The sequence below is a fragment of the Schistocerca americana genome, chromosome 6 (genome assembly GCF_021461395.2).
Source record: "Schistocerca americana isolate TAMUIC-IGC-003095 chromosome 6, iqSchAmer2.1, whole genome shotgun sequence".
NCBI classification, from domain to species: Eukaryota; Metazoa; Arthropoda; class Insecta; order Orthoptera; family Acrididae; genus Schistocerca; species Schistocerca americana.
In genome coordinates, this window is record NC_060124.1 from 281,354,616 (window position 1) to 281,498,794 (window position 144,179).

Sequence of the window (144,179 nt, forward strand, 5' to 3'; positions counted from 1 at the left end):
TCATGGCCAACGAAGGCTGTAATTTCCACGCCAGTATCGCGACTGGATGCCCATTGACTGGCGACAGGTGGCCTTTTCAAATGAATCACGTTTTATGCTCCATCTGCGAGATGGCCACTGGTGCGCACAGCTTGATACGTCTGAAAGCAAACGAAGAAGGAGGGTTATGATCTGAGGTACGTTTTCCTGGAATTCACTCGGTGATTTCGTTGTTGTGGAAGGCAGAATGGGTCAAGGCAAGTATGCAAGTATCCTAGGGGATCATGTGACGATGTCCGATGAAGCAAGCTAGGTGCGATGGCTACCAAAAAGACAATGCAACGTGTCACACAGCTCGTAGTGGCCGTGCACTGATCGGAGAGAATCCAGGATGGGTTTACTTTACTCCCCTAACCACCAGTCTCTCTGGATTTAATCCCAATCGAGAATCTGTGGGAGCACCTCTGTAAGTAGGCTGCTTAGTTTTTTATGTTGGTAACGCCACGTAGCGCTCTGTATGAAAATCACTGACTCTGCTGTGTGAAGTCTGTGGCTGGTTGGCATTGTTGGAATATTCGCTATTGTAGTGTTGGGCAGTTGGATGTGAACATCGCGTAGCGTTGCGCAGTTGGAGGTGAGCCGCCAGTAGGGGTGGATGTGGGGAGTGAGATGCCAGAGTTTTGAGAGCGGATGATCTGGACGTGTGTCTATCAGAGAGAGTAAATTTCTAAGACTGGATGTAATGAACACACACACACACACACACACACACACACACACACATATATATATATATATATATATATATATATATATATATATATATATATATAATGACTTTTCAACCCTATTAAGGTGTAAATACATTGTTTGTTCTCTATCAAAATCTTTCATTTGTTAACTATGCCTATCAGTAGTTAGTGCCTTCAGTAGTTAGAATCTATTATTTAGCTGGCAGTATTGGCGCTCGCTGTATTGCATTAGTTCGACTAACGAAGATTTTTGTGAGGTAACTGATTCATGAAAGGAATAGGTTATTGTTATTCAGGGCCATTCTTTTGTAGGGATTATTGAAAGTCAGATTGCGTTGCGCTAAGAATATTGTGTGTCAGTTTAGTGATGATCAGCATAAGTAAAGAGAGAAATGTCTGAGTACGTTCAGTTTTGCTGAACTGTTTGAAAATCAAATAACGTAATGGGTTTACCAGCACAGTAATTCATTAATTTTTCTAAGGGGATGTTTCACCTCGAACATGCCATTAATCCTCCACCGAGAAACCTATCGCAGCTGGCCACAATATTGTTGTCCGCATGATTGCACCTCCTTGCCGGTACCTTCCAGAACTTTGCTATCCTGCAGCGGATCACGCTGCAAAAGGTGTTACTCAGGTTGTGACGGCACAAATTGCATAACGGGAGGTCTGTCTATGTCTCTCTTTAGGTAACAATACCCAGGCACCAGTGCGGAAGGTGGCAGCAGGCGCCGCTTCCCATCGCACCATTTCTCTCTCTGCGTGCATGTCTCGCAGTCGATCGAACTGCAAAAGGTGTTATTCAGGTTTTGACAGGTGGTTGCATAAATGGGATTGGACAGTGTATAAAGGGAGATCTGTCAATGGCTCCTCTCTAGAGAACACAAAACCCATGTAGTGCCGTCACCAGTAGGACAGAGAGCACAAGCGTCGCTTCGCCTCGCTTCACGTCATTCTTCTCTCAGCGGCAGTCAACATGCTGTACTTCCCGTCCCATCAGACAGCGAGAAGGGTCTTCTTATCGTGAACATGACGTAATCAACAATGTTCTCGGCGGAGTTGCCACTGAGAATTTTAAAAAAGGTAAAATACTGAAGATGTGGTTATCCGAAAAGCGCGACATCCTCGGAGAAGTTAGAAGGAGAGCTGCATCCAGCAGTGTACGTCAGAGAGCTGATGATGATGGGAGTGATGACGACGGTGAGGCGATCGTTAGGCGTGGCTCCAGAGTGTAGTCTAGTGAAGGCAGCAATGCTAGAGATGCAGCCTGTCACATAATCCTACTAAGCTTTGTCCCGAAAATGCAACGTACTGCGCCGTGTTCAAGATTTCCGACCCTTCAGCCTTCTGAACACGGACCACAAAATTACGAAATGTTTATCGTAATGAAGATGGGTGAAGACATTAGTCCCTACCAAACACGTAGAGTCGTCGCAAGATTTTCCATGTAGCGTCTGTACGTAGAGATATAGTAGCACAAATAATGCAGTCCATAGACTATCGGTGGGCACGGTGTCGACAGATTTTGCTAACGCTTTCGGCCGTATAAGCCGCACGTACCTGCTACGTGTGACGGAAAAAAGATAATACAAAACCTACTCACGGGAGCAAGATCTGTAGTGACGATAAATGAATGGGAAACTCAACCTACCCCTACCCTCAGATCAGTTAGACGAGGTTGTCCTATGTTTATGTTCTTTTACCCCACTGCCATAGATCCTCTTCTCACGACAATAGATCGGTCGGCAAGACGGGTACAAACGTACAACACTGCTTTCAAATGCATAGCATATGCAGACGATGTGGGGGCTTTCATAATGCCGCCAAAGACTCGATTTGCACCTCTGTCCACCAGTACAAACTCACATCTGCAGTAGTGACCAACAAGCGCAAAACTGTGCTATTACACCTCGGTCTGCTCGGCACCGATGTCGGTTAACCATGTTAATGCGTTGTGCAGGACCGCAAGATGTTGGGCCTAGATGTAACTGCGTGCCCGCAGGAAATGCAGGCACGAAACTCGAGGAGGATTCTCAATTCCATCAAGGACCTCTGCGGAAGCTATAACAGCTCGGCGCTTAAACCTTCACCAAAAAGTGACCGTTGTCAACTCCTTGATTCTCTCCAAGGTCTGGTATCTCGCCGAGCACTTAAGTGCGCCGAAGCTCCTGTGCAGATAAATTTCACAGGCCATTTATTGGCTTCTGTGGAGGGACGATATATTTATAGTGTGCACAAGAACCTGTGTCTTAGATAGGACACTGGAGGGCCTCTGACTCGTTGAATTTCCCCGCAAGTCCTCGGTACTGGTAGTTCATCGCACAGCCTCCTTACAGGTCAGGAAACCGAGTGGAACAACAGAAGCACTGCTTGCACTATATCGTCCAACGGTCATGATTGTGGAAATTCCTTTCCTCTTATCATACCTCATAGACTATTTCCTCAACAGGAATCACCTAGTAGGGTCTGTCACTGAAAAATACAGGTCGGTCAATCTCTATATGGCCTTGCTAGGACGACATCCAGTGCCCTAACTCGAGTTTCAGCTATCTTTAGAATTGTGGCCCAGCGTTAACAACCCTATATTACCATCAGATGTGAACGTACTTAATAAACAATACGATACCAACAAAACAACATCTGATTGAAGTCACCCTCCTAGATTTAGCAAACTGTAGTGCGTGCAATAGATCTTAGACCGATACCACCGCTTCCTATGCCCCAACATGACAGCAGTCTGGGAAACATGTCGGGTAATGGTGGCATTCATCAGTGGGACCACACCTGCATCCTGTAACCTCATTTCAGACCGTTTCCGAGGCCGAGGCACAACTCGATGGTATGGCTTTAAGGCCACACGGCATTTGCTTTAATAGACCAAAAACTTAGCAACGCTGTTTCATAACTCTCTTATTTATGGGTACAACACCATACAATAAGACCACTAAATAACGATAGGATTTTATTCGAAAACTATCTGACAACGGCTCTAGAACAAGGATATAGCACGGTACTCCAACATTGACATAAAACTCCACCTTTTACGTAAAAGATCTCTGAACTGAAAAGTACCAACAGGGAATTCTCTGATAAGGTTCGCCCATCACGACTGATTCTATTCAGACCACACGTTTGATTTCGCAACCGTAAGCTGCTCCTAGTATATACATTACCTTGATGGGGACACGTTTCACAATCGGCTTTGTCCTAATAGTGGTGGATACAAAAAGATAAGACGAAAAAAAAAGAAAAATGATACGAGGACGTTAGACACCAGTTGAAAATCGTATCAAGGGTACCCAATCTGTCAATGACTCATACGCGCACATTCTCATCTGGACAGAGTTACCTTTACACAACTTACTTTCGTATCATGCCTTTATTTTTTATAATGTTGTTGCCTACTTGAATAACATGAGAGACTTTCTGTTTCACTTCTATCAGTATTCAAGTCTTCCACTTTAAAGTGCTTAGTCTGACTCAAGTAGACATATTTCAAGTAAAAAAATAATAAAACCTGGGAACTGTTTTATTTTAAAATTACGTAACAGAAGAACAGGAACTGTTTTATTTTAAAATTATATAACCGGAAAAATCCAGCTATGCATGGACTGAGTCTCAGGCGTCGTGATCTGCTGATCACCACCCGGTTGATGCCCATGTCTATAATTTTCATACATACTGCATTCTTTAAACAATGTGCTGGAAGTGGTTGGTTCCATGAGGAGAAGTACATCAATAGCATTATTCGACGGGCATTTTTAATGCTTACATCTCAGGATGTCACGATTCCGAAGCTTCGAAAAGCGCACGGTAAGTTAAAGCAATCTCCACCGTAACCCACAAATTCTAAGTCACGCTCCAAAGTATTGTCATAGAGACGACTTAGTGTGTAAAAGTTTGAAAGTAACACCTTACCATAATACGAGAAAAGGAAATGAGAACGTGTTAGGCGTACAGGAATGATGTACAGCGCAAACATGTACACCGCAATCAAATCACCATCTATAATTCACAGGGCATCATGGGACATCCAGTGATTGTAAAATGGCATGCAAAAGTTTAGGTAGCCTACATTACTTGTTACCTACAAAAGAAGCGTCAGTATTAGCATAGAAATTAAAGCGTAATTCTATTTTCTGTTTGATTTAACAGGAAAACATACCGTTTCCGTATACATCTTCCAATGCACACCTTCGCCCACTGGGTCTCCTCTACACGTTCTGTAAGTAAATAATAAGATTGCTGTACAGCTTGTACAAGGGTGGGACAAACATATGGAAATCCTGAGGCAAATGCATGCTTGAACTTTAATCCACACGCCAGCCCAGCCTGTAAGTTGCGCTGTTGTATATGTGAGGCACATGTGCAACGGTCTCAGCGTTACGCTGTGTCAGCTGTGGTCGCAAGAGTGTTCTGTGTCGTTGTGACTGCATTATGACGGAGCTAAGTGAATTCGACTGTGGGCAAAATGTAGGTGCTCCCATGATAGGCGGTTCCGCAACCAACGTAGCCAAAGTGTTTGGTATTTAAAAAAGTGGCACTGTATCCAACAGTTACACTGCCTAGAGGAAAAGAGGAAAAAACATCGTATACCAAGTCACAAGGCGGGCGAGAGTATGTTGCGTGATGGCGATGGCTGAAAAAATTACTGCAGAACTGAATACCGTACTATGTCAGCACCAAACAGCACAACGGGAGCTTCTTATGCAGGGAACTGCAGGGGGATATGGAATTTCAAACCATTCAGTAGTCACGCTAATGGCCGTAACAAGACAACTGCAACGCAATCGTCGTACTGGTTAAAGTTATAACTCAATCTGGTACTAAGATTACCGTCACTTGTCATGTCCTACAACTCCTGCATGCTACCATCTGTAGCAATGGCTAAACAATTTCGTGTGTTCCACGAAATTACAGGCCCCTGCGAGTTACTGCTGGGGTATAAATTATTTCTAGCAGGTGGTTTTACCCAATCCTTAAAAATTTGAACGCAACGAATAACCTAATTTTTTTTTGGAAGCACTGCAGGAGGCACCTATGAATGGCTTAATAGGGAGCATAGAGCCATTATTTACTTTCATGATCCAGCATTGAACTGTGGTACTGATTTTCACCTATTCTTTATGATGAAGGGAGGAAATAATCAGTTATAGGGTATAAGGTAAATGACATTTATTCAATACCGATGGCATTTCAATAACTAGCCGTGTGTCTGTTGGAATATACATCATCACAGCTGTTCTCTCTAGTTAACATGATTCAGTTTCGCCACATAATTATGGAAAGGGAGAGGGGAGCACAGACCTGGCTTCAATGTAATTTTATGCAGGCACACAATTATACTTAACCCATGCTTATTACAATCAATTACTAAAGGTCACGCAGAACAAGTTCAGAAAAGACACTACAAGCGAGCTCGGTTAGAGCGGAAAAGTATTTTTGTTAAAACTTATGCTGAAGAATCGGTAGCAAGTGATGGACTTAACTATGAATGAATCTTGCGTTGAGAAACAACAGCACGTTACTGATCTCGGAGGAAGAACATTTACTATCATGAGGCGGGAAAATTATGCAAGTATTTATTCCATCAATAGGCATTAAAATCTGAACTTTTCTGGATACCAGAGCTTAACCCATATACACTCCTGGAAATGGAAAAAAGGACACATTGACACCGGTGTGTCAAACCCACCATACTTGCTCCGGACACTGCGAGAGGGCTGTACAAGCAATGATCACACGCACGGCACAGCGGACACACCAGGACCCGCGGTGTTGGCCGTCGAATGGCGCTAGCTGCGCAGCATTTGTGCACCACCGCCGTCAGTGTCACCCAGTTTGCCGCGGCATACGGAGCTCCATCGCAGTCTTTAACACTGGTAGCATTCCGCGACAGCGTGGACGTGAACCGTATGTGCAGTTGACGGACTTTGAGCGAGGGCGTATAGTGGGCATGCGGGAGGCCGGGTGGACGTACCGCCGAATTGCTCAACAGGTGGGGCGTGAGGTCTCCACAGTACATCGATGTTGTCGCCAGTGGTCGGCGGAAGGTGCACGTGCCCGTCGACCAGGGACCGGACCGCAGCGACGCACGGATGCACGCCAAGACCGTAGGATCCTACGCAGTGCCGTAGGGGACCGCACCGCCACTTCCCAGCAAATTAGGGACACTGTTGCTCCTGGGGTATCGGCGAGGACCATTCGCAACCGTCTCCATGAAGCTGGGCTACGGTCCCGCACACCGTTAGGCCGTCTTCCGCTCACGCCCCAACATCGTGCAGCCCGCCTCCAGTGGTGTCGCGACAGGCGTGAATGGAGGGACGAATGGAGACGTGTCGTCTTCAGCGATGAGAGTCGCTTCTGCCTTGGTGCTAATGATGGTCGTATGCGTGTTTGGCGCCGTGCAGGTGAGCGCCACAATCAGGACTGCATACGACCGAGGCACACAGGGCCAACACCCGGCATCATGGTGTGGGGAGCAATCTCCTACACTGGCCGTACACCACTGGTGATAGTCGAGGGGACACTGAATAGTGCACGGTACATCCAAACCGTCATCGAACCCATCGTTCTACCATTCCTAGACCGGCAAGGGAACTTGCTGTTCCAACACGACAATGCACGTCCGCATGTATCCCGTGCCACCCAACGTGCTCTAGATGGTGTAAGTCAACTACCCTGGCCAGCAAGATCTCCGGATCAGTCCCCCATTGAGCATGTTTGGGACTGGATGAAGCGTCATCTCACGCGGTCTGCACGTCCAGCACGAACGCTGGTCCAACTGAGGCGCCAGGTGGAAATGGCATGGCAAGCCGTTCCACAGGACTACATCCAGCATCTCTACGATCGTCTCCATGGGAGAATAGCAGCCTGCATTGCTGCGAAAGGTGGATATACACTGTACTAGTGCATGCTCTGTTGCCTGTGTCTATGTGCCTGTGGTTCTGTCAGTGTGATCATGTGATGTATCTGACCCCAAGAATGTGTCAATAAAGTTTCCCCTTCCTGGGACAATGAATTCACGGTGCTCTTATTTCAATTTCCAGGAGTGTATTTTCTGTAACGCGCCAAATTTCCAGAAAATCAAATCAAATAGTTATGAAGGGCACAAGAAACATTAACTAATTATCACATTAATACTATTCCACACACGTGGCCAAGTTGCGTTAGCCAACAGAAATGTTAAAAATACGGACACACAAGATTATTCCTTCCTTATCATACACTCGCCCACTACCGTATGGTTATGCACTCGTCTACTGTGCATTTTCAGACCGAAACTACACTTTACCAACGTGGCGATTGCTCCAAGGAATCACGTGGCGTGAAAGCAAGTACACAAAGGAAAGAAATGAGAAATAAATAAAAATCTCGCAAATATTACTGTAAAAGGAAGACCACAATAAAATACATTAAATGAGTGAACGTCTATCAAACACCGACAGCGTGAGCTTAAGGCCATGGTGCGTGTCCTAACCAAGTCACAAACGCAAAGTTCTTACTGAAATTTGACAAAATTATGAAATTTAACCCCCTTGTAGGGGTTTGGTGGTAATCTCACAACTGGTTTCAACATCTGGACTTTATTGTTAGCAGTTTTGAGACATTCTGATACCTTGGTTAACATTACCAAAATCGAGAACTGCACCTCCAGGTCTGTCCAGCGCCGCTACCCAGGAACAAGTGAGCCAGCGAAACCTCGCCTAACCGTTGTCCGTTCAAAAGGTGGTGGAGGGAATGGTTCGCCAACCTGACAGAGCCAATCCTCGTGCCTTCACGACCTCTCTGACCTGACTTGCATACTATCTTTGCCAAACTTGTTTCGCGTTTAGGGTTTGGTACTCTCCTACCGCAGAACCACTCTACTCATGCAGTACTACGACCTCTGACCAAAGATTTCTGCTACTTCACATAATATCTTATTCATACAGTCCACGGTCGTATAAGGTAAAGGATGCAAGGAAGCGTGGCACACAGGAAATAAAAAATCAATAAATAAATAAATAAACACCGCTTCGTCCATTCTCTTCTGCTTGTTAATCGCGGACTTACTTCTGCAGAATAAAAACACTCTCGCGATAATTCTCCTGTACCAGAATTTATTGAGAAAAATATGGAACGGGACATGAAGTTTCGTTTCACAACGTAGTGGCGAAACCATAACATTCATACTATATAGCAGTGAAAGAACGTCATTTGACCGGACGTGCCATGTTCCACACTGTTCCAACTTCTGGTCGAGCTTACGTCGGAAGAGCGAAACATTTCTGGGTTCGGTGGTGATATTCCGAGCCACATCATGGCATTCCACGCACACCATGGGTATTCTGCAAGGTTCTATTAATGCTGACGATAATGTGAGCATTTTGGTTGATTAGGCCCAAGCCATGGTACAATGTTGGTTTCTCAATGCTGATGCTCAGTTCCAAGACGACAGGGCTCCTGATCAGACAGTTCAAATCGTCCAAGACAAGTTTTGTGAACTTTGTCGAATCTGCTGTGGTCATCGTAGTCACCGAATATTATTATTGAGACTTTGGGTTCTGGTTTTGAGACAAGTGTACCTGTTCCCTATTCACATGCATCATTGTTACCCGAATTGTCAGTATTTTGTTGGAATAATGGGATAGATTCCCTTGACAGCCATGCGGGACCACTATTTTTTTTTTTTTAAATTCTGTTACGACTGGAAGCTGCTTTGAATGTGAGCGGCTTTCTTACATCGACATAGGCATGGTAAAGTATTTTCTTGTCCACGCCGTGTGTATGCGATAAATGCCTAGGCGCCACTGAAGTCGCAACATGCAGCGCCGGGACGTCAGGTCTCTCCCACAACCACAGAACAACCAAACAACACGAGTACCTCCACCAAAAGCTCGCACATTTAAATATCCTCGGATGCCGCTAATACCTGGAAGAAGATTCCTTTGAACTTTTCTTCTTATCGCACGTACTGCGCCGCAACTTCAAGAACAGACCGCAACGGCCTGAAAGCTTACTCATCGAACACTCGGCAAGGCGTGAGTAGCCGGGAGCATTAGCGACGATTGGCGGGGGCGTGGCAGGGAGGCGGCACCGCTGTTTTTATTAGGGCGGGCGCCGACAGACAGCCCGCACCGCAGCAGGTGATTGATGCTCCGAGGCGCTCACTTACGTGATTGCGGACGCAGCCTACAAAGGCGCAGGGGTGCGTCAGGCGTCAACTGCGGCGCGGTCGCCCGTTCTGCACTCCGCCCGCCTCCCAGTGTTAGCGCCACTGGTCTGTTACCGTAACGAACACTGCGTCTAACAAGGAATTTTGTTACGCAGTGTTCTCGGCTACCTCTCACGAATCCACAAGGAAATGGGTGGAACATGAGCGAGGTGTGTATGGTGTTTCAAAAGCTGGAGGAGACATAATTTTTTACTGCTGCTACATTAAGTCAACATCTGTGCGGTTGTCCAGAGTCTGCTAAAGAGTTACAGAGGGCCAACGGTAATTACAATGAAACTGATTCAATATTCCAACCCCCAAAAAAAAAGAAGAAGGTCAGTACACAATGAAATACCTAGAAAACGTAGAATAATCTCCACAAAGTGGAAACATAGGAAAAATAGTCTTTGCGCGATACTCATCCTTCCACAAGCTGCGACATGGTCGCGAATGGAACAGTGATCCAGAAAGTGTACGTTTGTGACTACTACACTGCAGGCTGCTTTGAGCAGTGGCGCTGTTGACAAGCTCAAATACGAGGGTAATCCCAAAAGTAAGGTCTGCTATTTTTTATAAGTACATAGATCTGTTTATTTCTACAATGGTTTACATCAGTTTAGAGCTTGAACATTTAACTATTTTTCGACATAATCACCATTTCTGTCGATGAATTTTTGCAGACGCTGTGCCAGTTTTTGTATGCCTATGTCATACCAGCTCGCCATCATGCTGTTCAGAAAGTTATGAACCTCTTCTTTCACCTCGCCGCCGGAGCTGAATCGCTTTCCGGCCAAATGTTCTTTTAACCTAGGGAACAGGCGATAGTCACTGCGTGCCAGGTCACGACTATAGGGTGGGAGGGTGATTATGTTCCACTGAAACTTTTACAGGAGAGCAAAGGTTTACCGAGCGATGTGTGGGCGAGTTTTGTCATGGAGAATGTGTACGCACTTGCTCAACATTCCTCTTCTCCGGTTCTGAATTGTCCGTTTGAGTTTTTTCAGGATCTCACAGTACCTGTCAGTGTTAATTGTGGTCCCAGTGGGCATGAACTTGACCAACAACACACCTTTCCGATCCCAAAAAACGGTTCCGTGACTTTACCTGCAGACTGTGTTTGTTTGAATTTCCGCGGCTTTGGCGAAGAAGGGTGCCGCCACTGGCGTGACTGTTGGTTGGTCTCACATGTAAAGTGGTATGCCTAGGTTTCGTCAGCAGTGTCGGTTGAGTCCAGAAAGTTGTCCTGTTCGGCTGCAAGGTGGTGAAGAAATGCGCGGAAAGCATCAGCTCGTTGCAGCATGTGCTCCTCAGTCAGCATTTGTGGCACCCATCTTGCGCATACCCTCCGGTAGTTCAATGTTTCCGTTAAAATCATGCTTTGCTCAAACTGTCTCCTCATAAATTGACGCTCTCGCGCTCCATTGCTCGTCGTGAATTTCGGTCCGACCAGCTGCAAACTCTCTACACTGCTTAAGAACATTTTTGACATCCATGCACGGCTCACCAAAGACTGCCGTCAATTGGCGACGGTTTTCAATCGGCGCAATGCCCTTTGCGTTCAAAAACCGAATAACTGCGCGCAATTCGCACTTGGCGGTAACATCCAACGGAAGCTCCATTTGCAACGGGTGCCAAGATTAGATTAGATTAGATTAATACTTGTTCCATAGATCACGAATACGACACTTCGTTATGATGTGGAACGTGTCAGGTTAATAAAAGATGTCTGTACAAGATATTACATTACACAAAATATTGCATGACACTAATGTTTCAGTTGTTTTTTTTTCCGTAAATTATACCTAAAAATTCAGCCAATGAGTAGAAGGAGTTGTCATCTAGAAATTCTTTTAATTTATTTTTAAATATTAGTTGGGTATCTGTCAGGCTTTTGATGCTGTCTGGTAGGTGACCAAAGACTTTTGTGGCAGCATAATTTACCCCTTTCTGTGCCAAAGCCAGATTTAACCCTGCATAGTGAAGATCATCCTTTCTCCTGGTGTTATAGCTATGCACACTGCTATTACTTTTGAACTGGGTTGGATTATTAACAACAAATTTCATAAGTGAATATATATATACTTTGAGGTTACTGTGAGGATCCCTAGATTCTTAAATAGATGTCTGCAGGATGACTGTGGGTGGGCTCCAGCAATTATTCTGATTACACGTCTTTGAGCAATGAATACTTTTCTACTCAACGATGTATTACCCCAGAATATGATGCCGTATGAAAGCAGTGAATGAAAGTAAGCATAGTAAGCTGATTTACTGAGATTCTTATCACCAAAATTCGCAACAACCCTTATAGCATACGTAGCTGAACTCAGACGTTTCAGCAGACCATAAATGTGTTGCTTCCAGTTTAGCCTCTCATCAATGGACACACCTAAAAATTTAGAAAATTCTACCTTAGCTACAGACATCTGTTCTAAGTCTATATTTATTACTGGAGTTGTGGCACTTACTGTACGGAACTGTATATACTGTGTTTTATCAAAATTTAAAGAGAGTCCGTTTGCTGAGAACCACTTAATAATTTTGTGAAAAACATCATTTACAATCACATCACTTAGTTCTTGGTTTTTGGATGTTATTACTATACTTGTATCAGCAGAAAAAAAGAACTAACTTTGCATCTTCATCAATGAGGAATGGTAAGTCATTAATGTATATATCAAGAACATTAAAGGACCTAAGACCAAACCCTGTGGGACCCCGTACTTGATAGCCCCCCCACTTTGAGGAATAAGCTGTTGTTTCAACATTACATGAGCCACTTATTTCAACTTTCTGCAATCTTCCAGTTAAGTATGAATTAAACTATTTGTGCACTGGCCCCTCAAACCATAATGATTTAGCTTATCTAAAAGAATTCCATGATTTACACAATCAAAGGCCTTTGAGAGATCACAAAAAATACCAATGAGTGATGTCCGGTTATTCAGAGCATTTAATATTTGATCAGTGAAAGCGTATATAGCATTTTCCCTCAAAAATTTTCGATAGAGCTGTCAGAAGAGAGATTGGGCGGTAGTTGTTGACATCCGACGTATCCCCCTTTTTAAGCAGTGGTTTTACAATGGCATATTTCAGTCTATCAGGGAAAACACCCTGCTCCAAAGAGCTATCACATACGTGGCTGAGAATCCTACTTATCTGTGGGGAACAAGCTTTAAGTACCTTTCTGGAAATGCCATTAATTCCATAAGAGCTTTTACTTTTCAGTAAGTTTATTATTTTACTGATTTCAGAGGGAGAGGTTGGTGGAATTACAGTTGTTTCAAACTGCACAGGTATGGTCTCTTCTATTAGTAGCTTTGCCTCTTCTAGTGAAGATCTAGATCCTATTTTCTCCACAACATTTAAAAAATGATTATTGAAAATATTTTCAATTTCTGATTGTTTGTTAGTACACTTGTCATTTAGTTTTATGGCACTAAAGTCTTCCTGTGCTCTTGGTTGCCCTATTTCCCTTTCAATAATATTCCAAATTGCTTTAATTTGATTATCAGAGTTACTGATCTCAGACATGATACACATGCTTCTGGACTTTCTAATGACTTTTGTTAGTACCGCACAATAGTTTTTATAATATTGAGCTATTTCAGGGTCAGCACACCCTTTTGCTGTTAGATACAGTTCTCTTTTACTGTTGCAAGATATACTTATTCCCTTAGTTAGCCAAGGATTTTTATATGTTTTCTTGGAATTATGTTTAACTATTTTCTGGGGAAAACAATTTTCAAATACCCTTAAAATGTATCGTGAAATAAGTTATATATCAAGTTTGCATCGGGTTCCTTATACACTTCATCCCATTCTAGCTGCTGTAGGCTATCCCTGAAGTTTGCAATATTTATATTATTAATTGAACGCAATGCTTTGAAAGTTTGATTTGATATACTGCATGGAGCTATGTCATATACTGTAACTAGCTGTGCACCATGATCAGAAAGAGTATTCTCAACAGGATAAGCATTTATGTCCTTAAACTTATCTTGGTCTATAAAAAAGTTATCTATCAATGTACTGCTGTTCTTTGTTATCCGAGTAGGAAAATCAGTGACGGAGCTCAAATTGAAAGAACTGAGTAATACTGCAAGGTCATTCTTCCTATTATACTCTTTCAGGGAATCAACATTGAAATCCTCACAAATAATAATTTGCTTCCCCCTATCTGACAGATAGCACAACAAAGCATCCAAGTTTTCTAGAAATAGCGGAAAATTTCCCTGAGGGGGCCTATACACTGTTACAATTATGAAAATGCCATCATTTAGTTAAGCCAAGACTGAGCCCCTCAGAGCGGCGTGCGCATGTTTATACATAGCGTGTGACGCATTCTTCATAACAGTGTGACCAACTGCCACACAGAGTTCTGTACTTATAAAAAAATAGGAGATCTTACTTTTGGGATTAGCCTCGTATAAGGCATATTTCATATATGTGTGACGATGCTGGCGCTGATTTTGTATTTATCATTTGACGATGCCACTATGGCTCCATTATATTAGGACATGTATTTAAAACAGATCTGAAGATGGTCATTGCTCACCGAAACCGGTTGCCTGAGGACCTAACGAGTTTGAGATCATATACAAAAGTAAAGAAATTTATACCCTTTCTTGTTGAAACCATCGGAGGGGGAGGGGGGGGGGGGGGAGGAGCGAGACCAGGAGGGGGAGATGATAATTTAACGTTTTAGACTGCCTGAAAATTTATTTTCCCCTCTCCTTATGGGAACTTCGGTTTTTTGTCAGACAGCATAACTGATGGAGTCTTTGTCAAGTAGTAGTGGTTAGCAGCAAACATTCTACACGCAGTAAGGGTATTAGTGCATTATAACAAGCAATGTCATCCCCACTGGAAGGAAATGAAATTTAGTTAGGGGAAAGTAACTAATTAGTTATATGATTTATTTTCTTAAGACCACAATTATTAAAAAATAGAGATGCAGTAACAGGTTTCGACTGGACGGTGATAATGAATGGACTCTCGCAAGTAATAAGAGACAAAAAAATACGGTTATAATATACGGCAGCTATTTTTGTAGTGTAGGAAGTAGAATTGATTTTTATCTGTTTTTTACAATGCGTAGATTATTACAGGGCCAAATTTATTGATTTTGTTATGATCAAGGGGGCTCCCTTCTTGGGAGTATGTGGGTGGCAACTACACGGGCCCTTAGCTATGTCTGGCATTGCTTCCACTTACTTGTGTTAGACTTTTGCTTTCTTCCTTCCTGTCGGCCTCTCTTGGTGAACTCTTACTGCTTCGGCCCCGACGGTATTGGGTTGCGAGGCCCGAGGGTGTCTTTCATTTAGATTTTCTTTTAAAACACATGGCTGTTAACTGAATGGCTCCTGGTATTAGGAGACCAAACCTACCAAGCGCCAGCGGCCAGTAAGGGGAGGAGAGCAGGTAAGGAAGGGGCACCCCCTTGCCCCAGGGATGTGAAATTGTCCCTAAACGGAGGAACCATTAACATGGTCAACGGCAGGAGGATGCAGAAGGTGTAAGTAGGCTGTTTATGTTTTCTTATTGGCAACGTTACGAAGCAGTCTGTGGCTGCTTTGCATTGTTGTAATACTCGCCATTGTAGTGTTAGGCAGCTGGATGTGAACAGCGCGTAGCGTTGCGCAGTTGGAGGTGAGCCGCCAGCAGTGGTGGATGTGGGGAGAGAGATGGCGGAGTTTTGTAATTTGTCATTAACTGCTATATATATTATGACTATTAAGGTAAATACATTGTTTGCTCTCTATTAAAATCTTTCATTTGCTAACTATGTCTATCAGTAGTTAGTTCCTTCCGTAGTTTGAATCTTTTATTTAGCTGGCAGTAGTGGCGCTCGCTGTATTGCAGTAGTTCGAGTAACCAAGATTTTTGTGAGGTAAGTGATTTGTGAAACGTATAGGTTAATGTTAGTCAGGGCCATTCTTTTGTAGGGATTTCTAAAAGTCAGATTGCGTTGCGCTAAAAATATTGTGTGTCAGTTTTAAGCACAGTCTTGTATAATTGTTCAAAGGGGACGTTTCATATGTCGACCCTTAGCCGAGGATACCTCACTGGAATCTTCTGATTTTTTTCTTATAGTTTGTGTAATTAGTGTAGCTTTTGTTTATTGCTAGCGCGTAATTATAGAGAGAGTTTCCACTGTAGTTGTAGTTTTTCATTGTTGTACAGTAAAACAGTTGTGGCATGCATGTCGATTTGCACCAAGTATTTCGCAGCTGCGCTTGGAATTAAGTAGATATTATTTCCATTGCTATGTTATTTTATTTTTCTCTTCAAATTGTGTTTTTCTGTGTTGTCGTGTGAAATATTGTGACAATAATGGCGTGTGAAAAACGTAATACTAGGCTTCAAAGTAAACTGAGAAATGACAGTGAAAACGAAAGCAGTGTGTTAGCGTCACCGAGTAATGAATTAACTGATGTTCAAAGTAGTAATTTGGTAATTGTGCATAGGGAAATGGAGCGGGCTGCAAACAATGGTGTACACAGTGAAACAATTAGTGAACAGGGAAGCATTATCGATCGATCGGTCGGCAACAGCTCGCATCAGGAATCCGAAATGACAGGAAACAATCTCGCAAATACTGTAGATTCAGGTTTTGGGTACTCACCGTTTTCTCAAATAAGTCAAGACACATTTCCTGTTTGTCAAAATTTGAATGATGCCGGTGCAAATGCACTGCCGAAAAGCATAGAGGAACGGATTCCAGACACTAATACATTATTATTGCAATTAATGCAACAAATGAAACAAAATCAGAGACAAACACAGCTACAGTTAGACACAATGGAACAATATCTTCAAAAGTTAGACATAATGGAACAAAATCTTCAAAAGTTAGACACAATGGAACAAAATCAGAGACAAACACAGCAAAAGCTTCAAAAGTTAGACACAATGGAACAAAATCTTAAAAAGTTAGACACCACGCTTGAACAAACACGTGAAGATTTAACTACTGAGTTACATAACATCGAATCGAAGTGTCTAAAAGTCTGTAATGACGTAAAAACACAAATTTGTGAGCATTTCCAACCTACTTTTTCGCGTCATGAAAATGCATTACAGAATCACGAAGCAGCCATAAAAGAACTGCAAACTATTGTTCATGAAAATCACGACACCTTGCAAGCTAAAATTGACTCAGTTGCATCTACCGATTCGGTTACGCAACTTGCAAAAACTCAAGAAAACTTAAAGGACACAGTAGATTCGATTTCAACACAAATGGACACTCTGAAACTTGGTTCAGAAAAACACACTGAGGAAATGTGTTCACTATCGGAGAAAGTAGCCGAACTTTCGGATCAGGTCACTAATTTATCTACGAAGGTAGATGATAATTAGGAAATTAGGAAATTTAAACAAAATCAGAATCAAATTAATACGCAACACAAAAGAGAAATCCGGGAAGTACATGATCAGTTGGCACAAGTAATACAAAAATTTCAAATTTCAGAGGACACTCGCGCTCCAACACGGGAAGAGGGACTTAGAAATACGGAAAAGCCGCAAAATAATAACACAGGGCATTTCGGAAGTTATGAAAGAAATTGGCAAGGTGCACCGAATTTAGAAATGGAACCGCCGAAACGACGTAACAATGACCGATATGCGACTCGCCGACATGATGACTTTGACTATAAGCTGTTCATTACTACACGTAAATTCAAAACATTTAAGAATTCTGGCAACGACATTCATCCACAAGCGTGGCTCCATCAATTCTCTCATTGTTTTCCTCCCAACTGGTCATTAGAGCACAGATTAGAATTTATGTGTGGCTACTTAGAGAATGAACCAGCTGTAAGAATGCGATCGGTCATTCACGATTGCCACAGTGAAGGAGAGTTTTACCATGCCTTCCTCTCAGCATATTGGTCTCAAGCTACACAAGACCGAGTAAAACATAGCATCATGATGATGAAACACTTTGAACAATCTGAATTTTCCAGTCTTGTCAAATATTTTGAAGACATGTTGCATAAGAATCAATATCTTTCAAACCCATACAGCCCTTCAGAACTCATCCGCATTTGCTTAATCAAATTACCTGAACATTTACGACATATTATTTTGGCAGGACGTTGCAAAGACGACATTGAAGCTTTTCAGGGACTCTTACAAAAATTAGAAATTGACACAGACAGTCGCGGGATGCGAAAACAGGAACACAACAATTATAGGTCACATCCGTCACAATCCTGCGATGACAGAAATAATAACTGGACACGACAAGCCTATCCTTACAATGTAAATCGTGACCAAAATAGACACTACCCGTACGACAACCGTTGGCAGAGTAGTAATAATTACAGGGAAAGATCACCTCTCCGCGGTAATGACTATCACAGAGACAATCAGAGAAACAGACAATATGGGAACCAAAATAATTATTATTACGGGAGACAGAATAACTTTAGACGCAATGGTCCAGCTCGCAGTTACGATTCAGGGAGAAATTCTCCACCACGTGACCGACAAGAAAGAAACTATGGAATCTACCGACATGACGACAGACGGTATGATCGTAATGACAGACCTGAACTGCATCAGAACTGGCGGGATTTAAACAGGGCAGGGCCCTCTCGTCACGGTGAATTTGTAGAAGTTAGGTCTCCAAATCCCAATAACGGCGCGCGCCAACACAGAGACAGACAATGACTCGCACAGCAGGCAGTCGCGTGCGCCCGCTGGCCCCGAGAAAAATAACATAAGACGCTAGCCTTGAGAAAAATTTTAGCATTCTTTACCGATGTATACAATATGATAATTGCTTTGAAGTTGAAACTCTGTGCACTAGGAAGAGTAAAGGTTTACACCACATTTCACATGTAAAAGCGTTTATTGAAAGATAATCTGCTTTTTAACTTTGTCTTTGCCATAAAACTTTTCACTTCACATTTCTAATATGCTTTGTCAGACTTAAGAAACTGTTAACATGCAACAATGTTTGCAGTTAAATATCCAGTCTAGAACCTAGGGAACATTTTTAAACAGAAATTACGAATGCATTGTTATTGTGAACAGACGACACAGTGTTATTGTGTGTGTACATTCTTGCTTGTTAGTTGCACGTTTACGTAATGACTATAAGGCTCACATACTTAGAACATTTACCAGTACTGCTAATGAGATTTTAATGCAACATTTCGGTTTACTTGCAAATACATTGTGGATTCAAGGTGCTTTCTGAGAGATACCAGGTGACACAGTGGTTAGTTTATTTGACAGCTACACGATTTTCTCACGACGCTACTAATGAGTGACAATTTACAATGTTGCTTTTGCGGTGTATCTGTTTTATATCTGCACAGTTTTTCTGTTTTATTCTGGAAAGTAAAACATGTTTTAGTAGTAACTTTTGTGGTACAGAAACAATGAGACAGCCTTTTTCATGGCACAACAATACGTTACTGTACAGTAATTTCTTCATCACGCCAATAAACATAATAACTACGATATCTATTTGCAAAGCATTTCACTTTCGTTTATGATGAGGTAAGTACATTGACTTCAGCAGAACTTTGCTTACAGAGGACGATAACTACGACACTTCCACAGAATTATCTTACAGCAAGACGCACATTTAGCGCTGCAGGACATGCATTTGAGTGATCAATTTTGTACTTAAACCATTTATTTTTCAAGATTTTTGAATTACAAAGAAAGTTTTCCGTGATACATTTCATTCCATTGCTGTAATCTGTAACACTTGAGGATATAATTACATTTATCCTCAGGGGGGTACACGCTTACTTTGTGTACCATGTGTTTGGCAAGCACAAGGAGCCCTAGCTAATATGGTATTTGCTTATACAACTTTACACATCGGTACCATATTTCTCTAACACGTAAATTACACAGCTATCTGATTATTTAACAGAGAAACAAACATTTCTTCACTACATCAGTGACAGATGTTTACGTAATTACACAGTTGGGTAACTTCACACTTACGAAATTGTATTTTGTCTGTACTTTATGAACTGTTCATATTTTTTCAGAACCATTGTGATACTATGAGAGCTTTGAATGTCGTATTTCTTATGGGATCATGATTTTTAAAGTACGTTTGAGGTAGATGACACTATTGAAATGAGCAGAGAATTTTTTTAGGTTTTGAAAATATTGGAGGAAGCTACGACGATTTTGAGAGTTGACTGAGGTGTTATGATGTCATTATCACGATGACTATGTGTATTATGCTGTTGCGGTATGTTTATGATCAGTAAGCTGATGCTATAGGAGTTATCTGATTATGCTACATATCTGTAATGATGAAATATTGAAGAAGTGTCGACGAATAAGGTAAGGAATAATGAGTAGTGGTTAGGGACTCTGGTTTGTGAAAAAGGTTGTTGGAAACCAAGAATCGTACTTTAAGAGTTATGAAATGTGTGTAAATGCATGAATGTACCACAATGCAGGCGAAAATTTTTTGCACACTGTTACATTCATAGGATTTTGTTTCTACACATTTGCAACGCAAATTCTCGACCGGTGAAATTTTTTTATATGAGACTGTCACTGTAATCCAAACTGGTGTCGTAAATATTTCGGTAAGAAAGTTAAGTGACCACCTGCACCTAATGCGTCGTGGGCACCCAGCTGGGTGACAGTCGCCTTGAAAAAAGCCATTAGCGTGTGCCTTCCAGAGGCACAGGTGGAAAAAAAAGGGAGGCCATTATCCTCGCTATTGACGTTCCTTTGTAGAAAGCATCGGAAAAACGACACGGTCGAACTTGATAACATATGATTACACTGCGGAGGTCTTAATTTATGATTTACTGAAATGGCTAATGAAATGACGAGAAATATTTTTATGTCTATACACCTGATTATGACTACTGTCTCTCTAGTTGAGAGATTTTTCTACTAACTTATGAAATGCCTAATGACTACTGAATGATGTTCTTATGCTTTACTTTGTACATAGTTGCTTATTTCATTTGATATCTAGTTTCTAGCTGCACTGCAGCATTGATTAAAATAAAGTTTTATAGATGTATTAATATAAATATTTTCTGTCTACAGATGCCAGGCATAGTGGTACTGAATTTTAATTTGTGTTACTCTGCTAAGCCAGTTTACTACCGATTTATTTTTGTTGTTTGTTGCTCATTGCCTCATATTAGTTGTAATATGGCAATTGCTCTGCTAATTTATGCTGCTTGCTTTGGCATTTGTATTTTTGTCATTGCTGTTTGTGTTAATTGTTTTGTGCTGCTGCATTGCCTCGTCCCTTAGTTTAGTATCTTAGCTCAGTAGATTTAAGTTAGCTTAAGAGGGGGTAGACTATATAAGAGAATGAGTTGCGATGAATTGGAAGAAATGCATTGAGAATATATAAGAAACAGATTTGGTAAAAATGAGTATTGTGCACTGAGAAATAATTATTTTGAAAGAAATATGAATAGAATACAGAAAACAGGTATAGATAGGACTTTTTGGGGATAATGATGAATGAAGGGAGATCTCCAAGAAGTAAAGAAAGATTTGTTTGCAAAATACTGCAGTAAAACAAACCCTGTCCTTTCCTTTTGTATTATTACGCTATGTATTCGTGTACCCTTGTGTATTTCTTTTCTTCCTGTCTCTGTGTACTGTTTCATAGAAATTTTTTTCTGTTCTAGTACTAAGCTACATTCACTATGATGAGGAATACTGTTATCCTCAAATATAATTTGCATTTATAATATGTTATTTTCTTTGTAAAGATGTTTAGACATTATTTATTCTGGTCTGTTTTAATGCTCATGTGTGAAGTTGATGTTTCAAAAGTTATTCTGATCTTTTATGTATTTACTTATGTCATAATTCCTGTAACACTGATGTATATATCTATTTCTATTCTTTTGTAAAGCCTGTATTACTACAAATGTTATCTGTATTATTATGTCTTTAATGATGTATTTTGTACCTTTGTTATTGTATTTTTATGTTAGCAAATTGTAATTGTTACCAGTTCTTCAAATTAAGTATCATTTCACTGCACACGTTTCTGTTGGTCATAGTATACGCACAGTATGTCAGAAGTTGGGACTGTTAGTGCTTGCACGTGTGTTAATAATTCAGCAAGGGACTGGATAACAGCATTGCAGGTTCTAAGGACATTTCAAACAAATTTTTTGTGAGTGGACAAGTGGTGGTTTATGGACTTGCTCTATTCTCCGCAAGACTCTTCAATGGTGATTGTGCACCTGCACAGTCGCAACAGATGGCTGCTGGCCATTTCTACAAGGACTACAGTGGGTCTACACCTTTGCTGACTCACCAGTACCATTATTTCTACAAGGACTGCAGTGGGTCTGCGCCTCTGGTGGCCCACCAATATCGTAATCTCTACCAGGACTACTGTGGATCTGCTCTGTGATGACCTACCAATATTCTTCAACTTCGATTGACACTGCTGTGGGTTTACTCTGTTGTGGCCCATTACCTGTCCGCATGTCGAGAGTCAGCACTGTCTTTCCATTGGAAGGACAACACTACTTCTTCAAGACTGCATGGAAATCCACTACTTCCGTGTGCATTTTCTTTTACTGCTCAAACTTTGTGCATAAAATTGAAATTAATACTGTGATCAATGATCAGGACTGTCTTTATGGACTGTGAGAAAATTTTAGCTTTTGACCAACATTGTATCAATAAGTGTGTGCATTTGATATCTTTATTATTGTAATTATGAAAAATTTTATCAAATCATTATTGGCCACTGCCCAAAACAATTTGTAAAATTTTTTGTGGGGAGCATGGGGGCCATGTAAGTAGGCTGTTTATGTTTTCTTATTGGCAACGTTACGTAGCAGTCTGTGGCTGCTTTGCATTGTTGTAATACTCGCCATTGTAGTGTTGGGCAGCTGGATGTGAACAGCGTGTAGTGTTGCGCAGTTGGAGATGAGCCGCCAGCAGTGGTGGATGTGGGGAGAGAGATGGCGGAGTTTTGTAATTTGTCATGAACTGCTATATATATTATGACTATTAAGGTAAATACATTGTTTGTTCTCTATTAAAATCTTTCATTTGCTAACTATGCCTATCAGTAGTTAGTGCCTTCCATAGTTTGAATCTTTTATTTAGCTGGCAGTAGTGGCGCTCGCTGTATTGCAGTAGTTCGAGTAACCAAGATTTTTGTGAGGTAAGTGATTTGTGAAACGTATAGGTTAATGTTAGTCAGGGCCATTCTTTTGTAGGGATTTCTGAAAGTCAGATTGCGTTGCGCTAAAAATATTGTGTGTCAGTTTTAAGCACAGTCATGTATAATTTTTCTAAGGGGACGTTTCAAAGGCAACGGGAAACCACTGCATTAACGATCCCATACAGGAATCCCAAACAGAAATATGGCTAAATCCAATTCAAAATTTTTCCAAGTTTCAATTCCCCCATTCGGATCTCCGGGGGAGAATGCCTTGGGAAAGGCTGTAAGGAGTAAAGGAATAAAAGAACAGATGAGAATTGGAACATGGAATGTCAGAACCCTATTAAAAGCTGAGAAACTAGAAGCGTTTAAGATGCTGATGGAAAAGTCACAGCTGGACATATTAAGAATCTGTGAAACTAGATGGGGCGGTAACGGTGATTTTATGTCAGGGGATTTCAGGATCATTCACAATGGTAGAGCTCGAACAGGAAGACATGGCGTCGCTATTCGCCGGTCGCAGGTTCGAATCCTGCCTCGGGCATGGATTTGTGTTATGTCCTTTGGTTAGTTAGATTTAAGTACATCTATGTTCTAGGGGACTGATGACCTCAGAAGTTAAGTCCCATAGTGCTCAGATCATTTTGAACATTTGTTTAGCTACAGTTTGCACCCTCCACAGATCCCTCTACTACCATGGAAGCAATTTCCTGATGTCTTAACAGATGTTCTATCATCCTGTTCCTTCTCTTTGTCAGTGTTTTCCACATATTCAGGCGTAAAACCTCCTCATTCATTACCTTATCATCCTATCTAATTGTCAACATTCGTCTGTAGCACCACATCTCAAATGTTTTGATTCTCTTCCAATTTTCCACGAAGCTAATGTTCTACTACCATGCAGTGCTGTCCACTAAACGTGCATTCTCAGAAATTTCTCCCTTAAATGAAGACCTATGTTTGATATTAATTGACCTTTTGGCCAGCAATGCCCTTTTGGCTGGTGTTAGTCTGCTTCTTACGTCCTGCTTCCTCCATCCGTCGCGGTTCATATTACTGTCTAGGTAGTGGAATTCCTTAACTTCATCAAATTCGTGATCATCAGTCCTGATGTTAAGCTTCTCGTTGCTCTCATTTCTGCTACTTCTCATTACTTTCGTCTTCCTTCGATTTGCTCTCAATCCATATTCTATACTCATTAGACTGTTCATTCCATTCAGAAGTTCATGTAATTCTTCTTCATTTTCACTGAGGATAGCAATGTCAGCAGCAGATTTTATCACAGATATCGTTTGACATTCAATTTTAATTCCATTGTTTAACCTTTCTTTTATCTTCGTTATTGATCTTCGATGTATAGCTTGAAAAGTAAGGGCGAAAGACTACATCCCTGTCTTACATCCTCTGTAATACGCTAACTTGGTTGTTAATCTTCCACTCTTGTTGTTCCCTCGTGGCTCTTGTACATATTCGGCATTACCCTTTTTTCCCTACAGATTTATCCCGATTTTTCTCAAAATTTCGAATATTTTGTTCCATTTTACAGTGTGGAAAACTTATTCCAGGTCGACAAATCCTATAAACGTGTCTTGATTTTTCTTTAAACCTGCTTCCATCATCAATCGCAGTGTTACAACTGACTCTCTGGTACCTTTTGCCTTTCGTAAAGCCAAAGTGATCTTCATCCAACCCATTCTCGATTTTCTTATCCATTCTTCTGTATACTATTCGTGTCAGCAACTTGGATGAATGAGCTATCAAGCCGATTGTGCGATGTCTCTTGCACTTGTCAGTTCTTGAAATCTTCGAGTTTGTGTGGATGATGTCTTTGCGAAAGACAAAAAATGGCTCTGAGCACTATGGGACTCAACTGCGTAGGTCATTAGTCCCCTAGAACTTAGAACTAGTTAAACCGAATTAACCTAAGGACATCACAAACATCCATGCCCGAGGCAGAATTCGAACCTGCGACCGTAGCGGTCTTGCGGTTCAAGACTGCAGCGCCTTTAACCGCACGGCCACTTCGGCCGGCTGCGAAAGACAGATGGTGTATATACAGATCCATGTACTCTACACACCAATCTGGGTAGTCGTTTTGTTGCCGCTTCCTCTAACGATTTTGTAAACTGATGGGATGTTGTCTGTCACTTCTATCACTTCTGCCTAATTTAATCTTAAGACTTCCAATGCTCTTTTAAATTGTGGTGCTTATACTGGATCCCCTGCGTCTTCTTCTGTCAGGTCATCAGAAAAGTCTTCCCCCTCAAGCAGACCTTTAGCGTACTCTTTCCACTTACCCTTTCTCTCCTCTGCGTTTAACAGCGAAATTCCCAAAGCACTCTTAACATTGCCTCTCTTGCTTTTAATTTCAAAGAAGTCGGTTTTGAATTCTCTGTATGCTGACTCAGTCCTTTCAACAATCATTTCTGTTTCGCTCACATTTTACTTTAGTTTCAATGAAGTACCGAAATATTTCATTCCTAAGTGACTTTTTCTATATATTTCTGAACTTCTCTGAATATTTCCTTTTTTCATCCATCATCTGAAGTATTTCTTCTGTTATCCATGGTTTCTTCGCAGTTGTCTTCTTTGTAAATAATTTTTTCTTTTCGACTTATGTGATTGCCCTTTTAAGAGATGTCCAATCCTTTTCAACGAATTGCTTACTGAGCTTTTCCTTATTGAAGCGTCTCTAGTCTCAGAGAACGTCAAACGTGTCTCTTCTATCCTTACTTCTCTGCACACAGATTGTTTCTGATTAGTCTCACAAATTTCAGCCTATTCCTCATCACAACTAAATTTTGATCTGTGCCTAAATCTGCTATTAGGTATACATTACAATTCAGTATCTTATTTCGAAATCTCTGCATGACCATAATGTAATTTAACTGTAATCTTCCTTCATTTCTCGGTCTTTTCCAAGACTACCTTGTCTTCTAGTGATTCTTGAACCGAGTATTCGCTGTTACTAGCTGAAATTTATTGCAGTACTCAATTATTCGTTATCCTCTCTCATTCCTTGTTGTGTTGTTGTGGTCTTCAGTCCTGAGACTGGTTTGATGCAGCTCTCCACGCTACTCTATCCGGTGCAAGCTTCTTCATCTCCCAGTACGTACTGCACCCTACATCCCTCTGAATCTGCTTAGTGTATTCATCTCTTGGTCTCCCTCTACGATTTTTACCCTCCACGCTGCCCTCCAATACTAAATTGGCGAGCCCTTGATGCCTCAGAACATGTCCTACCAACCGATCCCTTCTTCTAGTCAAGTTGTGCCATAAACTCCTCTTCTCCGCAATCCTATTCAGAACCTCCTCATTAGTTAAGTGATCTACCCATCTAATCTTCAGCATTCTTCTGTAGCACCACATTTCAAAAGCTTCTATTCTCTTCTTCTCCAAACTAGTTATCGTCCATGTTTCACATCCATACATGGCTACACTCCCTACATATACTTTAAGAAACGACTTCCTGCCACTTAAATCTATACTCGATGTTAACAAATTTCTCTTCTTCAGAAACGCTTTCCTTGCTATTGCCAGTCTACATTTTATATCCTCTCTACTTCGAACATCATCAGTTATTTTGCTCCCCAAATAGCAAAACTCCTTTACTCCTTGTACCAAGCACATTTTCTCACGTAACCCTTTATTCTACTCATTCCCTTACAACCGTATTCCAATCCCCCATCACTATTAGATTTTATCACCCTTTATGTACTGATTTACAAGTTCAATATTCTCATATACGTTCTCTATCTCTTCAGCTACCGACATCGGCAGATATACCTCAACCAACGTTGTTGTTGATTTTCTGTCGTTTCTGATGAGAAGAACAATATCACTGAACTGCTCACAGTAACTCACTCTCTGTCTACCATCCTATTGATAGCGATTCCTACTCCCGTTATACCATTTTCTGTTATTCTTAATATTAATCAATACTCATCTGACTAGAAATCCTTATCTTCTTTCCATTTCATTTCACTAGCCCCCACTATATGTAGATCGAGTCTTCGCACCTCCCTTTTTAGATTTTCTGGCTTCACTAACTTCTGACCTATCATGCCCCGACTTGCAGGACGTTATTCTTTCGTCAATCCTTGACAGTCCTCTCCCGGAGGTCCGAATGGGGAGGTCTATTACGTAATCTTTTACTAACGACGACATCATCATGACACTTTTCTCAGTTACAGGCCACATGTCCTGTCGGTACATATTTTGTGTCTTTAATGTAGTGGTTTCCTTTGTCTTCTGCATCCTTGTGGCGTAGAGCATTGCTGGTTCTTCAGCATTCAGGTGCAGTTTCTCCGCCAAAGGGCAAGAGAGTGCTCTGAACCTCTGTCTGGTCCTCTGCCCTGTTTAACAAGGCCTTGGCAGAACGAGGGTAACTTGTTATTCCCGAGGTCTTCGGCGGCAAATGCTGACAATTTTTTCTCAAATTAAGCGTTGTCGGGGCTCGAATCCTGAACTGAGGATGCTTCGATTACTAACAGAAATCGTTGCTGCTACACCAGCGGTGATAACCCTCGATAACTGGAAGCCGTTCTGTAAACAATAGTTTAAAGAAGACCGATCAGAATTTCAAGAGCATGCGACAAAGATACAGGAGATAACGACAAAGGGATACAGGAAAAAAGTTATATGGACTTGTTGAAGGCCGAAATGTATTATTTCAACATTTCTCAAAGCTATTTAGCGCTGTCTTGTTAGTAGGGAACTCCCTGCTTAATTTAAAGAAGGGTTCATCACAGCGAAGCAAGGACTACTGCGCAAATTATCAATCTATCACAGTTCTCATTTTTACGTCGAGGCTTTAGGGTAAGATCGTTAAAACTGGAATTGAGAGATAAATTGAGGAAGTAGAACTGATTCTAAGCAGGCAGACTCTGTGTTGATAATATCTGTAGCTTTAGACAAGTGACTGACAAAAGAGAGAGACATTACTTTGAGTCAAACCCTCTTTCTCAGATATGTGAAGCATTGAAAAACCACAACATTAATTAATGTTATGTAGAAACATAGTATCACAGAAACTCAAGATTAGCGAAGGTCTTAGACAATGACGCAGTGTAGCACCTACCCTCTTTAAAATGTTTTTGAATGAAACAATGAAAATAGGAAAAGGAAGTGCAAAAACCATGGGAACTAGAATGCGTGATTATATCCTGTGCTCTCTAATTTCCGTTGGCGATCAGGTAATTTTCGCCAAGGGAGAAGATGTGTATGTTACGAATGGTTGAGAAAAAATATTAGCAGTGGGATACGCAAATAAACTTTTCGAAGACCGAAAACTTGGTTGTCAGAGACATAGGAAGTAATCTTGCTCTGTGTGAAGGATCTTCAGTAACAGGTAGTCGATCACATAAATAATTACGGACAATAATTTCGGATAACGGTGGTTGCAACGAGCGAATAAAGCAAAATAAAAGCGCAGGGAGACGTAGCAATTTTGCAGGTAAACTTGATGATCTGAAACAAAAAGACAAAAATTTTGAAAAGGTGAATATACAGAAACATAGCGGCGACGTTGCTCTGTATGCTGCAGAACTGTTGAAAGTTTCCGAGATCAATGAGAAGAAATTAAAAGCAATTGAAATGGAGCCTTGGATGCAAGAAGAAGAGGTAAAATAAGAAATGAAATCTTACGAAAATAAATGGGAATAACAAAGGATAAAGTAAACAAAGTTCTAAAGGATTTCAGAGAAAAGATGGTCTTCTTAAATGTGGGGTTAGGTTCCCCCATGACACAGAAAAAGCGGCTGAGGGTACAATGGAAAGATGGGACGAGGCTTATGATGCAGGACAGAGCTATGAAAGAAGAGGGCTGACGAAAAAGAAGAAGATGGAAACACGGATGCGAGACACTCTGCATGGTGTAGAAAACGCTCTGGAAGAAACGAGAAAGGAGGTCCATGTCCCTTTCTTGTAAGTACTTTTCACTATTAATTGTTCCATAGCATTATTTGCAAAATTTCGTTCACAATCATCACAGGCATCAAGTAAGTGGAGAATGCACACATAGAAGAGGTACACTTAACCCTTTGAGTACCTGTGCTGAAACCACATTTTAGCAATTTTTTAAAGTGGCACTGCCTTTCGCATGAAACCACCGATGCTATTACAAGACACAGACGTCTAGTGGTACAATGAGGTACTTCTACGAATGTAGTTCATTGTAGCAATCAGTTACAGCGTTCAGATCAACAGTCGACGCGGAGATTGTGATACGTGGTTTTCTTTTTATTTAAGTTTAGTGCTCAGATTCAGGAGATTATTGACAGTGAAAGTAAGTGTATCTAAGCTACTGTTACGTAAATGTTAGTTTGTAGTACGGTTTTGAGAATATTATCAAAATGAGACCATTCGTGAAATATGGAGTTTTGATACGAAATTTATTAAACTTTATACACATTTTTGCTTGTTATGTTGGACCATAACCTACTTAAGGCGTTATGAGTTCATGGAAGTTTCGAGATATGGTATTTTCGTCCAGCAAAAATGCGAATCTCCTTTTTAATGTATCACATGAAATGACGGATAGTTCAAAGTGAAGCCACTTCCTTAAAATAACTCAATGTTTGCGTTTTGCCACTTTATTCTTATATTTGCTGCTTGCAATGGTAGTAAAGATTATGTTTTTAAGGAATTTTGCTATTATATTTCAAAGTGCTACCCCCTACTTTAAAGACTTGATTGTTTACATTTGCAAATTTCTTCTCGTATTCGTTTCTGCTATGATTACGAAGGTTAATTATGTGAAAAAATTTAAAACAAAATTTTTTAATGTTGTTGCGATTGAAAGAGTTAAAACAAAGCCTCTAGTAGAAATAAACTTTATCGATGCAGACATGCTACTGGTACAGTACGATGACAGCAGCAGCCAGCAGAGGGAATTATTAGGTTGGTGTACATGTTAGTAGCGTTTTTGTTTGCATGTTGGTATTCTAGTTTCTGTGGGTTTACTTATAGATTGTTCATTGATAGTACTTGAGTTCACATACTGTCATTTGGAGCTGGCCGGAGTTGCCGAGCGGTTCTAGGCGCTACAGTCTGGAACCGCGGGACCTCTACGGTCGCAGGTTCGAATCCTGCCTCGGGCATGGATGTGTGTGATGTCCTTAGGTTAGTTAGGTTTAAGTAGTTCTACGTTCTAGGAGACTGATGACCTCAGAAGTGAAGTCCCATAGTGCACAGAGCCATTTGAACCATTTGTCATATGGAGATGGCGGGTGGAAATGTAGATGCTAGAAAACAGAGTGGCAAGTGTAGAAATCGGAACATTCGGAACATGTTCCTCTGTTTGGGTTCAGTAGAGAGGTGACAGCAGCGGAGGTAGACATAAACATTTTCGCTACGTATGGGGATAATGGCACTGGACGTAGCTGGGCAATACAATGTATTGCAGTATTATGAAGGATCATTTTGAAGTTATCGACTCTCCGCGTTGAGGAAGACAATCCGGTATTGATTAAGACCTTTCAGATGCATTAATCCACAATGATACAAGTCATCGAACTCTGGCAACTGTGATGAAATGTGATCAGTTCACCATCGTGCTACATTTGCATGTAATGGGAAATGTTAAAAGATCGGGTGTATGTGTACCTCAAGCTCTGAGCCAAAATGACAAAATTCAGCGGATTTCCATCTGTGCATCTCTGCTTGCCCGTAATCGATTGGCTCTTGAACATCACCGACGATTCCTATCCCGTACTGGTGGCGATAAACGATGTCTTTATGCTAACATTAGGAAATGAGTGTTACGGTAGAGACCAAACGAAGCAGCAACTCCCCGTACGAAGGCCTGTGCGCACCCATAAAAGGTCTGCGTCTGATGGAGCAGCGATGGTGTGGGGCACTAGGAACTGCTTCATCGAGGAGTAACAGTGGCTGCTGAAACTTATTGTCAACAACTGAGAGGTCTTGCAGAAGCAGTTCTAGAACAACGATCCGGAAGGTGACACTCACCCGCATTCTACAAGACTGATAAATACAATATACAGGAGTAGCGTCAGGAAGTCATTTAGCACCCACCTTATTCGCCTGAGCTTGAGCCCTCAGATTTTCATCTTTTCGGCTCTCTATCGAACATGTTTCAAGGAACGTATCTTCCGGATGGAACTGGGCTCCGGGACTCTACATGATATTCTCCTCAGAATGACGTAATTTCTACAGTTACGGAACCGGAAACCTACCCCACAGTTGGCAGACGGTTGTAAACAGTGAAGAAGAGTATGTTATCAGTGGTTAGAGTTTATTTTATGTGTATCTAGGTAAACACGTGTTAAAGCTAATATCGCACAAATATTTCTTTGTTTACTACACCCTGTTTCGACAGACTTTTCTGTCATCTTCACATCTTCAAAATTTTTTGTTACAAAAGGTGTTCAGTTAGAGTTTGAGATACCAATGTTATAAAACGTGTCCATTTTGAGTTGAGATATGGCACGGAGCTCCCGATGTTAGTGGATTAATTGTATCGCATTGTAGCAAGTAGGACAAAACGACTCTTCTGATATCTCAACATGACAAAATTCAATATTGTATCTCTGGCCCAAATGCCTCTAAGTACTATGGGACTTAACATCTGAGGTCATCAGTCCCATAGACTTAGAACTACTAAAACCTAGCTAACCTAAGGGCATAACACACATCCATGCCCGAGGCAGGAGCCGGCCGCGGTGGTCTAGCGGTTCTAGGCGCTCAGTCCGGAACCGCGCGGTTGCTACGATCGCTGGTTCGAATCCTGCCTCGGGCATGGATATGTGTGATGTCCTTAGGTTAGTTAGGTTTAAGTAGTTCTAAGTTCTAGGGGACTGACGAGCACAGATGTTAAGTCGCATAGTGCTCAGAGCCATTTGAACCATTTGAACTGAGGCAGGATTCGAATCTGCGACCGTAGCAGCAGAGCGGTTCCGGACTGAAGCGCCTAGAACCACTCGGCCACAGCGGCCGGCAATGTGTGTCTGTTATGTTTATTGAACGTGTGGAAAAACGTTGCGCAACAACCTAATATGATTATAAAAGTTAAATATGTGGAAAACTTAAGTAATATTTTTTTTTTCTATGTTGCTGGGCTCAACCTTCTAGCAAGAGAAGTCTTGATCAAGTCATCGATGCTACTACTGCAGCACGGTGAAAACAGCAGCCAGGAGAGGGAATTACAATTGCTGGCACGAGAGGTGTAGAGTCCCAATCGCCGTCTGTCAGTTCAGGAGTCAGCACCTGTCAACAAGTTTCTCGTGCTTTCAATGGCCCCAGCTCGCCAACCTTCGCGAACCTCTGGCAAAGAGACCGCATTAGCGCCGATGAACAGTCCGCCACGTCTATCGGTAGCAAACAGGCGGTGCGGCGGAGTGGTGAGGGGGGAGGGATGAGGGTGGGGGTGGAGGCACAATAACAGCGGATCGCGCAGGCCGGGCCCTTTGCCATGGAGATGCGCCGGCTGTTGATCAGCGGGCACGTGCACAGATACGGCCCGCCCACGGCCACACACGTGCCGAGTGTTTGCGCGGCTCCGGAGGCGGTGTTTGTGCGCCGGCAGGGCGGCGGACCCCCCAAAATGACGGACGTCACTGCCGCTTCTTCGGCGGGGCCGGACGAGGGACGAACCAAAAGCGGCCGACCGCGTGTTTGGCGATACCGAAAGCCGCGCCGCTCAAAGGGCGGAGGGAGCCGGCCGGCCGCGCCTGATGACGCCACGTCATCTGCCGGCGCTATCGCAGCCATCAGCAGGGCGGTTGCCAAACAGGGCGCGTCGATATTAGCTTGCTGCCGGCACTGGCTGGCCAGCCGTGCGGAGGTAGCGCCGGCCTGGCGCTTCGTCCAACACTGCATGCGCGGGGGGCAGTCCCGAAGCTGTAACTATCACAGCGGAAAAATAAAGTTGACCTTTAAGATTTTCAGATTGATAACATTGTATTCATCCGTAATTTAAGAGTGTTAAAAACTGAAACAGCTCTTCCAGACGTAGTCAGTGTATTCTTAAGTATATTAATGTTAACACTGTAAACTCTCAGAATGATCAAAGGAAAATGTTAGGCAGAATATACGATTTTGAGGAAAAAAAGTATGTGGTGCTGAATAAGAAAACCAGAAATCTAAAGATTTCCGATAATATATAACAGAATGTCACAATTTGAAGTTAAAAGTGTCAACTTGATCAGATATTGGCTACAACCGGCGTCCTTACGAAAATTGAAGCCGCTAGACATTAGACTCAAAATGCTGAAAATACTATGTAGCCTCAGTTTACGTAAAAACATTAAATGTCACCAGTAAGCTATCACAATTGGTTTTCAAGTTATTTACTGAAAACTAAATGTGGAATGAAAACATCTTCATTCACGGAAAGTTAAGTATAATTTGTATTTGTAATAGAAAGCTCTAACTGCAGCGCTCGATTACGTTCATGACATAGCATAGCTGTAGTAAGCTTCAAGAGACACCTGCCAAGATAGCCGAGAGCGCTAACGCGCTGCATCCTGGAGTCGGGTAGGCGCGCCGGCTCTGGATTGCATCCACTCGGCGGATTAACGACGACAGCCGGTGTGCCGGTCAGCCTGGATGTGGTTTTTAGGCGGTTTTCCACATCCTACTAGGTGAATACCGGGCTGGTCCCCACGTCCTGCCTCAGTTACACGACTCGCAGACATTTGAAACACATTCGCACTCTTTCACGATTTACACTAGACGCATACAGTTGGGGTACACTAATTCCATCCTGGGGGTGGTATGGGGTGGTGGCTGGAAGGGTATCCGGCCACCCCTGCCGACCCTGCGCACACTGCGGGATAAAGGAAGTGGCAAAAGAAAATAAGTAAGCTTCAAGTGCGTATAGTAATTCACAATGATTACAAATAATCTTAAAATTCAGAGGTCATGGTCTACTGTCAGCTCTGTTCTGAGATTTCTAGCCGGCAAAATTTAAATGCAATCGAGCTACATCTTTGTCAGTAACTAAAGCAAACTTAGCTCTAGTTATATAAAAATCAAGAAGATTATAAATTGTTAAATGACAGCACTATAAATTAACACATGTCTGAGAAAGGGGCCATTTGGGTATTGTACATGCGCCTAGGGCGGTTGAGAGCAGATGTTCAGTTTAGCGGTCACCTGGGCCCATGTATAAATACAGACAGAGCGGAAATGCAAACAGACACTTCGCACGGAGATATCAAGATTTCCGTGTCAGTCAAACGCCCGTGTGAGCTGTGCCTCGGATGACGTCAGAGCTGGGCAGACTTCAACGTCTTTTCGGTAAAACTTGGTAGTGAACTCGCGAGGACTGTGCGAGCTTAGAGTTCACGGAAGCAGCTGTCCGTGTGCCGCCTATAATATTGAAAAATCGCGTGGCAAGTGGTGAGATCATTTTCGCTTTAAAGGCGAGCAGCTAACTTCTGGTGATTAGAGGCCAGGGCGATAGATTGTTTTACTTGGGAGTTCCCACCGAAGTCCCCACTGAAATGGCAATAGTACTGATTCCGGTAGGGATATTAGTTACATTACTAAGACTTACATGTTGCATGTGTGAACTCTTACAGAATATATCAATCAGTTGAAACTGTGAACTTTTATTTATAGTCATAGTTCTTGATCGTCCTGACTAAGTAACAAGTAGGAACATTACTTATTACTGAGCACAAAGAGTAATGTGAACCTGCAGACTGGAAACTGTGGTCAGTATATTCTCCATCGCTTTCTTGCTCACTGCAAAAATACTTTTCAGGCTCTTGTAGATGGTGAAGGTAGGTGGAACGCAGCATAAACAATTCATGTGTCTTTTCACCACGACGTAACTATGTAACGACCGATTGATTATTACCCGCCGCCCCAGTACCCGACGCTGTTTGTAAGGTTTGCCTCTAATTTTACATTACCTTGGAAGATGACGTCTGAATGTGGAAAATCTTAACAAAATTTCACGCATTATAATAAACAGAGGTAGGAATCAGTTCGAAGAAATAATTAGTGATCAAGCTGTATGTAAAATATGTTGCTTATCACGTACCATTGAAACCCCTTGGGTACAAAACGTTATTTGGATCCAGCAGCTTTCGGTTCTGTCAAAAAACTGTCTTTGTTTGGGTGAAAAGTTTTTTGGAGGAAGTCGAATTGATGAAATTTCTTTATTAATTCAGTAACTCTACATGCTAAATGCTTTACTGGGGCCTAAATGGCACATTATGTTCGCAAGGTTGCTGTCAATAATTAAAGGTTCGTCACACCTACATTCAATGATGAAAAGTGAGAAGAACTAGAAAACCTACAATTGAACACCAGTCTTCTTTGGAACGTAAGTCTACTTCTTTATCCCAAAATTCTTTCAGGTGAGTATGAGTTTAGTTTCATGAACAGCATAATTCGACTTATCAGGCAAGATATTTTTATGTTTTGGTTACCGCACAGTTTCAATACTGTTTGTCGGGAGCCAAAGAAAGTCATCTGAAGTCAGCATATGTGATTAGAATCTTGAATCAGAAACTCCTGAATGGTTTGAAGATGGTCTTTTCGATCATAAAAGTAACGGTAATTCAGACATTGATGGTCCTCAGGGTAAGGAATCCTTGTCTTCTAGCACCCCGAGTGAAGACATACTACAGAGGTGCTGATTTCTTTATTGTTCGCGAAAGAACTCAGTGGTATTCATCACCGTCACAAAGTGACAATTCGAAAACAAAATATCATGAAATTTCTCACCGAAATAATAACAGATTGTGCGACTGACACTCTAAGGTTGCATGAAACTATTTTGTCTCTTAAGGAATATATGGAAGAAGTATGCACATTGCTCTATAAAGGAAAAAAAAAGAACTGGCAGGAAATTATATCTGAAAAAGTGAATGACTCTTTCGACGCTGACCAGTAAAAACATCACTATAACAGCACTAACAAAAACATTGGCAGGAACCTCAACAAATATTACAGTGGGTAATTTTTCCACAAGTGTTCCGTTATGTCAAGAATTCTAGCAGCAAAAGTTTATAGCAGTGGGAATTTAGACTCATAACAGCAAGGAAATTCCACCAGAAATGAAGGCCTCCAAGTACAGAGACGTTTTATCCTCACCATATGGCTGAGAAGAAAATTTGGCAGCTGTAGGTTATGAGCCTTAAAAGAAAGGAAGTGTCATACTGCTCAGTCCTCTGAACACTGGCACAGTAGAGAACGGACATAAAAAGAAGCCAGACATGGTTTTATTCAATAATAAAACTAAATTAGGCTTTGGTGCTTTTGTCCCAAAGGCGCATACGTATAAATGAGGGAGACAGTCAAGAAAATAGTCTTTTAACTTATGGTCAAATGTATTCATGACGCACCGCTAAATATGCAGCCTTTATTTTTACAGCGACATACCAAATGACAGTAAGACACATCTGATAAAAAGAGTATCTTCGGCAACTGATTAGGGAAAATAATAATACATCCTCATATCGAGAGAAGAGTCAACAACCCATGCCTCCAAAAACATGTTCTAAAACCCATGGCATATTGTGGAGCCACTCGCCTACACCTGAAGGATTTGAGAATTGGAAGATCGTCAAAAGAAAGTTTTTTGTCCCACAGAAATTAAACAGAAAGAAATTTCCGAACATCTAGCAGATGTGCAAAAATATCTTCAAAAAGATAGCGTAATTACTTCTAAAGTGAGTATTTTTCATAATAAGAACTTCTACATCAAGCCTAGAAAAATTGGAAGGTTGTTGTTTAACCTCAGAAAAACTATGACCCAGATATTATATTGTATTTCATGTACTAAAATGACTGTCAAAATATCATAATAATCAAATTATGTCACCAATCACGCCATAATACGGTACCGATAGTTTTGTTTTAATAACTAGTTTATTGTATTTTTCATAAGATAGGGGTGGTATAGGCCGCTCTCATGCATTTTCGAGTGTCCAGCTGCTCGTGCATCCAAGTCTTAATATGTACATTGACTTAATTTTTCTAAATGGACTCGTGAAATAAACAGAGAAACTAAGAAAGCGAATAAAGAATAAGTGAATGTACTTATGTTGGCAGATTATATCTTCATTGTGCAAAGGAATGAAGATGACTGCAAAAGATCGTTATACCAGTTGAGCGAAATATGGAAGAAATTCAGCTAAAAAGTTTTACACAAACTGTAGATAGGGCAATCACCACTGAAATGATTGACGGAGTTTGAACTGACACAAGACGTGATAAGCAAATTAGAATTAAACTGAATGAGAATCCATATGAAGTCATTAGCTGCTCCATTCGAAGACCCATAACCGATTTCATACATTAAAGGTGCAATCTCAGGTGCCGTTTTGTATAAAACAACTAAAATCTTCGTGTAATAAAAAGTAAAAAATATAATTTTTTACAAAATCTTATAAAATTTTCATCGTTTAGGTACGGTTAAACGCCGTTGTGTTAAATAACCTTTAAAAACTTTTGCCACGAATTCAATATTATATGGTGGTGTTGATGGCCAGTTTCCATATTCATTACTTACAAGTATTCACTCCTGTCTGCAGAGAATTAATATGTTCGAAGGTGCAGCAACAAACGAAAGTGAGTAATCCCTCAACGGTTGTCACACGATACTAAAGGGCTATTAAACACCGATGGTGGCCGACCTAAATAAATTCTGTAACCTAAGAAAATGTGGGTGTTGAAGTTTCTATAATGAAACAATGCAAAAAGGTCCAGAAAAAGGGGTCGTTTATGAAAGTAATTCAATAAGTAGTCAAATAAATCGCATAGAGGTCAGTTGTTAGAGGGTAAGAATGTAAGAATAATAAAACGAAAATAGGTTTCAGGGAATGGATAAAACAGCAATACCTTCAAACAATAACCTTACCACCGCTTTCGGTCTAATACTATCGTCTCATACGAAATATTAGCCAATAAAAATTACATATCCTTCATGGAGAAACATAAATTACATTACCCACCAAGCTCATGAACAATAGCAAGGTAGACAATGATTTTCCTGCTTCATCAGTTATCTTCATATGGAACTCGAAGTTAGTTCTTTTTGTTTATGACGACAAATGCTAATGTGGGAATTCATCTTCATCCTTCTTATTATGAAAAGGTTTTAATTACTGCTACCACTCATAAAATTTATTTAGCGACATCTTTCGAGGTGTTACCTCATCATCAGGTCACATTTAAAGTGCAAACACATTTATCGTAAGTGTATACAGATATTAAAATTGCTTTATATGACTGCTGTGATCGTCCTGTGGAGAGAGAGAAGAATAAAGTAATAAGAGGTGATGAGACTTGATATACTGGTCTGCTGACTCACGAAATTTTTTATGAAACAATCACTCATTTAGTTCTTGTGGTCTGGCAGTCTTCCTGTGATGTGCTGAGGTATCGCTGTTTCCTTGGCCCTTTTGGATTTCTTCACCGTTGTTCTCAAACTTCACAAGGGTAAATTTAAAGCACCATAACAGAAGAAAAATCAGCACTGCAGAAAACAAGATGACTGTCAAAAGAAGGCTAGTTTCGATTTGTCTTTAACATTTGTATACGCTTATGTTAAATGATTCTGGAAAGCTTCTATAACCTGATGACGATGTATCACCTCGAAATGGGTCACTGAATAAATACAATTAGTAGTCAACAAATTTTGGCTGGTAGTGTGATATGAAAACCTTTTCATTATTTTTGAAGTAGTCATCGTCGATTAACGGTCAATATGGCTTCAAATTAACTTCCTTATTACTCATGAGCGTCATAGGTCATATGATTTTATGTTTCTACAGGAGCGAAATCTGACATACAGTAGCGAATTTCTTGTACCAGACTATGATCTTGGATCGAAACTGCGAGTAAGTGTGCAGAGGGGTCATAATCCGTAGGCCAATGAGGCGGAATCGCCGTGAGCATTGAGGCAACCATCGCACTGAAATCACCAGGTTGAAGATACCCGTTTCGTAAAACACCGTTTCCTGCTTCCTGAAGAAGTATGTAACTGCCTGCTACACATCCACCGATAGGAGGCCTTTTTTAAACGACCAAAGGCGTGATAATCGCGTGGAGGTCTATAGCGAGGGTGCTCGTATGTCGCCCACTTGAAATGGCGAAACTTCTGGGTAACAATATTAGCGATATGGAGACGTGCGTTGTCATGAAGCAGCAGCCTATGTTGTCGGTAGTTTCCGACGGGCACGCTGCCCCATACACATTCTTCATTCTCCCATTGATGTGTGCCTGTGTTTGTCCTTTGGCAGCCAAGAAAGCTATAAGAGCTCGTTGGTCCTGTGTTTGGACGCATTTGGTAATAACGTCGCCATAGTTCACGTTTCCGTATTTACAGAACGCACGCGATAGGTCACGAATGCCACACTAATGCTTCGCCTACAAGCCGGTGCTTATACACCCGCTTCGGAGTGTCGCCATGTTGCATACACTCTGCAGCAACGCCGTCAAACGGAAACTTAGATCTATCTTTTACAATTTTTAATCCTCGGAATGTATATAAAATTTTTTGATCTTTAAAAAATGCAAGTATTACCTTCTAATGGCACTGCTTCACAACCTACCATTTGTTACATTAGGACTCTTCTGGTTTTGGATTCATATTTGGCAGTTTTGTATTTTAAATGCTTTACCTTTTAAGTTCACTGTTCACGACGTGTCATTTGTTATGTTTGGCTTTTCTGCTACTAGATGTAGACATTGGCAATTTTAAAAGTCTTGCCTTTTAATTTCACTGGTTTCCAACACGTTATTTGTTATGGTTGGACTTCTCTGCTGTTACATGCAGATTTTAGCAGTTGTATGTGTTTCGTCCTTTTGATTATACTGTTAGTTATACAGTTATGTTAGCTTTCGATGCCATTTGCGTGTTGCTTTTTTGCACTGATTAGTCATGCTGATTTTTCTATTTGTTTGTGAAGGCGGACATCTCTCGTAATAGACCGCCATTACTCTTAGTTATTAGCTATACTGTTTCTGCATTTCCTTGTCAGTTCTGTCTCTATGCTGATCATGTTTTGAACACAGCCTACGATCAGCTTAGAGACAGAAGTGATGACACTTTCTGGCGGACTTGACCATCATTTTGCATAGCAATGCTCAAGCACGTACAGTGCAAGATGTTACTGATTTGTTTGACTGATTGGGCTGCTAAGTGCTATACCACCTACTGCACTCACCTGACTTAGACCCCCTGGTGAGTTCAACTCGATTTCTAAATGAAGGTAACATCACAGCATTGGCTTCAGAACTGTTAAAAATTCGGCCGGAAATAAGACTGCGCCATTCGAACTGTCAACACAACTGGCACTGCTAAGAGTATCCTACGACTTCCACATCGCTCGCAACGGGTTACACACAATGCTGGTGACTACTTTGAAGATCAGTAAAACTTTGAAACACGTATCTATTTTGTACGGGCTGTAAATAAATAGTTGCCACTATTACAGTTCCAACCCTCGTATATTACAGATGGCTAATTTAGGTGAAGAGAAATTTTTCCAGGCCACTATTAGAAGTTGGAGCTTTTTGCGGTTTGTGGTGTTGTTTGACAGTCCACCTACTGTAGATGTTTGATTATTAGTTATTAGGGCACTGACATAGCGCCTTACTACTGCTAGGTAGGCTATTGTTCAATCATTTGTCCGTATTTCAGCTTCTAAGCGTCAATTTTTAATTTTTTTAATTCTTGGAAGTTTTTTAACTGCTTAAAAGAGTAGGATACAGTTGTTGTTTTACTTCAGATTTCAGATATACCTGATAATGGAGGCAAAGACCGAGAAACCGTGGTAGTGTTTAGCGACTTCTTTCGTGCAAAATTTCGGTCAATAAAGTATTTTACAGCTGTGGCGGATTTGTCTACCATGAAAATGTTGTAGAACCGTTGTTGGTGTGCCACAAATAAAAATTTAAACTTGTTAATCACCGTTTACAAAATCTTGTAATCTAGCTCTGTGTCATGACTTACCTGAAACATGTGTCCACCGCTTGTAATAGCCCGAAGAATGTATTTAGACGAAAGTAATGACATTTCGGGTAAAATATCAAGTGAGATTTAAAACTGTTTTAGATAATTTAATTTTAGAACAAGTCTCTCAAGTCTCTCAATGTTGTACTGTAAGTTTCTAATTTGGCACTGCTACTGAAAATAAAATACGCAAATTATAATCTACATATTGTAGCGTTAGAATAACATTGAGCCATTAAGGTAAGAAGCAGACAGTCACGAGATTCCGTAAACTTATGGTGGTTCTTCGCTTTTTGTTTCATAATTATGTATCTGCAGTCTTGGTACATACTGAAACTTCCACAATACGGCACCGCCAGAGGAGCCAAAACAACATGGGGCAGACCACTGATAAAGAAAGATACGAATATAAATACAGAGACCTGCAGCCAGTCACTTTTTTGAAATATTATTTTACTCCGTTAACTAGTTTCGAATTCTTTCAGCCTCATCTTCTAATCGAGCAAATGGGAATTACTTGTTTATGTCCACAGCTGATGTTGTGTTCTGACTCTACGACAACAAGATAGATAAAAAGATGTTGATGTACCGCCTTTTAACTAAATATCTACGTATCAAAATATAAAAAAGTTTCAAACAATTCTTCAGAAAATGTTGCACAGATGGTGAACCATAGACTGTGTTTTAGTGGAGGACCACTTGAAAGTGCAACAGATTTACTAAAGAAACTGTGTGTACTGTACTTGTTCGTCCTCTTCTGGATACTGCTGCGTGGTATTGGGTAATTACCTGATATTGACAAAGACATCAAAACTGTTCAAAGAAGGGGAGACTGTTTGATATTGCTATGAAGTAGGAAATCGAGTATTACAGATATAATAAAGGAGTTCGGGCGACCATAATTAATATCAAGTACTTTTCTTTTTCACGAAATTTCAATAAAAATTCCCACCTACCCCCACACCACCTCCACAGAATGAAAAAATATGTTGCGGTCCGCTACCGACGTACTGAGAAATGACAGCCATGATAAAATAGGAGAATTCAGAGCTCCCACGTGATGATTTAGGTGCTCTATAGTCTCAAGTTTTATTTGAAAGTAGAAAAGTACAGAAATAGTACGAAAGTGGCTCCGTGCACTGCTTTCCACATACTTAACTGTGAATTGCGTTGTAATAAGGTGTATGTAGATGAATCACCTGAATGATATTAAGCTTTAATTTGTGTGTCAGACTGAAAAATACACAGCGTAGAGCTAACCTCTAAGCCAGCTAAAACAGTGCGAAGATTTCTAGAAACGTTGAATGATCTGGATGCAGGAATAGGAACTACAGATTTCAGCGATAGACAGAAGTGATTCCCTGGCGTAAAAAATACGCATTAATAATGATTTCTAAGAAAAGTACACTGTGTAAAATATCTCTGAATCCAGATTGTGAAAGTAAAGTGGACACACGTGTCAATTAATGAGGAAACTCATTCCAGTATTATTTTTTGTTTTGAAGGTTCCCTTAAACGAAAACAGTTTCCTTCCTGATTTACAACAGTTACGCTTCCGTATGTCCCATGGAATATATTCTGGGCAGCCTAGCGAAAAAGAAAAAAAATATTTACTAAATTCGATAAAGAAGAATGTTGAATGTGGATCTTGAAAACTGTTCTTCATGGGTCTTGCAAGCCTTACGTTTGCTTCCCAATGTATTTAGTCGACAATGGTGTTAGTCCCTCATAATTAAGACAGTTTAGGATGAATTATAATCCATATAACCATGTCACAATACACAGATAAAACTTCCAAGTACTTTCGGCATCTTTGTGCTCTATTGTCGAATTCTGTAACGTAATACAACGATAAGTAAGGAGCTATGGTCAGATATTTAACGTAATTTCTACAACAGAAAATAAAGGATGCATCTCACAGCTCACATCTTTCCTCACAAAAATATTACGTAATTCAATTTCGTTTATTACTAACTGATTTCAGCAGTATGATAGATAATAATATTCACTTAAATTAGCCCCAATGGCTACATAAATTAGACAACTAATATACATCGAATACCAGTGCAGTAATGTAAAATTTATGCAAGAATTGATAGTTAAACAGGAACAAAATGAAAATAGCTATGAAAGCAGAATCTTTTAGGTTTATTACTTTTATGTACATTTACAGTCTGGATATGTATTATAGTTAAATAATGCGCTCGAAGTTAATGTCTAAATTTCTATTAATGTGTATCTGGATTCGTTCCTCGTCTCTTTATCAGGACTGCGATAAATGAATAAAGAGCAATTTGATGTACAAACAACGTTATGGAAGCTACATTCTTGTTTTAAGCAAATGCAGCAATTTTCTCATAGATGGAGCCAGAAAAGCGAAGAGAGTGTACCTGTTAGACAAATTCAAGAATTTACTATATGGCGATTACGATGAAGATCTTTATGGTGATAGAAAAGTCTGCAGTTTCCATTCTAAATGGCAAGGCTCGATGTTATTCTAAAAGTTAAATATGTGAGGTGAACGTATAGAATGTTATGTTTCCATTCACTCTATGCATTTTTTTAAAACTTTCTTCTTTATATCACTGATGAATAGTAGAGGTAGGAGATGTAGTCTTATCTTTATACAATAGAAAAATGTAAAACACATGTGTACGAGGGCTGTTCTGGAAGTAAGGTCTGATAGGTCTTGACATGGAAATCATTGTGGAAATCAAAAATGTTTTATTTAGATACACCTTCCAACTACTTCTCTATATAGTCGCCACTCCAAGTTAGACTTATATATCAGCGTTTTAGCGAATTTCGAGCACCCTTGTCATAGAAGGCAGCCGTCTGTAATTTCCACAAATTCTCTACACTTGTCTACAGCTTGTTGCCCATGACCAAATATTGTCTTCATATCCAGCGGTTCATGTGTGCAAAGATGAAACTCAGATGGAGCTAGTTATGGGCTGTATTGTGGGAGATCAGACATATCCCATCGGGAATGCTGCAAGAGCATCTTCATTGCCTCTGCAGAGTACAGCCGAGAATTTTCATGAAGATAGAAACGGATAACAGTTATGTTATGTGGACTGCATAACACCAGGCGAATTCTCTGAGCAGGTCCTCGTACTTGGCGGGAGATACTATTTGTTTAGGCTACTTTATGTGCTCACTGTGCACTCAGAACTGAAAAGAGCAACGTGACGTGACCGACGGGCGTAGTAAAGACACTGCCCAACACATCTGAGGAAAGCTTCATCATATTTTCTCTGTGGTTTCCATTTCGCGCCCTTTCGGGCCTTTCTTTCCGAACAGCCCTTGTAGTTTCTATAAACTATTAACTAGGATTTAATTTGTTCTGAAGCTGTGTTGTCATGTGGAAAGTTGGCGTAATTCTCCAGCACAGTGGGATTTCAACTTAGAGTTAAGTACCAAAGAGCAAACTGAAGTCTGACGCGATTTCAGCTGCTACCGCTGTATTTAGTGGTAACACTTTTGTAATGACAGCGCTGATAGTGCCACCTTTAGTCCTCGATACTGTCTGGACCACTGCAGCGTAGCGTCGCTGAACGATCTTTTCTAAGATGGCTTCCTACTCTAAAATCGTTTTTCAGGACACCTTTTACAACCCCTCAACATCTGTCACTGTATTTTTGCTACACCCTATACAGGACGTTCCAAAGATTTTCATGAACCGTCTAGAGATTATAGACCACGCTATGGGTAAGAACATTTAGTAAAGACAAAATGTTTCATGATGTTCCCCAGTGACGTTAAGCGTTTTTTTTGTTGACATGGCCGGCCATGGGACGGCGAGATTTCACCGAACTAGCAGTGTCTTCCGACCGGGCGTACTGCACACTACCTACACCAAGAAATTGACAATTTTAACAAGAAAACCTTGAGAATGAATGTCTCTAAACGGAGAAAGGTACCTTAGAAGCGAATCAGAAACTATAATTATGCTCGACCTACGTCTTTTCGTGAGGAGCAAATAACTGAATCGTAGGCAGGACACCGTATATGCACTTCAAAGAGTGCCTACTAACTGCCTCCACTCAGCGGCATAACCAATAACAAAAGATGCCTAGCAGAGGCGGGAAAAATCAGCCAAAATTTTCTGTATAACAAAAGCTTTCTCCCATGATGTCGTTTATTACCCCTAGACGGTTGATTCAAACACCTCGTATACAAGAAATGATAGAAAGTTACTAATACTCAAAATACTCGCAAGTAAGAAGAGAACTGTATTTCTGTTCACCTGCACATTGTCCGAAGAAAAACTTCTAGTCACCTAGAAACATAATGTTCCAGGAATTACTGCACGGAGTAGGCTTTCTTCAAACCTGCGATGAAGCTTTTGTCAGGGTGAGAAATATGTTGAGTAGGTCCGTGTGAGAAAGTAGCGTAGAGAACCGCAATAGATTAAAATTTATCCTAGCTCGTAAATATTGTTGGCGGTCTTGCTGCATTTTCAGATGAATAGAAATTCTGAGGATTATTAGAATAATCATGTTGTATTTCCTAATACAGAGGCGTCAGAGACAAACTCGGCAATCGAAAGAGATTACATTTCACAGAAGGAAAATGTGGAAAGGAGTACCAGAAACCTGAGTTACATCAAGCTAATATTAATGTTCAGAAAAATGGTCAAGTGCGGGTATGACTCACGCACTGATTGTTCCGTACAAACTAAAAAAAATTTATGTTTATGGTTCATCCACCCTGAGAATCTCAACGAATCTTGCCTGGTGTCGATATCGATACTGCCAAGATATTGGTCCTAGGAGTCCCAAGGCCGTATCAGAATATCTACAGCAGTTTCTCAGACTACCATGGACATACTAAAAAAAGTGATCAAGGACTTCGGTTTATATACATAGAGACAGAAGACCTAATAAAACGTTTTTTTATCTATTTACTAAAACATGAGTGCAACTTATATTTTATGTTCGCATGCAGCAGTGGACGTCAATTATTCTTTTCATGGAGGATGAATACTTGTGTGATCAAATGGCAAAAAGTGTTTGTCATGAGATATAATAACAGTTTAACTAGTATTAGGATTTTTACTTTACTTGTAACATTAAACCTTGCTTCCCTTTAGAATTTCATGATTGTAGGTCAACGTGAAATAGCATATATGTTTTTATAAGCGAGTCTGTATGAAAAACTGTGACATAAATGACAGAAGCATTTGATTTCATTGACTTAGAAGCTTATATTTCTTACACCGCCAAGGGACCAATGCGTTTAAAGAAACTTATATTTCTTACACCGCTAAGGGACCAACGCGTTTAGTACGTGACATAAATCTGAACTTGATACGCCAGCCGGTTCCAGAGAAAAAGTGTTCTCAACAGATGGACAGGAAAACAGATGTATAAAAAATGACATATTGATATTTTTTTGGTGTGACTTAATAACATATCAACAATCTTCCGATTTGTTTCCTTTAACTGTACTTATGACTCACTTCTTGATGAATTTCATGATTCTGTGTGAATGGAAAGTATCCTGTAGGTTTTGTTGAGTGAGTTTGCTAGTTTCAAAATATGTGACATAAATGTCCGAATCTTTTCCCCGCATTGATGCAGAAGCTTAAATTTCTTATACCGCCAAGAAACCACAGATCTTAGTAAGTGACATTAATTTGAAAGTGATATACCAAACACTTCTAGAGAAAAGGATTCTTAACAGACGAACAGGTAGATGGATAAAAAACGAAAATGAATTTTTTTTTTCATATGATATAATTATGTTTTAACAATTTTTGGAATTCTTTGTTTACTTCTCGTGTGAAACCTTCCTTCTTACCAAATGTTGTGATGCTAAGGCAACGGGAACCACCATGTACCTTTTGATGAGAGTTCCACTGTCAAAATATATGACTACGTGGCCTTGTCCTTTGATCACAATGGCTTTGAAGCTTAAAATCCTTACAGCGACACAGGACTGTAGACTTTAATATTCAAAGTAAATTTGCAGGTGACGTTTACCAGTTCGTGAGAAAAGGATTTCATAACAATCGGACACACAGACAGACAGACAGACAAAGAAGACAATCAGACAACAAACCGTTTCTATAAGGGTTCTAGTTTTACGGACTGAGGGGCGGAACACTAGAAACACTGAAGCAGTCACAGTTTGTTGTGCCTACACGAAGAGTCTGCCTCCGTTTTCAAGGGCAAGTAACTTGGTATAGTATTTGAGGTCTGCGTGTGTGATGTTCTGCTTCTCTTGACTTTCAGCCGGTCGTCATTTTATGTTTTACCTGCAAGGGGGAAATATAAATCTTGAACTTCCTTTGACTCTAAAGTAAAACGTAAGGTTTCGTGTGTATCTAACTACAGGGATTATGGTTCCTTAACTGAACAGGAATTCACAAACCATCAACCACTTTGCTTCCTTGTGTGATATCGAAATATGGTTCAAAGATATTACGTCAATATTACAGTGAAGAATATATTGATGGATTCATTACAGTTACTATGTATATGAGGAAAATTACAAGAAAATAATCGATTCGTTATCTAACTTGTCATATAATACAGCTGTAAAAAATTACTGATTTCTCATTTTAATCCACTGTACATGTTTTCTGAAAATAAGAGTGAGTAGATTATGAGTGTTGAAGCTGATGTATCCAGTGAGTCCACTACTTAAACTCCTGCTACTCAGTACTATGTAACAAATTCATCAAATTTTGCAAATGATATATAATACTATTTAATATTACAATAACATTATTTGTTTTATTATTTAATATGTGAACTAATTTTTGCTGTCTCTGACAGAATTACAATGTCATCGGTGAACCTCAAAGTTTTTATTCCTTCTCCATGGATTTAAAAAACTACTCCGAACTTTTCTTTTGTTTCCTTTATTGCTTGCTCAATATACAGATTGAATAACATCGGGGATAGGCTACCACCCTGTCTCACTCCCTTCCCAACCACTGTTTCCCTTTCATACCCCTCGACTCTTATAACTGCAATCTTCTTTCTGTACAAATTGTAAATAGACTTTCGCTCTGTGTATTTTACCCCTGCCACCTTCAGAATTTGATAGAGAGTATTCCAGTCAACATTGTCAAAAGCTTTCTCAAAGTCTACAAATGCTAGAAACGTAGGTTTGCTTTCCTTAATCTATTTTCTAAGATAAGTCGTGGGGTCAGTATTGCCTCACGTGTTCCAACATTTCTACGGAATCCAAACTGATCTTCCCCGAGTTCAGGTTCTATCAGTTTTTCCACTCGTCTGTAATGAATTCGCGTTAGTGTTTTGCAGCTGTAACTTATTATACTGATAGTTCGGTAATTTTCACATCTTTCAACACCTGCTTTCTTTGGGATTGGGGTTATTATATTCTTCTTGAAGTCTGACGGTATTTCGCCTGTCTCATATATCGTGCTCACCAGATGGTAGAGTTCTGTCGGGACTGGCTCTCTCAAGGCTGTCAGTAGTTCTAATGGAATGTTGTCTACTCCGGGGGCCATGTTTCGACTCAGGTCTCTCAGTGCTCTGAGAACTTATATATTTAATATAATTCCTTTCAAGTACTGATAACTATAATTGTTTTCTTTTTTAACTGTCCTTTGACTTTTGATATGGAACTGTTGAGTTGGATCTTTGTTCAGCTGCTTTATGCGTTAAATGTAAGAGAAGTTATGTACTATTAGTCTTCCATAATCTCTATTGGTTGGACCTTATAAAATGGTTCAAATGGCTCTGAGCACTATGGGACTTAAAATCTGAGGTCATCAGTCCCATAGACGTTAGAACTACTTAATCCTACCTAACCTAAGGACATCACACACATCCATGCCCGACGCAGGATTCGAACCTGCGACCGTAGTGGTCGCGCGGTTCCAGACTGAAAAGCCTAGAACCGCTCAGCTACTGCAGCCTGCTTGGACCATATACGCTGCCTGATTTTCTCTTAGTTGTTTGTTTATACTGGTTATCGTTTACAAATCATTTTAAACGTGCCTACTGGTCTCTTCACATTTCTATAGTACCTTCTGTAGGAGTCTGTTTAATTTGTGATCTATGGCAGATTTTTCATTGCTTTTAAATTTTTCCAGTGCCTTTTGCGTTTCTCTTGCCACTATGAGACATTTCAGCGTGTTGCCTGATACGTTCTTCTGTGCTTTGTATTTCAGATCCTGTCTAACCGGCTTATCTATTTCTCACTGAACTCTACACGTTTCCAAGAACTTTACTGTGCAATTTGTGTCATATTTTAACATTGTTTCTTTACGAAGGTTGCTTAGATTTTTGAATGGTCAGTTTTGTGTGCCTGTTTTACAGAGCTTACAGTACTCTTTACAAACTAATGCATGAGTTTTGTCGCATGTGAGGTTGACTGTTTGCAAATGCATGCCAGAAAGTTGCCTGATTAAAATATCTTTCTTCTTACATAACGGCTTTGTTACTATATTTAACCAGATTACTGCTGCGTCGTATTTCATAGTCGTTGTACAATGGCTTCTGTGTTCTATTTTACTAATATTATTAGGAACTGGACCTAACTGCCCCCTACCTTATCGAATTTTATGTGTGGAATCGTTCTGAAAACTTTCATTTTTGTGTTTCTGAATTTGTATGTTACTTTCATAGCCTGACTATGCGTTATTACCATACTTTCGTTCACAATTTCCTATGTTCTTACGCTTTCTACTGTGTCGTTACTTATTTAAAGAATAAAGCACTGCACCTGTTACATATTTTTCTCGCACAGCGTGACGCATGTCGCTAATTTATTCCTAATATCTGGTGAAACTGTCAACTCTGTATGCCGAACCGACAAGTATGTTGTTCTGTTTCCCTTGCCCTCACTGTGCGACCGTTTCTTCCAGTCTGTGCTATAACTGACATAAAACCGGAATGAGAACGTTAAATCAAGTTGGAATAAATGATTCTCAACGGGTAAATGAAATATGAATCAGTAACAGTGACTGCCAGTACTGAACTACATAAATTACAGTTTCCTATATTGAATTAAATGTAGGGCATACATCTAATTAAGAAGCCTCTATGAAAGCAGGTCGCACTGGGCTGTAAGCTAGTGGATGTGTTGTGGTTTATGAAACTGGCCTCGATTAGACAGCGCAGAAAGCCCATAAGGACACGTGCAAGGGACAGTGCCGGGAAATGGGTCTGGATAGCGCTTTCAAAGAAGCAGCTTTGGTGCTGGACGCCCCAAAGTCACAATGTAAATAATATTTACAGCTGCACAGGCTATATGAGGACAGTGGGGGCTGTTTAAGTGAGTTGTGGACGCCTGCCATTTTTGGTAGATTCCGAGAAGTGCAGCTATTGTGAACAGAACTGCAGGCAGTCACAATTCAACGAAGTACATTGTCTATTACGATAACTCGTTGAAAGAAGAATGGAAACTGCAAAGCGTAGGTCACCTTCCAAGATTGTGAAACACTGCCACTGCGCTCAGATCCCGTAAAACCTGAATGTTTCATGACCTGTAAAAACAGCTACCACTGGCTAACCTAAATAATTTAGAAGTGGGAGTAATAAACACGTCTGTGATTACAGAGGAACACCATTACGGCCAGCACATGGATGTAAACAGAGAGAGGGAGTGACCTTGCATAACGATTTTGTAACTGGTAAGCCAATGAAAAGGTTCATGACGCCAGAGAAAGGCAGACTTCGTAGGCAGATTTCAGAATCTTCATAGAGAGGCTTCTCAGAGTGAGTTGAACTCAGGTGCAGACAGGCCGTAAGAGAGCGTCGCATGTCTGAAGTAACGTCCATCCATTCAGTCCCCTGTCTGAGAAGCCTGTCTACGCAGTTGCTGAAGTCCGAAGTCTGCCGGAAACGAAACTATCCACAGAGCGCTTGTGACAAGGTATGATAAATATAGCGAGTGTCGATTAGTAAGAAGGAGTTCTGGAAGTTGCTGATCTGCATCACTTACTTTCTTTTAATGTGGTTAAGCAGTTAAAAATTTCGTTGTGGTTGAATCTCACCATATTCACAATCTGCAGGTGGCATCTGAAGTCGCTGCAGAATCATTCATTGACTCTCTACCAACACGTCTGTGCATCCAAGTTGTTGTTACAGAACCATCGAATGATTTCGCAGCGACTTCAGTTGCCATCTGCAGATTATGAGTACAGTGAGATTCAGCCACATCACTAAGTAAATTGTAGGGAATGTCGAGTTATTTTCAGCGATATTTAGTAGTTTCCATGTTCATTCTGAATACTTGTGTGTGGTCAGAGACTGAACATGCTATCAACTCCAGCCATAAATGCAAATGCTTACCCTTATGTAGTATATTCTGGCTTTATATACAAACCTTCGGAAATCACATTACGACTTAAGTGAATAATATTACTTTTTATCCAGATTCGTGTTCATTTGACTCAGATTCCAGACACTTTGTGCAGATCTGCCATTGCGTTACATTATTATTGCCAGTGAGTGTCAAACCACTTCTTTCCCAATTATTTTTAATAAGCTGAATCAACTGAAATCCCCCTTACTTTCTTAGTAGAATGTAATCCTTTAACGTGGCCTTGATGGGAAGCGTTTTACTTATTTCATGGCCACGCTGATGTCTTCAATCGAACGTTCTAAAGCAGCTCCCACCCAGCGATAGTTAACACACTGCAGTCGTGTTTTCATGGGTTTAATGTAACGGGATAATGGTAAAATAAAAATTTAGAGTTTTTCTAGAAGGTAAGGTAAATAACTTTCTTACGACTCTGCTTGCGGACCTGCTGCTCATTCATTGTACACAAATCCACACATACATACAAACCATTATTCACAATGTTCGTTTACGTGCAATCAAAATATGGTCAATAGGTATTACGACAGTATTGCTTCCCAAGGAATATGGATACTGTCAGAGGTCTTCCATTTAGGCTGATTACAGTACTTGCATCGAACTGAAACTAGTTGTATCAGTAAAATCGATTATGGATAACGAAATTAAGGTCACTGTAGTGTATTGGCGGTTGCTGTTACCGATAGACTGCCAGTAAAATGTTGGCTACAAATAATGAACATTTACTTATCGCTGGCAGAACCGTCCCAGCAAACCAGCGGTCTCTTTCTCCTTCGAATTTTTATGACTTACTTTGCGCTCTGTGTTGCTTTTTAGTGAACACAGGAGCGAGGAACAGTTGTCTATGATGAAAAGAGCATTGAGATATTAATTTATTATACATCTAATATCAAATAAAATAAATAATACATAACTTTCTTACTGTATATGTAGCGTCAGTTGCCAACACTCGATTTGAATGTACACTACTGTCCATCAAAGTCGCTACACTACGAAGATGACGTGCTACAGACGCAAAATTTAATCGATAAGAAGAAGATGCTGTGATATGCAAATGATTAGCTTTTCAGAGCATTCACAAAAGGTTGGCGCCGGTGGCGACACCTACTTAATGCTGACACGAGGAAAGTTTCCAACCGATTTCTCATACACAAACAGCAGTTGACCGGCGTTGCGTGGTGAAACGTTGTTGTGATGCCACGTGTAAGGAGGAGAAATGCGTACCATCACGTTTTCGACTTTGATAGAGGTCGGATTGTAGCCTATCGCGATTGCGGTTTATCGTATCACGAATTTGTTGCTCGCGTTGTTCGAGATCCAATGACTGTTAGCAGAATATGGAATCGGTGTGTTCAGGAGGGTAATACGGAACGCCGTCTGGATCCCAACGGCCTCGTATCACTAGCAGTCGAGATGACAGGCATCTTATCCGCATGGCTGTAACGGATCGTGCAGCCATGTCTCGGTCCCTGAGTCAATAGTTGGGGACGTTTGCAAGCCAACAACTACCAACACGAACAGTTCGACAACGTTTGCAGCAGCATGGACTATCAGCTCGGAGACCATGGCTGCGGTTACCCTGGACGCTGCATCACATACAGGAGCGCCTGCGATGGTGTACTCAACGACGAACCTGGGTGCGCGAATGGCAAAACGTCATTTTTTCGGATGAATCCAGGTTCTGTTTATAACATCATGATGGTCGCATCCGTGTTTGGCGACATCGCGGTGAACGCACATTGGAAGCGTGTATTCGTCATCGCCATACTGGCGTATCACCCGGCGTGATGGTATGGGGTGCCATTGGTTACACGTCTCGGTCACCTCTTGTTCGCATTGACGGCACTTTGAATAGTGGACGTTACATTTCAGATGTGTTACGACCCGTGGCTCTATCCTTCATTCGATCCCTGCGAAACCCTACATTTCAGCAGGATAATTAATGCACGCCCGCGAGTTGGAGGTCCTATACGGGCCTTTCTGGATACAGAAAATGTTCGACTGCTGCCCTGGCGAGCACATTCTCCAGATATCGCACCAATTGAAAACGTCTGTTCAATGGTGGCCGAGCAACTGTCTCGTCACAATACGCCAGTCACTACTCTTGATGAACTGTGGTATCGTGTTGAAGCTGCATGGGCAGCTGTACCTGTACACGCCATCCAAGCTCTGTTTGACTCAATGTCCAGGCGTATCAAGGCCGTTATTACGGCCAGAGGTGGTTGTTCTGGGTACTAATTTCTCAGGATCTATGCACCCAAACTGCGTGAAAATGTAATCACATGTCAGTTCTAGTATAATATATTTGTCCAATGAATACCAGTTTATCATCTCCATTTCTTCTTGGTGTAGCAATTATAATGGCCAGTAGTGTAACAATATACATATATACCACAGAAGTGGATATCTGTTACTCTCCAATACAATGTCTATTCTGAAGATGTCGAGCCGTAGCCACACTATGAAAGCCTGTAAATGTTACTCAGCTGAAAAAACACAGCAAATGGGCGCAGCGCACGAATGTTCGAACTTAAACACGCCCACCGCTAGAGCTCCGGACAGGGGTCGCTTGCACCTCATTGGCACAGGCATAGTCGTTTATGGTTGCGCCCTCCTGTCGCTGCTGCCGCTGTAGGAAACGCGGCGCCGTAGCTGGCGGATCGAGTATTTGAAAGTGCCGCCGACAGGAGACAGAACTCTGCACGTTCTAATGACGTCTGGTATTGCTTGTTACATGAGACTTGGATCGTAAGACTATAAACAGACTTAAACGAGGAGTGAGCAGGTTAAGGCCTCCGAAGTAATTTGCTCAATGAAGGTATAAACGCCTTCACGAGTTCCTTCTGATTTACAAATATGTTTCTAGACTGATGTTGGACAAGGATTCTCAGAATTTAGTAACATTCTACGTGTATTGAAACTCATCATTGCAGCACCTCCTCGTGCAATTTCCTGATCATTTATGACTTTTAAATAAAAACGTGACTAATCGTGCAAGTATTCTTTGAATACTTCGAAATTCATCCGATAATCCAAATTGGTGAGGACCTTACAACGAGGAACATAATTCAATTTTGATTGAACGAGGTGTCAATAACCGGTTTTTTCTGTAGTACTTCATATAACTCTGGAGCATTAGTAGTAGTAGTAGTAGTAGTAGATGGTTCTTTGGGAGCACGACAGCAAGATCTTCATCGCCCGCTCAGTATCAGATTGAGACAGGTGTAAAGAAAATAGTCAGAACAGTAACGTAAATCAGGACGTAAAACACAGGTAACAAGGTTTGAAAAATATGTGCCTATCCACATCGAAAAGTGGGACGAACCATGTCGTCAGCAGTAAAACATGGACAACAGCTCGAAGAAAGCGGTTGAGGGAGCTAAAACAATATAGCAGATGGAAGTGGCTGGCTGACCGCAAGGAAAAAAGGGACGACCCAGCCACTCTGCAATACACTAAATCCTCCAGCCTAAAAGTTTAGGCCACAGTCCATACACATCACAAAGATCCTCCGTTTTGTGATGATTGTGGTGTGCACATCTCTGTCCGGCACATTTTAACAGATTGAATTTTATACCATGATGCAAGGGCAGAAGCACATGTTGATGGGGACCTGCCTTGTGTCTTAGCTAACGAAGAGACGTGTGTGTCTAGCGTTTTAAAGTTTTGTGATGTGGAAGCATTAGAATAATACTAAGTCTGACCTCTATTTACCCGCAGACGGATTTATGAAGTCCTTCTACCTCAAAACTCTGCAGAAAAATGATTCCAGACACATGATGATTGCAACGGAAATTAGTGATACATCACAGATCGCTTAGTAAAACGTTAATGAATCGTTTCTTCTATTTAACTTAATTTCTGTTTACAAGGAAATGCCAATCTCTGAATCATCAGTAAGTCTCCATGTCTTAGGAAGTTTCTTCTAATGATTTTATTATCCGCCAGTTTGGCAGCCACCACGGATGCCCATGCACTTATATTACTTTCTTTATCACTGCGTGGAAAGCTTAGATACAAACAAGTTTTGTCTAGAGCAACATATAGAAGCATGTACCTGTCAACTTAAACTGAAGGATGGCTCTTTTATAATTATAACAGTATACAGGTCCCCTTCAGGAAACTTTCATTTATTCCTGGAAAACTTGGATGCCTTTTTTCCCCTTGGATAGGGGAAAGCAAATTATTATTTGTGGGGACTTCAATGTTGATTCACTGAAAGAGTGTAATAGGAAGAATGAACTGGAAGTATTGCTCCGTTCTTTCAATTTGCCATCTGTCGTTGATTTTTCCTACTCGGGTAGTAAAGGACAGCAGCACATTGATAGATAACACTTTTATAGACCAAGATAAGTTTAAAAACATAAATTCTTGTCCTGTTGTGAATAGCCTTTCTGATCATGATGCTCAGCTAGTTACAGTATATGACATAGCTCCATTCAGTAATTCAAAACTGCCCTCCAAAGTTGTGCGTTCAATTAGTGACTCAACTATTAGAAATTTCAGAGAAAATCTTCAGCAGTTAGACTGGGATGAGGTGTACAAGGAACCCGATGCTAATTTAAAATATAACTTATTTCATGATACACTTGTGAGAGAATTTGAAAACTGTTTCCCCAAGAAAGTTGTTAAATCTAATTATAAGAAACCATACAAAAAACTTTGGCTTACTGAAGGAATAAAAATATCTTGTAATCACAAAAGGGATCTGTATCTAACAACAAGAAAGGGTAACGACCCAGAAAAAGCCAAATATTATAAAAACTACTGTGCTACATTAAGAAAGGCTATTAAAAAGTCCAGAATCACGAGCATCATGTCTGAGATTAATACCTCTGATAACAAAATCAAAACAATTTGGAATATTATTTATTACAAGGGAGACAGGGCAACAAGAGTACAGGATGACGGCATCACGACCAAAGCGAATGGAAACTTGATAAACAACAAGCTGGAAGTCGAAAACATTTTGAATAATCATTTTTTAAATGTTGTAGAGAAAATAGGATCTAAATGTTCATTAGAAGAAGCAAGGCAGTTAATGGAAGAGGCCTGACCCACACCAATTGATACAATTGAAATTCCACCCACCTCTCCTTCTGAAATTAGGAACATAATAAACTGTCTCAAGAATAAAGGCTCACATGGAATTGATGGCATTTCCAGCAGGATAATAAAAGCTTTTTCCCAATAAATAAGTGGGATTCTTAGCCACATATGTAGTAACTCTCTGAAGCAAGGTATTTTTCCAGATAGACTGAAGTATGCCATTGTTAAACTACTGCATATAAAAGGGGATACGTCTGATGTCAACAACTACCACCCAATCTCTCTTCTGACTGCCTTATCCAGAATTCCAGAAGAAATAATGTATTGTAGAGTAGCTTCACACCTTTGTAAAAATAATGTGTTAATAAAATGTCAGTTTTAACAAAATGCTATATATACTTTCACTAATGAAATATTAAATGCTCTGAGTGACCGGAAGTCACACGTTTCGATTTTTTGTGATCTCTCAAATGATTGTGTAAATCATGGAATACTTCTAGATAAGCTCAATTACTGTGGTATGAATGGGACAGTGCTCAAATGGATTGAATCATACCTAAAGGAAGAGTGCAGAAAGTTGAAATAAGCAGTTCACATAATATGCAAAAAACTGGTGATTTCTCAAACTGTGGAACAATCAAGAATGGGGTGCCACAAGGTTCGGTCTTGGGTCCTCTGCCGTTGTTAATATATATTAATGACTTGCCATTCTGTATTCACGAAGATGCAAAGCTGATAATTTTTGCCGATGATACAAATATAGCTATCACACCCAAAAGACAAGAATTAACTGGTGACATTGTAAACGATGTTTTTCAGAAAATCATTAAGTGGTTCTCTGGAAATGGGTTCACATTAAACTTTGACAAAACACTGTATATACAGTTCCATACAGTAAATGGAATGAAACTTTTAATAAATATAGACTTCGATCAAAAATCGGTAGCTGAGGTAAAATATTCAAAATATCTAGGTGTATACATTGATGAGGGGTTGAACTGGAAAAAACACACTGATAATCTGCTGAAACGTTTTAATTCAGCTACTTATGCTATTAGGGTCATTGCAAATTTTGGCTACATATATCTGAGTAAATTAGCTTACCACGCCTATTTTCATTCTCTGCTTTCGTATGGCATCATATTCTGGGGTAACTCATCATTGAGTAAAAGAGTGTTCATTGCACAAAAGCGTGTAATCAGAATAATTACTGGAGCTCATCCAAGATCATCCTGCAGACACTTATTTAAAGAGCTGGAAGTCTTCACTGTAGCCCCACAATATATATATTCACTTATGAAAATTGTTACTAACAATCCGAACGAATTCAAAAGTAATAGCAGTGTACATGGCTACAACACTAGGAAAAATGTTGATCTTCACTACTCGAGGTTAAGTCTAACTTTGGCTCAGAAGGGGGTAAATTATGCTGCCACAAAAGTCTTTGGTCACTTACCTAATAGCATCAAAAGTCTAACAGATAGCCATATACCATTTAAAAGGAAATTAAAAGAATTCATTAATGGCAACTCCTTCTACTCATTAGATGAATTTTTGGATATAGTAAGTGGGTAATTTCCCCAACCTCCAGAAAAATAATTTAAAATATTAACTATCATGTAATATTTTGTGTAATGTAATATATTGTATATACACCTTTTGTTAACTTGACGCGTTCCACATCATTACGAAGTATCGTATTCATGATCTATGGAAGAAGTACTAACGAATCTCTACGTTTCATAAGTTGAAACAAACTATTACAGATAGAACGCACGATACATCGTATTTCCACGGCTGTAACTTATTGCTCCTCATTTATACAACGTACACTTCATCTTATCCAGTGAAATTTCGAAAGTAAAACATTGTCGACGGCCTGTAAATGGAATACAAATTTCGTTGAGAATATAGAAAGTATAAACGAAGGCCAGAATTGGAAAGGAAAATAATTTGACATCGTTGGAATCATCGGAGAGCATGAGAAAGTTAAATTTAAATCAACACTAAGATTATTATTTTCGCTCGAAGAACTAAGTGTAATAAAAACGATGTGATTAAACTGTACGAAAGACAGTAATTTTTTTATTTACTTTAGAAATATCGTCCTTCCGTTTTATCTCGGCAGTGAAGCAGATTGTCCAGCTGCCCTGATGTTTCGAATTCCACGATCTCCGCGTTCGCGGAGGGTGACGTGAGAAACTCAGCCAGCTGCCCACACACCGGAAGTGCAGACTGGAAAAATCAACGAGGGAGTCGCCACTCTAAGTGAGTTACTCTTGTTTAAAGCTCTGCGAGTTTTACACGGGCAGCGTTAGTAGCGCCGATTGAAGAAATCTTGCGCGCCGTGTCGAGAGGGAACGGCCGTCCGCGAGCGTCGGCGGATAAAAGACAAGAGTTCTCTGGCACACGACGTAGAGGGGAGAGAAAAAGAGGAGGGGATGCAGTAACGGGTTGTGCGTGTGTGTCAGAGGCGGCGGAAAAATGAACAGGCGGGCGGCGAGCGGTTAGAGACGGCGAGGGCAAATATTTGAGAGCGCACGGCGCCAGGACGACAGAGCTCCTGCACTGCAGGTGGGGGTGGCGTCAGTGGGGAGGGGGAAGAGGGGGTGAGGGTAGTAGGCGGACACAGCACCCCCACCCCTCACCCCCACTCTGTCCAAGCAGAGAGAAAGTAAGCGCCAACGGCAAGCTCACGGACAGACCTGCAATACTTTAGCAGTGCTCTTAGTAACCATCCATCTCCCATCTCAACAGCATAGCCTGATGCGCAAGAAAATGAGAATGATCTTCTTGATAATTATCTACTTACACTGCTGGTCACTAAACTTGCAGCACCTTGTACCTGGCACGCAACAAAGGTCAAATTCATCATGTCCGATTTCATGGGAATGATTGTGCCACACGACCGTGATATATTCTGGGACACAAGGAAGGTCGGCATCAGTCGTAATGTCATCTGTCTTTTTTACAGCATTCCAGTTCTAGATTTCAAGATATACAGATACTGGAGCTGTCATCAGATCAGCACATAGAGAAAATACTAGAATCAGACATAGAAACACCACATTTATCAAACGTCATGTGGTAGTTGCTCACAGTTACCATCCCACAATTGCATACCATTGTAAGTAGCCATGTAGAATGAACGTAGTTATCACTCATATTCCAGTCTAAGTCAGGCATGTAAAAGTATTAGTCCAATTGAGGCCATTATTTACAATTCCACACAGCTAAACTTGCTTTAGGTCGTACTGAACAGCCAACGACCTCTATTTATTACCCATATGTAAAATAATGGATCATGCTAAAAGAAATTGCATATAAGAATACAGAGATTTCAAATTGTAATTACAATAAATGCCATTCTGTATTTGTGTTGTATTCACCGTAATTAATTTTTGAATTTCCTGTATTTTTATGTATAAAAACGTTTTGTAATTAATTTTTTATCTTATTTATTGCAATTTTTAAGTAATTCAGGTATAAAAAATTTTATACACATAAATACAGGGATTTCAGAAAATGACTTTAATAAATACAGTGTTGTTTGTGTGTGGTATTTGATACAATTACTGTTTGAAGTCCTTGTATTTTTAGGTGTGAGAAGTTTTTAGCTTGACCCATTCTTTTACTTATGGGCAACAAATCAGGGTGTTGGCTGTCCAGCATGACGTAAAGTGATGTTACCTTGTGGATTTGTAAACAGCAGCTTCATTCGAACTAATGCTCATATATACCTGAGTTAGACTGGAATGTTTGCCATTATCATTACGTTCAGTCTACATGACTACTTATAACGGTACATATTTGTGGAAAGTGGCCACCGTTATGTGAGTGGTCAGCGCGACAGAATGTCAATTCTAAGGGCTCGGGTTCGATTCCCGGCTGGGTCGGAGATTTTCTCCGCTCCGGGAGTGGGTGTTGTGTTGTCCTAATCAGCATCATTTCTTCCCCATCGACGCACAAGTCGCCGAAGTGGCGTCAAATCGAAACACTTGATCGAAAGACTTGCATCTGGCGAACGGTCTACCCTACGGGAGGCCCTAGTCACATTGTCATTGTAATTGTGTACAACTACGAAATGGCGTCTGATGGAGCTGCTATTTCTATTTCTGATTCTTTTATAGTCTGTATTTATAGCACTGAAGATAACTGGATTGTCAGTTGAAATCTAGATGTGCAATGCAATAAAATAGACGGATGACATTACTACCGATGCTGACTTTATTTGTGTCGTAACCGCCAGAGCGGCGTGAGGTGTCTCTCATGTTTGGATATGTAAATGCTTAGTATTGCAGTGCAATCGTACAAAGCAGTTAGGAGTAGCACCATCTACATTCTGTGTATATGGACATATTACACTGTGGTGTGCATTCTGTAAGACCTTCAGTACACACACCATAAGATTATTTGACTTGTCGCTCTAACGAAGTAGGCGAGTGTCAGCAATATGTCTCGTGGTCTTATCGTCGCACGTTTATCTTCTCCCGTTAGATCAGATGATAGAAATGCCACCTGCACGCTTAGAGTAGCAGATTGACGGTGACCAACTTTTAACGAATCTTGATTAATTTTCACACACATTTATTAAAATAATAAAAAGCATAGACATTACGTAACTTGATTCTGGATGCCATTTACAAATGACAGTGTGAAGTTCCTTTGGTCTTGGTATGTTAATCTTACTCTCACATATCTCTGATACTTGGCAAAGTGTCTATACATTTATCTTCATGGCTATGTACAGGAATATGATAATTTTCTTAGGTGCAGACTGAAACTTGACTACAGACTAATGCAGACTGGTACAGACTGGTGCAGACAAATGCAGGCTGACTAATTGGAAGTCTGTACACTCGTTATAATACCTTGCGCACTCACGTATCACTGCACAAGTGTGATCCGTGAGGAGAAAAGATTCTGCGTTAGCAGAATTTGGTCCGTCTCTAAGGCAGCGCCATCTCGTAGTGCGGAAACAGATGATCGCTGCGCCTGCAATGTTGTGCTTAGTGGGGCGTGCTCTAGTGGCAAAGTTGTGTATGCGCTGACTACGCGGAACTATATACACAACATACACAAAATGTTTCTCATTCACAGATCGCTTTTCAATGAAGTTTGTGAGCAGATCGTACTACACCTTGTGCTAACAACAGTTACATTTACCAGCATGTGTCGGAATTCAACCATCGCAGAATCTTGGCCTTGGCCCTGCGGTTTCTTTTTGATTCGCGTTATTTTGCTCGCCTTAATCGTGATCACACGACTTACATGTGAGTGTGGAATTGATGGCTCTTAGAGCCATGTTCTACGTCAAGCAGTATTCAGTGGACCCACGCAACTAGTGGCTGAAAGCATAGATCTGAAGAACTCGGCTGTAAGGAATGGTAAGCGACACTCTATGGGGAAACTGAGTTACTGAATGTAGCACATAATAAGTAATTTGCTTTAGTGCTACTAGTTGGAAGTTACACTCTAACCAGTGGAATAGTAGGTCTGTCTCGAAACCTAGATGCTAGCTAAATGCGTCTTTGGCATGGTATGATGTTGTTATTGTGGTCTTCAGTCTTGAGACAGGTTTGATGCAGCTCTCCATGCTACTCTATCCTGTGCAAGTTTCTTCATCTCCCAGTACCTACTGCAACCTACATCCTTCTGAATCTGTTTAGTGTATTCGTCTCTTGGTCTCCCTCTACAATTTTTACCCTCCACACTGTCCTCCAATACTAAACTGATGATCCCTTGATGCCTCAGAAAATGTCCTACCAACCGATCCCTTCTTCTAGTCAAGTTGTGCGACAAACTTCTCTTCTCCCCAATCCTATTCAACATTTCCTCATTAGTCATGTGATCTACCCATCTAATCTTCAGCATTCTTCTGTAGCACCACATTTCGAAAGATTCTACTCTCTTCTTGTCCAAAATATTTATCGTCCATGTTTCACTTCCATACATGGCTACACTCCATACAAATACTTTCAGAAACGACTTCCTGACACCTAAATCTATACTCGATGTTAACAAATTTCTCTTCTTCACAACTGCTATCCTTGCCATTGCCAGTCTTCATTTTGAATCCTCTCTACTTCGACCATCATCAGGTTATTTTGCTCCTTAAATAGCAAAACCCCTTTACTACTTTAAGTGTCTCATTTCCTAATCTAATTCCCTCAGGAACACCGGAATTAATTCGACTACATTCCGTTATTCTCCTTTTGCTTTTGTTGATGTTCATCTTATATCCTCCTTTCAAGACACTATCCATTCCGTTCAACTGCTCTTCCAAGTCCTTTGCTGTCTCTGACAGAATTACAATGTCATCGGCGAACCTCAAAGTTTTTATTCCTTCTCCATGGATTTTGATACCTACTCCGAATTTTTCTTTTGTTTCCTTCACTGTTTGCTCAATATACAGATTGAATAACATCGGGGAGAGGCTAAAGCCCTGCCTCACTCCCTTCCCAACCACTACTTCCCTTTCATGTCCCTCGACTCTTATAACTGCAATGTGGTTTCTGTACAAGTTGTAAATAGCTTTTCGCTCCCTGTATTTTACCCCTGCCACCTTGAGAATTTGAAAGAGAGTATTCCAATCAACATTGTTAAAACCTTTTTCTAAGTCTACAAATGCTAGAAACGTAGATTTGCCTTTCCTTAATCTAGCTTCTAAGATAAATCGTAGGGTCAGTATTGCCTCACGTGTTCCGATATTTCTACGGAACCCAAACTGATCTTCCCCGAGGTCGGCTTGTACTAGTTTTTCCATTCGTCTGTAAAGAATTCGCATTAGTGTTTTGCAGCCGTGATTTATTAAACTGATAGTTCGGTAATTTTCACATCTGCCAACACCTCTCTTCTTTGGGATTGGAAATATTATATTCTTCTGGAAGTCTGAGGGTATTTCGCCTGTCTCATACATCTTGCTCACCAGATGGTAGAGTTTTGTTAGCACTGGCTCTCCCACGGCTGTCAGTAGTTGTAATGGAATGTTGTCTACTCCCGGGGCTTTGTTTTGACTCAGCACTTTCAGTGCTCTGTCGAACTCTTCACGCAGTATCGCAACTCCCATTTCATCTTCATCTACACCCTCTTCCATTTCCAAAATATTGTCCTCAAGTACATCGGCCTTGTATAGACCCTCTATATACACCTTCCACCGTTCTCCTTTCCCTTCTTTCCTTAGAGCTGGGTTTCCATCTGAGCTCTGGATATTCATACAAGTGATTCTCTTTTCTTCAAAGGTCTCTTTAAGGTTCCTGTAGGCAGTATCTATCTGACCCCTAGTGAGATAAGCCGCTAAATCCTTTCATTTGTCCTCTAGCCATCCCTGCTTAGCCATTTTGCACTTCGTGCCGATCTCATTTTTGAGACGTTTGTATTCGTTTTTGCCTTTTTCATTTACTGCATTTTTATATTTTCTCCTTTCATCAATTAAATTCAATATTTCTTCTGTTACCCAAGGATTTCTACTAGCCCTCGTCTTTTTTCCTACTTGATCCTCCGCTGCCTTCACTACTCCATCCCTCAAAGCTACCCATTCTTCATCTACTGTATTTCTTTCCCCCATTCTTGTCAATTGTTCCCTTTTACTCTCCCTGAAACTCTGTACAACCTCTGGTTCTTTCAGTTTATCCAGGTCCCATCTCCTTAAATTCCCACCTTTTTGCAGATTCTTCAGTTTTAATCTACAGTTCATAACCAATAGATTGTGGTCAGAGTCCACATCTGCCCCTGGAAATGTCTTACAATTTAAAACCTGGTTCCTAAATCTCTGTCTTACCATTATATGATCTATCTGAAACCTGTCAGTATCTCCAGGCTTCTTCCATGTATACAGTCTTCTTTTATGATTCTTGAACAAAGTGTTGGCTATGATTAAGTTGTGCTCTGCGCAAAATTCTGCCAGGCGGCTTCCTCTTTCGTTTCTCACCCCCAATCCATATTCACCTACTACGTTTTCTTCTCTCCCTTTTCCTACTGACGAATTTCTGTCACCCATGACTATTAATTTTTCGTCTCCCTTCACTATCTGAATAATGTCTTTTATTTCATCATACATTTCTTCGTCATCTGCAAAGCTAGTTGTCATATAAACTTGTACTACTGTGGTAGGCGTGGGCTTCGTATCTATCTTGGCCACAATAATGCGTTCACTATGCTGTTTGTGGTAGCTTACCCGCATTCCTATTTTCCTATTCATTATTAAACCTACTCCTGCATTACCCCTATTTGATTTTGTGTTTATAACACTGTAGTCACCTGACCAGAAGTCTTGTACCTCCTGCCACCGAACTTCACTAATTCCCGCTATGTATTACTTTAACCTGTCCAATTCCCTTTTTAAATTTTCTAACCTACCTGCCCGATTAAGGGATCTGACATTCCACGCTCCGATCCGTAGAACGCCAGTTTTCTTTCGTCTGATAACGACATCTGCTTGAGTAGTCCCCGCCCGGAGATCCGAATGGGGGACTATTTTACCTCCTGAATATTTTACCCAAGAAGACGCCATCATCATTTAACCATGATATGATATCCGTGTCTAAACAGAGGCTGAGAGAGATCCATCACATTTCTCTCGTACATATGCCACAATTCTGTATCTGGTGCTTGTGTGCTACTAGCCTCTCGGAAGGAAGTGGGTCTTTTACATGGATCTGTCTTTTCTTTTCTTTACTATGTTACAAACAAGTGGGCACCTGAGTCACTCCGACATTCTTGTTCCATCAAGTAACCTGATGCTCTTGGTTTTCGTGTAGGTAGCCGATTTATGACTGTTACCGCAGTTTCTTCTCCTACTCCAATTTGGCCAATATTTGTAGGGCAGGAAGAGTGGCAAGAAGGTCTAGCTCGGCCACGACAGGTGGTACAATAGCACACAAAAGTGTTAGGTTGGCAGGTACTTAGTTCGATCTGTGGGTAGCCGACAGGTCGTGGCATTCGAAATGTTTAAGGTGCGAATTTTCAGTCATTACATTGCAGTTTCTTTTGGAATCAGAGATAATCATATTAGTTAGCACTGGAATAAATTTCCTGTGGTTTCAATATCATTTTGAGATTTATTAATAATACTTTGTGTATGTAAGAGTTGGGCGCCATATGTGAGGTAGAACGAAAGAGAAATGGTTTGCCAAACCGGTATAGTAATGAATTCCGTCTAAATGTGTGGGGTAAATGTACTAAACGAAATGGCGAATTTTAATTTCAATTCGTTCGTGAATTTGGAACTTGAATGTCCGTGGCTTTGTACATCCACGCTGTCACTTGGTTGACAGTTTAGTTTAAGCCGGTTCTTCGGTAACTTATGATAAATATGTACACGTTCTGAACGTGTGTATATCATGTAACGCATTTTCAAATCTTATTGAATTTTCCAGTGTAAATATATGCCGTTTCATTGTGGGATTCACTGTTTCAACCATTCAACCACGTATGAACAGAGCAAAAATATACTGCATTATTCAATCGATTCGTAATATGGAATATATTTACTTAGAAAAATTATTTGGTGTGTTGACAATTGACGAGTTTATTTTCGCTACTGTGGTACTTGATGGCATTTAAATCACCCTCTCATGAAATTTTTGTTAAATACCCACGCCTTCAGCGTTCGTGGGTCACTTTTATGCATCACACGTTCTTACTGATTCTGAATAAGCTCAAACCGAAGTTTTCATTGTATGCCTTGTGCCTTATGCGTCCGAGGGCTCATCGGTTCACGTCTATTAGACAGCTCAGGTACTCTCTGCTGAATCTTCATTGGATTTTCTGGGAGTTCTAGCAGCACTAGTGCGATATTTGTTCGGGTTGTGGAATACGCGAGTATAAGAACGTTAGATTCGATTTCCGCTTGCTTTGACCTTCCTAACTATCTCACAACAGTGTTTGGATTTGAAGCATTAAGATAATTCGTTAAACGTTTGTGTAATGTGCAGGATCACATCAGTTTATTGATATTTGAATACCATTGCCTTGTCTGTTCTTCGTCCACAAATAATCCACTTATTGGGTGGACTTTGTGGATCCCATGTTAAAATATTTTATGGTTTCAGGACTGAAACCTTCCTATCATTATATATGTGGTGTCACCGCCAGACACCACACTTGCTAGGTGGTAGCTTAAATTGGCCGCGGCCCATTTAGTACATGTCGGACCCGCGTGTCGCCACTGTGTGATCGCAGACCGAGCGCCACCACAAGGCAGGTCTCGAGATATTGAATAGCACTCGCCCCAGTTGTACGACGACTTTGCTAGCGACTACACTGACGATGCATCGCTCATTAGTCGAGCAGATAGTTTGAATAGCCTTCAGCTAAGTCCATGGCTACGACCTAGCAAGGCGCCATTATCCTTACATAGTTTGATAGTTATCGTATGAATGTCTCATCAAGAACGTTGTAAACCAATGACGAATTAAAAGTTAAGTATTATAGCAGCTACGTACTTTTCTTGCTACCATTCATTACGTATCTTGTTTCAGACCTCTCTCTAGACTACGAGAGATTACGCGTGCCTTTCGGCTACTTCAGTGTGGCGTAGCTGTCTTGTTACGCCACAACAGTTGGCGACGAGGATGGGATTTGTTCTTTCTAATTGCTTACATTTACTTGTGTCATGGCTTCGCCAGATGTACTGTCCGAATTTTATCGCTTGCAGAATCAGCAGACGCAGGCGTTAAGGATACCCTTGGACAGCTCGTCCAGGGTCAGCGTGCACTGCAACACGATGCGGCAGCCGCCGCTTCACCGCTACCGCAGCCACAACTCGCAGTTGCACCGCCTTTTAGGGCCTACGACCCGGCGCAAGAGACATGGACTGAGTGGTCACGCCAATTTGGATTTCATCTCGGCGCCTACAGACTTCAAAGTAATGAGCGGCAGCCTCACTTATTATCCTGTGTCGGTGTGTCCACCTACTGTGTGATAGTGAAATTTTTCCCCGACGCGATGTAGCAACACTGTCCTACGAAGAAATTTTGTCTGCTTTAGATACCTATTTCAAAGAAACAGTCAATGTCGTTGCAAAAAGGTATACGTTCTTTCGTACAAAACGTACGGCCGGTCAAACTAATAGGGAGTGGGTTGCAACATTGCAAGGCCTTACAAGGGATTGTGCTTTTGAGTGTGAATGTGGACTCCCTTATTCAGATACAATCGTACGTGATGCAATTGCACAGAACGTTTCTGATGTTCGTATACGGGAGCAAATTTTGAAACTAGTTAATCCCTCCCTTCAACAAGTGATAGACATATTGGATAGACAAGACAAGCTTGACTTTGCTCAGGACTCTTTTGAAACTTCGCCAGCCGTGTGTAACATTAACCGGCCCGCCGGGCGTGCTGCGCGGCCCGGTAAACTGCCCTCGCGCACGTCCACGCAGCTGCCGCCACGCTCTAAACCAGGTGTGCTGCGCCAGCACACAACTGCAGTGAAATCATGCCCGCGGTGTGCGGCTAGACATTCGCGTGAACATTGCCCGTCACGCCAAGCTATTTGCTTTTTCTGTAATAAGAAAGGACATGTTCAAAGTGTTTGCCAGAAAAAGCTCAGCTCAGACACTCTTAATCATTCCAGGCCCTTTGCTTCGCTCCCGAATCGAACCAAGGCCACTCAGGCTCGTGGACCTTCACCCATGGACATTCATGTAGTTAATTCCACTTCGTCCAGTGCCACTGTCTCTAACTGTGACTGTGTTCGTCCCACAAAAAGTGTGCGTCGACGTCGCCGGAAATCACGTCAATTAGCAAGTGATGCTGTACCTGTGTCAGTTCAAATTGCACGAGACAGTCGCTCTTGTCATCAGCAGGACAATGAACTTTTTATAGATTTGGACTTTCATGGCAAGGTCATACCATTCCAGCTCGATACCGGAGCTGCAGTTTCATTGCTCAATCACGACACGTACAAACAACTGGGCAAACCTCCGTTGCGTGCCGCAACTGTTAAGCTCACTACATATTCAGGACAGCAGATCCCTGAGTTAGGACAGTGCACCCTTCTTGCAACATACAAGGGACAGACAAAACTTGTGTCATTTTACATTCTTCGTTCTTCTACTGCAGTGAACTTGTTTGGTTTAGATTTATTTCAGTTGTTTAACATGTTTATTGTAAATCAGGTCCTATCAGTGAATCAGACTGTGCCGTCAGACAGTGTTTCTCGGCTATGTGAAGAATTTGCAGACATTTTTGCGCTGGGCCTTGGTTGCGCTAAGAACTATGAAGCACATTTGGAACTGAAAGTAAACGCGCAGCCGAAATTTTTCAGAGCGCGCAATGTTCCTCACGCATTGCGTGATGAGGTCGCAAGAACATTACACGATTTAGAATCACAAGGTGTCATTGAACGTGTGCAAGCTTCTCTCTGGGCCTCACCCTTAGTAATTTTGCCAAAACCTTCCGGAAAACTGAGACTTTGTGTGGACTTCAAGGCAACAGTGAATCCCCAACTCGTGATTGCAACTTTTCCCTTACCCCGCCCGGAAGATCTTTTTGATAAACTGTGCCCGGGTAAATACTTTTCCAAGTTGGACCTAGCAGATGCGTACTTGCAAATCCCAGTGGACGCCGAATCCCAGCGCGTCTTGGTGGTTAACACGCATCTTGGTTTGTACCGATTCAAAAGACTGCCATTCTGGTGTGCATCCGCCCCTGCATTGTTTCAGCAATATTTACAAACTGTTTGTGCGTCGATCCCTACTGCTGCGAACTATCTGGACGATATTGTGATCTCCGGAAAGACAGGAGACGAGCATTTAGCACACCTACGAACATTATTTCAGGTGTTGCGACAAAATGGTCTTCGCTTGCGGAAGGACAAATGTGTGTTTTTTGCTCGTGACTTACCATACCTGGGACATGTCATCAATGCCCAAGGCATGCATCCGAGTCCAGAGCACCTCCATGCCATACAAGATTTGCCTTCGCCACAGAATGTGAAGCAGCTTCAGAGTGTGTTGGGTAAAATTAACTATTATCATCGCTTTCTGCCCAATGCCTCTTCCATTTCAGGTCCGCTTCATCGCTTACGCCGTAAAGGTGTTCCGTTCGTCTGGACGACGGAATGCGAACGCCCTTTTCGCCAGTTGAAATCGGCGTTGCTTTCTAATACTTGCCTTACGCCATTCGATCCCCAGAAACCCCTTTTGTTGATGGTAGATGCTTCGGATTTCGGGATCGGTGCTGTGCTTGTGCACAAAGTTGGCTCGCATGATCGCCCTATTGCCTTTGCGTCCAAATTGCTCTCGTCTGCGCAAAGAAATTACTCGCAGATAGAGAAAGAAGCTTTGGCTCTCGTGTTTGGTGTTACTAAGTTCCATGATTTCTTGTATGGTCGTCACTTTACCATCATCACAGACCACAAACCTTTGACATCGCTTTTTCATCCGACCAAGCCGGTACCTCCGCGTACAGCGCAGACATTCATTCGCTGGTCTATTTTCCTCTCGCAGTACCGCTACGATATCTTGTATCGGTCCACTGCTAAGCACGGAAACGCCGATGCGTTGTCCCGTTAGTCTGTTGCTGAGGATAAAGCATTCGATTCTTCCGAACTTGCTTGCATGTTCATTGATTCGGAAACCGATGAAGTGGTCGAATCGTTTCCGATTGATTTTCGTCGTGTAGCTACAGCACAGCTGCTGACCCTGTCCTTGCTACCGTTTTGCGTTTTGTTGCTACGCAATGGCCTTTGTCAAAGTCTCGGATCGAGGATCCGTTGGTTCGCCGATTTTTTGCTCACAGGGAGAGACTTTTTGTTCGACGTGGTGTTTTGTTGTTGCGTTCTGATAATGATCAGTCCAGAGTCGTGGTCCCACGTCCGTTACAGTCCTCTGTTTTACAGCTTCTTCACCAAGGCCATTGGGGTATAGTGCGAACGAAACAACTTGCTCATCAGCACTGTACTTGGTTCGGCATCGATGCTGCGATTACGAAAATGTGCTCTTCTTGCATGGCGTGTGCCGAACAACAATCCGCACCGCCGCGGAAAGTCTTTGCATGGCCAAAAGCCACTTCCCCTTGGTAACTCTTGCACATCGATTTTGCTGGTCCATTCTGGAATGCTCGATGGTTGGTTCTGGTAGATGCCTTCAGTAATTTTCCTTTTGTTGTCCGGATGTCTTCCACGACATCTTCTGCCACCATCCAAGCGTTGTCACTATCTTTTGCATTGAAGGTCTTCCGCAGACTATTGTTTCCGACGATGGCCCACAATTCATGTCCGCAGAATTTCAGTCATTCTGCCAGGCCAATGGTATTCAACATCTGACATCCGCGCCGTTTTCGCCTCAGTCAAACGGTGCCGCTGAACGATTGGTCCGGACTTTCAAGTCACAGATGTTGAAGTTGAAAGAGTCGAATTCTCGGGAGGACGCGTTGTTGCTCTTTTTGTCTTCGTATCGCTCTCAGCCCCGAGATGGTCGCTCGCCGGCTGAGTTGCTCCACGGTCGTCCTCATCGAACCTTGATGTCTTTGCTGCATCCGGCTCATCAGGTTCCTGTGCAGCGGCAGACTCCTGCTTTTGCTCCAGGCGACGTTGTATTCTATCGCAACTATCGAGGTTCACGGCGTTGGCTCGCAGGGCGCATTCTTCGCTGCCTCGGCCACGCGATGTATTTGGTTTTGGGGGCCTCTGGTGAGGTGCGTCGGCATCTCACTCAGCTGCGCCTCTGTCGTCGCACGGGTTCTGCCGCTCCCCGTCTGCTTTCAGCGACGGTGCCGTCCGGTCAGCGCCCTGGGGACCCATCTACTGGCTCGCCTCATCCCCAGGTGTTACCGACGATGTCTTCCATTTTGCCCCATGGCGACGCGCCGCCGCAGCCGCCGCCGCCGCCTCCTGTTCTCCCGCCGGCGCCGCCCGCATTGGACGCTTCGCTGCAGCCGCCAAGCGCCTCTCTGGGTCACGCGCCGCCGATCGCTTCCCGTGACCAGCTGTCCTCCGCCATGGAACTCTTGCCCGCTCCGGACCACATGGCGTCATCGCGCGTCGGGTACCCCGACGCAATGGAGGTCGACCCTTCGGCCCCTCCTGTCTCTTTACGGGCGCATACACCGCATGTTGACGTGCACCCTGGACTAGGTTTTCAGGCGTTTCCTAGCTCCCCTCGGACCGAATGGCCGGGTGCGGGTGGCACTGCCTCGCCTGTTGTTACGCTCCCCACCTCATCGCATACTTCAACATGGGGTCCTCCCCACGGCGGGCGGAAGCCTTATAACACGACCGTTCGCCGATTTGCGGGGGAGGAATGTGGTGTCACCGCCATACACCACACTTGCTAGGTGGTAGCTTAAATCGGCCGCGGTCCATTTAGTACATGTCGGACCCGCGTGTCGCCACTGTGTGATCGCAGACCGAGCGCCACCACAAGGCAGGTCTCGAGATACGGAATAGCACTCGCCCCAGTTGTACGACGACTTGGCTAGCGACTACACTGACGGTGCATCGCTCATTAGCCGAGCAGATAATTTGAATAGCCTTCAGCTAAGTCCATGGCTACGACCTAGCAAGGCGCCATTATCCTTACATAGTTTGATAGTTATCGTACGAAATGTCTCATCAAGAACGTTGTAAACCAATGACGAATTAAAAGTTAAGTATTATAGCAGCTACGTACTTTTCTTGCTACCATTCATTACGTATCTTGTTTCAGACCTCTCTCTAGACTACGAGAGATTACGGGTGCCTTTCGGCTACTTCAGTGTGGCGTAGCTGTCTTGTTACGCCACAACAATATATATGTGAACGATTAAGTTGAAGGATTCATTGCTGAAGTTAGACGTCCTGTTCTATGCTAAAAATGAAACATACTTACGCGTTGCACGTGTCTTTAAATGAGTATCAGATGCAGGTGGTTATTAGGGCCAAGTTATATGGAGAGTAAAGTTAATGCTTAAGGGAAGAATGTTCTATCCAACTCAAACTCAACCGTTTCACGGTGAATGCCATAAACATGGCTGCCAGTAGTCGTAACGTGTGCCTTAGTCGTGCCAAGAAAATGCATTCCAAGAACGAGCGGTACGAATCGGAGAATGCTGTGGATACTGCGATATGGATCCTGTTTATGTTCCTTAATGGAAATGCGCAACAATATATGTTACTAAGTTAGTAATTGTGCATATTTCGTTAAGTAAACTTTTAGCCTTGGCTGGCTCATGCTATGCGTTGGATTAAACCTTGATTGCTATTCTGTGTTAAGTCTCCCGCAGTTATGGCGATTATGCTGTTATCCTCTCTTCCCGTGGGTGGCAGCAGCGGTGGGTATCGATATTCGCACCTTCGATTATCTTTGGCCTGGCGCTTATAGTTTCCGGCTCGGCTGCATGCAGGCAGTTGGTCGGTTGGAGTGGAACAGATAGGAAGTCTCTGCAGAGCGTAGTTTGGCGGTCTCTATGTGGTGTCGGAGTGTGTGGTGCTGTTCCCATTGCTACGAGGTTCGTGGCTCACCGATCCTGGACATGAAAATTGACTTTTGACTTAATCTACCAGCAAGTCAGGACTGTTCACATTGTGTCGTTTGGAGTTCGTTGTCGGCTGTTGCAATATTCCCACGTGCAACAACGTGTGTTTTGAAGTTGCCAAATTTTAGCCACCCTCCAGTGGAGTTTAACTGTACTTGGTTATTTGAATTGAAGAGCACCAGCGGAATCTTCTGCCTTGTGGCCGTTAACGCTCCCGTTACCTCCCCTGGCCGTTGACGTAAATTCGGGCAGTGTATTTCCACATCGTGTTGTGGCTGTCCAGTACGATGTGTAGTTTGACAGCTCAATGTATAATTGGTTGTGGACGCCAATACCCTCTACGTTGTTCCATTGAACTCCCTGTTGTGTGCTGGTCGGGTGAAGCAGAGGTTATCTTGTCGGTGGATCCGTTGACTGTCTGTCGGTTGGGTTGTCCTCCGATCGACAATGGTTGGGCCAACTGCCTGTCTCACCTAAGCGAGCGTTAGTGTTTGATTTCCAGGCCGACCCTTGGAACTTCTGAGTGCCCTTCGGTGTACTGCCTTTTATTGTTTGTTCTTGTTGTTTGTACTTGTATGGCTTCTAGCCGATTTTTAGATTAAGGTTGTTTTTCCCTTAAGGCGTCAGATGGTTTGCGCCTTCAGCCTAATTTAAGAACTGTTTTACGTAAAGCTTTTGGCATTTTTTAAAATTAATGTTACTGAGTCTTAAGCGTTGGGCCTTCAGCCGATTTTGAATTTAAGTTGATTTGCTCTTAAAGTGTCAGATTCTTTGGGCCTTGAGCCGATTTTGAAGTAAAATTGTTTTCTCTTGAAGTGGCAGATTCTTTGGGCCTTCAGCCTAATTAAGGAACTGTTTTAAGATATGGCTTTGCCTTTTAAATTTCTGATTTTGGTTGAGCTTTAAGTTATTGGCTTTAAAGTTGTCTTGCCCTCAGCCACTAATTAAGTTCCAAAACTAAAGCTGTGTGTTTAAAGTGTTTAATATGTACACGATTGCCATTTTCTGTAAACATTAAGTCATTTCTATTCAAGGATTTCACTATGTTAAACCCCAGTGCTGTTAAAAACAGTATGTGCCAGATTTAACAATGTGGCGGATGCACAAATATGAGTCAGTGCTGGATTAGATGCACAGCGGATTGAGTTAATACTTAGAAAAGCGATCCCAGTAAGACTTAAGTTGGGGTTTTCGTTACTCTTTTATTCGTAATGATCGGTTATGAGAGAGGGTTTGCTGACAGCTTTAGTCAAAAACTTTATCTATGCGACTTTGAATTTATTACACAAGTTTAAATGCACCAAAAATGAAAAGGCACAATTAAACAAAACTGACATGAAATTGAGATACTTCAAAAGGCTGTTAGCAAAGGTAATTGGTGGGTAACTGGAAACGTCTAAACACCGTTTACCTTTCCTAGCAAATATACCACCAGCGGCCTTTGTATTAATAACAGTGACCTTGTGACTGTGTAGCTCTAAATAGAAACTGAAGTCAACCATGAACCTGTGTCAGTACTGTTGAACATGGGAAAGCTGAACCGAAGACGATACTGGACTGGATCACTAAGTTCCACCCACCCCTGACACGCTGCTGCTGCAAGTAACTCTCACCGTACTCGTCGACATAACGTGATCAGAACGCCGGAGATGTGGATGGATGACATCACATGCGCACCAAGACGTGCTCTGCTGTAAACTCGAACACTGGACTCCATCAGACTCCGTTGCAGAGGGTGGTTGCCTTTGAAGTCTGTCATCCCGGTTGGGAGCAATGCCAACTGTCTTGTACTGCCTCAGAAGCCAGAATCCATTCACATTTCACATTCGAACCTCGAGTCCAGAGTTTTAGAAGTTAGCAACAAATCTGACTGCAATTTGAGGCTAGACAAATTCATCTACCAATACTTAAAAAGCTAGAATATCTCTGCCAGTGGTGTAATTTTTCTGTTGTTAAAATCTCTCACCAGAAACTGGCAAAACTTCAGATCCAATTATTCGAATACTTCACTTTCTACCCCACTGCTCTTTTTTTGTTTTTCTATTTTTTTAGCCGTTTGCACGGTTTCGCCAGGCCGTGGGGCGTGAGTTAAAGTAACTTAGTTTCCTGATCGCATCCTGCCAGGCGCCTACGAGCTAAATCTTTTTTTTTTTTTTTTTGTCTTGTCTCTGCGTGTCAAAGAATGGCTAAGGGATATCTGTCTCTCATTATGTTTCTTCGTCGCCGGCGCAATTCCCAACCACAGCCTCGCCGAATTCCTTATTGCAGATCTAAGGCTCTCACGGCACCTTTATGTGACAGGGCACAGATATTAAAAAGCGTATTTCCAAAGCTGGCCCTTCTCTTTTTAATGTGTCTGCCACTATGGCTCACATTGTTCCATGGTCTCTGCTTCTATCATGCTGGCGCCGCTGGGCCTTCGTCTGATCCTCGGGATTCGCACGTACGTCGTACCTGCCTTTATATGTCTTGACCAGTGGCTAATGCTAACATCACCCTGACCATTATCTGCGAGACTCCGTTTTGCTTGTGTTTAACTCTAAGCACCCTATACCATGAACTGCACCGTTCCACAGTTCACCCACAGAAATGGTTATAACAACACAAACTTGATTAATTGTAACAGCTTAAAGAAAAGGAAGCAGATAAGTTAACATTAAACGTTAAAAAAATATGCAAAATATCATAAAAGGTGGACCGTGACAAGACACCTCAGACCCCGCAGCTACCCCGCACGGCAAAGATAAGCCTATGAATATCCTCACACAATGAGCATTATCTCAAATACTTGTATAAGTTTGTTAAGATGCAGTAAATGTTACTGTCGATGTGCGGTATACAACGTAATTGAGTTGGAAAATCAGAAATGTTAATAAAAGCTCTGAACCCCTAATATGCGAATGACATTTTAATGACACAGAACTGTGTTGCCTTCACGCCGTTACATGAGCAAGGTGGATGGCACTATCCATGGTTTTGTTGAAGGATCGTGTGGTTCAGTTTGCTGAGCAGACCTTGTATTTGTAGCTCATCGTCAGTAAATGAGTCTTTTGTTATCATTGTGTGCTGACAGCTGGCGCTCCTCCTTCCTTCAGGGCAGGGATCATTAGGAGCAGGGTGTCATCTTGCTTAGTGGCCCTGTGGCAGCGAGTGATCACATGATGGTGGGTCGCCAAATTTTTATCTACACCTCTGTCTTGGGCCTTAGTTCTCTTATGATTTCTACCAGGTTAAAAGCCTGTCTGCTGTCCCCCCCCCCTGGTGCCTACCTTCTTTTGTTCATCAAAGCAGATCTAAAATCAATCATTTGTGGAGCAGTATAAACATGTGCGTTGTTACTGTCCGTGGGTTTTGGTTGATGTGGGTACGCTGTTGAATACAGTTTCTCGTGGTTGATGGTGTTTTCTCCAGAAGAGAAAAATATATGGTATTCTCTTCGCACAGTATTGCGATCTGTCACAGACTGGCCAGGATATTGTTCTCCGAAAGGAAGAAATACATTAAGTTGCTCTTGAGTACATGCGGAGCTCCAGTGCAAGGTTCATTCACTGTCGTGGTACAAAAAGCCAGCAGTTCACGTACCGTCTGCCCACTGTTGTAGCATGGAGTAGTGTGTGTTACCACGAATAATCTTCATGCCTTCCGATTCGGCATGGCCCGTGTTCTCATGCGCGAGGCTTTGGCCGCTGTGACAGTCTGCGTGGTGCCATGCTGCTAGTCATCAGGATTGGACACTGACCCGCCAGCAAGACGGTCAGTTATGTGTTGCAGCCTATATGTTTCACCCAGGCTGGGAGAAACTCTCAGAAGGGAACTGTCCTATCCGGTGTTTCGAAATCTGAAGTTTTTATGCAGGAAGAGTACACCGAAAGAAATACTACGTCAAAATTTTTCTGCTAAGAGACACTGCAAGTGTTTAAAAAGAATGTCGAAATTTGTAGATCCGTAGCTCGCCATGGGCATAGGTAAATGAATTTTCCGCTGTAGCCGTGGCAGACAGCACATGCGCAACACCATGGGCACATATCCTGGATTCACGGCATATCGAGAAAAAGATAACACGCCACAACGAGATCGTCATTTGTAGGGCGAATTACAATTTCCGTTGATGGTTTATCTGACCAAATTCTTCACACTTACTATTTGGTCGTATTTGAAACTTATTTAATGTCCATAATAATTAGCACTTGCTTTTAGTGTGTCACTGTCAACAGTCGAGAAAAAACTGAATTAATTTTGTTGCTATTTCTTGGGTTATGCTTGCTAACATCAATGTTTCCTTGTGCAGGCTCAAGAGTATCACAGTAATTTGAAATCGTATTAATGTTTTAGCCTTACAAAGACGATGTATGAGGAACGTGATATGCAGTTGAGATCACCTGCTTCTCCTGAAGACCTACATACGTGTTATTAATTAAATTTCTTGTACATTTGCTCCAATGATGTACACATTTCGTTAGAAACAATGGAAATATCAGAAGAAACAGGAAATGACTTGGGCGATTCCTTGAATTGTGGTCCAAAAGACGATTGTTTTGCTTATGAAAGTCCAGAAACAGAGTATCTTCCGGGCTCAAAGAAAACGTGTACAGTAATAGCTTTAAATGAGAAGGAAAAGGCTGTAAAAGTTTTGGTTGAAGAAGGAGGGAGGAAACGCTTGTATTTAGTAAATGTGTAAAGCCGAATGATTTCCTCACATCTGAATGTGAATTGTAAAAAAGGAAGAAAGATTTAGACGAAGTTTATATGCGCCAAAATAAAACTCGCAAAAGTGTGAAAGAAAAATTATTCAAAAGATTCAGAACTGCTCGTGAGAGACAATGCACCAATATATGATACTAAGTGTTGTGAATTTCAAGTGAGAATTGCAAATGAGATGAACGTTACTAATTTCCAGGCTTCTCAGACCTGATTAAACAGATTCTGGAAATGCTACGGAAAAAAAATTGCAAAATTACGAAGTGTACTTTAAATAAACGTGTCAAGGAGATGCTGTTGTTGTTGTTGTTGTTATTGTTGTGGCCTTCAGTCCTGAGACTGGTTTGATGCAGCTCTCCATGATACTCTATCCTGTGCAAGCTTCATCATCTCCCAGTACTTACTGCAACCTACATCCTACGGAATCTGCTTAGTGTATTCATCTCTTGGTCTCCCTCTACGATTTTTACCCTTCACGCTGCCCTCCAATGCTAAATTTGTGATCCCTTGATGCCTCAGAACATTTCATAGCGACCGGCCCCTTCTTCTTGTAAAGTTATGCCACAAACTCCTCTTTTCCCCAATTCTATTCAATACCTCGTCATTAGTTATGTGATCTACCCATCTAATCTTCAGCATTCTTCTGTAGCACCACGTTTCGAAAGCTTCTATTCTCTTCTTGTCCAAACTATTTATCGTCCGTGTTTCACTTCCATACATGGCTACACTCCATACAAATACTTTCAGAAACGACTTCCTGACACTTAAATCTATACTCGATGTTAACAAATTTCTCTTCTTCAGAAACGCTTTCCTTGCCATTGCCAGTCTACATTTTATATCCTCCCTACTTCGAGCATCATCAGTTATTTGCTCCCCAAATAGCAATACTGGTTTACTACTTTAAGTGTCTCATTTCCTAATCTAATTCCCTCAGCATCACCCGACTTAATTCGACGTAAAGGAAATGTTATTAACAAATGATACAATAGAGAATTTCGTTGCTAACGTAAAGAAGAAGCTTCTTGTTATCCCCCAAAAAACTGCCAAAAAAGCCAATCAATGAGGATTCGTGAAAAACGCACTTTATCATTTTGAGCAAAAAACAGAGAGAGCCCCTTGCGCAATCGATGAATGCTATGACACATTCATATACAGCAATGCCAGTGATAATTATCAGTGGATTACTGTCTTTGCAGCTTTTTCTCTGTCTTCAGGAACATCTAGATGAATTATGACTAAAAATGTAAAAAAAGGGCTGTTTAATTGCAAAATGTTTGTAATTGACTTAGCAAAATCTACAAAAAATGGAAAAGAATTATTTTCACTATTATAGCTCAAACGTCTTCTTACTACTTACAGTAATTAATTCATTGCTTTTGATGAACTGTTGGCCTGGAAAGAACGACACCTCTGTCTTTAGGTCGACTGTTAATAAAATTCGTATTACACTAACAGGAATTAAGTGGTCGAGCCTGTCGATTTAGAAATAAATAAGTAAATAAATAAATCGATAGCGTAAAGCATTTTTCAGCGAGTTGTCGTAAAATGAAATTTCAGGTAGCTTTTTCTCATTTCATATTTATCAGCGGAACAGTATCGTTAAACTTGAACTATTTCTGCATTACCTGTTTGCGCCACCACATATCAGGAATTTGATCAACTATGTCTGGTACACAGAACAATGTACAGAACAACGAACACGACCGTTTCTTACTCCACTCCAGATCTGTCCAAATAATACTAGTATGTATAGCGAAGTACCTGAATGCATTATCTTTTTTTTCTCGGGTGTGTCTAGTGTAACTAAAATGTCTGTCTTCGTCACCCAATAGACACTTCGCGTTGTTGTGACGTCTACAGGGAATAAACAAGGAACTGCTTCATTGTTAGAAAACTATATATTATTCAAAAATTATCATAGGATCTGTGCAGTAAGAATTGTTATAAAATATTCATTGTCAACAAATTAAAGTCCCGATTGATGGAAGTCGTCTGTTATGTAACATCATACTCTACCATTATTTTCTTTCCTTTGCAAGCCATTTGTGTAACAACTACATCTGCAACAGTTTAGCTGTCGATATGAACTGCAAATGATTCACAAAGTTAATGACTTGAGACGTTTTTGCTATTGTTTAAGTGCTTAAAATTCACTTGTGTGCACTTTTCACTTTGTGCTAGTGGCTCTACATCCTCTTGCCACGGCTGCGTCTGCTTTCTCCCCAATTCGAGCACTAGGCAGGAAGGACTGTACAGGCCGCTGTTACAAGTGGTTCCTTGCGCGGCAAGAGTGAGTAAATCTTAACATTCTTTGAAATATTGCGCTTTAGATGCTAAAATTTTGGCACTACATTTCTTTCGGCGTGTCTTCCTGCGCGAAAACTTTCAGGGTAGGTTTCGACATGTCGGATAGGACCAGTCCCTAATCAGCTGCCGTACCTGCACGGTTGACTCGCCCCATGTAGTGGTCTGTGTCGCTGGCTTATGCCCCATTCTGATGCTCTTGTCGGCCTCGCAAATATGTACATTAAAATCTTATCATAATACAAGTACCTACAGGAAATACACATGGTTACTTTTTCATCGTTACCGATATTGTTTTGGACTTTACATTTTGATCAATATCTTCACTAAAAAATGAAACTTTTTTATGCTTTAAACTATATCAATAATTGTTCATTATGAAACTTCATATATTCTTCTCATTAATGAAGGTAACCATAACCACATTTATTATTTACAATACTTTATCATGATATGAACATGTATCCAATCTCCTTCGTCAGCTTATTTTGTTAATTAGCACCCACTAACACAACTTTTTTTCTTTCATTCAGATGTTAAGTTATAAATGTATGCTTAGCATCATGCTGGCAGTGCACTCTTTAGTAACAACGTTTCTAATCTAATTCGTAATAAATAAGAAAAAACTGCTCAGCAGTGCTGAGGTCAACTCCATGTAGTTTTGACTCAATTTCCATTTTCCTGTTTTCTTTCTCGTCGTTCTATATTTCCTCCATCATTCGACTCACCTGTTGTATCGCTTTACTGGCATATGATGTTCTCCCTATGTCATGCTGATCACTTCATATTCGCCTCTGCGGGGCGAAAAATCCAATATACACTTTGATGTTCTCAGATTTTTATTGAGCTCTTACATACCTTCAAGTTAGTGTAGTCACGTGTTCTCTTTCATTCCCTCTCATTAGCGTTAACTCCCTCTTAATTACTTTCCTTAGCGTAAACACTTCGTGTCTACGATCGTCCCATCTTCTTCACACATTCTCCGAAAGAACGAACAATTAAGACATACTATTGCAGTGTCCTTCTAGTCAAATTAAAGTACTGTTAATTTGAATAAAACTGCTGTTGAGCAGTGTTCGTCTAGATAAACGATGTATGGCTCGTATTTCCTTGGTCCTCGGTCGCCCTTTCTGAACCTTTTATGTCAAAATAACTTGTTTACCATACCCTTATTCTCATCTTAACCTACTCCTCAAACTAGATACAAAGAAAATATCGCCAGAAAATTATATCATTCGTTCACACCTACCATGACGTTGAGCTTCTCTGACTATTCTGTCTCTCTCACACACAGCAAAACATGTTTCAAACGCTACATTGGCTTGCAGATGCATAAAAAACTCTGCATAACTTGTAGTCAAACGCTGCAGTAGCGTGGACGAAGTGCATGAACTGTACCTCCCAAGTAAAGCAAATTATACAACAAATACTGAAAATATGATTACCACAGTACTTAGAGTCGCAGAAAACTTCTCCACGCTACAGTAAATCTGACAAGAGATGCATCTTTTCCACCCACTCTTCACTAACATAATTATTCCAGGATTTCCTGTTTCTTTATTGTCTCTTGTCCCATTCCTCTCAAGAACCTCATATATGTTCTTCCACTCTTAACTATTCATTATTTTACTCAACTGCACCGGAGACGGTACTTTTAATTGGTCTTATTCATATGCATTTCAAGATACTTCCTTTACACAGAGAAACAGTCATTACTGTAGGCGTGAAATCTACGCTCTGTAGTGATATTGTTCAATCTAAATTCTACATAAAGAAACGTACCTCAACATAAACTCATAAACGATGTAGTAGGAAACAAAATTAAAATATTATACACTTATTTGCCTCTCCTATTTATTTCGAATTCTTAGGTTACTTCTTCTTCCATGAAAATGTTGATATGACTGCTGTGATAATCTGTAAATCGTGCGCCACAATTGGTCGTTTCTAATTCTACCGCACTGGCACGCACAGTCCTAAGTATCATTGACCGTTTGAAGGCTAGTTTGCAGGAAGAATGGTGTACTCCACTGAAACCCACACAATACCTGAATTTATCCTTTCTGAGACGACTGGAAGCTGTTTTCAATGGCAGCTGTTTTCCTACATCGTATTAGGCAAGGTAATGTGTTTGTAGGATTTCCTTATTTTTGTCCTTCCCCTGTACGGTTAACTATTTCATTATAAGTGTTGGAATTGACTTTTGTTAAAAAGAGTTTTTCAGACGATGAATGAGGTCTGGTGTAAGGTTTTAGGATTTTTACATGATTTTAGGCAAATTTATAACTTTCTTCCCATGGGCTCAAATATTCCGTGTGGTGTGCTATGCAGTCGTGGTTCCGAACTTCTGACTACTGAGTACGAATGAAGTATACTAGTAGCAGGAGTAGAAGAAATAGTAAGCTTAGAAAACCGATACGATATCTGAAATTTCAAGAAGTTTACTGACTGTCTAATTTGTGGATCTTTAGACAGCAGGTCACGAGTTCTATACTTTTGATGGGTGCTATTGAGACGGTACTATTGAGAGACGTGCTGTGTGCGGTAATGGAATAGAGCACGCAGTGAGCAAATGTGTGTTTTCACAGCAAGATATGCGTGTTAGGACAGACTTGGTAACAGTTCAGTCAAAAACTTATCTCTTTCAGTAACTTCACTTAGACTGATGAGAAAGAACCCTCTTTGGAGCAGCGTTCAGAACATGTTATGCATGCTTTTAAACAGCTTTCCTAGGTTCACCACTTTACACATTACCTCAGGGTATGCCGTGGACCTAGGTAGAAAGCAGATTCCAATAGGCAGTTGCGGTGTACCGTACTGAAATTATAACAGAAAGCGGATGAGGAATATCAATCCTGAAGACACTACCAGACACGACACGATCTTCTCAGCTTTTAAGAATGGAGAGTAAGGTTCTTTGAGTTATTCCCGACTGGATGTCCACAGCCTCGAATCAGCACTCCGGCGAAATCCTGCATCGCACAAACCTTGATGTATTTCAATTTATCTTCCTAGCCAGCTGCTAGCACTTCACCCTAGCGAAGCAAACATCTCCCGAAGTTGTGGCAGGGGACCGGTGCTCTAGATAATTAAAATGGCCACTGGAAGGTCGAGACCGTTGGTAGAGACGGAGTCAGGTTATGCCCGTGTTTGTTCAAAACCCGCGACCGAGGACGCAAACACACGCCTTCATGGCCCGTATTACATTAGTCTGCGCGCCTTGCACCGAGGGAAATGAAGAGCAGACCGGTGTTGCAGGTAGTGTATTTTTATCTCACTTCAAGGTTGTTTCCTTTTATTACTGAGAATCTGGATGTTGCTCCTATCTCAGAAGCAGTGAAGAGAAAAGAGCAAAGGATAAAGGAGAAGAGGCGCGTGGAGACGGCACGAGACGAGACGAGAGGATGGAAATGATAATTAAATCAAGAACCTACGCTGTCGACAGGCGTTGATATACATCAACGTGGACAGTTGAAAATGTGTGCCCCGACCGGGACTCGAACCCTGGACCTCCTGCTTACATGGCAGACGCTCTATCCATCTGAGCCACCGAGGGCACGGAGGATACTGCGACTGCAGGGATTTATCCCTTGCGCTCTCCCCGTGAGACCCACATTCACTACCTAATGTCCACACACTACATTAGTAGTAGCGCGAGGCCAAAGATTTTACATGGTTACGAATATCGATACACACTTTGCTTCTGCCACAAGCGGAGAGAGAGGATAACAACATAATCCCGATAACTGCGAGAGCCTAATCACAGAGTAGCAGCCAAGGTTTAATGCAATGCATAACACGAGCCAGCCACGGCTCAACCTCCCCCCCCCCCCCCCTTAAACTCAACACAGGGAGGGCGTGTCGCAAGCCCTGAGTTACCTGAACCTGGCTAGGGTGACCCCGATACTGCTTACCCGAACAGTTATCCTTGACCAACATACTTACCGGACCTAAAATACGGACAATGGTGCAAGCCCCCAGGAAACGGGGAGTGGCGCATGTCTGGCCGGAGCCGCTGGCGGCGTCCACATGCGGTCGGAGTGTGAGGGGCTGTTCCCATTGCTACAAGGTCCATGGCTCACCGATCCCGGACACGAAAGTTGAGTCTTTACTTAATCTACCAGCCAGCCCAAACTGTTCAAATTGTGTCGACTGAATTTCGTTGTGGGCTGTTGGGACATTCCCGCTATCAACAACATGTCTTTTCAAGTTGGCAAAGTTCTAGCCGCCCTTCTGTGGAGTTTGACTTGACTTGATTATTTGTGAATTGAAGTGCACCAGCGGAATCTTCTGCCTTGTGGCCGTTAACGTTCCGGTTACCTGCCCTGGCCCTTGACGTAAATTCAGGAAGTATATTTTCCTCGTCTTTTTGTGGCTATCCAGCATGGCGGGTAGTTTGACAGCTGAATGTGTAATTCGTTGTAGGCGCCGATACCTGTTGCATTGAACTCCCTGTTGTGTGCTGGTCGGCTGTTATCCTGTCGCTTGGTCTGTTGACTGTCTATCGGTTGTGTAGCCGTCGGATTGAGAATTTTTCTGCTTACTGCCTGTCTCGCCTAAGCGAGCGTTAGTGTTTGAATCCGAGGTCGACCCTTGGAAACTTCTGTGCGCCGTTTAATGTGCTGCCTTTTCTTATTTGTCCTTGTTGTTTATTTATGTTATGGCTTCTAGCCAATTTTAAATTAAAGTGCTCTTGCCCTTAAGGTGTGAGAATGTTTGGACCTTCAACCTGATTTAAAGAAATTTTAGGATATGGCCTCCTGTCTTTTAAAATTCCGATTCCTGTTTTGAGCATTAAGTTATTGGCCTTCGGCCAATTTTAAGTTGTTTTCCCCTTAAGGCTTGAGAGTTTTTGGGCCTTCAGCCTAATTCAGAGAAATGTTTTAAGATACGGCCTGCTGCCTTTTAAATTAAAATTCCTGTGTTTGAGTCTTAAGAGACTGGCCTTCAGGCGGTTTTAAATTAAAGTTGTTTTGCCCTTGAGGCGTGAGATTGAATGGCTCATTTAGCCAGGAATTAAGTTCCAAAATTAATGTTTGGCTTGCTCTGTTTTTAATGTTTTCCTTACTCCTGTAATGTTTGTCAAATGAATAAAGTAGTATGTTCGAGTGCAACTGACAGCCACTCATTTTGGCCCCTTTCAACAAATTAAACTACCTGTCCTGTCCTGCTGGTATAGCAGGGGATCTCAGGGACACTTGTTGACTGCCCAGCATTGAAATCCGCACATTTTACAGAAGGGTTGCACTGCTGTGTCTTTGAACGATTCTCTTAATTCGTCGATGGTACCGTTCTTGTAGGATCTCTTTCCGGCCGCAGCAAAGTCGGAGATTTGATGTTTTACGGGATTCCTGATATTCACGGTACACTCGTGAAATGGCATTACGGGAGATGCTGTGTCCCATCGCTGTTGCGCCGCCTACAACACCACGTCTATACTCTCTTAAATCTTGATAACCTGCCATTGTGGCAGCCGTAACCGAACTAACAACTGCAAAAGACACTCGTTATGTCGGTGTTGCTGACCACAGAGCAGTATTATATCTGTTTACATATTTCTGTGTTGAATACGCATACAGATACCAGTTTTTTTGCGCTTAAGTGAAGAATGGATGAAGTATTTTCAATATGAATGGAAATATCCAAAAATATCGTGAAAGCTGGAGACCTCATGAGAATGGCGGATCACAGTATTCCCCAGAAGGTCCTTAACTACAAGCCGAATGAAAAAAACACACTGGAAGGCCTCCGTGAAGATGAGAATGATTTTGTTTGTGAGCTCAGAACAGGCAGTAGCCTAATCCTTGACAGGAAGACGATGATGATAACGATGATTTGCCAGAAACATTTATCTTTCATCGACATAAAATATTTTAAGAAGCACTAGCGAGACTCGACGATGCCAAGTAAAATATCGAGAGCTGAACGCAGGCCATTTACGGGATGAGGATTAGTCTAGTTTTCGTGTAATTAGTAGAAACTGTTAAGTTGTATTTCTTTTGTATCTAGTTCAGCTGCTATACTGGTCTTTCGAAACCATCCTCATTCTTTTGAATAATAACCAACACAGAAATGGTCTGTTCTGCCGACATTGGTACTTCGAGCTGAAACCCTCTCTGGTGTTGAAAACCTGCAGACGTAACTGAGCCGCTTACGTGAAGTTTTCAGGGAAAAATGTTACAACAACACGAATTTCGCAACTAGTTTCATTTAAGCCGAGAAAGCAGAAGGCCTACGAAGAAGACACAAAGCAGATTGCATTTTTACCGTTTTGTGGGCCAATAATAGGCTCCTGAAGAATCATAAAATCGGCACAATTTTCAGGCCCAAACCAAAGATCCGGCAACTAATGAAGTCTGTGGAAAACGATGAAGACCTCAGAACATCTGGGGCATACAAAATACTGTGTGGGCGTGGGCAGTTTGACGTGTCAGACTGTCCGCACTATTGAATAGAGCCGCATAAAACATGCACTGGAAAACGGATACCGAATTGCATTCGGAGATATAGTTCTATTATTAAACGGACCGACGTGTTCTGGGATAATGTAATAAATAAAGTAATGCAGATCAAAATATCGGACAACACCCTCAATAAAGACAGTGGATTTAGCTAAGTACAGCTTGGGATTCTGTGACTGGGGAATTGAAGCGGTCGCGCCACCAAATAATTGCCATATGTGGCACGGGACTGGGCACCACTGACGTCACTGTAGGCGGCGTGGCTGTGTAAGCACTACAGTGGTATTCATATGTCAGTCACTTGACAATGGCAGAGGAGATCTCTGCCGCAAGCTCGTGGTCACTAAACCACTTGACACGGCTTGAAACCCGAGAATGGTATCATTTGCAGATAGAAGTACATGCAGGTATTTCGCATTGGCTGTCCTAATTCCTTTGGTTACTTTTAATTTCCAGTGGCGAAGAGTAAGTTCTATACAAATATTAGCCGTAAACCTTGGGTAATTATTTCTTTTGATTTATTCCTGCTTGCTTTATTTTTTATTTCGAGTCAAAAACATTACAACAATATTTACAATATATACAATATAACAAATCAGGTCAAATCATAAAAGAACAAACTAAACGGTATTAGCCCAAAATTGTGCAACGGCAGCAGCATTGTCTGAAACATCAACAAGCTCTTGTGTGGAACATGATACAGGACATCTAGGACAGTTAATTAAATGTTTGGTTGTCTGTTCTTCTCCGCAGTCACACAAGGTGGAAGATTCCTTCATGAAGCCCCATTTAAACAGATTGTCCTTAGTTCGTCCGACGCCACTCCTGAGCCGATTTAGAGACTTCCACACTGTCCAGACTTGATTTCCACCAGGAGGAAGGGTCTCAGAAGGAGTCATCCAATCGTTACTGTCAGATTTTGCTGTCCACTGAGATAGTCTGGCTGCTCCAGTCCGACCGGTGAGGGGTGTAGTAGTTCTCATGAAGCTCCTCCTAGATTTGAGTCTACTAATTGGTAGCTGGTATCCGTGTAGCAGGTGATCGGTGTTATGATCTGCTTTATGTCTCTCAAGTTTGGCTGCGACTTCACGCCTTATGTCTGGAGGAGCAATACCTGCTAGTTTATGGAGTTTATCAATAGGTGTAGCTTTGAGGCATCCCGTTACTGTCCTGCAGGTTTCGTTCAGGGCCACATCAACCTGCTTTGCATGAGATGACTTGTACCATACAGGACATGCGTATTCAGCTGCGGAATAACACAAGGCCAAGGCTGATGTTCTTAGTAGTTTGGGATCTGCACCCCAAACGCTGCCAGTGAGCTTCCGCAGGATGTTGTTACGAGCAGCAACTTTCTGCTTGGTGTTAGTGCAGTGTTTTCTGTAGGTCAACGTTCGATCTAAGGTGACACCCAGATATTTGGGGTAGAAACAATGTTCAAGCTCTTGATCTTCCCAAAACACTGTAAGTTTTCTATAGGCCTCTCGATTGCGTAGGTGGAAAGCACAAACTTGAGTTTTAGCAGGGTTCGGTCTTAAGTTATTGACTCTGTAGTACTCAGATAGGTCCTTGAGAGCAACAGTAAGCTGGTTTTCTACTGTGTCAAAATCTCTGGCTTGTGTGACTAAGGCAAGATCATCTGCATAGATGAAACTCTTTGTAAGAGAAGGTTGAGGCTGGTCATTTGTAAATATGTTGAACAATATGGGGGAAAGGACACTACCCTGAGGCAAGCCATTCCTTTGACTTCTCCATCTACTCTTTCTTCCTTGGAACTCCACATAGAATCGCCGGTTTTCCAAAAGTGTCTGCACAGTTCTGGTGAAATTAATGTCTCTAGTGATGTAGTAGACTTTGTGCAATAATTGTCGATGTTGAATGGTGTCATATGCTGCTGTGAGATCCACGAAGACAGCCCCGGAAATGTATCCTTTCTCATATCCCTCTTCAATATGTTCAGTCAGATTAAGGACTTGTGCTGTACAATTCTTTCCAGGTCGGAAACCTGCTTGTTGAGGTATGAGTTGTTTTTCAACAATGGGAGTGAGTCTATTTAGCAACATTCTTTCATAGATTTTATACAAATGGCAAAGGAGCGAAATCGGTCGGTAGTTCTTGGGATCAGCTGCACCCTTTCCAGGTTTTAGTAAGGGAATAACTTTAGTTTTCCTCCAGATGGCAGGGATCTGTTTCCGCTTCAGACAACCATTATAGAATTGCAGAAGCCATCTTTCCGTGATGGGACCAAAATGTTTAATTTGCTCAATCATTAGGTCGTCTAGACCAGGCGCTTTACCATTTTTGCATTTCTGAATTGCGGTTCTGAGTTCTTGTAAGATGAAGTCATTTGATATATGGTTGTTTTCACGTTCAGGTTCTCTTTTGAGTTTTGTTCTATCTTTAGAACAATTGACCCTTCCATTCTGAACTAGATGATGAGCAATTTGATCTGGTGCAATGTTTGCATGGCCATGATTGTGGACAGGGTCGTTGTTCAGGCGTCGCAGCAACTGCCAGGCTTTCTGACTGCTTTTAGACATATCAAGGTTCTCGAGTAGCTCTATCCATCGTTCTTTTTTGGATTTGGCTAAGGCTGAGGATAAATTTTGGCCAGCAGTTAAGGTTTCAATGCTGTAAGGGTTATCATTGAAAAGTTGGATATAGTTATGTAGATGCTTCACGGATTCTTCTGTCAAGCCAGGTATGTAGTTAACTCGACAGCCTCTGGGAGTTGAGAGTCTTGAGCATCTTTTCACGGCTTCTACAAACTCATCATAGTTGGAAACTGAGGGTTCTATGCGTGAAACTTCTGAGTCAAGGAGATCAGCAAACTTCTGCCAGTCTGCTTTCTTGAAATTGTATCGCCTTCGGAATGATGTGATTCTAGGAGTAATGGCTGCAAACACTTGGCAGCCTATGGGGCGGTGTTGAGTATTTGGCATCGGATTTAGAACAGTTTTTCTGCATTGGTGAGCTATGTTCTCGCTAACAAAAATTAAGTCGGGGTTATACCCACGTTTCCAACGCCCACTGTTAAAAGATGGTGGGAGTTTATTATCATGGACAAGATTAAGATGGTTGGTATCAGCCCAAGTCAAAACTGCTTCACCATTACTGTCGTCCTCAGCATAACCCCAAACACTGCTATGACTATTGAAATCTCCAACAATAAAGTGAGCTTGTTGATTGGTGTAGTTGTCTGTAGGTGAAAATTGGAAATCTGCTCCTGGGGGTTTGTAAATTGACGACACAATACAACCATTCAGTTCTACAGACAGTATTTCAATATTGTTGAATTCTGTAAGTGAGGTAGAGAGAACAGCTATATCGTTCCTCACAAAGATAGCACTGCCATATTGTCTATGGGGTCGCTCAACTGCCAGTTTCATCCCAAGGATTTTTGGTCTTCTCATGGTGTCATCTCGATGGGTTTCTTGTATACATAAAATATCACACCTAGGTTCCTTGGCAATATGTTGCAGGAGTTCTTCTTTGGCAACAGACAATCCTTCTATGTTGATTGATACAATCACAAGGTGAGGTCTTGATAAAGACCTTTGCTTGCTTAATGCAGCGTATTCATTTTTGTAAAGACTTTTCAGTACCTCTATTGGGTCATAATGATATCCACATACAGCCACAATCGCCCATAGGCTATCACGCCTCAAATGGTTATAAGCCTTCTCGAAGGTCGATAAGGGCATATGGGTTTCTGTATTAATCTGCCTGTGTTTTCTATAACGTTCTTAATAACGAAGCCATAGTTTGTGACTGATCAACCTGTTCTTGATTTATTTTGTCTCTCAGAAATGACAGCTTCTGTGATATTCTTCTTTATTGATTACCTTCCAGCGTAGATTGACTGAATGGGTGTGAGCAGTGTTACGTCTGTCAGACTGTCCGCACTGTTGAACAGAGCCGCATAAAACACGAAATGTGTTACCGCCTACGCTATCCCGAAAAATTACTGACTTCACGACAGTATTTACTGCAACTGCGTTTCCCTTTGATGAAGAGAGAGATTATTTTTGCTGTATATCAGTACTGTGGAGCTTACAGTGTCTCCAACACACATTTCTTAATTGTAAAAGTGTTTTATCTTGTGATAGGCCTCCATATTCAGTTCTGCATTTATTCCATCTATTCTGGCAACTTTCCTGTTCATGTCTTACAAAAAGTCTTGTACCTCCTCAACAAAACTGCGTCTACTGTTTTATTGAACATACTTTATACAGTGAAATTTTCTGCGTTCTGTGTACACCATAAGTCTGCGTAATGATTTACCCATAATTGGTTATAACATTCAGTGATGCAGTGTGTTTTTCCTCTTTGTTCACTCTTTTAAAACTTTGTTTGCACATTGCCGACTATAGGATACTTCGTGCTCTAAGATGCTTATTAACGTGATACGTGACAAGTCATTAACATTTATTATGCACTTTTGATAACTTTTCTTATACCTTCACAACACTTTTATTGTTCCAACAGCTTTACGCCTTAAGACTTTGTCATTTCCAAAGGCAGTGTTATGACAGTCATGTAAAACTGTTCATTAGATACTTTGTATCATGTCAACATTCTCGATCACCAGACAAGTGCAAAGGCGTAAGGATCTTGGAAAAATAAAACTGTGGTAAGGACATAAGAAGAGTTGTCAAAAGTCCATCCAAATGGTCGAGTCGTTTCACAGCATTTTCATGCAAATTGCAACATTTTATTATATTAATTCCGTAAGAGATGTTCCAAGCCGTCAGCATTTATTATGTTATTTCTGTAATAGATGTTCATGCTGCGAACAATGTAATTTATCAGGATATCTGAAGGATAATTAGAGGTGTTAAGAAACTGAAACACAGAAACATGGCGATACTAACATTAAGATTAAAAATAGGATTCTTAAAGTAGGTTTGGAACAAAACCACATTTGTAGGAGTAGGAGTACAAATAAAATAAATGTCACAGATTTTTAACCAAAGCAGCAGTACAGCACATATGTCGACATGACAGTCAATGGTGATTATGATGATAATAATGATGTATGTTGTTGGGTGCACTGCATCATGGTTATTAAAACCCTTACGAAAATCTTCAATGCGGATGTGGCATAAACAACTTTCCACATGAATTAAAGCAAATGATGTTCTTAAAGTCAAGGCCATAGTTTCTTTCTCCCCCCTCCATCACTAAGCTTCCAGGCCCTTAAATGTGAATTGCAGTGGACATGTAGGAGCAGCTGTAGAAGTGGAAGTAGATTTTAAAACTCGGACCCCACTAGTCATCCGCTAAAACAGGTGTAAGACGTCATGGTCTCGTGACCTTCATTGCTTACATATTCCGACCTCACAATCATATTCCACACATCAAGACGCTTCATTCGAACCCAAACTCGATATGATAAAGTCAATGTTGTATGAATTCATGTAAAGGATATGCAATTAACAAGTAAGCGCACTGTGGTTGAAATACTCGAGGCTGGCGTACACACATACATTCCAGACACGACGATCACAGAAGCTTTTAGTTTGGGAGAGAAACCGCACAACGGGACGCCGGTCCCTTCAGAGGACGACACAGCCTATGTCAGCCGGTGACCGCCCGTGAAGCGGACAGCGTAGGCCCGAGTGAAAGGGGGGAACGACCACGTGTTTGGCTTAAAAGCAAATTCCGCTACATTGTGTGTGAGCGGCCAGCCTATGCATTCTTTACACATAGCATGCAGTTTCAGAGATTTTCATAGGGAGACAGCTAACGCCAAACGCCAGAGCTACAGGTTTCTGGATTGGTCGCCTCCCGTTTTAGAAGAGCAATGCTGATTGGCAGACGATATTTCTGACTTCTTGAGCTGACGGAATAATGGAAGAGAGCGAAAGATATACCCCTTCATGTCTGGCGTGGAGAGGCGCCGTTCCGTCGTCGCTCTTGGAGCGAGGAACATGTCTTTCCTCAGTACTTCACTGAGAGAGCACCTCTGTCGAGAGCGAATCGAAGTGCTACTCTGTATTGAGTCCTTGCGATTAAGTGTTGTTAATTGTGTTGGCCGACACGCTTATTGTGTGGTGTGAATGGACAGAGTTATAGTTAAACGCCTGCGAGCGAATTTTGAGTGGCATCGCTGTGGACTTGTTATCGGACCGGTGTTCCACGCCAATAGTTAAACTAGGGGCGAATAGGAATCCTCGACTTCATCAAGCCATAGGGAGAGTTTGATTGGCGAAGGTCAATCCAGATAGAACGAGAGTTATCTTATTTGTCAGCAGCGAGCGGCGCAGACAGCAGTCATCGGAGCTCACGTTATTGTGCGCTACAGCTATTGCGAGCCTCATATTTCCTCCACAACAGTACACTTCACTGCATTTCACACGCGACAGCCTCGACCGTACCTATCAACATTCTAAAGGATAATTATTCAAGTTGAGTAGGTGCGTCTGTCAGCCATTCTGCCAAGTCAACAACCATCTTAAACTTTGTATAGAAATTTCATTAGCGAATCCTGTCCTTGAGCGGTAACTTCACAGTCTGAAAAGAACCAGAATATAACTTGTTCAATTCATAACCAAAAGTACCATTGTGATTTCTCAGAATTTTTGCGAAATAAATAATAACTTTCATTAGTTTCATGTTTTTCTTACACTAACTAGCATTACTCAAGTACCAAAGTATCCCACTAGTTACGTAAGGAATTTTGTGAATTTTTGTGTCATTTCCTTACAGCGAACGACTCCAGAAGATATTTATTGCTGAAAGTTTTCCAGGCATTTCTCTTTAGAACGTTAGGAGCGTCTATCTGACTTCTGTTGTAGTGTGGGGGTGGAAATTGCATCTTGCAGGAGCCAAAGGGTAAGGGGTACATCTCACATTAATCCGTTGCGCAGAATAACAGATCAACCTTACACCTCAGACAGGGAACTGATCCCCAATTCTACCTACTGCTGCCTTCTTGTCAGAATATAATGCCCACTCCATTAAAATATGAACTGTAGCGGCACCACCGTTTTGGATAGGGGAAGTTGGTTTTGTACAATATTCTGAGCACAAGTTACCGCTAGGTGTGCGCCGGATTGCGTGATTTACGCATTCCAATGGTTGCGAAGTAAAATGGAGGCCACAAGGCCGTCGAGCCACTGAGACGTGTAAATGTAGCAGTTTGCATGGTGCAAGCGACAGGTAGAAGGGGCCCACTGGCGCAACATAGGTGTGGTGAGTACGTGACTTGGAGCAGCGTGTAGCGAAACAGTGGTGCACAGCCAAGTATAAATGGGTGCTTTTTTCTAACGAGAGTCATTCAAATGTGACAGCACTCCCGGTCAGCAGGGCGTGTCACACCACCAGCTACACGCAGCAGCAATTGGGATCCAGCATTCCGGTCCACGGTGGGTTGCTGGTTCGACCCTCTAAGGCCGACGTGGGGTCCGTACCCAGCCAGCCAGCTGGTTGCTTCTACACCGATGATTGCAGAAAAGCTCAGAACTGGTTGTTTTTCTCATGCATAGAGTCATACGACGTCAGGGAAATCAAGCACTAGTCAAATGGCTTGGATTTCCTGCTACACAAAAAAGGTGGATTGATGCCGACGATTTGCTATATAATGGGCATGCATAGTCCACAGCCACCAGAGTAGCATAACGTGTGCTAAGAGATGCATTAGAGGAGGTGATGGTATTCTCAACAAACTACCAGTGGAATTACACATCCCTGGGTATAACTACTGTGAACCTGGGTCAAAGCTTCAGAAACGCTTGGCGCAAGGTGATAAGGGGGTTAATCTGCTCGACGAAGCGTGTATGGAACATGACATTGCATACGCCGCAAATAAAGATGTATCGTCACATTTCAGATAGGCTTTTAGATTTTAGCTGATAAGGCTAAGGCGATACGGGGAAAAAATGATATTTGTGCAGTCCAGAGTATCATAGCATTTGCAGCTGATAAAACCATGTGTGGAAAAATTAAGTTGGGTTTAGGAGTGATGAAGTTCAAGCAAGTTATGAATGCTGCACGTTGTGCACTAAACAAGAAGAACAAGAAGGGCGGGAAGCAGGGCTGTTTGAAGAACTGTATCCTGACAGCGATGTATGCAGCTAAAAACACACTGAAGCAGAAAGATGCAGGAAGAAGAAGTTCTACCATTACCCAAGACATCTGGCGGTTTTATTCCATTTCTCATCCCGGCCCTCTCCGCGCTCTCGACGGTAGGTTCCGTAGCTGGTGGGGCTGCAGCTATGGCTCGAGCGTTCAAGAACGCGCAAAACTCCCAAGCACAGTTAGAAGAGGCTAAAAGACATTACCGCATGTTGGAAGCCACAGCCATCGGAAAAGGACTATACTTGAAACCGAACAGGAAAGGGCTTGGTCTATTCATAAATTAAAAAAAAAACCATTAGCTGTTCTTCCAGATCAACCACTCACAAATACAGATCTTTCTATGTTTGATAGAGACAAATTAGAGATACCAAGATTCCATGGTGTGTTTATGCGGGATACATTACCGAAAAGTATGTGAAAAACTGGTGAATGTGGAATTGTGAATTTAGATGTTGCTGTAGGTCCTGGCATCCACTAGGTGTCATATGTTATGAAAAACGCGGATACCGTCTACTACTTCGACTCATTTGGTGACCTGCGACCACCAGAAGAATTACAACGATACTTCACTCACAGAAGACGTGTGCACTATAATTATCGACGCTATCAGGACTTTAATACAAACCTCTGTGGAAATATATGCGTCACATTTCTCCTGACGTTCACAAAGAAGAAGAAGAAGAAGAAGAAGAAGCAGCCTCTATAAGGAGGGGGTTTAAACATTCATTCACCAGTCGAGATTCAGATGCAATGTCGTACGCTTTGACATTAAAATAATGATCATCTGTATGCGTGCAAATTACTTCCCGCCAATTGATTTGAGCGTTGGTGAATGGGGTATTGCATTGATTGGACTGGAGACGTACAACAGCATCCCAAATATCACTGAGACTAACAATAAACTGCATCTCGATATTAATGGTGGGTAAAGATATTGTGGAAATAGAACCAGGTGCAAACAATATCGACGATTTAAACGAACTCTTAAAACAGTCTTGAAAAGGTATTGAACTACGTGCAAATGTCAATACACTTAAATCTGAAATAAGGACTGTAAATGCAACGATTGACTTTAACCAGAAAGTTTCAATAGGGTGCCTGCTGGGTTGCATAAAAGGACAGATTTTGAAGAAGGTTCCAAGTAAATTTTACAAGTCAGATTAGACAGTGGACATACTCCCCGTCAGTACAATCCGTGTCGAGTGTAAAATTGCAACGAACTCCTATCTCAACGATAGTCTGATTCACACTATTTACGGATTCTACCCCTCAGTTGAAACGGGGTATAATATTGTTGAGACCCCTGACTATGCCATATACCTTCCAGTGACAGCTCAGACATTGGACTATTTGGAGCTGCGTATTGTGGAGCAGAATAATCTACTTGTTGACTTTCGTGGTGATGAAATCATTGTACGATTATATCTGAGGCAGGATGGGTGCACGCAATCCACCGCATCAAACTTCGCTACCGAACAGCAGAGTGGTAACACGTGCGAACTACAAGTTTCACAAATCAGTGAGCCTGAAGCCTTGCAATGACTTCCTCACTCAATATAACCAGTCCAGTACAGTTTGATGAGAGAATTATACATCAGGAATACTTTTCATAAACCTTACGCTTCAACCACGTTCAGCAAGAACGATGAAATCAGCATTGTCATCCAGCACCAAGACGCACTCACACTTCTATGCAAGAGTTTCATTTATCTAGAGGAGTCATTCAAGAAAACCGACGGCAGCGATACAGTGGGATCCAAACTGACACGTAACGCTTTAGCATTCCTGTTCCAAGAGATACGCTATGAACTCAAAGGGTCTGAGATTGATCGTACACACAATGTCGGAATAACATCAACCCTTAAAACATACGTCTCACCATCACCAGCCGATTTGCATAGTTTAGAAAATGTGGGATGGTTCATAGACGATCCAGAGAACAGAACAGTTGCAGAGTACAAGCGATTTACAGGCTGCGTACCTCTAAAAATGCTAATGGTGTACTTTGAGGAGATGAGGCTGATTATTATGAACGCTAAAAAGGAACTCATTCTGGTACGGAGTGCGATGGACAGTTACTCATACGTTCAAGGAACTCAAGAGGAGAATATGATCACGATCAGCAAATTAATATGGAAAATGTCTCACATCAGTGTATCAGACGAGGAGCGTTTGAAGCTTTTAGAAGTCCTGAATTTAGGTACATTTCTGTCTCTGAAATTTCGCTCGTGGGAGGTTTTCGAGTACCCAGTGTTGCCGACTGCGAGGAAACATGGGCTATCGAAACTTCCAGCCATCTAGAGATACATAGATTCATCATACTTGCGTTTCAGACTGATAGAAGAGGTAATATAGCAAATGATTGCACCGTATTTGACAACTGCAAGTTAACTAATGCCAAAGGCTACCTCAGTTCAGAATTCTACTCATATGACAACCTACATCTGCAGTGGAATCAAAATGTATATGGCTTAGCATATGACATGTATGCAAGATTTCGCGCTTCTTACTACGAAATTGCGGAAGGAGAGGGGGGAGGGTGTCTACTCTGTCCACGCAAGTTCAAAGAGCTTTCACCAATCATCATAACAGACTGCTCGAAACAGAATGTGATAATTAAGTCTGGACTTAGAGATGCGCGAATTGAATTTGAATCATCGACAAATTTCCCAGAACACACTGCTGTGTATGGTCTAGTTCTATATGCAAACAATGCATCACGAAGATCTTTCAAGCAAGTGAGGAGTTTCAAGACAAGGAAGAGCTCAAAGTGGTTAATACATTTCTACCATGGAATTCACTGGGATGATCGTGGCATACCCTATAAAGATACGGTGACTGCATTTAAATTATTCGATCACGCTGACACCATCGTTTACATGAAGGGGAAGGACAAGATCTCATGGATGCATCGAATATTTAAATTTGCATCTATTAAAGACCTGTAATTCTATGGCTGTCCTATCCGACTCAAGAACATGTATCAAGAAAGTGCTACTGTGTCTGCTTATGAAAGTGTAAAATTACTTTTGAGTTGGGTGAGAAATAAATAATTTTTCTTCCCCAACAATCTTTGTATACTTTTTCTTTTTGACACCTGCGTCCTTAGCATCTACGTTTTAATGATGATATTATACCTGCATTCCACTGGAACAGTCTGACTCACTTACCACAGCCTTTGCACGCTGTCAGCAGAGGAGCAGCTCTACCTGACATTAATAGGTGCACTTTCACCTCACCCACAGTGAATTCGCTCTCTCTCTGAAACTGTGTCATAAAGGCACCTCATCTTCTAGACGCATGCAATGCAGATTTGAATTCCTTCAATTCTCTTAAATTGTGTGTGTTAAATGCGCCAGAGCTTGTAGACTTGCGTGATGCAATGCACATGTGAGTGCAGAATGTTCAAACAGATATATTTTAGCAAAAGGATAATGATTACGTTTTTTTAAAAAAATAAGAACAGTGATGCAGGGTAACGAATTTTTTCCTTTATTGATTTCAGTTAAGTTCTCGAATTTACTATTTAGTTAGGGGTGTACAATATATATATATATATATATATATATATATATATATATATATATATAGTTCTTGAGATGCATTTCAGTTCAGGGCATTGATACTCTTATTATTATTACTAGAATCCAACACATGTTGGAGATTCCTCGAAAGGGAATGTCAGTTATAGAGCCACACTTTAAAACTAAAGCAGAGGTACTGACTAATTTACATGCTAAATACTATTACTAAAGAAATTCCATCCAAACAGACTATATTGAACAGAGCTGCTCTGTGAATTAACGTTCTCCTACTTAACTAGATGGCTCCAAATGTTTTTTGTTTTGAAGTAGACATTTTCCATGAAATATATATATATATATATATATATATATATATTTATTTATTTATTTATATGCACAAATATACACACATATACTCAGATACACACACACACACACACACACACACACACACATATATACATATATATATATATATATATATATATATATATATATATATATATGTGTGTGTGTGTGTGTGTGTGTGTGTGTGTGTGTGTGTGTGTGTGTGTGTGTGTATCTGAGTATATGTGTGTATATTTGTGCATATAAATAAATAAATATATATATATATATATATATATATATATGTGTGTGTGTGTGTGTGTGTGTGTGTGTGTGTGTGTGTGTGTGTGTGGCAACATTTGATTGGATGGTTCCAACTTCATTGAGCAGCTCTAAAATTTTTTGTACTTGGTGGCTCTCTACAGTGTCCCCCACAGAAAGCTGAAAAAATTTAATAATATCATTTAATTGGGTGGCTCTAAAGCATCCAACCCAAACAGATGTACTAAAGAAAAAAATATTTGGATGGAAATAAAATACCTTGACTGGATGGCTAGTAGGTGAAGCTTAAACACTACTCTATGTACACAGACACACACACACACGGATAAATAAAGAGAGACAATAATTTTTTTAGCACATTGTGCTTATATATAAATAAAGGCGCAATAATTTTTTAAATTTTCCAGCGCATGTTGCTTATATTTATAAGGAAATAAATTTTGTATTTATTTTTTTCATAGCATGGTGCATATAGTAGATGTATTTACACATTCATAAGTATTTACACTCACACATTCAAACATATTTTTTTACCCTTACATTTGCACACACACTCACACCACACCTCACACACGACCAATAATTACTGTATGATAAAAGAGCCATACTATTTCATGCATAAACCCCCTCACCACATTCCCTCTTTATCTCTCAATCAGAGTCACCCATCCCTACTTTCACTTCAAGTAAATAGTGTGAGTACAGGGGGGTTTCCACCCCATACTCGCAAATGACATTTATCGTCATGAGGAGACAATCCTACTTTAGATTGCAGTACAGCGTACATTTTGTGACCTCTTGATCGAATACTAGTTTGCCGAACGATGTGTGGAGGAGTGCCTTGAACGCTGCGACCTAACAGGCATTTCAAATAGTCTTCAGCTGTGAGAGCTCGAGATGCCACACACATATAACACCCTTCGCCCGCCACTGAGGGCCCCCGTCTATTGTACGACATGCATACATTTTGGACCTCAATCCCATAAACTCTACAACTGGTAAACCATTCACCTCGTCTTTCATGAGACCGATAACCTTTTTGTTCCTAGGAACAATACTGTAATGCATATAGACCTCATAAGAAGACACGTCGAATTCTTTACCATGGCACCTAATTACTTCGTATGGATTGCAGTTCTTGATCCAGTAGATAAAGCTGCCTGTATCCATATAAAGGAACTTTTGTTATACAAAATGAGGTCTCACAAACTCATAGTGGAAGCGGTACATGTAGAATTTGGAGATATCCAGTATGCACATCCCCAAATAAATAGGTTTCATAAACTCTACTGCAGTCTTCGACACCTCCACAGCAACAAAGTTTTCATTGAAGATGGTGGCACATTTGGCCTTGTGATACACTTTCTCACCCCGTAATGCCCTTCCCATGCGGTTCTAATCAAAATATCGCTTTCATTTCTTACATTCTGCATAGTTTTCCAAAAATGGGATCGTTCATTAATTTATAAAAATCTTTCTTCAAAATCATTACTCGCGAGCGCCCTCTTTTTGATATTTAGTTCAATATAATCCTTCAACCAGGGGGTTTGCTTGAAGGAAATAGTCTGGGTGATTCTAACAAGCTTTATCCCTAGGCTGAGGCACTGCTGGAGGTTACGATAATAAATAAGATACCTCTGATTATCTCCAATAGTAGCCAGCAGTATAGGGATGGTGCTTCCTCGCGGAATTTGTTGTTAGGATATGTGATGTCTGCCTCAAGCACATACCTACATCAGAATCGGCCGTGAGACCCATTATTTTTCCACCTAATCCCTTCAATTCGTTTCCGGGCACCCATCGAAACCACTATCCGGCAGTGACTGCATCATGGCATGCCTGTATAAGTTGTTCACATCTAAGTACATAATGTAATTCGAATCAAGGGATTCGTTAAACCCAACACCCATCCGTGGGTTATTTGCATTTGCATGCCCATTAACGCATTGACAAAGTCCCCACACATCCCGAGCTCAAAAAATAGAAGCATTGCAACATCAGTCAAAAGTTCAATGCTGCATGCCGTTTTCTTGAGCATTGTGTCCCAGCACAAACCAGGTGCCCTGTAATAAAAGGCGGGGTCCAGAGAGTACACGGCCATACATAAACACTGGAACTTTTCGAAAACATCTGCAACAAAATGCACGTCTGTGTCCATTTGTAGTCCTGCATGGTCTCCCTAATTGGGGGTGTTTAATTCCCGCCAGACATTCATGGCATGCTCATAATCTGCTGTAGTTACGACATCACTTGTGATAATACTGGTAAATGCAGGTAGGTCAGGAAGGCTGGTTTCATTGAGTTTTGCCATACAATCAAGCTACTCATATGGGAAAACTCCTTTCCTAGTCACAAGTTGGAACTTTTCCTCATCAGGAAATGCAGATCCAGTGATATGCAAATCATCCCGAGCTGAAGTTTCAGCGAGTTTCTGGAGTGAAGTCTGCATAAAGCGTAAAGAGTCAAGGAAGTGGAGCGTAATTTTTGGCGTCAATCGTTTTGAGAAAGAAATGCACTTCCCGACACTTTCAGGCAGGACAGTAACCCGAGCGTAATTTTTGGCGTCAATCGTTTTGAGAATGAAATGTACTTCCCGACACTTTCAGGCAGGACAGTAACCCGATCCTTCTTCATACAGAAATTAGCCAAGTACTCAACGAGAAAATGAGCGTCATACCCTTTTAAATTATGAAAAAAGACAGGTATGTGTCGCGGTAACTTATAGTTCAAATTGCATGCTTTATGAGCTGTACCGCAGAACTTTCCCGTAAGATGGCAATGATCTCTACGACGAATTTCCGCTATTCTAGCCCACAAATACGACAATTAACCGCCTTTTCATACAATTCTACATTTTTCTTTGATTTGGTCATGGGAATGTTAGTGCTGTAGAGCTTATGAACTTCCCATGAAAATTTTTCAAGCTCAGTGAGAAGCCAAACCGCAGAATCATCCCTGACATAAGGCTCTTAGCTGTTAAGTGTAGAATCATACCCACATACAACTTTGAACGCTGCCAAATAAGGTACGTGTTTTTGTGTGAAGGTTGTATGTGAGGCTATGGGGTTCCCCTCACAGCGAGTAATAGGAGTCAGCAGGCATTCAAAGTCGGTGTACACTACAAAAGGGCATCACTGGTGGTTCTGAGCATTTTGGAACTTAATGAAGTTATTTTCCTCTGTGGGCATAACATGTACCGGGTCCTTCGAAGCACAATCTAATAGATTTATCGCTAATAACTCGTCTAAAGAAAATTAATTCAGTCACCTTAAACAAAAATGCTTTACAGGACAATCAGTTGATAGTTGGGAGGAAAGGAGTCTGGAAATGTCTTTGATCCAAACATAGTAATAATTGTCATCTTCAGCGAAGAGTAGCATGTTTACATGCAGCTTTCGCTCACCTGAATTTTGAGAAATGGAGGGAGCCAACAACGGTATGCTTGTCTTTCTCATCTGACTTGCTTTTCTTCTCCAGGCTGTAAACATGAACTGATGTGCTGGTATTCTGTGCCTCAAATTTTGCTATGTCCTGGATCTTTGCAGGGAACTCTATACCATCGAAGCCGTAAGATGTCTTAATATCAGACTGTAAATGTTCAGTCACTCATGATGATCTCTATAACTGTACTTACTTTTGGAAGCCAGAATTGACCGTGCAAAACAAGCATTATAATGATTTCTGACATTAATGCATGCCTTCTTGTTTGCTATGTCTTTAGGGAGCTTAATATAGCTAGACTCACCATTTACTGGATCATAGACATGTATATGGATGTCAACGTGTGGTATACGGCTGACTGCTTTAGCGGACCCGTGTGCTTCCATCTCGGAAAATCGGGCCATAATAGCGCTCAAGGAGGATTCGTGATACCACTCAGCAATGGATGTGCTCCGAGAAATAACGCCATCATCACCCCATATATAGTGCAGAGTTGTAGCCTCTGTATCACCTGGATGTTTAGGTGGGTGATTCAACTCACAGCATAGTACTGCGCTGCATTTAATGGCGTTAAATCTCGGATCGTCAAGGACTTTGAGGAGCTCGGTCTCCAAGACAGGGAGGCACGCTTCTAAAAACCCGACAGGGTCGCGATGCCTCCGTCCCGGATTCTCAATCCTTGTGAGTGAGATGCGCCCCTCAAAAGCCCTAGCAACTGCTGAGTATTCTAGAGGGGTCATTATACTATTATTATGATGTCCTTCACTGTAAATAAGATGGCGGAGAGCACTACCACTAGCCATAGGATAATCAATATTCCTGTTACTACTACTACAGCCAGGAGTCCATCCCATCAGTGACGCGGCTGGTGAGGGTGCGTCTGCTGTAGGGAGGAGTATTCGCCGTTGTACAAACACCTTTCGTTGACGGCGAGGACATGATGGCTGAGGAGGTAGTGGTGTGGAATCAGACCGCTGCGAGCAGTCTGGATGCTGCAACCCTAAACCTCCAGCCTAAGGGAGGACCGATGAGCAAATCGAATGTCTGTACCCCTCGCCACAGGCGGCGCATGTGTACGCGTATGTCTCTGCCGCCGACCAGAATCTGTGACGCGTATGCGCAGTACCGCCGCGGTGGAGCATATAAGGCCGCGCTTGGCATCTTGTCGTCAGTCTTGTCACTCACTCTGAGGATGGACTGACGATCTGCGACCGAAACATCACTGGAGGAAATTTTATTTGCACGCCTGCGTGTCCGAAAATAAATGGATTAATAATTAGTAAGATCGATATAATATTAAGAATAGAACACTTTTTGATATAATAGTAATAATAATAAAATAACAATAATGGTAACTACCTAATTCATCCTGCCGCCAGGACAGAATCTCCTTCCAAATATCTACATCGAAAAATACGCAGCTGCGTGTTATGTACCCCTACTCCTCAGCCATTTCATGCACCCACTCGGGCAATGGGAAGGAGGATACACGTGGATCTACAGACTCTGTAACATGAGGCGCATGAATTAAGTAAAGAAATTTGATTAAATAAGAAAAGGTTTAAAGAATAACTGAGGAGGTCATGCTGTCTGCATTAGATGTGTATAAATATAGTATAAAATAGGATGCAGGGACACAATAAGAATACAACAAGATAGATAAATTTAAACTCACAGTTTTGAAATGATGATGATGAAGAGAGATGTTGTTCGCTCATCTCGTTGATAATTTTCGGATTTATTTCTGCTGAAACGAAAGGAGAGAAATAAAATCTGAGTCTGACGAATTCACAAGAGCTGAAACAATTTTCAGTTAGTAGTGTAGAAGATTGATCACACATAAAAAGAAGATAATGATAACTTACGCTGTGTCTCGGATGAGCGGACGCGCTTGACCTCGTCCGAACCGTGAGCAAGACTGTTTCCACGCCTCTTCATCTTTGAACTCCTAAACGAGATAGCGAACACACACGCAAACGAACGAACGCAGGAACGAACAACGGACGAGTGAGGAAGTCTGTTCGGGAGGTGTTCCTTATATAGATGTGATGACGTAGTATCACCTGATCTCAGCATGAACCTGTGGGTGTTGAGCATTTTGGTGGGTAGGAGGGGGGGTGAGTTCATGGGGGGGGGTGAGTTCACTAGCACTCCTAGTGACTGAAAGCTGAACTGGTCAGAGGCTTCCAGTGCTTTGCGGAGACCTGAGCCTATGATAATTTATCAATTTACAGCGAAATAATTCATACTATGAGTGAAGAATACTCATTGGATGATATTGAATTCAACGTTTGAATCTGAAGTAATTATGTGTATATTACGAACTCATCTGAGGAGGATGCAATTAGATAGATTCTTGATCAAGGATTTATTGCATCTCGCTCAAAGTATGCGAGCTTGATGATTTTTTCGAACTTAAATGCTATATACGTGTAATAGTAGGTTGCTCGTATTAAGTCTAGTGTTTGTTACATTTAGACTAGCTTCGTAAACCCTGAAGCAAATCATTTAGAAAGTCTCGAGATGATAAAATGATGAATTTTTTTAGTATTTAGGAATGGTGTACAGCAGAAAACATGAAATTCTGGGCTATTTTTGCAAACAGCTGATGTTAGGGCGCGAATTTTTATGTAGACAATCTGAGACGTCAAGAAAGCGGACGTTAAGTATTTATGATGCAGTGTACAATTTTGGAGAGTTCGATTTCGCTCTTATTTTAGATGGCAGTGTGACTTGAGAACTTTGTTAGATGCGTGATGCATCAGCTACACGTTGTACGTGTTCCGTTTGAATCGCGAGCAGATTTCTATAGCGCGATCTGTGACGTCTGTATACGTATGCAGTCTACACGCTGTGACGTCACTATGTGCGTGTGGGCTACACACCTCGCACGAGTACCGTTACAATCGCGTGCCGATTTCTATTGCATAATCTGTGACGTCAGTGTGCGCGTCACACACTCATATCCCGAGCGGTGGAATAGTTTTCCTGCAGCGTCTGCCAGGGTGAGTGGCTCTGCAAATAGGTCTTCCGTGGAGTGCAGGTATAGATGGGAATGACGTCAGCAGCGGTGAACACGCAGGCTAGGCACGTCAGACGTGGCCCGTTAGAATAGCGGGAGAGAGAAAGTGCTCGAACAGATGATAGGCATGATAGCGGTCTCTGGCAGTGGTGCTGTGTACTAGGTCAGTTGGGCTCTGGACGTCGTGGCGAACACACTGGACGGCGGTAGTGGCTCAAATTGTTTAAATAAAGACTGTGTAACACTACCGTCAACTATAACTGCTATACCATCACCTTAAAGTTGGAGGCACATTGTGTAATGAAACTATCTTGTTAAAGCAATTATGGATAAAGCAACAGTGCAGTGTTACCCTCTGAAAGGAATTTTGTTATGTTGACCGCGATATACCGAACGAAGGTGGCTTATCGGAAGTGAAAGTCAGAGTTACGTAAATATTTAAACAGAATCAAAGACTATTTTACCTATCCACACGGTTCAAAGAATAAAGAAAACGGTCGCCAGCCTAATTAGGCATGAGAATGATTAACATCCTTGTTCAAGAAAATAGATATGAGTAACTTCAACGGACACACAGCCTATACTTTACCACACGAGAGTGCAATTAACTCTTTCACTAGCAGATGTTGACGTTAAAGTAAGTGCTAACAGTTATAGGAGAAGAAGGCTATTTGCATAAGTACAACAGATAATGACATACACTTTTACCTTCAGGGCTGAGTCAAACTCAATGGTCTCAATAATTTTACTATTAGTATCCACTGTAGAATCATAAATTGGACATAGGTAAATGTTTGAAAAGTAATACTGAACCTATCTGACCAAAAACATTGTAAATGTAGTTCACTGCAAAATTATGAACTGGGCACAAGTTAAGTCTAAGCTAAATACTTTTCTATTTAGAATAAAACAGTTTCTCACTGACCTTTGAATAAAAGATGTTAATGATTTCATAGATAGTGGTCTTTCTATTAATCGTTATTTAGTTTGAGCACAATAGACAGACTATGGGTCTTGTTACACTATTATTAAGCATTTTCAATACACAAGAGGAACCCAGTACTGTAGAGGACTTGACAGCAATAGCAAGAGTAATTGAAATTTTCTATAATTAAGTAGCTTTGTGCTTCTGGACTACTCTCAATGGGGGGACCTTAATCTTGGCCGCTGTAGTAGAGTAAACTAAACGCACTTCCATTACATTAGTGAAACGAGCACTTAGCAAACATGAACATGAAACTATCAACATTGAAATTCTGAACTTTTACTGCAGTGAAACACAAAATTGAGATATTTGTAAGATCCTTTCAACAAAAAATATTAATTTTAGCACACTCTTTCGCCACATTATCTTTAATATGCCTTCAATAAAGAACTCTCGGTAAGCACTTTAGCATGGGAGAGACCCTAAGTGGATATGTGACTGAGAGTAAATCACGGTAAGTACAAGAATTCAGGCAGAATTTACCTTATATTTGAAAAAAAAATCATCCACATGAGCTGATCCTTTACTGTACACTTCTACAATTCCTTGGTTCCGCTACAGTGATTGCGAAACGTGGTGGCGAGTGCATCTTCTGTCATTTCTTGGTGACGAAGATATATATTAATTTCAGGGTATTGCCAGCATATTATTCCATTCATCCGAGGCTTTGATGCGTATAAAAACGGCACTAAAAGCCCCTCTCGGCACCAGCACATATCACATGAGCTGCTAGCGGTTCTGTAGCTCGTCTCCGACTGACTCTTCGTTAAACCTTTCTGTCCATGCCAACCACTATTTGCACGCACTACACAGTTCCGTTCGCGAGGGGAACTACGTCACCTTTTACATACAAAATAACTAAGGGCACTAAGTGAGGATCAGCAATTACATAACAGCATCCAAACATATCAAATAAAACAGAACATTTGCATATATTGACATTTCTACAACAAAATATTCACCCAAATTCCAAGCATATACAGTAAGTTTTGTCTCCCTCCAAATGAGACAAAGAATTCAGGTGATAGATACAATACATGTCATAGAATCAAACCATGACATCAAAGATCTTACAAAGGAAAAAGCGAACAATCTTGTGTTATTGACATAATCAAACAATATTTCAAACAGTTTAGCTATTGAATGTTAAATAAAACACAAAAAGGCAAAGTAAATTAATAGGGCCTTAGAGCTCTGGTGTTACAACTGATGCATGATTTTGACAGTCGACGATTAGTAAGCATGTTTACAGAGTCTTTTAGTGGTTCGCATGTCTGTAGGCTGTGTGACGTGACCTCAAGCATGTCAGAGCGTGTGTTTTGTCTCAGTGTAATAAACATACTCGATCCCTGAATAAATTGTTCCAAAATAAATACACTCCTTCCTCTTTCCACCAGCCCAGTGCAGACTGAGTCCTTCTCCCTCGAATCCCTAGGAGGAGGTGGCGGTCGGGTTACTTAGCTTAGTGGAGGTAGTCCAAGTGCCCTTTCTTTCACGCCATTTTCTTAGCATTAATACTCGAATTGACCCTTCTTTACCACCAAAATTCAAACTTGGCGCCAGTTCCTGGGAACTTAGGTTAGTGGGGGTAGCCCATGTGACATATCGTGCGTTGTCCTGATGGGATTTGAACCTCCCCACAGGGGGGCATGGCAGGGGGGCGCGGAACTTTTATTTGGAAAATCCGTCCCAAAAAAAGTTGCTGTGTAATTGTTTCTGTGTTAAAACATCTATGAGTGATGAATTTCGAAGTAGTAGTTTATGGGGAAATATATAGAGGCAGACGAAAATTAGAATTTTTTAGGATGGTTTAATACTGCCTGCCAACAACTTCATCACAGAGTAGCACTTGCTACCTGCGTTCTCAATTATTTGCTGAATGTATTCAAATCTCTGTTTTCATCCACAGCTTTTACCCTCTTCAGCTCCCTCTAGTACCATGGAAACTATTCTGTGATATCTTAACAGATACTCTGCCGTCGTGTCCCTGCCTCTTGTCAGTGTTTTCCAGATGTCCCTTCATTTGTCGATTCTCTGGAGAACCTCTCACCCCTTACCTTATCTGTCCACCTATTTTTCAACATTCTTCTGTAGCACCACACCTGAAATTCTTCGAGGCTCTTCTTCTACGGTTTCCAACTGTCCATGTTTCACTGTGATAAAAAACAATCCTCCGAACACACACTCTCAGAAATTTCTTCCTCAAATTAAGGCCTATGATACTAGTAGACTTCTGTTGGCCAGGAGTGCCCCTTTTTGCCAGTGTAAAAGTGCTTTTGTTTTCCTCCTAGCTGCGACTGTCATGAGTTATTTTGCTGCTTAGGTAGCAGAATTCCTTAACTTCATCTACTTCGTGGTAAGCAATCCTGATGTTGAGTTTCTCGCTGTCCTGATTTGCGCTACTTGTAATTACTTTCGTCTCTCTTCGATTTACTCGCAATCAGTATTTTGTAGTCATCAGATTGTTCATTTCATTCTGCATACGCTGAAATTCTTCTTTATTGTAACTGAGGATAGCAATTTCATCAGCGAATTTTATCATCGATATCTTTTCACTATGAATTTTAATCCCTTTCTTGAACGTTTCTTTTATTTCCGTCCTGCTTCTTTGATGTACATATTGGACAGTAGGAGCGACAAATTACATCCGTTTTAAATCCAGTCATTTCGTTCTTGGTACTCCACCCTTGGTTCTTGCACGTGTCGTATATTACTCGTATTTCCCTACAGCAAACCACTGTTTTTCTCAGAATTTTGAAAATCGTGCACCATTTGTGGTGTAAATGGCTATAAAAGTAATTAGTGAAATATGATGAACGAGCGAGAACTTCATTAGATGGGTCGAAAGACTCTCGAGTCATTATGGAGCAAAAATATTTGTGGTGTTATGTATGACTGGAAAGAAGAGCTCCAGAATATCAAATACGACATCTACAAATTTCAGTGCTGCGTCAAATGTGGTGTAAGGTTATTTCATATGACTCGTTACTGACCACCGTTCCGCAATTGTTGCAGGTGTATCTAAAAAAAATATCGCATCTCACGGTGACCAGTATCGCTAAGTGCATTATTTGAAGAGCCGATTAGGCACTGCACTATCGAGGACGTGAACTGACAGGCAACCATATGTTGGATGTGCCTAGAGGGCGTTCCACGTGCCGACCTTCTTGGACTGTTGAGTGGCTGCTCCCATGATAGAAGCACCGAGGGAGGTGATGTACAAGTAATACTCTATACTCACATTCTAGTGGCCGTTACAATTTAGGTTTTCCATGGTTTTTATACATCGATTAACAAAAATGTCTGGAGAGATCCGTAGAAACTGACAAGGCTGACTTCTTGTCTTAACCTTTCACAATCCGAGTTTTTTCTCCGTTCCTACTGACCTCGTCAACGTAGGGGTTTTGAAACATAGGCCTGCTTCTCTTCTCCTTGATACAAAATAATACATAATATAATGCATAGAATTTAAATGCTCAGCTTTTCCAATTAAACCCTAGACCCCCACACCATTTACTATACATTTCACTAGGAGAATTAAGGATTACTGAAAAAGTATGTAAATTCCCAGATCACATTATCCGATTGAAAGAATTACACCTAAGGCAGACGTTTTATAACAGAAGTCTACACTATTCATTCTTGAGTAATATTCTGCAGTTTTGGAAAATTGCAGTTTGGATCAGCGGACTATAACAGAGTAGATCTGACGCAAACCTGGACGACTCGTCACGGACTTGGCGACTTGTCTTGTGCTCAACAAAACCCCCTTTAGGTAACCCGTAAGAGATTCAGTCATTTTAAAAGATTATTTGGCCTCTTTCAGACGTACTTTTACAGTCAGAGGACAGCAGCTTACCTTCTGGTGTTGCTTATCTTTTCATGGAGCCTCTACTTCCTGTGTCGTAGGTAGATTATTATTCAGAGTGGTACAAATGGCACTGAGCAGTATGCAACTTAACATCTGAGGTCATAAGTCCCCTAGAACTTAGAACTACTTAAACCTAGCCAACCCAAGGACATCACACGCATCCATGCTCGAGGCAGGACTCGAACCTGCGACCGCAGCAGTCGCGCGATTCCGGACTGCAGCTCCTAGAAGCGCTCGGCCGCCGCGGCCGGCTATTATTCAGAAATTGGACCTTGAATCATTGACGAGATAAGGTGACAACTGTGAAACTGCTGTTTTACGATATAACAACTACACCCGTTAAAGTGTTGAAGGTGCAGCGCCCGTGCGGCTGGACGCTACGTTGGGTGATGTTAGGAGGTCGTCATCTTGGTGGTACCACCGTCTCAGAGCGCGGGTTATCAGCAGCTAGATGTGAAGTGACCTATTGTTCCGTGGCGCTTCAGAGACAACCGCGGTGTGAATTTCAGCGTGACGCCTTGCATTATTCCCCCTGGAACACGCTATTTGGTTCCTTGATCGTGAGGAATATGGGAACATCGTTTACCATTCGTGACACATAGAGGCAAGCATTCAGCAGAACACAGGTTAATCCTGTTGAACATTCAGTACCTTATAACGCCTTGACTCCAGCAGTTCAAGCGGTAGTGGTGACGAAAGCCGCTGTTTTCAGTGAGCTTTCGCCAAGTGGTTTACGGACACGTTGGCGTCGATTTGGTGATCGCAAACAAAACTGAGACTTAAGCTGCACTGGACAATACTGCAAAATGTCCAAGATGACTCCCGATGTGTACGACACAAGTGGCTGTTTCCTGTTGTTTGGTGTCAACAGAAAAGTCGCATAGCAACCAGAGATCTTTATCCAAACTCCAGAAACTTATTCCAAACGATTCTTGTCTGTAACCACTGACCGGATCTCCATCAGCTGTTGTCATTAGCTTATTCGTTGGAGTCAGATGAACAGACCCACAGCCTCCTCGAACTGCAATGTTTCTGGATGGAAGCGAACTCATTCTTTTCGCCAGCCTGTTGTCTCTACGTCGTTGATTCCACCTCGTCACCGCTCGTTCCGCAGTCATTGCACGTCAGAGAACGGTCTGTGCCATTCGTCGGTATAATGCACGGAAGTCCGTCAAATCACTACCGCTTCCTCAGTTAAAACAGAACAACATGATGACATTCCATGGAACATTTCTGCGTGAGGACAAGGAATGAACGTTCTTCCTCTGAGGTCCACATTGTTCCACATACAATGCCTTGGATATGTCTTTCAGGTATACGTGTCAACAAGCAGGCCTCTTTGTAACGTAGCAGATTTTGCACCTTACATGATGCTAAATCAGTACTAATACACCGAATAATAATTGATAATTGGCCCACCGGTAGGAGAGAATGGACACAGAAAGGGAAGTTATGTGTGACATGTCAGACTAACGAGATGGGCTCAGGGGCTGGAACACGGCCGGAACCCATAAGGAAGGTGTTTGTCACGTCAAACTAACAGGATGGCCGCGGCCGGACCCCTTTGTCGGCTGGCACTTCAGACCACCAAAGACGTTCGGAGAGGCTGGGCCATCACAACAAGAAGCGAGAAGGAGCTATATGCGAAAGAGAGAAAGACGATTTCGCGCCACAGCGGAAAATTTGCTGGAGACTGTGACGGGATTGGCGCAGAGCGCGTAGAGGTAAGTGTTAAAAGTTTGGCGGCAAAAGTAACCGCGGGAGAATTCGGTGTCGTGCCTGGGTACAAACGCGCACGGATACATGAAAGTCTGTGTCGTGATTGGCTACCAACGCGCATGGATCCAGGTTTGCAAAAACTCTGAAGGAGGACTCTGGGGTCGGATGTGGAGGAGAGCAGTCACGGTATCTGGCTGCCCTACTTGGAGAGGACGCAAACCACGTCCACGTTGGAGATTAAAGCCAAGCTAGCTCACGGTAAAGACGGCATCACGACGTTGGGTGTGCCGACCGTCGTAATCATCACTGAGAATTATGGTGACATTAGCAATCATCAGCGAAAGTACGGCACTGTAATTCTAAATGAATTCGTATTCCGCTAGCCCTTTGACTGGCGCTCTCTGAGTCTGTGTCCGTTCAGGCAGAACTTCAATAGAGTCACTTGCGGGTTCAGTGTTGACTTAAGTAGTTGGGAAAATAGGATGCATTGTGTCAATGATAGGCTAGTTAGGTTAGCGAGTGTATTGGATTGTCATGTTAGGCTAGAAATATTGCTCATCCTGTTCGGAATAAATCATAATTTGGTATCATATACTTATCACCGCATTATTGATTTCGTAGCTAGCAATCACCATATGTTTGTTTAATAACTAGAGTGTAATGATAATTTCGATGCAAATGATACTGGGGGCATAACCGAGCGTTTAAACAGAGCCAACTTAAGTCAGATAGCAACGCAAGGTCTTCTAAGACTACCGACAGATATTTTTCAATATATCGATAATTTTACAATAAACCCCCATACGTTGCACGTGGCGACCCTGGTCCAGGATTGAGCAAAAATAGGAATCTTCTGATATTTTGTGTAAGGACAAACAGATCTCAGAGTGCGTAATTAAATATGTAAACGCGTGGAACAGAGCTAGTTGCTTGAAATACTCCGGCGGCGCCTGTATTGATGAATGATGTCTTTTATTTCAGGATTTGTGTTGTAAAAGTGAGTTCCGCCCTAACTGGTATTGTGCATAACGGCGTTGTAATAACTCGTGCGGAAGCACAAAAACAAAGTAAGGACAGGCGCGACACTAATGCTGTCGCTGAATCGCCGAACAGAGAGCGGTCAACCGTCAACACGGGTAAATACAGAGCTAGGCGAAGAAACAAGGTTAAGACGAACACCAATACCGGTGTGGGCGGATGCACGTACGCAAGAGCCCGTACATATCCACACTGACGGTAGATTAGATTAGATTAGATTAGATTAATACTAGTTCCATGGATCATGAATACGATATTTCGTAATGATGTGGAACGAGTCGAATTTTCCAATACATGACATAATTAGGTTAATTTAACAACATACTTAAGTTAATATAACAACTTTATTTTTTGTGTTTTTTTTGTTTTTCTTTATTTTTTATTTTTATTTTTTTTATTTTTTTTCAATATTTTAGTTTTTCTTTCTTTTTTTTTCTTAATTTATATCTAAAAATTCCTCTATGGAGTAGAAGGAGTTATCATTCAGAAATTCTTTTAATTTCTTCTTAAATACTTGTTGGTTATCTGTCAGACTTAGACTTTAGTGCCAGTATAATTCACCCCTTTCTGTGCCAAAGTTAGATTTAATCTTGAATAGTGAAGATCGTCCTTTCTCCTAGTATTGTAGTTATGCACACTGCTATTACTTTTGAATTGGGTTTGGTTGTTAATAACAAATTTCATAAGAGAGTATATATACTGAGAAGCTACTGTGAATATCCCTAGATCCTTAAATAAATGTCTGCAGGATGATCTTGGGTGGACTCCAGCTATTATTCTGATTACACGCTTTTGTGCAATAAATACTTTATTCCTCAGTGATGAATTACCCCAAAATATGATGCCATATGAAAGCAATGAGTGAAAATAGGCGTAGTAAGCTAATTTACTAAGACGTTTATCACCAAAATTTGCAATGACCCTTATTGCATAAGTAGCTGAACTCAAACGTTTCAGCAGATCATCAATGTGTTTCTTCCAATTTAATCTCTCATCAATGGACATACCTAAAAATTTGGAATATTCTACCTTAGCTATATGCTTCTGATTAAGGTCTATATTTATTAATGGCGTCATACCAGTGCGAAGGTAGTACGCTACTGATGTCGGTACCGAGTTGGAGTGAAACGACATCACAAGGCACCGTACCTTGTACGGGAAGCCGGCAGACAGCCGAAGTGAATAGGGAGCCAGTGATGCAGCCAGTTTCCAACTGCATCCCACTGCGACGTTGTGACTCCCACGTTACACGTGCGAGCTCGCCACACACGATTAGCCGCGAAAGGAAAGAAGCAGAAAACATATTCAGTCACGAACAGTATCTCACGATCCGTAAATTCCATCACTTCAGAGCGGAAGGCAATGTGCTCCATCCTCGAACAATTCACGCAAGCAATACCGCCGAATTGGCCGGAGCAAAAGAAGACGGACTTCGTATGCGCACACTTACAAGGGATGGTCGCAGAAACCATGAGAAAGACAGCCCAATCGTGCAAAACATATGAGGAATTTCGTAGTGCTTTCTTGAATCGGTTCTGGTCTAGAGTAACACAGGACAGAATCAAACAAGAGTTGATGATGTTAAGAGACATGGAAGGGTCGGGTTTTAAGAGCGCAATAAAATTCTTTGACCAAATGGTAAAGAAAAATCATTATTTAGACATGACTTGCAGTGACAGTGAGATAATTCGCTTATGTTTTATGAAGCTGCCGCCAGCGTACCAACAGGTTCTTGTAGGCAAATGTGGAGATGACATCGAGGGTTTTCGAGCGATATTACGAGAGGTAGAAATTGTAAAAACGCAAGAACAGCAAAGATGAGGCTAAAACGGGAGGAGAATAGCGGCGAGAAGTCGCCAAGTGATCATCCACAGAATACTTCTGTAAATAACAGGCACCGTGGCCCAAATAACTGGCGCGGTAACGACAATAGACAGCAGTTTAACGGGCAGATCTTTAACAGACAAAATGGGCAAAACGGGAATTGGAGCGGTAACCGGAGATACCATATCCAGCACCGAAACAATACTTACAATAGTCAAAACGAACAAAACGGAAGTTGGAACGGTAACCGCGAACACGGGAACCACTTCCAAAATAATTACCCACGGTACCGAGCACAACAGAGCATGCAGGTTGTTGAGATCCGCCCGCCAAACCCAGGTCGAGCGCAACGGGAAATAGCACACACACTTTACAAAGACCGACAGCAGATGTGACCAACCACCCTCCCGAATACCAAGTGGGCAGTGGCTACATTAGAATGCTGGATTACGATGACGTAGGAGACCTACTCATGGAAGAAGCGGGAAACAAGGCAAACGCATGATTAATACCCAATAGTAGAGGTAATCGGGAACGTGAAAGCCAACGCGATCCTGGATAGTGGAAGTCAACTGTCTGCTGTCTCAGAACAGCTGTGTAAATCATGTGGCGCATGTACAAATGCACCAACGTTGAAAATTCAGAAAACAAGAATTCGGGGGGCAATCTCGGGCAGAAGCACGGAAATAACGCGGCAAATAAAATTAGTGTTTACGTTCCAGGATAATCCTCTCATGGCAAATCTATTTGTCGTGCCCAACTTGACCACCGGCGTCTTTCTTGGAATGGACTTTCTGACGGAGCAAAAGGCAGTAATGGACATGGGTCGCAGAATTGTTCTATTAAGAAAAGGCGGGGATATCCGTATCCGGTTCGACGAGGAAGTCGCCAAAGGGCAAATCCCGTACAACTGCTTGATATTAGAAAATGAGAATCAATCAAATGACGAACATTCACGCTATAACCAGGAAGATACGTCAATGTATGAAGTACATGAGGCCATTAATATAAAATTGAATAACTTGACGGAAGTAGGGGAGAGCGATAGGGCAGAATTAGAGAAGATACTCAGGCGCAACGACGAAGTATTTCTACCGAAACCTGGGTCCCTGAAAGGATTCCAATACTGCTTTCAGGTGAAAGAACACCAACCATTTCGAGTACCGCCCTACGCTATTCCTCTGGCCTATCGAAAAAAGGTACAGCTAGAACTTCAGAAGATGATAGACGACGGAATAGTTGAATACACGACGTCAACGTATAATAACCCGGTGCGGGTCGTGGATAAGCGAGATGGGAGTATCCGCCTTGTATTCGACTCACGCCAGATTAATACCATTATTGTAGAGGAGACCGACCGGCCAGAGAAATTGGAGTTACTTCAGCATTTCCGTGGCGTGTCAGTATTTACATCCATCGACCTTCGGAGCAGCTTCTGGCAAATCGAGCTGGTACCGGTAAGTCGGAACTACAGAGCCTTCATTGCGTTTCGTCGTTGTTACCAATTCAGACGCCTACCATTCGGCCTAAATGTGTCCTCGGCAGCGTTCATTCGCGGTCTGGGAACGATTTTGGACCATAATCATCGAGAGCAGATAACCTGCTATGTGGACAACATTCTGATAGGGGAATGCAATTGGAGTAGGCACAATAAGGTACACTGCTAGACAAGATGAAAACACATGGGATGACGGTTAATATCACGAAGTCATGTATAGGGACCCATTAGGTACTTTTCTTGGGGCATATAATTTCAGGTAATGTGTAAGTAGGCTGTTTATGTTTTCTTTATGTAAGTAGGCTGTTTAGGTTTTTTTATTGGTAACGCCACCTCTGTATGAAAATCACTGGCTGTGCAGTGTGCAGTCTGTGGCTGCTTTGCATTGTTGTAATACTCGCCATTGTAGTGTTAGGCAGCTGGCTGTGAACAGCGTGTAGCGTTGCGCAGTTGGAGGTGAGCCGCCAGCAGTGGTGGATGTGGCGAGAGAGATGGCGGAGTTTTGAAATTTGTCATGAACTGCTATATTTATATATGATGATATCAAGGTAAATACATTGTTCGTTCTCTATTAATATCTTTCATTTGCTAACTATCCCTATCAGTAGTTAGCGCCTTCCATAGTTTGAATCTTTTATTTAGCTGGCAGTAGTGGCGCTCGCTGTATTGCAGTAGCTTGAGCAGCGAAGATTTTGTGAAGTAAGTGATTTGTGAAAGGTATAGTTTAATGTTAGTCAGGGCCATTCTTCTGTAGGGAATTTTGAAAGTCAGATTGCGTTGCGCTAACAAAATATTGTGTGTCAGTTTAAGCACAGTCATGTATAAATTGTTGAAAGGGGACGTTTCATATGGCGACCCTGCCAGGATACCTCACTGGAATCTTCTGATTTTTTCTTGTAGTTTGTGTATTTAGTGTAGCTTTTGTTTATTGCTAGCGTGTAATTGGAGAGAGAATCACCTTTGTAGTTGTAGCCTTTCATTGTCGTACAGTAAAACAGTTGTGGCATGCATATAGATTTGCACCAAGTATTTCGCAGCTACGCTTGCAATTAACTAAATATTATTTTCAATGCTATGTTAATGTGTTCTCCTATTTTTGCACTTCAAATTGTGCTTTTCTGTGTTATCGTGTGAAATATTGTGACAATTATGGCGTGTGAAAAACGTAACACTAGGCTCCAAAGTAAATTGAGAAATGATAGTGACAACGAGCGTAGCTTGCCAGCACCACTGGGTAATGAATTAACTAATGTTCAAAGTAGTAATTTGGTAATTGCGCATAGGGAAATGGAGCGGGCGGCAAACAATGGTGTAGACAGTGAAACAATTAGTGAAGAGGGAAGCATTATCGATCGATCGGTTGGCAACAGCTCGCCTCAGGAAGCCGAAATGACACGACACGATCTCGCAAATACTGTAGATTCAGGTTTTGGATCCTCACCGTTTTCTCAAATAAGTCAAGACACATTTTCTGCTTGTCAAAATGTGAATGTTTCCGGTGTAAATTCACTGCCGAAAAGCACTGAGGAACATGTTTCAGACACCAATGCATTGTTATTACAATTAATGCAACAAATGGGACAAAAGCTTGAAAAGTTAGACACAATGGAACAAAATCAGAGACAAACACAGCAAAAGTTAGACACAGTGGAACAAAATCTTCAAAAGTTAGACACCACACTTGAACAAACACGTGAAGATTTAACTACTGAGTTACATAACATTGAATCGAAATGTCAAAAAGTCTGTAATGACATAAAAACACAAATTTGTGAGCATTTTCAACCCATTTTTTCGCGGCATGAAAATGTATTACAGAATCACGAAGCAGCCATAAAAGAACTGCAAACCATTGTTCATGAAAATCACAACACCTTGCAAGCTAAAATTGACTCAGTTGCATCTACCGATTCGGTTACGCAACTTGAAAAAACTCAAGAAAACTTAAAGGACACAGTAGATACGATTTCAACACAAATGGACACTCTGAAACTTGGTTCAGAAAAACACGCTGAGGAAATGTGTTCACTATCGGAGAAAGGAGCCGAACTTTCGGATAAGGTCACTAACTTATATACAAAGGTAGATGATGATCTGAATGACACAAGACCTGTAGCCTTCACTGACACAGAAGAGTATGAACAAATTAGAAAATTCAAACAGAATCAAAATCAAATCAATACACAGTACAAAAGAGAAATCCGAGAAGTACAAGATCAGCTGACACAGGTAATACAAGAATTACGTATTTCAGAGGATACTCGCGCCCCAATACGGGAAGAGGGACACAGAAATACGGAACAGCCACAAAATAATAACACAGGGCATTTCGGAAGTTATGAAAGAAATTGGCAAGGTGCACCGAATTTTGAAATGGAACCGCCGAAACGACGTAACAATGACCGATATGCGACTCGCCGACATGATGACTTTGACTATAAGCTGTTCATTACTACACGTAAATTCAAAACATTTAAGAATTCTGGCAACGACATTCATCCACAAGCATGGCTCCATCAATTCTCTCATTGTTTTCCTCCCAACTGGTCATTAGAGCACAGATTAGAATTTATGTGTGGCTACTTAGAGAATGAACCAGCTGTAAGAATGCGGTCGGTCATTCACGATTGCCACAGTGAAGGAGAGTTTTACCATGCCTTCCTCTCAGCATATTGGTCTCAAGCCACACAAGATCGAGTAAAACATAGCATCATAATGATGAAACGTTTCGAACAATCTGAATTTTCCAGTCTTGTGAAATATTTTGAAGACATGTTGCATAAGAATCAGTATCTTTCAAACCCATACAGCCCCTCAGAACTCATCCGCATTTGCTTAATCAAACTGCCTGAACATTTACGACATATTATTTTGGCAGGACGTTGCAAAGACGACATTGAAGCTTTTCAGGGACTGTTACAAGAATTGGAAATTGACACTGACAGTCGCGGAATGCGGAAACAGGAACACAACAATTACAGGTCACATCCGTCACAATTCCTCGATAATAACTGGACGCGACAAGGCTATTCCCACAACACAAATCGTGACCAAAACAGACACCACCCGTATGACAACCATTGGCAGAGTAGTAATAATTACAGAGAAAGATCGCATTTCCGTAGTAATGAATATGACAGAGATAACCTAGAAACAGACAATATGGTAATCAGATCTATTATTATCAAGGGAGACAGAATAATTTCAGACGCAACAGTTCAGCGCGCAGTTACGATTCAGGGAGAAATTCTCCACCACGTGACCGACACGAAAGAAACTGTGTAAACTACCGACAAAACGACAGACCTGAATTCTATCAGAACTGGCGAGCTTTAAACAGAGCTGGGCCCTCTCGGCAAGGCGAATTTGTGGAAGTTAGACCTCCTAATCCCAGTAACGACGCGCGCCAACAAAGAAACAGACAATGACTCACACCGCAGGCAGCCGCGTGCGCCGGCTGGCTCAGAGAAAAATAACATTGACGCTAACCTTGAGCAAAATTCCAGTATTCTTTACGGACGAATACCGCATGATAATTGCATTCAAGTTGAAACTCTGCATACTAGGAAGAGTAAAGGTTTACACCACATTTCACATGTAAAACCATTTATTGAAAGATAATCTGCTTTTTAACTTAGTCTTTGCCATAAAATTTTTCGCTTCACATTACTAATATGCTTTGTCAGACTTAGAATCTGTTAATATGCAACAATGTTTGAAGTTAAATATCCAGTCAAGAACCAAGAGAACTTATTTAAACAGAAATTAAGAATGCATTGTTATAGTGAACAGACGACACAGTGTTATTGTGTGTGTACATTCTTGCTTGTTAGTTGCACGTTTATGTAACGACTATAAGGCTCACATACTTAGAACATTTACCAGTACTGCTAATGAGATTTTAATGCAACATTTTGGTTTACTTGAAAATATATTCTGGATTTAAAGTACTTTCCGTGAGATACCAGATGACACGGTGGTTGGTTTATGTGACAGCTGCACGATTTTATCACGACGCTACTAATGAGTGACAATATACAATGTTGCTTTTGCGGTGTTTCTGTTTTATATCTGCACAGTTTTCTGTTTTATTCTGGAAAGTAAAACAGGTTTTAGTAGTAACTTTTGTGGTATAGCTACAATGAGACTGCCTTTTCCATAGCACAACAATACGTTACAGCACAGTACTTTCCTCATCACGGCAATAAGCGTAATAACTAAGACATTTATACGCAAAGCATTTCACTTTTGTGTATTGTGAGGTAAGTACATTGACTTCTGCAGAACTTAGCTTTCGGAGGACGATAACTACTACACTTCCACACAGATTATGTTGCAACAAGACGCACATTTAGCGCTACAGTACACGTATTTGAGTGATTGATTTTGTACTTAAAACATTTATTTTTAAAGATTTTTGAATTACAAAGAAAGTTTTCCGTGATACATTTCATTCCATTGCTGTAATCTGTAACACCTGAGGGTATAATTACATTAATCCTCAGGGGGGTACACGCTTGCTTTGTGTACCATGTGTTTGGCAAGCACAAGGAGCCCTAGCTAATATGGTATTTGCTTATACAACTTTACGCATCGGTACCATATTTCTCTAACACACAAATTACACAGCTATCTGATCATGTAACTGAGAGATAAACTTTTTCTATTACATCAGTGACAGATGTTTACGCAATTACACAGTTGGATAACTTCACACTTATGAAATTGTATTTTGTCTGTACTTTGTGAAATGCTCATATTTTTTCGGAACCATTGTGATACTATGAGAGCTTTGAATGATGTATTTGGTATGGATTCATGATTTTTAAAGTACGTTTGAGGCAGATGACACTTTTGACATGAGCAGAGAATTTTTTTAATTATTGGAGGAAGCTACGACGATTTTGAGATTTGACTGAGGTGTTATGATGTTATTTTTACGACGACGATGTGTATTATGCTGCTGAGGTATGTTTACGATTAATAGGCTGAGGCTATATGAGTTATTTGATTATGCTTCATATTTATAATGACGAAATATTGACGAGTGTCGATGGATACATATATGTGTAATAAGGTAAGGAGTAATGAATAGTGGGTAGGGACTCTTGACTTGTGAAAAAGGATGTTGGAAACCAAGAATCGTACTTTAAGAGTTATGAAATGTGTGTAAATGCGTGAATGTATCACAATGCCGGCGAAAATTTTTTGGACAACGTTATGTTCATAGGATTTTCTTTCTACAGATTTGCAACGCTAATTCTTGATCTGTGAAATATTTTTATGTGAGACTGTCACTGTAGCGGAAACTGGTGTCGTAAATATTTCCATAAGAAAGTTAAGTGACCACCTGCACGTAATGCGTCGTGGGCACGCAGCTGTGTCAAACACCTGGAGAACAAGCCATTAGGGTGTGCCTTTCCGGAAGCACAGGTAGAAAAAAAAAAGAAAAAAGGCAGGCCTTTATCCTCGCCATTGGCATTCCTTTAGAGAAAATATTGCAAATGCGACACCCTCATTACTTCCATTAACCTTGCTATTGACATCCCTTTGTAGAAAGCATCGCAAATGCTTTAATTTAAATGTAAAAATCTTGAGGGGTAGTCCCCATACAAATCTGAATGAATGTGGCACATTGGCACAATGCATGGTAGAATTGAGGAATTTCGAAATGGTTCAGTCAACACTACCAGTACTTGACAGACACAATTTGTTCGCTAAGGGGTATGTTATGTAAGGTAGCAGATTTTGCACCTTACATGATGCTAAATAAGTACTAATACACCAACTAATAATTGATAATAGGCCCACCGGTAGGAGAGAATGGACACAGAAAAGGAAGTTGTGTGTGACATGTCAGACTAACGAGATGGGCTCAGGGGCTGGAACACGCCCGGAACCCCTAAGGAAGGTGTTTATGTCATGTCAAACTAACAGGATGGCCGCGGCCGGACCCCTTTGTCGGCTGGCACTCCAGACCACCAAACACGTTCGGAGAGGCTGGGCCATCGCAACAAGAAGCGGGAAGGAGCTATATGCGAAAGAGAGGAAGACGATTTCGCGCCACGGTGGAAAATTTGCGGAACACTGTGACGGGATTGGTGCAGAGATTCTTGTTAAAACTTTGGCGGCAACAGTAACCGCGGGAGAATTCTGTGTCGTGGTTGGGTGCAAACGTGCACGGATACATGGAAGTCTATGTCATGATGGGCTACCAACGCGCACGGATCCATGCGCCGAAGAACGGCCACGTTTGCAAAAACTCTGAAGGAGGACTCTGGGGTCGGATGTGGAGGAGAGCAGTCGCGGTGTCTGGCTGCCCTGCTTGGAGAGCGTGAAGAGAAGTTACCGGCATTGAATCCAGTGGTTACTCTCGAAGTCTGAATAGGAGAGAATCAGATTTGTACTAACTTGTGGTGTTCATATGCAATCTGGAGTGTACCTTTGCTGCCGCGCACTTGAGTCGACCAACTACTCTCGGCATATGTGCAAGTAGCTTGAGTATTGACTAGTGACGGACTCCGCAATTGAACACTTGATTACAGAAGTTTACGGACGCAAATCACGTCCACGTTGGAGATTAAAGCAAAGCTCGCTCACGGTAAAGACGGCATCACGACGTTGGCTGGGCCGACCGTCGTAGTCATCACTGAGAATTACGGTAATATTAGCAATCATCAGCGAAAGTAGGGCACTGTAATTCTAAATGAATTCGTATTCCGCTAGCTCTTTGACTGGCACTCTCTGAGTCTGTGCCCGTTCAGGCAGAACTTCAATAGAGTCACTTGCGGGTTCAGTGTTGACTTAAGTAATAAGGAAAAGAGGATGCATTGTGGCAATGATAGGCTACTTAGGTTAGCGAGTGTATTGGATTGTCATGTTTGGCTAGAAATATTGCTCATCCTGTTCTGAATAAATCTTAATTTGGTATCATATGCTAATCACCGCATTATTGATTTCGTAGCTAGCAATCACCATATTTTTGTTTAATAACTAGAGTGTAATGATAATTTCGATGCAAATGATACTGGGGGCATAACCGCGCGTTTAAACAGAGCCAACTTAAGTCAGATAGCAACTCAAGGTCTTCTAAGACTACCGATAGATATTTTTCAATATATCGATAATTTTACAATAAACCACCGTACGTTGCACGTTATCACAACAGCGCCGACTGGACGAGTATATTCCAGTGGGATTATACATGCACTGGAAACGGAACATTCCTCTCTCGGCATTAGATTTGTTCTGCCCTGAGGTCAGATTGGGCTTCTCACGTGGCCAAAGGCGGCATTGTACTAACCTCCTGTTCAGACTTCAAACCCAGCCACAGTACGATTCAACTTTAAGGCGAGGCGCCTGCCTCCTCAGCCTGCGCTGGTTAATACACTGGTCAGCAAGAACACTATGATCACCGACCTACTATCGATATAAACCCGTCCAGGCGACAGCAGCCTCACCTGTCGACGAATGACTGCTAGTCAGACGCATGGACGGTGCTTGTAGTATCAGTGAAAGTGCTGTCTGCGTGTAGCATGTCTAAGGCAAGCGATATATCTGAGTTTGATCGATCGCAGATTGTGATGGCCCAGAGGCTCGGCACGAGCATTTCGGAAAATGCACGACCTGTCGGATGTTCGAGGAGTGCTGTGGTGAGTGTCTTCAGCACGTGGCGAAACGAAGGTGAAATCACCACCAGACGTCGTGGTGTTGGGAGGGCAGATATTACAGATATCGGACGTCGTAGGCTTGGAAGACTGGTAAGTGCGGTGGCACACCAGACTTTAAAGTTGGGCAGAATACAAGTATGTCTGAACAAACTGTGCACAAAACACTCCTAACGATGGGCCTCGGAAGCTGTTGACTGAAATGGGTACGTGACCATCCGTACTGGACGTTAGGACATTGGCAGAGCGTTGCGTAGCCTGATAAATACCATTGCCTATCTCACAACGCTACTGGGAGGGAATGAACCTGTCGTCTTCCAGGGAACAGCTTCTTGACACCTGCACTGAGACAAGCTAGCGGCAGCTGCATTATGGTCTGGCGAATGCTCACGACGGTATCCGTGGGTCCAGTTTAGCTCGTGCAGGGCACCATGATGGCCAAGGAGTATCGTACACTGGTTGCAACCACAAACACCCTTTCATGACGATCATGTTTCCTGACTGCAGTGAGACTTTTCAACATGACATTGCTCCATGTCACAGGGCCAGGAACGTGATGCAGTGATTCAAGGAAGACAGTGGCGAGTTCCAGTTCATGTGATGGGTCCCCAGCTCGTCTGATCTGAACCCGATCGAACACACCTGGCATGTGACTGAACGTGGCGTCGGAGTTCATCGCCCCTTTCCCGGAAGTTAGGGGAATTAAGTGACCTGGGTGAGTAGACGTGATGCCAACTCCCTGGAGCGACTTATCAGTGATACCAACTACCTATAGCGACTTATCAAGGCCACGGCGCGTTGCCGCTGTTATCGTCGCCGATAGTGGACGTACATGCTATTAGGTAAGTAGTGTCCTGTGCAGCCATACAACTCATGTCAGTGACTAGCGATCTGTCATGAGCGGAGGTCCTCGGTTCGTCCTGGGCCAGGCCGAGTCCGGTGTACTGTCTCTCGCGCTCACAGCAGCACATACTGCTGAACATTCCTCCATGACGGAACCATCCTTACAGTGCCTACCGTGGCAATGCTGCTATACCTAGCTGCAGCTAGCACCGTAGTCATCGTGTTCCTCCGCCTCAGCAGTTCCCAGCTGCAGGTACACACCGGCATGGCAATATAGAATGAGATGTCAGTGGAAGCTGTTTATCTTCTGGGCCCTGTAGCTTCGCTCTCTCCACTGATCGGAATCGCCTGACCCTGAGGTCGCCTATACATGACATCCTGTAGGCCAGGCGGCCATTCTGCTATCTGTGGGTAAACGCATAATGATCAACAACCTTGGCCACTACAGAGGCTATCCACTTGAATCCAACGGTCGATTGAACACAATGAGTTCAACGCTGCAAACACTATGTTGTAGTAGTTGTTGTTGTTGTTGTGGTCTTCAGTCCTGAGACTGGTTTGATGGAGCTCTCCTTGCTACTCTATCCTGTGCAAGCTTCTTCATCTCCCAGTACCTAATGCAACCTGCATCCTTCTGTATCTGTTTAGTGTATCCCATCTCTTGGGCTCCTTCTACGATTTTTGCCCTCCACGCTACCATCCAGTGCTAAATTGGTGATTCCTCGATGCCTCAGAAAATGTCCTACCAACCGATCCCTTCTTCTAGTCAAGTTGCGCCACAAGCTTCTCTTCTCCCCAATCCTATTCAATACCTCTCCATTAGTTTATGTGATCTACCCATATAATCTTCAGCATTCTTGTGTAGCACCACATTTCGAAAGCTTCTATTATCTTCTTCTCCAAACTAGTTATGTTTCACTTCCATAAATGGCTACACTCCATACAAATACTTTCAGAAACGACTTCCTGACACTTAAATCTATACTCGATGTTAACAAATTTCCCGCCTTCAGAAACGATTTCCTTGCCACTGCCAGTCTACATTTTATATCCTCTCTGCTACGACCATCATCAGTTATTTTGCTCCCCAGATAGCAAAACTACTTTACTACTTTAAGTCTCTCATTTCCTAATCTAATTCGTTCAGCATCACCCAACTTAATTCGACTACATTCCATTACCCTCGTTTTGATTTTGTTGATGTTCATCTTATATACTCCTTTCAATACAGTATCCATTCCGTTCAACTGCTCTAAGTCCTTTGCTGTCTTTGACAGAATTACAATGTCATCGGCGAATCTCAATGTTTTTATTTCTTCTCCATGGATTTTTATACCTACTCTGAATTTTTCTTTTGTTTCCCTCACTGCATGCTCAATATACAGATTGAATAACATTGGGGATAGTCTACAACCCTGTCTCACTCCCTTCCCAATCACTGCTTCCCTTTCATGTCCCTCGACTCTTGTATCTTCCATCTGGTTTCTGTAAAAATTGTAAATAGCCTTTCGCTCCCTGTATTTTACCCCTGCCACCATGAAAATTTGAAAGAGAGTATTCCAGTCAACATTGTCAAAAGCTTACTCTAAGTCGGCAAATGCTAGAAACGTAGGTTTGCGTTTCCTCAAGTCTTTCAGTACTCTATCAAACTCTTCACGCAGTATCGTTCTCCCATTCCATCTTCATCTGCATCCTCTTTCATTTCCATAATATTGTCCTCAAGTACATCGCCCTTGCATAGACCCTCTATATACTCCTTCCACCTTTCTGCTTTCCCTTCTTTGCTTGGAACTGGGTTTCCATCTGAGCTCTTCATATTCATACAAGTGGTTCTCTTTGCTCCAAAGGTATCTTTAATTTTCCTGTAGGCAGTATCTATCTTACCCCTAGTGAGATAAGCCTCTACGTCCTTACATTCGTCCTTTAGCCATCCCTGCTTAACCTTTTTGCACTTCCTGTCCATCTCATTTTTGAGCCGTTTGTATTCCTTTTCGCCTGCTTCATTTACTGCATTTTTATGTTTTCTCCTTTCATCAATTAAATTCAATATGTCTTCTGTTACCCAAGGATTTCTACTAGCCCTCGTCTTTTTACCTACTTGATTCTCTGCTGCCTTCACTACTTCATCTCTCAAAGCTACCCATTCATATTCTACTGTATTTTTTTCCCCCATTCCTGTCAATTGTTCCCTTATGCTCTCCCTGAAACTCTGTACAATCTCTGGTTTAGTCAGTATATCTAGGTCCCATCTCCTTAAATTCCCACCTTTTTGCAGTTTCTTCAGTTTTAATCTACAGTTCGTAATCAATAGATTGTAGTCAGAGTCCACATCTGCCCCTGGAAATGTCTTATAATTTAATACCTGGTTCCTAATACGTTCTAGTATCTCCGGCTTCTCCCATGTATACAACTTTCTTTCGTGAATCTTGAACCAAGTGTTAGCTATGATCTGTGCAAAATTCTACCAGGCGTCTTCCTCCTTCATTTCTTATCCCCAATCCATATTCACCTACTGCGTTTCCTTCTCTCCCTTTTCCTACTACCGAATTCCAGACACCAATGACTCTTAAATTTTCGTCTCCCTTCACTATCTGAATAATCTCTTTTATTTCATCATACATCTCTTCAATTTCTTCGTCATTGCCCAGCTAGTTGGCATATAAACTTATACTATTGTAGTAGGCTTGGGCTTCGTGTCTATCTAGGCCACAATAAGGCGTTCACTATGCTGTTTGTAGTGGTTTATCCGCGCTCGTATTTTTTTATTCATTATTAAACCGACTCCTGCACTACCCCTATTTGATTTTGTATTTATAACCCTGTATTCGCCTGACCAAAAGTTTTGTTCCTCCTGCTACGGAACTTCACTAATTCCTACCATATCTTACTTTAACCTATCTGTTTACCTTATTAAATTTTCTAACCTACCTGCCCGATTAAGGGATCTGACATTCCACGCTCTGATCCGTAGAACGCCAGTTTTCTTTCTCCTGATAACGACGTCCTCCTGAGCATTCCCCGCCCGAAGATCAGAATGGGGGACTATTTTACCTCCAGAATGTTTTACCCAAGAGGACACCATCATAATTTAACCATACAGTAAAGCTGTAGTTTCCCCTTGCTTTCAGTCGTTCCCAGTACCAGCACAGCAAGGCCGTTTTGGTTAGTGTTACAAGTCCAGATCAGTCAATCATCCAGACTGTTGCCCCTGCAACTATTGAAAAGGCTGCTGCTCCTCTTCACGAGCCACAGGTTTGTCTGGCCTCTCAACAGATACCCCTCCGTTGTGATTGCACCTACGGTATGGCCATAAGTATCGCTGAGGCATGCAAACCTCCCCACCAACGGCAAGGTCCATGATTCTTGTGGGCGGGGGGGGGGGGGGGGGGCATAGTATAGGACAAACGTTTCACATTTCCAATACACAGTTACATACACCCTTAGATGATTTTAATGACTTTTGTATCTAAATGAAATCGAAGGGGTCGCTTTACGAGGTATACATACATGATTACTGTTAACTTTGATAAACACAATATTTTTAATCCTACTGTTTCAACTATATATAAACACATACGAGGTGTCAGTTCTTAAAAATAGATCCCTACACAGAGTAGAAAGACTTGTGCAGAAGAAATGATTTTAGGCTAGATTTAAAACTTGCTTTCCTGTCTGCCAGACAGTTCATATTATTGGGTGAACGATTAAATTGATTCACGCTCTTTTTCTGAAGCACTGACTGCTTTAACAATGCGTAGCAAAGTTTTTTTCTCCTCTGACGTTGTAGGTATGTGTATCAGTGTTTTCTAAAAATTCTGATGTATTATTTATGATGAATTTCATTGGTGAATACTTGTACCGATATCGTGCAGTGAAACTGCTAATCCCTTGAAGCTGCTGGTACGTGAAAATTTGTGTAAATACTACATATTATTTTTATTGGCCTATTTTGTAGCATCAGTACTTTTTTTCTAAGTGGAAGGTTACGCTAGAATATTATTCTCTAAATAATAAATACGAAAATTATGGCAGGAGGTTTCCAAGACTAGCAATTATGTGAAGTTAAAAAATAGCTCAAATTAATTATTTTATTGGCTCACTAATATGATTCCTCCAATACAAATTCTCTTCAGTATGTAGACTCATAAATTAGGAGCACACTACCCCATTTACTTACTTTTGTTGATGTAACTGTATTTGCTATACATAAATGAATACAGTATTTTTTTTTTTTTAAATTACCGGTGGGCCCATTTTCTCGTGGGGTTCATTATAAAACTGGTATCTTCTGCAAAAGTTACCCACTATGCTTGTTGAATGTTACATGAAATGTCATTCACATATGTAAGAAATAGGATAGGAGCCAAAATTGAACCATGTGGACTGCCTTCACGATTTCTTCCCAGTCTGCCTTTCACATATTGTTTGGATTATTCAGCACAACGTTTGCATTAGTTTATTAAGTATGATTTAAACCAGCTATGTGTAAAGCCATAAATTCCACAATACTTGAGTTTTTCTATGAGTAGCATGATCTCCAAAAACATTTTCAAAAGACCAAAGAAAATACCAAGAAGAAATATTTTATTATTGAAGGGTTATAATATTTGGAGAGTGTATGTACAAATTGTATTTTCAGCCTATTAACCCATCTGGAATGCAAACTGGATACGAGTTAATTGTTTCTACTGAAATGTGAGACCACTGTTGTGTGTAATACTTTTCAAAATATCTCGGAAAAAAATGTCAGTAAGGAAACTGGACCACATTTATTTGAGTCTTTTTTGTCACCCTCCCTGTGAAGAAGTCGAACAGTTCCATATTTTAATCTGTTTGGAAAGTTCCCCATCCCAGTGATGCATTACATATACCGCCAAAGATATTCATTATAAATTTAGAGGAACTTTTCAAAATTCTGTCTGAAGTTCCATCAGCACCATATAAAAGTCTCCTTACAGTTTTTGTAATTTTATTAATTTCAGAGAAGTATGCTCGACCCTTCTTCTAGTTGCTTGAAAATTTGTGGACTGACATTCTTAGTATATTCTCTTGTTCTCCAGCAGTATCATTTAATCCTGTTCGTGCTGTTACATTATAAAATGATTCTTCAAAGTGCTTGCAGATTGTGAATTATGCGTCATATTACTGTCTTGTAGTATTACTGGTATGGTATCTGGTGGTCAAGATGTACGAGACAGGCGAAATACCCTCAGACTTCAAGAAGAATATAATAATTCCAATCCCAAAAAAGCAGGTGTTGACAGATGCGAAAATTACCGAACTATCAGTTTAATAAGTCACAGCTGCAAAATACTAACGCGAATTCTTTACAGACGAATGGAAAAAATGATAGAAGCCGACCTCGTGGAAGATCAGTTTGGATTCCGTAGAAATGTCGGAACGCGTGAGGCAATACTGACCCTATGACTTATCTTAGACGAAACATTAAGGAAAGGCAAACCTACGTTTCTGGCATTTGTAGACTTAGAGAAAGTTTTTGACAATGTTGATTGGAATACTCTCTTTCAAATTCTCAAGGTGGCAGTGGTAAAATACAGGAAGCGAAAGGCTATTTACAATTTGTACAGAAACCAGATGGCAGTTATAAGAGTCGAAGGGTATGAAAGGGAAGCAGTGATTGGGAAGGGAGTGAGTCAGGGTTGTATTCTATCCCCGATGTTATTCAATCTGTATATTGAGCCGTGGTCTAGGGGGAGCGTCTTTGATTCATAATAAAAACGTCTTCGGTCCCGATTTCGATCCCCGCCACTGCCTAAATTTTGATAAATAATCAGCATTGGCGGCCGAAGACTTCCGGCATAAGAAGGCAGCCATATTCTGCCAACGACCTTGTCAAAGAGGGCGGAGGAGCGGATTGAGGTTCAGGGCACTCTCATGTCCTAGGGGTGGGAAATTGCCCCTAAAGACGGAAGAATCAGCAATGATCAACGACTTGAGGATGCAGAAGGCAATGGAAACCACTGCATTAAAGACACGTAACGTGTATCCACAGGACATGTGGCCTGTAATTGAAGAAGTGTCATGATGATCTCTCCATTGGCAAAAGATTCCGGAATAGTCCCTCATTAGGATCTCCGGGAGGGGACTGCCAAGGGGGAGGTTACCATGAGAAAAAGATTGAATAATCAACGAAAGGACAACGTTCTACAAGTCGGGGCGTGGAATGTCAGAAGCTTGAACGTGGTAGGGAAACTAGAAAATCTGAAAAGGGAAATGCAAAGGCTCAGTCTAGATATAGTAGGGGTCAGTGAAGTGAAGTGGAAGGAAGACAAGGATTTCTGGTCAGATGAGTATCGGGTAATATCAACAGCAGCAGAAAATGGTATAACAGCTGTAGGATTCGTTATGAATAGGAAGGTAGGGCAGAGGGTGTGTTACTGTGAACAGTTCAGTGACTGGGTTGTTCTAATCAGAATCGACAGTAGACCAACACTGACAACGATAGTTCAGGTATACATGCCGACGTCGCAAGCTGAAGATGAACAGATAGAGAAAGTGTATGAGGATATTGAAAGGGTAATGCAGTATGTAAAGGGGACGAAAATCTAATAATCATGGACGACTGGAATGCAGTTGTAGGGGAAGGAGTAGAAGAATATGTTACAGAAGAATTTGGGCTTGGGACAAGGAGTGAAAGAGGAGAATGACTAATTGAGTTCTGTAACAAGTTTCAGCTAGTAATAGCGAATACCCTGTTCAACAATCACAAGAAGAGGAGGTATACTTGGAAAAGGTCGGGAGATACAGGAAGATTTCAATTAGATTACATCATGGTCAGACAGAGATTCCGAAATAAGATACTGGATTGTAAGGCGTACCCAGGAGCAGATATAGACTCAGATCACAATATAGTAGTGATGAAGAGTAGGCTGAAGTTCAAGACATTAGTCAGGAAGGATCAATACGCAAAGAAGTGGGATACGGAAGTACTAAGGAATGACGAGATACGTTTGAAGTTCTCTAACGCTATAGATACAGCAATAAGGAATAGCGCAGTAGGCAGTACAAATGAAGAGGAATGGACGTCTCTAAAAAGGGCCATCACAGAAGTTGGGAAGGAAAACATAGGTACAAAGAAGGTAGCTGCGAAGAAACCATGGGTAACAGAAGAAATACTTCAGTTGATTGATGAAAGGAGGTAGTACAAACATGTTCCGGGAAAATCAGGAATACAGAAATACAAGTCGCTGAGGAATGAAATAAATAGGTAGTGCATGGAAAGGTGACACGAAATGGCTGCAGGAAGACATCGAAAAACATATGATTGTCGGAAGGACAGACTCAGCATACGGGAAAGTCAAAACAACCTTCGGTGACATTAAAAGCAACGGTGGTAACTTTAAGAGTGCAACGGGAATTCCACTGTTAAACGCAGAGGAGAAAGAAGATAGGTGGAAAGAATACATTGAAAGCCTCTATGAGGGTGAAGATTTGTCTGATGTGATAGAAGAAGAAACAGGAGTCGATTTAGAAGAGATAGGGGATCCAGTACTAGAATCGGAATTTAAAAAGCTTTGGAGGACTTAAGGTCAAATAAGGCAGAGGGGATAGATAACATTCCATCAGAATTTCTAAAATCATTGGAGGAAGTGGCAACAAAACTACTATTAACGTAGGTGTGTAGAATATATGAGTCTGGCGATATACCATCTGACTTTCGGGAAAACATCATCCACACAATTCCGATGACGGCAAGAGCTGACAATTGAGAGAATTATCGCACAATCAGCCGAACAGCTCATGCATCGAAGCTGCTTACAAGAATAATATACAGAGGAATGGAAAAGAAAATTGAGAATGCGCTAGGTGACGATCAATTTGGCTTTAGGAAAAGTAAAGGGACGAGAGCGGCAATTGTGACGTTACGGCTAATAATGGAAGCAAAGCTAAAGAAAAATCAAGACACTTTCATAGGATTTGTCGACTTGGAAAAAGCGTTCGACAATATAAAATGATGCAAGCTGTTAGAGATTCTGAAGAAAGTAGGGGTAAGCTACAGGGAGAGACGGGTCATATAACATATGTACAACAACCAAGAGGAAATAATAAGAGTGGACGATCAAGAACGAAGTGCTCGTATTAAGAAGGCTGTAAGGCAAGGCTGTAGCCTTTCGCCCCTACTCTTCAATCTGTACATCGAGGAAGCAATGATGGAAATAAAAGAAAGGTTCAGGAGTGGAATTAAAATACAAGGTGAAAGGATATCAATGATACGATTCGCTGATGACATTGCTATCCTGAGTGAAAGTGAAGAGGAATTAAATAATCTGCTGAACGGAATGAACAGTCTAATGAGTATACAGTGTGGTTTGAGAGTAAATCGGAGAAAGACGAAGGTAATGAGAAGTAGTAGAAATGAGAACAGCGAGAAACTTAACATCAGGATTGATGGTCACGAAGTCAATGAAGTTAAGGAATTCTGCTACCTAGGCAGTAAAATAACCAATGACGGACGGAGCAAGGAGGACATCAAAAGCAGACTCGCTATGGCAAAAATGGCATTTCTGGCCAAGAGAAGTCTACTAATATCAAACACCGGCCTTAATTTGAGGAAGACATTTCTGAGGATGTACGTCTGGAATACAGCATGGTGGAACATGGACTGTGGGAAAACCGGAACAGAAGAGAATCGAAGCATTTGAGATGTGGTGCTATAAACGAATGCGGAAAATTAGGTGGACTGATAAGGTAAGGAATGAGGAAGTTCTACGCAGAATCGAAGAGGAAAGGAATATGTGGAAAACACTGATAAGGAGAAGGGACAGGATGATAGGGCATCTGCTAAGACATGAGGGAATGACTTCCATGGTACTAGAGGGAGCTGCAGAGGGCAAAAAATGTAGAGAAAGACAGAGATTGGAATACGTCTAGCAAATAATTGAGGTCGTAGGTTGCAAGTGCTTCTCTGAGATGAAGAGGTTAGCACAGGAAAGGAATTCGTGGGGGGCCGCATCAAACCAGTCAATAGACTGATGACCAAAATAAAATATTGAGCAAGCAGTAAAGGAAACATAAGAAAAGTTCATAGTAGGTATTAAAATTCATGGAGAAGAAATCAAAACATTGAGGTTCGCCGATGACATTGTAATTCTGTCAGAGACCGGAAAGGACTTGGAACAGTGTCTTGAAAAGAGGGTGTAAGATGAACATCGACAAAAGCAAAACGAGGTTAATGGAATGTAGTCGAATTAAGTCGGCTGATGCTGAAGGAATTAGATTAGGAAATGAGACACTTAAAGTAGTAAAGGAGTTTTGCTATTTGGGGAGCAAAATAAGTGATGATGGTCGAAGTAGAGAGGATATAAAATGTAGACTGGCAATGGTAAGGAAAGCGTTTCTGAAGAAGAAAAATTTGTTAACATCGAGTATAGATTTAAATGTCAGGAAGCCGTTTCTAAAAGTATTTGTATGGTGTGTAGCTATGTATGGAAGTGAAACATGGACGATAAATAGTTTAGAAAAGAAGAGAATAGAAGCTTCCGAGATGTGGTGCTACAGAAGAATGCTGAAGATTAGATGGATAGATCACATAACTAATGAGGAGGTATTGAATAGGACTGGGGAGAAGAGGAGCTTGTGGCACAACTTGACTAGAAGCAGGGATCGGTTGGTAGGACATGTTCTGAGACTTCTAGGGATCACCAATTTATTATTGGAGGCCAGCGTGGAAGGTAAATATCGAAGAGGGAGACCAAGAGATGAATACACTAAGCAGATTCAGAAGGATGTAGGCTGCAGTAGGTACTGGGAGATGAAGAAGCTTGCACAGGAGAGAGTAGCATGGAGAGCTGCAACAAACCAGTCTCAGGACTGAAGACCACAACAACAACAATTTTGTACAGTGATAGGCTGTCCTGTCTTTTGTTTGACAATAGCCCATTTAGTTCTATTCTTATTATCTGCTTTACTAATTTCTGTCAGGACAATCATACTTCCCAACATTTTAATGACTTTCCTTACAATATGGAGTTGTTTCTGTAGTGTTCCAGTAATGTCAGATCTTGATTTAATCTAGTATTTGTGTAAAATTGTCTCTTTTTCTTATGTGAGCTATTGATTCCCTTAGTTTCCCTGGCTTATTTACTTTTAAAAATATTTGCTGGATAACTTTTAGGAAAGCTAATTTCAAATACTGAGACAAATATACAGTGTAATAAATTGATTTTGGTATTAGTATCTTTTTGTGATTGCGTTATTTTACAGATACTAAATTTAAGTGAGTGCTATGTTCTTGATCTAAGCGAAAATAAACAACTTTTTACGTTTTATTAAACACCCAAAGTGCTAAACGGTAAGCTCAATTTTTGCTGCTCATAAGTAACGAACATTCGTGTAGTGTCAAGCGTGTTAAGTGATTTAATTTTGTTTTTAAGTGTGTTATCGGTCTTGCAATGCTTGATAAGTGTGAATGTTGCCGTAGGATTGTCAAAGAGGGAGCGTTATGTGTAGACTGTGGGATGGAATTTCACTGGGGTGATTGTAGTGAGGAACTGTATGGGGAACTGAATGAGGTTCTCCCATGGAACTGTAGGCTCTGCAAAACAGACAAGAGAATCGCTGAACAGGAGGCAAAGATTTGTGCCCTCCAGGCTGAATTAGATCACAGGAAATGGCAACTAGATGGATTGAAGGGAGAAAACGGTCGTGGGAACTGGATAAAGGTAACAAGCAATAGGCGAGATGGGAGCACCTCATCAATGTTTTCTGCAATTGAGCTATAATTATCAAGTAAATTTGGCTTTTTACCTGAAGTATCAGTGGAAGGGCCTCATAGAGATGTAGGTTATAGCAGCCAAGAAATTCTGTGTAGTTCAGTTCCAAAAGAGAATGGGAAGGAAAGAGTCTTGCTGCTAGGTAGTAGCCATGGGAGGGTTGTAGGCCAGATGGTGCAATAAAATTTAGGAGCGGGGTACCAGATCACAAGTATTGTGAGTCCAAATACTAGACTTAGCCAGGTGACAGAGGACACAGGAAAATTGTGCAAAGGTTTTGTAAAGAGGATCAGGTTATTATAGGAGATGGAGCGGGAAATAGCCTGCCTAAGGACAGTAATTACAGCATTAGGGGTGACCTGAAAAAAATTGGGGTAGTAAACTACACACACAAATGTGAGTCTGATGGAGGTCCTGCAGCGCCATGACCAGCCCTGGGATAATACTTCTGTGAGTCGTGTTAACTATGAGTTGAGCAGATTATTGCTGACTGAAGTGAATTCTCATATGAGCATAGAGCCCGTTGCTACAATTGGGAGATGGTGTTATACTAGACATGGCCTGCGCGAGAATATGAAAGGAAAAGATAGGTTGGCTGAACTTCTCGCAGAAAATGTATGGGGAGCCACCATTACACAATGCTAGATCCTTGTGGTTGCTGGTGTCAGAGGGCCACCTTTTTGGGGTTATAATCAAGTTTCAGGCATCCTGTTTTGAAAGAAGTCACTAGAACAGAAGAGCTCCACAAGAATGCACATAAAAGTAAGGTTAGCTTATTCCACCAAAATATGAGAGGTTTGTGTAATAAGGTAGAAGAGCTTCATACCTGCTTGCAAAATTTAGAGGAAAAGATAGACATCCTGTGCCTGTCTGAGCACCACATAATCACAGGGTTAGATAAGTTACATATAAAAGATTACAGACTAGCAGCTTGCTCAGGCAGAACTAATATGGGAAAAGGAGGAGTTGTTGCATATATTAAGACAACACAAGTTAAAAAGAATTGACACAAGTAGATTTTGTATTGATCAGAACACAGAATTGTATGCTTGTAAATTAATACTGAAAAAACTGTTCACTTTTAATTGTAACAGTATATATATTCCAACTGGGAACTTTTGAATTATTTATGAGGAACCTGCATTCCTTACTGTGCTGTCTGTAAGACATCAGCAAGCAGTTAATAGTCTGTGGTGACTTCAATGTAGGTTTTCTAAGGGATTCTGATAAGAAAGATGATCTGGAAACTTTATTTGAATCCGAAAATTTGCTCTCAGTAGTTAACTTTCCAATGTGGGTGGGTAAAGACAACAGGTCCCTAATTGATAATGTTTTCTTTGAGGAAGTACAAAGCAAGAAAACAATTCTTTAACCAGTAAAAAAATGCTCTCCATGAAGCTTAGTTAGAATAAATGACATAGTGCCTTTCAGTGTGGATACACCTCAGCAGAAGTCAGTTAGAATCATTAATGACTACAGGGCAAATGTTTAAGAGTAGCTTACTGGAAAAAAACTCAGATGAAATTTATAAAGAACCCAATTCAAACAAAAAATTAATCTATTCTATGATAAATTCATATCATTATCTGAAAACAGCTTTCCACATAAGATAATAAAAAGAGATATTAAAAAGCCATGTAAAAACCATGGATCACTAAATGGATTACAGTATCTTGTGAAAGTAAAAGGGAAATGCATCTTTCGGCAAGAAGAAGTAGAGATCCAGCACTAGATATGCTCTAGAAAAACTACTCAAAATGACTAAGAAACAGAAATCAGTACATCTGACAATAGGCGATATGGAATATAGAGACGCAAGAGACCTCACAAACAGCCACAGAAAAGGATACAATTACTATTGAATTGAATAGAGGGGCTATAAACGACAAATCACAGGTAGTAAATCATATGAATGTACCACCAACTTCTGAAATTGAGAGGGTCATACATTCTCTCAAGAATAAAAGCTCTTTCGGTTTTGATGGTGTTTCCAATAGAGTACTAAAGATTTGTTCTCATATAATAAATGTGGTATTGTCTGGTATATGCAATGCATCACTAACTCAAGCCATTTTTCCAGAGAGACTAAAATATGTCATTGTTAGCACCTCTTTAAGAAAGGTGGTAAGAGAGACGTCAGTAGCTGCCAACCAGTCTCATTGCTGACATGATTTTCCAAACTTTTTCAGAAGCTGATGTATTCTAGAGTAGTATCTCACCTCAGGAACAATAATATCCTCAGAAAATGACAGTTTGGCTTTCAGAAGGGTTCCTCTACTGAGAATTTACATGTTCACACACCAGATATAACAAGCTTTAAATAAAAAATAGCACTGGTAGGTATTTTCTGTGACCTATCCAAGGCATTCGATTGTGTGAATCATATTATACTACTAGATAAATTGAAGTTTTATGGACTGATGGTTAGCCAACCAATGGATCATGTCATATCTAACCAAAAGAATGCAGGGACATAATTCTGACTGGGGAGAAATCACGAAAGGGGTTCCCCAACGCTCAGTCTTAGGTCACTACTGTTTTTCACAAATGTAAATGATCTACCGTCTAATGTAAATAATCAGATTTAGTTCTCTTTGCAGATGACACCAGAATTGTAATCAATTCAAGTATACATATAGAAATGGAAGAAATGGTGAACAAAGATCTCAAAAGTATCATTGACTGGTATTCTGCGAATGGGCTCACCCTGAATTTCACAAAGACATTTCTGCACCTCTAGGAGAGCTGTGCCAATGATAAGTGTAACACATGGTAATGAAATAGTACATAGGGAGGAAACTTCAAAATTCTTAGACGCCCATACTGATGAGAAATTAAATAGAAAAAAACACGTTTTGGAATTCCTAAAACAGCTTAGTTCAACCACATTTTCCACTTAGAATTATAGCCAATTTTGAGGAGGGGGAAATCAGTAAGTTGAGATATTTCGCTTATTTTCATTCAGTAATGTCATATGGGATAATATTCTGGAGTAACTCATCTTTAAGAAAGAAGGTCTTCATTGCCCAAAAATGTGCTGTAAGAATCATATGTGTTCCTCACCCATGATCATCTTGTAGACATCTGTTTAAGGAATTGGGCATTCTGACTACTGCTTCACATTATATTTATTCCCTCATAAGTTTGTTGTCAATAATAGACTACAGTTCAAAAGGAACAATGAAGTACAATACTAGCAGAAAAAATTATATTTATTACTTAAAATTAAGGTTGTCTTTAGCACAGAAAGAGTGCTGAACGCTGCAATAAAATATTTTTACCACTTACGCAGTGATATAAAATGTCTAACAGACAGTAAGGTAAAATCTGAAAATAAATTGGAAAAGTTTCTCCTTGACAACTTCTATTCTGTGGAAGAATTTCTACGTTTGTAATGTTTAAAATATGGTGTGTAGGAATTGCTAACTCAATCTGTATATCTTGTTTTTATTTCGGGGAAAAAAAGTTACATTGTGATGTTCAGAGTACAAATAAATGTACAAATTAATTTGCTATATGAATGAATAATGACTCATTCCACATCATGGCGATTTATCGTGCAAAATGATCTGTGGAACATGAAAGTAACTGACTAGCTAACTATCTTTCTCCTCCCCTACAACAGCCTCTAAATTGCTCTGAGACGATGTATCTTACTCTTATTAGCAAGTCTCACTGCTTTCTATGAACCTGCCTAGGACTGTAATGTGTTATATTGTTTATTCCCTTGTTTATTCCCATTAACTGTGCATCATGGTCAGACATTCCACTAACAACTGAGCAAACACAAATTATTTCAGATTAAGAATCGTCTATGAAAATGTTATAAATCAGTGTCATACTATCTTGTAGCACACATGTCGCAAAATTTACTGTTTCAGTTAGACTCAAACATCTAAGTTATTATTTCAGTTCATTTTTCCTGTCCTTATCTTCTAAAAAATCTACATTGATAGCTTCATGAACTACTAACGCTTCCTTTTTGTCTGACAGGTAGGTTAACAATGCATCTAGATTTCTCATAAATAGCTGGAAGTTTCTCAAAAGGTATTTGTAGACCATTACACTTACCAGAGAATTATCTGCAGTTGCAACTCACAGTTAGCGATTTATTTCAGTATTTTCCACTTTGTGTCGAAAATCTTCCTTTTTCCATGTTAACTCTGTATTAAAACGATCCTAGTCGGTAATCCCTGACTTTTACATTCTCCTTCCCTGTGATTACATCGTGTTGAGAGAGGCGCAGAACATCTATCACTTCAGAATTTTCCACATCTCCTAAGCGCACAAGAATCTCTTTTATTTTCTTCCTCAACCTGCTATTGTTCTGGTGGAATGTATCAATTTTATTTTCTGGTAACTGTTACGGATACAATGATGCGTTCCTGCTCTAATTTCTCTCAAAGCTGTCTGCTTGTAACTTGACTCTGACCTAAAGGATGTACAGTACCCCTCCGATTGTATCCCCACCTCCCAATTGTACCAACAGGCGTGGTACGGATATGTGAGTTTGTTTTAGTCAAAAACAATTAATTTAACTCTTTGTTTACATTGATAACAATGGTGTTAACCCAGTACTGGTAATGGCGCTGTAAAACTTCTAAATATCCTTTGCGAGTTTGTGCTGTTGCTGCTCCTATTTCCTACAGATCACCATTAAGATTATACTCTCAAGTTTCTAGGTGGGTTTTTTCCTGCTCCTAACATTATAAAAACCTTATCTTCCGGATTAAAACCCTGCCCAAGGCCCCTACGTTTCCTGTCACCTGCACAAGCTTGGTGTTTGTTTTCACAATGCCTGTGATCTCTCTGTATCATCTACCTATCAGCAGAACTGTTCTCCTTCTGCCTAGCCAACATACCAATTCATCCTTACAACTGTGTCAAAGAGTAGCCGCACTCTGCTTCGCTCAAAAACTGATTCAGTGTCTTGTCCTACTGCTGGCGGAAAGTGAATCTGATTGCTAATCGGAATTTGGTATGTGATTTCTGAAGTTTTCTCCATTTGCCGGTTATTTTTCACCTTTCCCCAGCTTATATTGCCTCTTTCCCATTCAACCTATTTAATTCAAAATCGCAGCTGCTGGTTCTGTCTAATCTTTCTTCCCTGTCTCTCAGTTACCTTGTATTGACGGCATAATCCACAACTCCATGGGAGAGCATGGAAGAGCCCCATCTGACACTTGAATGGCTTTCCCTCTACAATTACCCGAGTGAAACAGCAGCCATATTCATGACACATTACTCCCATACTAATTAATCAGCAGAAACGTCCAAATTTGTTACAAATGACGCTACATTTACAATAAACTGAAAAGCACTGCAACACACTTGAATTTTAATAAACTAATAACGAGTGAAAACTTACATTTCGGTAAGCCGTGCAGCTGACATTTAGGTGACAAGCGGACATAAAAACCGAAAACTGTAAACAATCCACAGACGTCTGCTGAAAGTAAGTTCTAGTTATCAGAAGACGCAAAATGAATGAAATTGGCAAAGCACGATATTTTCTAACTCCGGTTTTAAATACAATATCAGTAAATTACGTAAAATATTCAAATGAATAGAAAACAACACGTAATGACTATACAGGGGGCGAACGTAACACGCCTTATGATGTACAGATTGCCTCTCATTTCAAGTGGGACGGTCACTAATCTACTATTAGGCTGCTGGCTCTTGTGGCAAATAAAATTTATCTCTCTGACGCAGAATGTATAGCTGACGTTCAGTAGCTTCTGCTCGTAAGGCGTTTACCAGAGTCATTCACAATGCTCCAATACATAACCGGAGGCATCAGAGACATATCATCTAAAGTTTACGAGCTGCACATTTAACATCGTTGTAATATAAGAAGCCTCCATATTGGATGACTGTGCGAACAAGGGCCTTGTACATGATCAAGACTCAAGACAACGTAAGGGTCTACGCCTCAGAGAGTTCGCGCTAGAGATCTCTTTGCAGCGATACAGTTACTGTTCTCTTTATTACATGGGGTATAAAATCACCCCGTGTTAAACGGATGTGAAATATTACACTTAAAAACTTCCTCTTAGCCATCAGCGTGAACGAGAGACCTCCTAGCACATTCCGTGAGCTGGTCGTTTGTACCCTTCTGCGACTGAATCAAACTACAGATGATTTCTTAGTTGAAACTGTTAGTACAGTGCGTGCTCACCTAAATAGACCTGTCTAAAACGAAGAAAAGCGATTTGGAATGTCGATGTGTAAGGAAAAGGGCATAAATACTTTACATGCAGAGAAGTTTTATTGCTCAACAAAGTGATGTTCTCCATAATTTGTGTGTGTATGTGTTTGTTTGTTTGTGTGTGTGTGTGTGTGTGTGTGTGTGTGCGTGTGTGTGTGTGTGTGCGTGTGTGTGTGTGTGTTAAAAATAGAACAGTGCTTAGAACTCCCATATGAAAGGGAAATTTTAATCCATACAGTGGACAAGCGTTGAAATACTGGTGTATCAGTTTCGTATTGTTTGGCCAAGGTGAGCATTGTGCAACACTTTCTGCTTCCATTAGTTCATGATGTGAAGTCAGAGTTTAATGAGTAATGCTCTTTCTGGTACACAATATGTTACTGAAACTTGTCCGACTCTACCTCTCTCCATATCTGTGGTGACACTCCTAATTTGACAAATGACACACAATGCGAATAGGGCTTGTGCTCTACGAATCTTGCTACATCTACCGCTAATCCAGATTGGTTAAGGCCCGAGATCGAAGAACAGTACTGAGGAAATAGTGTAACGAAGCTTTTGTAAGCGACGGCTTGTCATGAAGCAAAAGCAACTTAAAAACTGTGGCTCACACCCTTTGCTCAAGATTTCTTAGAATTTCATGTGTTCATGGGAAACCATTATCGAGTTTGGAATCATATACTGCGGGCCTGGCGAAACAACACTCCACGAGCCCGACCGCTGCGGACGCACTCTTGTCTAGCGCTGTGAGCTCAGCGGTGAGTCAGGCTGAGAGGCGAGAAGGGGAAGCAAGAGAGGGGCTACAGCCGCACGCCGCTAGAGCAAAGCAGTGGTCTTCTACATCTACATCTACATGATTACTCTGCAATTCATATTTAAGTGCTTGGCAGAGGGTTCATCGAACCACAATAATACTATCTCTCTACCATTCCACTGCCGAACAGTGCGCGGGAAAAACGAACACCTAGACCTTTCTGTTCGAGCTCTGATTTCTCTTATTTTATTTTGAAGATCATTCCTACCTATGTAGGTTGGGCTCAACACAATATTTTCGCATTCGGAAGAGAAAGTTGGTGACTGAAATTTCGTAAATAGATCTAGCCGCGACGAAAAACGTATTTTCTTTATTGACTTCCATCCCAACTCGCGTATCATATCTACCACACTCTCTCCCCTATTACGTGATAATACAAAACGAGCTGCCCTTTTTTGCACCCTTTCGATGTCCTCCGTCAATCCCACCTGGTAAGGATCCCACACCGCGCAGCGATATTCTAACAGAGAACGAACGAGTGTAGTGTAAACTGTCTCTTTAGTGGACTTGTTGCATCTTCTAAGTGTCCTGCCAATGAAACGCAACCTTCCCCACAATATTTTCTATGTGGTCTTTCCAACTGAAGTTGTTCATAATTTTAACACCCAGGTACTTAGTTGAATTGACAGCCTTGAGAATTGTACTATTTATCGAGTAATCGAATTCCAACGGATTTCTTTTGGAACTCATGTGGATCCCCTCACACTTTTCGTTATTTAGCGTCAACTGCCACCTGCCACACCATACAGCAATCTTTTCTATATCGCTTTGTAACTGATACTGGTCTTCTGATGACCTTACTAGATGGTAAATCACAGCATCATCTGCGAACAACCTAAGAGAACTGCTTAGATTGTCACCCAGGTCATTTATATAGATCAGGAACAGCAGAGGTCCCAGGACGCTTCCCTGGGGAACACCTGATATCATTTCAGTTTTACTCGATGATTTGCCGTCTCTCGGATGTGAGACAATTTGCTGACCGTATGAGTTGGATCAAATTAGGTTAATGTTCTGCATCAGGATTACTATGGGGTCTATGGAGTCTGTGCACTTGGTCATGAAAGAAAAAGTGGACCAGGCCAGTCGTTCAGTGTCGAATGGGAATTGTCTTACTTTTCTATCGTTTTAAGGCCATGCAATGTGCTTAATCTCTAAATCGGAACATCGATCTGAGAGACCTTTAGGTTATTTTTAACGTGACATGTGGAAACAGTCTTCTGTTTTCGTCTACCTCCTCCACAGTACCTTCTGACTGGCAATTAATTTACATAGCAGATGCATTGCAGTTCAGGTTGTGGATTATCATTGTGAGATATGCTTTAACGTCTAAAACATGCAGGTCTCTCTGGACGGGTGTTTCGTATTTCGTATGAAATGACTCTATCTGTTAGTCCGGATGTTTCATATTACAAGTACTACAGGAGGCCCAAGGAATGAAAGAATACAGTGCACCGATGACAGTTTTGAGAAGAAACTTTCAGTGTGGTTTCAGGAGAGCAATGATGAATCCGTGGTGGAAAACAGTTACCCAGATACAGATTCTGACTTCGTCATTACAAATGCGGAGAAAATGATCAGAGAAGAAAAAAGTATGGTAACAGACTGTTAGTAAGTGAAAGTAGTGATAATGATGATGATATGACGATTGTAACAATATTCTGGAAGTCGAACAATAAATAATTAATCACAGTACACGTGGAAAACAAGTGGGATGCCGGATATTTTTGTTGGTTATCACACAAATATTGTGCTTCCCTTTTATTGGCGACTAATGATGTAACTATGTATACAAATCACAGTTAATTCGGAATAAATGAAACTTCCGTAATTCTCAATTTGATGTTTCGTACAAGAAGAACAAAAATATTATTTTAAACACATGGACAAAATTTAGAAAACAATAAATCTATGAAAAAATATGATGAAGGAAAAAATCAGGTCTCTTGGATCAGATGTTTCTAATTACCTACTATCGACGTATGTGTCTGTTTAAGGATTA

General features: G+C 41.3%; 1 non-coding gene across 1 annotated transcript; it reads right to left on the reverse strand.

Annotated features, from left to right (window-relative positions):
* Window positions 1-83,320: 83,320 nt before the first annotated feature.
* On the reverse strand, window positions 83,321-83,395 carry Trnat-ugu. The gene has a single exon. It is a non-coding gene; the product is annotated as a tRNA-Thr (tRNA).
* Window positions 83,396-144,179: the final 60,784 nt, after the last annotated feature.